The sequence below is a fragment of the Genypterus blacodes genome, unplaced genomic scaffold (genome assembly GCF_046128005.1).
Source record: "Genypterus blacodes isolate CSIRO-AG114 ecotype Tasmania unplaced genomic scaffold, CSIRO-AGI_Gbla_v1 ptg000053l_1, whole genome shotgun sequence".
NCBI lineage: Eukaryota > Metazoa > Chordata > Actinopteri > Ophidiiformes > Ophidiidae > Genypterus > Genypterus blacodes.
Genome location: NW_027466865.1, coordinates 1,922,765 through 2,056,589, shown reverse-complemented (window position 1 = coordinate 2,056,589; position 133,825 = coordinate 1,922,765). Strand labels below are relative to the sequence as shown.

The window sequence follows — 133,825 nt, the reverse complement described above, 5'->3', positions numbered from 1 at the left end:
TATTACCCACTTATTCCACCTTCGGATGAGTGACTGATGTTGACATTCAGACTGTATTATGTGTTTAAAAGCACATTGGTATTCTGGATGTTTTTCATTGAACACGCTGAAATCAGTACAATCCAGTATACAGGTGTGTTCTGGATCACATTATGTTCGGATCTCAGTCACACCTAGCCAGGTGTTAAGGCAATCTGTACTGATGAAAATGTCCCACTAGTTCTGTTTTAATTTGCTCTAAATGGGCTCCTGCTCCTTGAACATCGACAAGAGAAATCCTTTTATGCAAAGTGTGAAAATATGATAGTGGCACACGTGTGTACGCGATATGTCCGGTGTGTAATGACTCACACAGACATATACGTATGCACAGATTCTGTTTCCTTTTAATGAATTCACTGGAACATATTTCCACATTAGTATTTATGGTATGTTAAATTGGGAAGTAGCCTTAACCCATAAAAATTAAATATCCTATTTCAAATTCAAACATTCCCTTCAGGTAAGTTTTGGCCAAATTGGGGGGTATTCTGCAACAGCCCCACAGAGTTACATCTAAATAACAAAGTGATCCCATGAATACTGAGGGCTCATATCTGGAAAGCAGGTGGTGGAATTCTAAATATTGATTTGATTTCTTGATCTACTGATCAGGACTAGAAATTGTTATTAGAAAGACTGACGTAATCTTATTTACTGCTCTGCCTGGGACTCTGGATAGTGGACTTGCCTGTGGCTCACCATTTGAGATCTGCCATCAGAAAATCAGCCATGTCAATTTTTATGACAGCCATGCGGTGAAAATCATTAACATTTCTGTTTGACTTGTAAAAATCAATCAGGCTAATGCTGACGATTATTTATTGATTGATAGAAAATGTATGTTTCACAGTAAAGGTGCCTCAAACCAGGCTTGTAGATTTTTTTTTGTATTGCATGAATTGCAGGAATTCAAGCTTATTGTACTGTTGTGGTGGCTATAAGTCAACATGTAACATATACAGTAGATGAACAGTGCATAATTTTCTCCTATAGAGGGCAGGTTGAGTTCTCAGGCAACACAGGCAACAGCATGACTGCACAAACCCCTTTTCATGAGTGTGTGAAATGGACCAGAGATCGAATAATCACCATTTCACAATAGAGGGCGAAAAAGAAGATTAAGAAGAAGCCAACAGCAAAATACTGGGATGAAGCGATAAAGAGGAAGAGTGATAGAGGAGAAAGAAAGAGAGAGAGAGGGGAGGACAGAGCAGTGCAATGAGCTTTTGGACAGCATCTGGCAGTCTCTTACAGTGACAGTCACATCTTACAGTGCCCTTTACAAATTGCTGACCCTGTTCGTCTCTCACCAAACACACTCTACTACATGTCTTGTCCTTTAGGCATGAGGCATGAGGCCCTTTACAAAGATGGGACTTCAGCATATGAATTAGTGAGTTGGTTAGTTGGTCGATCAGATTGAGGAGATGTGACTGTACCTCCCTGCGTGGTCGCTCCCATCAAGATGTGTGTGCTAAACTTCTAGCACTTCTTTCTCATTGTCATGACAGAACAATATGTCGAATGTAGTGGATGGTGTTTGTGGTTGGAGCCCAGTGGTCTCCTCAGGTCTGCCTTTGATGCTGTCCACATGGGAATTGCATCCAGTGATTGGCTGAACAAGCTGGAACAGCATTTCTCTTATTCATGCTTGCGTTCCACAGGGGAAATTGTAACAACAGTACTTCAAATGAAAATAACACAGGCCCAAGTTGAATTAACATTTATGAATGTGCTAACAATGCTATTTCCTGTTGAAGTATACCTTATTTGTACAACAGTAAATCTAAGTGGTGATTGGGCCACTATCACTCAGAGTATCATTGGCCATGTTGTTTGTATATGTTGGCCTTTTGTGGCAAATTAGAATTTGTCCTTGCTTTTGAAATATGAAACACATTGACAGAGGGACAATTTATTACGCTGAAATGGGTTGGATCATGTTCACAAATGGGAAAAACACTTGAGTGTGATTGTTATTTTCTGGCCCACTCAACTAATCAAACAGGGGGGTAAATGTGCCAGAGCCTAATTCCACCTGACTGAATCATGTAGATGTTTGTAACATCCTAAGATATCTTTTTGTGCAATTGTATAAAGCATCATCTAGCCTCTCCAATTTATCAGAGATTCTGTCTGCGCTCATTATCCACTGCAGCCTATTGCCCATCAGTCTCACAGTGAACAGTGTGATCCCACATGCATGTGATGGCACTTGGTGCTCTTTTGCTCCCATTTTCTTTATGGCTATGTCTATAATACAATTACTCTGGTCCTATTTAATAGCATTTTTATATAATTTAATAGCAACGCAACAGGGGAGTAATGATCACATTTTTCCAAAGGCCATATTCAAACCAATTCTATAATTGGCAGATGATGTCTGCCATGTCTGCAGCCATGTTACTGTTAGAGCAGCGGGAATGTTTTTGTGACATCAGTTTCTCTGTTTAGGATACAAAATTAAATACACACTATTCTAGAATAAGCATGTTGTTTAGTGTAACATGAATAGACAACTGACCCACAGACATATTGTTCAATTCAATTCAATTCACTTCACTTCAATTCAATTCAATTCAATTCAATTCAATTCAATTCAATTCAATTCAATTCAATTCAATTCAATTCAATTCAATTCAATTCAATTCAATTCAATTCAATTCAATTCAATTCATCTTTATTTATAAATATAGCACCAAATCACAACAAACATTATCTCAAGGAACTTTACACACAGAGCATTTAAAGGAACCCAACATTCCCCCATGAACAAGCACTTGGCAACAGCGCTAAGGAAAAACTCCCCTTGAACGGGAAGAAACCTTAGGCAGAACTGGGCTCAAGGTGGGACACCATCTGCCTTAACCGGTTGGGTTTAGAGAGAGAGAGAGAGTGAGAGAAAGAGAGAGAGAAAGGAGAGAGAGACACACACAGAGAGGCACAGCAACAACAACGAAAGGGTACATGTAGTTATTCTCCCAGCTTTAATAGTTCTTCTTACTAACTAAAATGTGTAATTAATGTATTTCATGTCATCCATTAAACAAATATTATATTATTATGTATGAGCTCTGTGTTTAAATTGATGATATTTTGAAAGTACAGCCAGCATGAAGCTTGAAGGATTAATTGACACATTTGAGGGCTTGCACACTCGGTGACGACAAACATTATTCATCTCTTGTTCTCTCTCTGTTGGCGTCTTTCTCGCAATTTGTGCCAATCGTTGATCCTCTATTTATAACAAGGCTAAGTAGAAAATAAAGGCGGTTAGAAAGCTACGCCACTCATGAAATATTCTCTTTCTGCTCCCTCCACAGCTCCTCCATGCTGGCATGCTCCTGTTGTTTCAAATCATGGCTGAAGGCAGATTTTGTAGTGGTCTTTCATTCCAAAGCTTGGGGGTCTGGCCTGCCTCTTCCACGAGTCAGACTAATAATTTGGGAACAACGACTGGCGAAACGGAAACTGTTTGAAACAGCTGAGAATTGAGATGAGAACAATCATTACGTGTTTCTCAAATTGGCCTTTACACTGCCAGTGGAAACACCATTTTAAAAAATCATGGCGCAGAGATGGTGTTGATACAAAGTAAATATTGTTATTATTATTTTTCTCTTAACCCTTCTGTTCATTCGAGCACTTTCTGAGAGATGTCGACACTCCGTTCCATCCAACACCTCGGCAGTAAGTCCTTGAACCAGGAGACTCTTTAGAGCATAAATGCCAGATAATTGTTCACCACTTACTCAGCCCTAAAGTACTTAGAGAGGCGAAATATCATTAAAACTAAATAAGAGCAGTTGCCTTGGATGACTTTAACTAGATATATTTACCCTCAATGTCATCAGAATAATGTTAAAAACAACTGGAGACTAAGAGGCTTAACATTAACTAAACTACATCTTAATAACATCTAAATAAACCACTTGCCATTACTATTGAAAGATGACTCAATGATTTCAGCCGATGATGGTACCTAATCTGTTGATGTTTATCTTGTCCTTCCTCTATATGCTCTTCCTTGTTCTTCTGCATTTTCCCAGCTTCTCGCAGCCTTTATACACCATTTATCACCGCTTTGCAGATGCACACTGCATTCTGGTTATTAATCAGAGAATATTACAGCCCTCCCTTTTGACATTTAAGTAGGCTTCGTGAAAACAAAATCATCATTCATCAAGCACAGTTTTCCACCCTCATTGTCACCCAGCCTATCCTCTCCTCTTTGCGTGAGGAATTTATTTGATCGGTTTGTACGTTCTCTTGCTCGTAGTGTAAGACTCTTTCAGCCCCTGTCCTTGGCAGAGTTATGGACCAGACCTCAGCCTTCCACACTGAGATTAAATAAATAATAAATACTTCTTTGTTGCCTGTATGATGGAGCACCATGTGATTGCTGTGATGTAAGCCTATACCGTATAGACTCATATATCAGTTTGATGATACAAATCTCAATAAGTGACACAGTATGATGACTGCTGGTCCATTTTTACTCTTTTATACTGCAGCCCAAAACAAGTTGCATAGAATTAGAGGAGCGAGGCTTTTCTTATTAACTCAGCTCCTAAGTTGTGTTTGAAGGTTATCGTGTAGATTTTCCACACAATGTTCTCCACTAAGTAACATGCAGAGATACATAGTGCAACGTGTCAGCCCAGTGATTCACAAAGAATGGATCTGTCCCCACTCATATGGAGGTCAAGTGTTGTTAGGTTTTGTGCTGCTGTGTTTCTGTGGCTCTGACTGCCCATCACTCAGCTCATGTTAACCACTACACCCCCGGGTCAATTGCATCGACTTCTCCTGCTCTTTCGCCGCTTCAGTCTGGCTTGGGTCAATGCAGGTGTGATTAACTGGCCGCCTATTTCACACATGTGACCTTCTCATGATGAATATGCAGTAAAAAAATGCAGCCCTTGACAGATCCTCCATTTTTACAATGCAAGGTTTGGAAAACAACTCAAGGGTCAACAACATTGGTGGATGTAATCTAATGTTTCCTGAGCAGCATTTGGAGTTACTCCATAGGTGCTGAATATTAGAATAACTCCTAGGACACGGTGGCAGGAGCCACAGGGAATTTACTGGGTTATAAGAATATTTCAGACTCATCTTGCACAATGAATTGTAGGAATGATCTCCTGAAACGGTCTGACTCAGTCTGTTAGAGAACAAGCTCTGCCGAGTGTGTCAAGGAGGAGATGGCTTCCTCAGGAAATAGTGTGCACACCCTCACTGTTGGCCTTCCATTCCAGATTGTTGTCCAGGTGGACACCTAAGGAAAACCTCCATAACCCCCACCTCTCCACTCAGGATGTGTATGGGCTTAATCACTGTACCTTTCCTAGTAAAATCTACCACCATCTCCCTTGTCTTGTTGACAGGTGATTCATTCTGCACCACTGAACAAATGTTACCGCCAGTCTTGTATTCTGACTCCTGCACATCTCTGAAAAACCTGTGCATGAAAAAGGAAATGACAACATAGACACTAACACATGCCACAGCTGCTGCGTTTGTGTGTTTGACACATGAACTACGTGTCTGTGAAAAATGCTTGAATCCACACCTGACCACCCCCGTCAGTGCTTTAATTGGCCTCACCTCTGACCTGAAACTCCATGTTGCTGCATGGAGCCTCCTCTCATTAAGCTGGGGCCCCGCAGAGCAAGGGCAATGAACTACAGCATGCTGACTGATAATGACTTGCCCTGTTTAGGGACATCTTGAGTCACGGGTGGTATGTGAATATTGCTCACTAGTCAAACGGCCTGGATAATGTGCTACCCAGCTGCCCCTCACTGTGATAATCTCTGGTATGGCCAATGTCATGGAGAGCATTCCCACCCTGATAGTATTACTGGAGGTGGCTATGCACTCTGTCTGTGGGGTGTTGCACAGTGTATGTTTCATTCAGCACCACCTGCGTGATGAGAAATAAAAACTCTGCCCGCCAGTTTCATTTTAAGGCATTGGTTTGAGCAATTGTGATGTAATGACACACATACACACACAGTCCACCAGTTTAAAGTCCATTCATTTAGAAACAAGTAGGCTGCAACTGTGAAACAGAGAGGAAAGATCTGGGGGAAATGGGGCAAGAATCATCAATGTCGTATTGGATGTAATGAGCCTAATACCTTTATATTGTCAAGAATGGCGGAATGACGAAAATGATTGCCAAGGTGAATTAATCAAGACACTCTTGAGTCTCAGTGCACAAGAGGGTTGTGTGCGTGTGTGTGGGAAAGGAATCACAAATGATGTGTGAAGTCGCTGACTGAGCCCAATGCCAGGTTGACGGAAACTGGGAACACCAAACAAACATCGGTTCATCTTAAACTAACAATGTAAGTCTATGTATTTGGGATTTTTGTCTTTACATTTTGACTCTGTTGGTGACTGATTAGGTTTTCTTCCTGTTTTAAAAGCTTGTGATTAATCCGGATGTGTCTCCTGGCCTGGCTACTCCTGGAAACTGAGTATTTCAGCCTGTACTTTGTTAAATACGCAAGTTTAGTTAAATGGCTGTTAGCGATTATCAGTGGTTGCTTAATGGGTGTTTTTATCACTGTATTTGCACCTGCACCACAAAAAAATACATTCATGGGTCAAGTCAATAATTGCAGCCATTAAAATGAAGAATTCTATCATAATGGGCAAAAAAACGGTGTAAGAACTTAGAGAAAATGTATTATATTGTCAAACCTGTTGGAAAATGCTATTATAAACTTTGTGGAAGTTGTTCCTCAAGTCTGTTGAAAGTTAAGTTTGTGAAGCCTTTTTGTGCTGGATAATCAGAGGAAAGTAAATTATACATGGAAAAATTTGAATGATGCTGAGAGACACCAGCAGGTTCTAAAGGTGCTTTGTGAATTGAAAAGAAATAGCATTATTTCCCTGATCTCAGCCAAACACTGTAAATATGTTTTGGATATTTACTGCTCAAATATTGCCTCTTCATGAGTTTCATATAGAGAAGCTTTTCATCCACATAGACATATTTCTATGTGGAATTCACAAAGTCAGCTTGTTTGACTTTTCAGCCTGTTTGACAAACGATCTGTTGTGGCAATTTGATGATAAAGCCTTGACTAGACACCAACAAAGAGTCATAAACCAAAGCCTTTTATTATCCTTTACACACCATGTAATCCCTCAAATCGCAAAACAAGACAGAAAACAATTTACAGAGGTTTGAGGCGTGCATGTTTCATTTATCTGTATGTCAACTGCTTTTAGTTTCACCTGAGTGCTTCCTCTTAGGCAAAGTCTCCATTGTGATGGACTTTAATGCAGTAGCTACAGTTGTGGTCAGCAGACACAATTTATTTCCATAAATCTACTGAAAGCTTTTGATTATTGTAAGTGGCTTGGCTGTAATCATTAGACTTTTATGAATGGCAGCTGTTGTTTGCCCTTCTATAGCTTTTACCCATAAGTGCTAATAATACATACAGGATACAGTAAGGGGCAGTCAGTAAGATGCCATGAAAATGTAAGTGTGCTCCTCTCAGTGCTACCATCACTGGTTCAGCAGTGTGAGTGAGCATGTTGCAGTTTGTATTCCTGACATTTAGCATCGTCCTCTATCAGCCTCTGGGGAACTCCCTCAGTGATTTATCACTTTGTACCCTGAGCCCCAACCTGGTGCCAAGACCAGGAAAATCTTCTATGACAATAAAACAACAAGTCTGTAAACTGTACGATGAACAACACTCTGAAGAGGTATGTGAACAGTTGCTCAATTGCGGCGCATGCATGTTTATATGACACCAGTCTTTTGTTATGAGTGCAGATTAATGGCTTGTTGTAATCACTGGGGCAGGATATTACAATGGCTGCCCATCAGTTAGTGTAGAGTAAGAACCCTGTGCTGTTGAAGATGAAGGTCTGGACAGATGCAGCTTCCAGACACTGCAGCAATACACATATCTGCCAAGTAATGATGATGTACTGAAAAACAGCACCCAGATTCCCAAAGGATGAGAAAATTCATTCACTTACTGCAATGCAATGCAATTGGTGCTAAAAGATAGGAGGTGTGTGTGTGTGTGTGTGTGTGTGTGTGTGTGTGTGTGTGTGTGTGTGTGTGTGTGTGTGTGTGTGTGTGTGTGTGTTTGTGTGTATTTGTGGGTGGGTGTGGTGGGTTAGTGGTGCTAGGTGGTTGGCGATTACATTCCTGATGTGCGAGGCAGCAATGTGGCTGACAGTGAAATGAAATGATGATAGTCCTTCAATTTGTCTCACGAGAGACGCCTCTCTGGGTCCAAGCCTCAGCACCTGCGTCACACACAATCCAACCACACACTCGCACATACCCACAGACATTAACATATTTGAGACAGGAACTACAGACTTAGTACATAATCCCATACATACAAATGAACATACACATATAACAACATATTAACATTTTGTACATACGACACACAGTTGTTACTATAAATGTGAGGACCCAAGTGGACACTGTGGTGTTCACACCACTAAACACATTTAACACCTAAACCTAAATATACACTCAAGCCTAAGGCCAAGTCCTCAATCAAAACCAATCTTGCAACACAAATGTAATCACCTTGGATTTTTCAAACATTTCATTTGTAATTGTAGAAGTCTGACTATACACACACATCGGCGCGTGCACACAAACACCCATTGATCATGTGTTTGTTTGTTTGATGATCAGGCCCCAGGTTTGTCTCTAGTCTTGTTCCAGGAAATCCCTCCCATCTGCTCTCTCTCTCTCTCTCTCTCTCTCTCTCTCTCTCTCTCTCTCTCTCTCTCTCTCTCACACACACACACACACACACACAACTTGCACCTTCCCTCTGAGTTGCTTTTCTGTTTGCTGTCACTGTCATCAGATTTGGAGGATTGATCTGCCAGCGGTCTTGATTTGTCTGGTTTTAATAAAGAAAATGACATTTTTCTCCTTTGATTTCATAATATTTGTCAATTTGTTATTTTTACCCAATAAGATACCAATTTTAGGTGATTGTGGCTCATCTGACATTAGAAAATCAATGTTCCCTGGAGGTAACATGTGAAAGACGATTTGGAGGACGTATTTGGTTTTTATCTGACTGAGTAAAGAAAGTGCTTTATACAGAAAAACAATAAAAAGGATATGTCCTTTTCTAAGTTGTTTTCTGGCAGGAACCAGATGGAGTGAAGGTCTGATTTTCCCAAAAACACACAGGGATTAGAGCGTTAATTAAAAACTAGACTTGCATCATAAGTATGAAGGGGTCCAAGCACGATGATGCGATCCCCAAACCATGGCATGTTGGCATGAGGCCAGTATGAGTGTGGCTGAGTAGAAATAACCCTAACAATTGGATTAGGCAACATCCGCTGAGAAAAAACAAGTACATCAGTACATCTTTGCCTTACTGATATTTCTGACTTCTTAATTTATTCAGTAATGATTAAAATCCTTACTTAAATTGTGTACAAAATTAATTGCAGTTCATGACACTTCAACCTGCATCAATTGATAACTGATGATCAAATTCTCATGAAAGATTAATTTTGTGTAATTTTGTAAATATTATTACAAACTTAATACAAACTATTCTTCCAATTTCATTTCGTTCCAGCTCCTAAAAGGTAATTTTGAAATAAACTTTATTTAATTAAAAAAATCATAAATAAATATAAATATTACTATTATTAGCGATGGTTGCAGACACTTTCCTTAGTCCATTTTATACAAGTAAAGCTGAATCCGATGTACAAATGGAAGTGCAACACACAGCTCAGGCTGCCATCGATCTCATCCATACGCAGCTGAGAGCATCAGTCTTCTGACCAGGGGCCGTACGCACGCACGCACGCACGCACCCAGCCTCCTCTCCTCAGCACTTTGTCCTCTCCCCTCTCTCATCTCCCTTCACCTGCACTGAAGGTCAGATTTCACAGAGGGAGAGAGAACAGTCCAGACACATCGACAAAGTAAACAGTGCTTTTCACACAATGCTCTCTCTGCACACGGCTGAAACTCGAAGGCACTTTGTGTACCAGATGCTTCTTTCTATTTCTTTCTCACAATATTTGTTTGATCTTGGAGAATGACACTCACACGCTTGCGTCGGAATAAGCAAAAAGCACACAAAGCGATGCTACATTACTATTTTTCTTTAATATAAGACAACATTGAATTGTATCCCTTCAATTGGCAAAAGTACAGATAAAACACTTACACATGGCTCCACAAATGGCAATTGAAACGGCTGTAATACAGCAGGCACCAACACATAGAGAACATAGTCAGCTTAAAGTAGTACTTCCATTGAAAAAAGATGCACAACATTGACTGTTTTATGATAAAAACACGATTCAAAATTTATTTAATAGTAAGCTGTTGCAAACACGACAAATTGACAATCCCTTTATTAATCTAAATCCCTCATAGGAATATATACACAGAATACAACAAAGCAAAACATCAATACAGTACAGAACTAAAACACGCATGTATGTGTTTTTTTTTACATTACGGACTACATGAGTAAATCTGATTAGGAACTACATTGGAGGGATTTCTTGTTTGGCAGCTCATTCACATGAACTATAGGTGTTTATGAAAGAACACATCACAACATTACAAGAATAAAATCAATGATCTCCTCTGGCTCAGAAAATGAACAACAAGCAAACCCCTGCTTAGGTGATTGGTGCACTTCAGGTGGTGTGAGCTAATAATAAACACTGCGCAAACTAAGCGTAAACAGGCAATTTTCGAAAGTAATTAGGTGCCAGTATGAGTTTTCTAAAACAGCCAACATCTCATTCAACAGCCGGTGAATGAGATGTATATAACTTAATGTATTATGGACAGCCACACGACAAGCGTATTTCTCTGTTCTGTTGCAAGTGATTTCTCATTTCAACTCATAATCACAGGTAAATGTACAAAATAGATCACAGGCAACTTTGGTATCTATACAGGATGAAGAAAAGGTTCTAGACAGCGCTGGTCACATTTTCATAAAGCAACAAACACTGAGAATAAATACAACAGTGCTCATTTTTACTGTACACTGATGGAGATGTGATAGTCTAAGATAACTTACTTTGGATAACGATACCACACAAATGTTCAAACTGAAGTGAACCATGAATGATGTGTAAAATAAGTAATTTTGAATGAATTCACAGTGTATCATCAGAATGAAAAACTACTGAGCTCAACATACCAGATAAGAACATTACATCCACTAGATTCCTATTTGAAGCACACACAGACATGCTAACGCATTTGGAAACACACTAACTCTTCAGCATACAAAGGCATGACTGGATTCACAATCTTTTACCGTTTACCTCATCAACTGACCAGACTTGTGAGCATGTGTGTGTTTGAGCGCAATAATGTCCTGCATGTAGCGTGTTAAGCTGGTTGCCTGACCACTTTTCTTCTGGTGTAATTAGAATGATTGGAGAGCGAGGAAGGCGATTCTCCTCACGGCTTAGCCTGTTTTGGCACCATTCCTCACGAAAAAAAATGCAATTTTTTGCTTCCATCGCTACAGCCCTAATCAGTACTGGTGTGTGTGTGTGCGTGTGTGAGTATGTGTGTGTGTTACAGAGAGACAGAGAGAGAGAGCGTGCCATACTCTCATTTAAGGAGATCTCGTTGAGCACAGTTAATTACACATTCATTAAAGCCCCGCCTCTCGTTTACCCACTCCACTTGGTCCAACCGAGTGATGAGTAAATGCACCATACCGCCTCCAAGGTGTCGAATATTTCTGTCTTGTTGGTTTGGGGCCACCAAGATAAAAATACCAAAACAGCTATAATAATAAGAATATTAATAATGTTTAATCTGCCTTCACACTCCTCTAATTGACCAGTGGTGCTTTATATTATGATCCATAATTGTTGTAATGGATATTCTGAATGCATTGTATTAGCAGCGTCATTTGCCCCTCTAATTAAATTTGGTGGGCAGGCTTAGGACTTAAATTATATATATTTTCTTTATACATCCCATCAAGGTTCACAGACATTTGACATGGTTGGGAAACAGCTTCATAGATTTTACTAGATGTCCAAAAAAGGCAAAACACTGACTGATGACCAGTTTGAAATACTGCTGCGTCATGAGTTAACATGATTGTAAACACTTGCCCATTGATAGCAACCCACTGCAGTTGTGTTTCTCTGCACGTTCAACAAAGATGAGCATGAAATCCAATAGCTTCATAAATTAATTTTCACTAATTTGAGAAATATCTTGACTGGGGACTTTTCATTGAAGCACATTAGCAACATGTCGTGTCAGATATGGTACCTAATGTACTTCAGCTTTCAGGCTTATGAGCGAAGGGCCTGCAGCCTAAATGTAACCACTGGTGTATGACTTTATTAATTCGATTCTGTAGGGATTACAGTTTATCAGAGTTTAATTAAGCTCATGTTAATTTGAAGTAATTCTCTCTGAAGGTTTACTGATTCAGAGACAGCAGTCCCATCACCCACAAAATTCAAAAATTGGCCACAGCTCACAAATGCCATGGCATTTTACCAGCATATTAAACAAATTGCAGATGAGCACTCATGGTCAGATGCTGCAGGGAGTCACTTACGCTTCACTCGCACAGTGCACACATGAGACTCTGCACTTTGCTTTGTGCAGAGCTGAGCGAAGTTCCATCGACATTCGGCCTAAGCAGTGGATTTCACATCATCACAGCTGTATGCCAGTTTAGAACCCCTGTTAGCTCTACAGCTCACAATTCACCATGAAATCAGCTTTTGATGATTGTTCATAGTAAAATTTGAAACATTTATTGAACTATTCTGGCAATTGCTATGTACTGCTTATGAGCTACTCATTTATTATCGCATCGGTTGTATACTAGAAAGACCATTAACAAATGAGGTAAAATGCTAAATGGAGAACAAGCTGACCAGAATGGTGTTTAGCGCTGATCAATGATTACAGCAGAGTTATCTGCACTTCCCCAGCTATTAACCACAACATTGCCAAGTGCCAAAAGATGCCAATGGGGCAATTATACTTCTCAGCATTTGATGAGTAGAGAAATTTACTCTGATACAAATTGAAAGCCTATTTTTGTAAAAATCTAAGCCTGGTGCCAATTCAGAATTTGATCCTAAACATTACCCATACATAAACCCTAAAGGTAAGGATCAGCAGAAAGTCCTCACATCATTTAGTTGTTGCTCCTGAAGATAACATCCTTTAACACCCAAACATTTACTGGCTAATTATCTTGCAGCAGAGCATGCAGACAGGAACATTTGACACTGATTCCAGATCATTCTATCAGGGAATGAGGCTTCCAGGTGCAGACTGCATTTGTGGCGTAATGAGATAAGAACTTTCTAATAACATTAACCCCAATGGCCTGGCATCGTAAAATAAAGTCTGCTTCTTCCTACCTCTCTATACCAGATGGCCTCTTGATGCAGCATCATTCAGGCTGATTTGCATCTTTTAGACCTGTGCCCTAAAACAGGGACATTCCTATAATTTCAAGTGACATTCCTGTTGCTCTACTAGATCTAACTATGTCTAACTAAATTGGATCAAAATATTTTAGATACATTTGAGATTCATCTGATTTCTCATTTGTATGTAACTGTCCATGATACGATCTGCTTCAAATTTTGGATATTTAACTCTCGATATGTATACAACCTTTTGGGTCAAATGCTCCAATGATAGGATAATATCAAAACTAAATTACAATTTGTCTACAAAAAGTTACAATTTGGTGCACCAAATGGTACAAACAGGTGTGTTTTCCTCCAAATTCCTCTCAGAACTGTTGTCAGTCTACTGTTGCATTAAATGTGAGCTTGTGTATTTCAGTGTTAGTTGTTAGATATGTGTCTCTGCTATTGTCAATAAAACAAAACCTCATCTCCTTTCTGTTTTCAATTATTTCACACTGACTGGCATTCATATTCAAATTTTGTGCTGCTGAATCTCATCTGCTCCTTTTCACATCAGCTGAGATTGGAATGTATAACTACAGCTTTTGTGTGCCAAGAATAGACTGCAAATGAGGGGGAGATGACAGGGAAATGATGGGAGTCAACAAGTGACCAATCTCTGAATGTGTGTTTGTGTTATGCACATAGATTTTAAAGAATAGCTACCTAAAGAACTGATTTAATACAATACCAATACTCAAAGATATATTTCTGCAAACATGAAAAGGAAAGAGAAAACTAACATTCATTTCAGTTCAAAATCAACTGATAAATTGACCTACAGCAAGAAACAGTATGTGCATTTGTTCTTTGTAATTAAACAACATTGCCAAACCTTGAAAGACCTTATTTGAACGGCTTTAAACTGTCTTTGTTGCAGTGTCAGTAAGTTTCAGTTTTTGTTGAATGTGTATTTCTAGTTCTATTTCAATGTTCAGTTCAAATTATGTAAAGCTTGAGGATTTAGTTTACAATCTGACTTGTACAAGGACATTTTGAGTCCAATTTGTGACTTTAACTTTGTTACTCGATAAGAAATGCCAATATGATTTCTTTCAAGAAATCAGCATAAAAATACATACAATCTTACTTCCAGAGCCCTTTAGTAGGAATTTGATTAGCAATACTATGAATCAAACTTAATACGTTTGTACTCAAATGCCATGACAAGCTTGTTTCGTTGCATCGTTACCGTGTGTGTGTGCGTCTATACATTCCTGCATTAGGCCTGTTCACCACTCTAAATTAAGACTTTGTCCAAGCAGTCTTCAGTGCAGTCATCATCATTATTAAAGTCCTTTTCATGAACCCTGCTTTGCTTTGCCGTTTTATAGAGGTTATGCTCAACAGCAGGGAACACCACAGCACATTAGAGAGCTAACTAACAGCCTGCACAGATTCTAGACTGAAATGTCTATAAAACCTTTTGAACCCTTTCACCCATGCATCTTCCATGACTGGACAACATTTAGAGCAAATGTTGAAGTGCACAAAATCAATGTGACGATTTAGAGTGAATGCAAAGGCAGTGAAGATCTGCTTCATTGTGGAGGTGGTTGGGGATTCATTAGATATATGGTCTGATATTAGCCTGACAAAGACCTTTATTAGTCTTACTTAAGTCCTGCTAAAGGAGGTGCTGCATGCTCATATTGGCTGGACTATTCTGGAGCGTATTTATGTTCCCAGTATCTTAAATTCCCTATTCCTAAGTTCTCCTGTTCAATATTCTGTTAACACACATTATGTAAACGTTTTGGTGCGGCCCTCTGTCTTAGTCAGACCACAGACATAGCTACTCAGCCTTATTAACAACAAACAAACACATGCCGATAAAATGAGTCTAAACATCAAAATATTGGCATTTCGGCAAATGAACAAGAAATTGAATTGTGTAGTGGAGTGTAAATGTGATCCAGCCAAATCACATCAAGAAACAAAGAGGAGCTGCATGTTACGGACAGGTAGGAACCGTACCTGAATATGGGGCAGTATGTTCATCTCCACAGGCACATCTAACCCTACACAGCAGCCACTAAACCAGGGACTTAGACACTCTCATATGAGATCAGAGTTACACTGAAGTTATGCATTTGTATCATCTCTATAATACATAGCTGTATCAGTGTTTAGCCAGGACAAACCCGAGCCTGATGCTGCCCATGTTTCAGACTGTAGACTGTCTTCAGCCGCTCTCATACAGTCTGCCTGCACTATGGTTTGCTATAGCACATGCCCAAACTCACTCATGCTTGAGACCAGACTTTGTTTTTCGTCTTTTCATCTCCTTCTTTTGGAGAGACTTTGAACTGAAATGTCTGCTTGAATTTTCTAAAGGTATGTTATGGTTAGATATGGGAGTTATTGTGAAAACCAGGTTTTAAGCGTGGAGGTGTGAGAGAACTTTCTGACAAGTTGAGTTCTTCAAGCAGGGTTTCTTTTTAGAGGCTATCCCTCGGATCATGCTTGTCTCACGTTATAACTCTACTCCAAAATAGACTGTGTGAACTCTCACAGCTTGTGTAACTGCGGATGTGTGAACCTTCACTTTGCGCTGAGAGAAGGCTGGTGTGACAAGGATAAGCTGTGAAGTTTCAAGGCGCCAGCGTCTGTCTCAGTTTTCCTTGTGACTCTGCTCATATCTGATAAAGCAACATCAGTGTTCTGGATTTTGGGATTGAGACAACCTTACTGTTAGTCAATCTTTAACTATGCAGGAAAACAGTAGTGTAGCAGTGTGTACTGTTCATTGAGCACTGGCATGCCAGTGCTCAATGAACAGGAACCCAGTTACACTTGTCAGTTGCTCATCAAATACACAACCTAGTCACTGTCACAAACCTGCACATGCATACTGCACTTTTGATAACACAAGCAGGTATGTGTGTCGTAAACACACCATCTGTGCCTGCTCTCAGATACAATGTCACCTGGGTGTGGGGGTCTATTCCTGCAGGTTGTTGCTGGAGTAGAAGCTAGACGTCTCTGACACAGTTTTGGAAACACTCCGAGACGATGACCCGTTGGAGGTGAGGTCCGGGGAGGAGCGATGTGGTCTGGCCCCAAGTGAAATCATGTTGGCCCCTGGACCTGCTATAAACTTAGGTTTGTGACGCTCCACTTCATCTCCAACATGAAGAACGGTGGACACGGAGGTCTCCATCCGGCTGGTCTTGTAAACACTGATCTGGGTCTGAAGGTAGCGAGTAGACTTAAGTTCAAGACCCTCATAAGAGCCATGAGGAACACAGGGGCAGCAGCGGAAGGCTTGCTTGAAACCAGCACGAAACCTGTGCAAGAGCAACAGTACAGATTAATTTCATTTAGTTGCATATTTTGAGTGGAAGCATATGGCCATCGTGGTGTAGGCGTTTAAATACTGTAGCTGTCAAACAGTAGGGCTTTAAAAAATTTTTTTTAATAGATAAACATTAATCTGCGAGACGAAGACAGACACAATAATAAGAAGTGGGGTCATCGGTCACACATTACAATGTCAATCTGCTGGGCTAATAGAAACAAAGGCCAGCTGGAATATTAGACAGAATGATGCCTAAACCTCATCTCACAGCAGTCCAGATAACATATTTTCCTTTGAAACACATAATTAATTCTAGAAAACCACTCCGGCACATAATCCTGATATCTAATACAGCAGACAGGCAGAGATCATTGATTTAAGTTAGGAAAAATGAATGGACAATTTTATCGAATGCTGGCATTCTACACTACAGCATTCAGTTCAAAATTAAGTGTGTTGCAGAGACATTATTAAACTTTGATGTTTGTTCGATCTGAAGTCTCTGAGGTGTGTGAGTGTATCGGTCCAGGCAAGTGACCTCAAGGTGAGGAAAAGCAGATCCTCCACTGTGAATGACTTACAAATATTCTGATGACGATGTTGTGTGATAATGTGTACAAGGGTGTGTGACTGTGTGTCCTCATTTGCAATACTTTAAGGAGATAGGCTACTTAGGCTAATTGTCTTGGCCAAAATGAAATTGTCCCTGTATATAAACTTGCCAAGATCAATACATCTGATTACATAGAATGAGGGCAGTTCTCCTTTTCTAATATTGTTTAATTGAGTTGAAATTATTTTTGATTGGATTTAATTTAATTCATGACAACATTATCCATAACTACCGTAAACACATGCAGTGTAATATAGCTGGCAGTGTGAGTCTGTGTGTGTGTGTGTGTGTGTGTGTGTGTGTGTGTGTGTGTGTGTGTGTGTGTGTGTGTGTGTGACCTGTCATTGAGGCAGCAGTAGATAATGGGGTTGTACATGGTGGAGCTCATTGCCAGCCACATGATGGTCAGGTAGACCTGCTGGATGAACGTTTCCTCGAACATGTCAGGAAAGAACTGGTGCAGCAGGAAATAGACGTGGAACGGCAGCCAGCAGATGGCAAATGTACACACCACCACAATCATCATCTTCACCACCTGTCAGACACAGCAGCACCGCGCCAACACATTACTTCACAGTGTAATGGCATGACACAACTCAAAACACAAAATCACTCATGCATGCATACCTCCACCAAGGAAGAATGTTTTTAGTGATTTTGAAAGTGATTTTGAACTTTGTCCCCCTGGTAAGAATCCATTCAAGTTTAATATGCTGCATTTGTCATTTTCTTCAAATTAATGCAACCATTTTAGCAGAAGAAATAAGGCACATTTATCCCATTATAGATTACCAATAGATGCAACTTTGCCTGGTGGGTCTAAAAAATATGCTAGGATGAGATGCACATTCATAGTTTTTGAATAATAACAGAATCGTCCAAATATGTGAATTAGACAGGGCCTTTGTTTTTGACATGCCGTGACGAAAAATTCATATGTATCCCGCTTTCTTTTTTAGGCCACAATCTTCTCACAACAAGACCACATTTATCAAGTCTTATTCAGCCTTGGCATATGCACTCTAGTGTCCCTCTGTTACTCTTACATGCTCACTGGGATACGGATCTTACTATTGGGTTGAATTGTAGAGAAATTATATTAACCAGAGCGGAGAGGAGGGATGTGTAGAAAGAGGTATAGTGAGTTTGGGAGCTCATACACTTCACCTACAGAGTGTGTGTGCGCAATCAGCAACACTGCCAGCAGCACTGTTACATGGTGTGTAAGGTAATTAAATCATTCCACATTAAATAAAGCATCTGTGCAGACAGCAGCTGACTGAATTATGCCAGTAAAAAATTGTATGACTCCCAAATTTGTCTTCCCAGAAAGGCACTTTGATCGTGCATGCGTTCCAAAGGTGTCTATTTTATGTTCTCTCTTAATTTTATGTTCTTTTAAGTCCAGCTTACCTTGCGTTTTGCAGTCAGCTGCTCCTTGTAGCGATCAGAAGAGTCTCCAGGGATCTCACTGGCCCAGAGGGTCAGTCCAACCACCAGATAAGCACAGCCCATCACCAGCAGAGGAAGGAAGTAGATCAGGATCGCCACACACACATAATACCTACAACAACACAACCAAAAACCTGTCACCCCCCTCAACAAATTGATATATCAAAGTCATGCACCAGAAAATACAGTATAACCAGCATGAAAGCATTACACTTCTAAGTATCTTCCATTAACAATCCAAACAAATAAATAAATAAATAGCTTTTTGAGTAATCTCAGCCATCTTTTATCAGAATTGTCAATTTTTTATGCCTCAAACAACTATGCAACCATGTTTGTGGCCATTGGAACTGAAAAGATGCATGTGACGACTTAACAGACATTTCAAAGAGATAAAATGGATCCTCATTGGATGTTGGAAAAGCATAAACATAGACGTTGAACATAACACAACTTGACAGACTTTTAAAAGAAACAGCTCAGTTTGTGATTTTTGTGATTTCAGACATAGAGGTTGTACAGTATGTGATCCCTGCCTACATTATATTCAATATGCTTTAAGTGCTTGGTATGTCCCTGGTCCAAAAACATACAGGTTACATAAATTGGAAATGTTTTAATTTAAATTTGTGTACACATGGGCCTGAATGAATGTATCAGGCTATACCCTGCACCACATCAGCAGCAGGTAAGAATATGGATGGATGTTTTTCCACAAAAAATTGTGAAGAATCCAAACACTCAGTGTAGTAATTGCTTGCACCTGGCAGCCCAAGTACCTTGGAGCTCATTTCATAACTTGGAATACTAGGTACAAGCAATTTACTCAATGGGCGGATAGAAAACCTGCTGGCTAAAGGCCCTCATAGGACTGGCAGAGCTCTGGTTTAGACACACAACATCCCAGTATCCTGGTCTCCACCACATTGTGCCTTAGGTGACCACAGCGATGGGGTGATTCACTACTGGTGGTGGGTGCTTCCCAGTTAATTGAGGGGCCTCTGACTCAATATGCCAGGATGCCAGACCCCAAATTGGGAGGCAGGGATGTGGTAAAGTGATAAAGTCTAAAGTTATTCATACACATCCATGGCTGAATCAATCATCATAAAGTGTTAGCCAGAGGGTTAAGAAATTGCTTTGTTGAATGATTTAAGATGTAAGTTAGAGCAGTTGGATCTCTACTTTACTACCAAATGAATTAAAAACATTTATGAAATTACTCAACATGACAGTTTCAGTATTTAGCCAACGATTTCATCATCTATCACAGACACTGTGCTTAGTCCCATTCACTCTTACTAGCATATGCTTGTTTGAACTAATTTATATTGAGTGTGTTAATATTTCTGTGCATTTTTGTGTGCATATGGATTTGTTAAATGTGGGAAATATTTTTTTATCTTGTTATATCAATTTGAAGAGTGTAAAACATCACTCTAGTATGTTCAATCCCATGTTCAGAAGATCCCCAGACACCTGCTTCCACAGTGGGACAATGCATTTTTGCAACTGAGACCACTACAAGCGAGGTTCACAGGACATTTCCTTGGCAATTAAGCACATTTATGTTAATCCTACTGACTACACAGCAAAGTAGGAGCTCTTCAGTGGCTTATATCACACACTGACCCACCTAAACACAAACACATAGAGGTAATAAATAATAAACTTAATACAACTTCATATTAGACAGCTTCTTAAAACTTCTGCATGAGTACAAATTGAAAATGACAGACAATAGGATAAATACTGCCAAAGTTCAATGATAACTTTCTTCAACATTAAGGTCCAATTAGTGCCCTGCATTACAATGATAATGCTTAGTATAGCATTTGTTACATCTCAACTGACATCTAATGGTAGTGTTGAGATAGAACAATTATTGTAGAATAACTTTAGAATGGAATGAAGAAGCTGGGGTGAACATAGTCTGGTCCCGACAAGTCTGGTGATACCAACAAAACTCTCCCTGTAGGGAAATCTATTACCTGCAGTAAACTTAGGTTGCCCATTCTAAAAGCTAGAGGGCTAAGATTTTGTGATTACGCAGATGTGCAGGGGCCCGCACCGGGCAATAAAAGTCCAGGAGGTTCTGCAGCTGTAGATAACCTGAAAATGACCAGAGGATGACAATCTACAAACAGTCAGGACATGACATGCCTGTGCAACCCCGCCAGCATATAGCTTATACAACTAGGGGTTGTAGTAATGTCGCTATGGCAACCACTGGCCCACCAATCCGCATCTTGAGCTTAGGAACACCCCGAGTTCACAGCATTTAGGCAAATGTCCGGAAATAATTTGTGGCCTTTCTTCATCGCATGCTGAGAGATGACCAGCGCTGCTTCCGATTTATCACAATAAAACTCTCTGAAAGTTTCATTCCGTCTTTTCCTCATTCAACTCACCAATCCAACGAACACGCTGGAGGACTCTTTGCTCGGTCCTCCTACAAACCCAAACAAATCAACATTATAACGCTCAGAGTGTGCACATAGTTTTGAACAGTTTCATATAAATTTAATAAAATAAAAACAAAATATATATTGTTTTTTACTTCTCGCTTGAATGACTTGACACAAATGTTGACTTGTTTGAGTTATTGAGTATTATCACTTTTGCACGGTATCTGTATCCTGTTGTTTTCTGTTCTTGTTTTTTATTTCCTTCTGACTCAACTATTTTCAATAAGGAGTGTGCCCCAGAGCATGCTGGGAAACTCATTCTCTTGCCCAGCCTGGCACATTCTCGATCAATATCTGGTTCAGGGCTTAAAACTCTTGATAGTCCATTATAGGATACAGATTTCTTTTATGAACGTTGGTGGGAAATTGGTCAAAATTGTCAAGAGATGTCTCGCAAAATTAAAGTATATCCAGGTCATAATCAAGATCTGTTTCAAAATCTAATCAACTCTTTCTTGATTCTAGTCCCACCAGTCAGATTCAGTACATTTTGAGGTATCCTACTGACAAAAATGGGTGATGACATTACTGCCTTGGTGGAAGCGAATGATGTCGTATCTGATGAATCATTCGGTGACATCAAGCGAGAGCAGACTCACAGGTAGAGAAGACTTTAAGTGATTTGATATTAGGATGCACAGTTGTACATCAATATCGTAACATTTGTTAGATTTCCAAATGGATGATTTCTCTTTTTAACAGAATTACTTGGATGTGTGTGATTTGAACTGTTTATTAATGTACAGGGAAGTAAGTACAGGTTCATCGGTGGCTCAAAGTCTCTTGTGAAGAAAAAAGTACTTTTACACCCTGGTGTAATGAAGCAGTACTTAGGGTGAGACACACTGGACCCTTAGTCTACCATAAAGATGAGGAAAATCAATTCAGAGAAAACAGAAGCTGTTGAAATGGAGGCATTTCTATGTACTCAAGGACCCACAGGAATAATTCATGTTTAAAATGAAATTACCCTAAACTAAAGTAAACACGGAGATGTAGCATTATAGTCATACACTTATTGCATAAATGAATCTTGTCCACTCTGATCAACTCTGTTTCCAGCAGCTGTTCCCATTAAAAAGCTGATTGCATGTTGCCCATCCCATCACAGATTCAGGATTGCAGTTACTCTGTATAACCTCACAGCTATAAGAATGAATGAATAAATAAAGAATGATCTTCTCTTAAAAATAACCTTTAAATGTTTACTTTATCTGTTCCCATGACCTGAAAAAGACACTGCACCAGTCACGTTATACTTCAGTAGTTCTCAACATATAGCTTATTTTCCGACCCCAGCTCCCTAAAGGCGCCAAACAGATCCTCCCTCCCTCGGATGGATGACTTTTTAGGCAGAATGGAAGCTGCACTATGTCACCCTGCTGTCACACAGAAAAAGAAAAATCAATAAAATCTCAGTCAGCTGAAGCCACTAAACTGAGAGGAACAGCACATCAAGAAATCATACAGGGTAACATATTGTTTTAATGTCCTGCTGCTGTTGCTGGTTCTGTTCTCTAGCTGTGTTTATCCTCATTGTAGCTGTTGGTGTGTGAGTGAATGTGTATATACAAATGTGAATAATACATTTAAACACTTATTTGCCATCAGATATTGTGTGCGTGTGTGTGTGTGTGTGTGTGTGTGTGTGTGTGTGTGTGTGTGTGTGTGTGTGTGTGTGTGTGTTTGAGGATGTGTTGGGAGACGGTATTCTAAAAGCTCTGCAGCTATTCTTTTGACTTTTCCACCAGCAGAGAAAAAAGGACTAATATAGGGATTAGGCTGCCTTGTTCTGTGCTGTCTTACACTCACTAATCACATGCTGTTGTGGTACAAAACGCAATTTAGCAGAGTGAGAACACAGAGGACAAGGTGTGTCCTTCCTGTTTATTCAGTATTGTATCATTCTTCATCATGACCTCCATGTACCTGTCATCTCAGAAGATGTTTTTCTTCAGGAGTCCACCGGCAGCTACACCAGCCGACTCCCACACGTGTTCCACATTTCCTTTTACCGGGCCCAAAGGATATGTAAGCGCTGACATGACACCAGACTATTTAGGTAGACCTTCAGTGTCCTAGTCGCTGTTTCCGGTTTATTCCACGAGAATCAGCGTTGTGAATATATGATAATATATAATTATCACACTTACAGCAACTTGCAAAAGAAACAAAGAATTTTACACATAATGCTTTTAGATAAATATTACTTAACCTCCTGTTATCCTCAAATTTACCAACATCTTTTATCCTTGGGTCCAATTTGAACCCAGCACTTTAAACCTCCAGAAACTGATTGACACCCAAGTTTGTGTCTCAGGTACTGGCTGCCCTGCGCTGACCCCTCTGTAATGCATGTGTGTGTGTGAGGGGCACGCAAGACACATTTCAGATTGGCGTGTTCGCCTGTGATTTGACCCAATAAACTTTCTTCTTCTTATTTGTTCACTATCTAAATAGCCCCTAAAATGACACATCTACTTTTCAGGTAAGAACAAGAAGGCAGCGTTAGTTTGTAGTTTGGGGCAGTGATACACAGTAGCTAAGCTAGTTGTATGTGAAACACAATTAGCCAATCTCATAGCGCGAATGACTAGTCCATTATCAAGGTCAGCAGTGATTACTAAGAAAGCAATGCTGAGATTATCCTTTCAGACTTGCTGAATACGTTAGAGCCACATTATTAATACTAAAATGAATAACACTCAAGATAATAAATTAGTTTCATTCTTGTTTTATTCATTACTTCTGCCTGGTTGTTTCTGAAGTGCTATATATTCAAGCGCTCCAACACTTTGATCACTCTGCCTGTCAGCTGCTTCTGAACCATTTCTACCCCTTTGAATCGGACCTGGCCTCCCCTTTGTCACAACTGTTTGATTGACAGCCTGTTGTAGATCTTCCATCGACTCTCTTTTGTTGGCCTCTGTAATGAGCCTGCTCCCTACTTCAACCCACACTTGCCTTGTACTTAATTGTGCTTGTCAAATAAATCTTTGTTCTATTTTCAGAGTCCAGCTATTTGGTCCTAATTCTGAGTCTCACATTAAGTTGAGGTTGAAGAATGAGGTCCATTAGCTGAGCTCATGTCCCCATTCGCGATCAAAACTTCTGTCAAAAGTCTTGGCGCCAATGAGCTTCAACACAATAATGCATGGCTTACTAATTTCCAATGACTGACAGGGCACCAGACAGGGTGTGGGATAGTCACGGGGTAATGCGCACAAAGGAAAGCATGTGGGACGTGACCTGGGGTCAGTGTTAATCAAATCTGTCATTTACAGCAGCAGCAGCTGGGCTCAAACACTACTACACTCTCACTCAACTCCTATGTGTCACTGATTATAGTTTCATTAAAAAAGTAAAAGATACAACAGCAATCCTGTCATGATCAATTAAATTGCCATCATGCTTTTCATAACAAACCATATTTCCAGAGAGAAATGAGAAAGAGGCATTCCAGCAGCATAGCAAGCGCAATCTGGCAGCTCATAAGGCTAAACGCTGATGTTGATGAGCCAGGGGGCTGCCATCAGAGCAGCAATGCTGGCTCTGAATTTCAGCAAATGTGCGTCACTGTGTTTAGACAGTGTGTGGAGCGCAGGTCTGACAGCCTGTATATTACAAAAAAAAGGACTAAGTAGAAATTGCAGTTTACTGGTGTGGCACAAATTGTGGAGAAATCACTTGTCCTCTTGCAGCATTCGTTGTTTTTCTCAAGCGGCTTAGGGTGTTGGTCCGGCTCGGCAAGTTGTCAGTGTGTGGTCAGTCAGTGTCTGCAGCACACTGCTTTTCTTTGATAACACAGTCGATCAGGGAGAGAGTGGTGTGAAACTGAACTTTGCCACTGCCACAACTAAAGCAGTGCATAAATACTGTGTTTGATTCAAATAAATGTTTAGTGGCTGATGTGATTCGAATACGCTTTGGTTTTGGCAGGTTAAGGAAAGAGGAGATCAAGAGGAAAGATGATGTTTCAGCACTGGCAGAGGTACCAGGGAGGGAACAGGTAGTGCCTACAAATCAACCCTAGTGCTTGTTTGACCTTTTTTTTAACCAAGTGCATTGTGATAATTCAAGACAAATGTATTCAAGTGTCAGGACAAGATGCTTGCCAAACCACTATGGACCTCACTGATTTTGAAATGATAAGAAATGTCCCCTAAGTTATTGATATTGAGCATTGGCTTCAGAGATAGACTACATATTATCCTGTATTACAGAATCACAAAACCACATCTTAGGAGAAAATCCTTTTAAGACGTTCTGTTTAGCACTAACAATATAAAATCACTTGTGAATTCGCTTACTTAGGGGTGATTGAATGGTCTCTTTCATTTAAAGAATCAGGCCAAAATTGGGAAGTTGGATGGCAGGCTTTTAGAGAGGCTGAAATCAATAGCAGAGGTAAACAAGGGCCATTCCTCTTTACATTCAGCATCTTTTCTGTCTCTTGGGTTTGATAACACATCCGAAATGGGCCCAGGTGGGATATAGGTGTCTGTTCTCTTCAGGCTCTCCCGCGATAATTTGTATGATAGCGTTTATCACAGTGATGCTGTGTTTTTAGTCAGAAGTGGGACCAAAAGGTTTGACTGACACATTTCTGACATGAGTGTGAGGAGATGAGCAAAGTGGGAATCTTTTTTCTCAGGTGTTAACTATCCAGCATTTCCAGTGTGTTTACCGAGCGGAAATGTTTATTTGGCTGTGCTAGAAGAATCACAAACAGGAAATTGATCAAAATCCGGAATGGCTCCATGGCACTCTCCTTGGACATAAAAAGCATTTGTTAAATCCTGGTTTAAAGGCTCAATTAAACTGAACCATCTCTCTTCTCTTTCTCTTCTATGCTTTTGCCTGTCAAGAGAGAAAAAACACTTATCCCCTGTGATGTGTATAACATTTATGAACTGTAAAGCATAACACACTTCCCTCCTTTTTTCACCATTGCTTCAACAGCATCCTCCCACATTTGCTGTCAGTTCAAAAGTAATTAGAAGCACTTGTTGACTAACTGAAAAGCCCTTCAACAGAGAGTGACTCACATCTTTTTGAAGTCGCACACCGTGTATTCAGGCCAGTCGATGTAACACACCACCCGGCCTGGGAGCTGGTCCGTGTTAGAGTAATAGTACTGAGGAAAGGCCAGGAGCAGAGCGAGCACCCAGATCACTGCCACCACCACCCTGGTCTCTGTGGATGACATGCGCTGCTGCAGTGGGTGGATGATAGCCATGTACCTACAGGGATTAAAGAAGGAAAAGAGATGCTTGAGATTAATATGAACCACTTTTCAGTGTTAACATGAATAAGTGAGTATAATGAGAATAAACTGGGTAGCCTAAATGTATTTTAATGATGGTAGACTTGTGAAATTATGCTCCTCTGGACAGCAATCAACCTATCTAGCATGCCTTTGTGAGCCTTATCAATTTGTCCCCTCAACATTAAAAAAATCATTGTGCATTGTTATATTCATGCCCCTAATCAGAGGGACAATGTAGTGCATGACTCAAAGTGATCCTGTCCATAATTACAGTTTTTCTCAGATAAGATTGAAATCATCCATTTTATCCTTGTGGACATTATAAAAGCAATGTCTCATTCTTTTTTGCAACAAATTGCAAATGCTTTTTCACATTCATGCAAATCATAATGTACATTATATTATCAATTGCTATTTTATGTTGATCAAAATGTATTAGACTGGTTATGGTTCTGTTCAATAGTCTCACCCCCAAAACTTTAAGGCATTACTTTGTTGCATAAATCTTTACATGAAAAATGGGTTGTCATAATCTGTCAGGCATATTTTTTTATACTTCTCTGTTAGATATTTTGTAAATGTGTCCTGAATTGATGAATTGCTCTCAGGTGAAGCTTGACTTTCACTAATAAAGGGAAATGTTAGATGAAAGTGAAAGTCAAGCTTCACCTGAGAGCAATTCATCAATTCAGGACACATTTACAAAATATCTAACAGAAAAGTATGACAAATATGCTTGACAAATTATGGTAACCTGTTATGACAACAGAGGGAAACGGTTTTCAATGTAATGAACCCAAGTTCATCATTTTATTACTTAAAAGCTCAACATACATTCTGGAAATATTTCTTAATTTCTACAAAGACTGAACATCAGGTTTTCTTCATTACTAGATCCCTTTTAAGCAAACCTTTAATGATATTCAGTCCTGCCAAAGTGGTCTCATTAAAGGCTTAATCAGACTAATAAACCAAATGAATCTCTTTTAATTACATCAGAGATAATAGGAGGCTTGGAAATGAAACAGTTCAAAATGGGAGATCACAACCTCAGGCTTACTTTGGCTTTGGTGCAATTTAATTTGTAAGTGCGTCATACTTCAGCTTTTAATAGCAGAATCAAATGCACAGCTGCAGACAGGAGTGGTCCACTTGCCCCACAGCAATTGGAGAACCAAGTGACTGGATGGATCATACCGAAATGGCAGTGTGGGACCCTTTACTATCCCTGCACTTACATCTGGCCCACCCACTCTGAGGAACCACAGATCTGTTTGCCACTCCTATCAACAAATTGGGTCTATTCTGGCATTCTTCACTTTTATGTCACAGTTTTCTTGCAGCATTGCGTGGGTGCATTCTACAAATCAACTTAAAACGTATACATTTATTAATTTGACTTGTATAAAAGACTGACAAAAGTTTGGAATTGGAACTTTTGAAAGCCAAATATCGAGCAAACAAAGCCAATTTAGTTTAATTTACTTGAATTACCTGTTAACAACACTTGAAATAAAATGATTTGCAAGGACCCATATAGGCTGAACATATGCATGTTCAAGCTATTTTCCTCTTTTCACTTTGGGCACATCAATCATTATCGATTAACTCTCATGCCTGCAAAATCTGCTCTCCAACTCCCCCAGCTTAACCTAATATGAACTCCAGCTATTCACCATAAAAGCTGCACTCTGTATTCTAATGTCCCAGCCACCTCTACTAAAGCTAAGAGGATTGCCTTTTCTATGGGTTTGTCTGAGTCTTGTCTTGACTTCAAATATCTGTCTGCAGGCAATATGTTGATCCTTTAACTAGGATACCGCCTCACGAGGTGGCAAGCAGTAGCCACTGCTAGATTGCATGGTTGACACACACCTCCAATTATCCACAAATAGTGCTTAGATGGCATGGCGATGCTACAGTTGGATATAAACACCATGAAGCCTCTGCAGAGGGAGTTTTCGTGAATAGACGGAAGTGATAAAGAAGGGGAGCTGACAGATGCAATTCCCTAACTCAAGCCGCCAGTGATTCTTTTGCAAATTGCATTTGAAAATATGCTCTAGTAATTTGATCATAATTTTGTTTCTTCTAGGTTTATTAGTTTCTCAGGGGGCTGCTGTTGTTTTGATTAAGGCTACGTAAAATCCCTGGCAGCAGTTGGACTATTACAACACGGGTGACGGTGGCAGAGCCTGGGGACTGTGTGTGTGTGTGTGTGTGTGTGTGTGTGTGTGTGTGTGTGTGTGTGTGTGTGTGTCATTGAGGGCAATTTGAAAAAATATAGCTGATGTGATTTCCATTATTATCCGCAAGCATATGATTCCTTCATTCGATGTCATCAGTATCCAGAGGGTGTGTTGTGCAAAACAAAGATATGCTCACCCAATCATCACGTCTTTCTTCTGTATTTGTGTGTGTGTGTGTGTCTGAAAACCTTTGAAAGATCACAGTGATCTATTTGTAGTCATCTAATTGCCCTTAAGCAAGACACTCACAGCCTCCATCCTGCATTGGTTTTTTAGCAACAAGTTGACAAGTGTTGATTTGAATCTTGTTTTTCCGCTGTGAGATGACTGTGATGCCCCTTCAAACCAATCTTAAAGGGTGACATTGACTTCATGTATGTATGTATGATTTTTACACTCACATTGGAGATTTAGCTTTTGTGAAGATGAAGTGATTATGTGTACATATAGTCTAAGAAGAAGGTGAAACACAGAGTGAAGTTGTAGTGTTGTTATTTAGAACAAATGCACCAAACCTGAGTCAATAATTTAAAATTAAACATTAATGTGGGAAGAACAGTTCAACAACTTGCATAGTTTTTGCGGTATGATTGGTACCATGACTAAATCAGTGTGCCAATCTACAATAGCAGGTTTTATTCTTTGTCATTTCTGTGTCAGTCATTTTCTTAAACACAATGAGCTTGGGGTTTGGAAATGCACAAACCATCACAGAGGTATCACAGAGAAGCAGAAGGAAGAAGAGTGGGAGAAGAGAAAATCATTACTCACAATGAACCCTCCAGGGATAGGAACGGGAGGAAGGAGGAGAAGAAGAAATAGGGGGGATTTGGAGGATGTAGGTAAGAGACTTGAAGAGGATGTGACTGTCATTATTATGCCGAGTGCTGCAGTAAAGTCATCTGCAGCCTAGAATGGGTCATCCTTGGACGGTGTATACAGGAGGAGGCAATTCTGACTGTTCTGGGCTTATCAGTCTGCTCCTATATTAGCTCATTAGTCTGTGACATGTCACGCAAGAGAAGCAAGAGTGTTTTCACACACTCCGATCTTATAGCTTATTGGAACCATTCACTCTTGAATATTATATGTCATCCAGCATCTCTACAGTACAGTCAGTATATGATAGCAGCAACAAATTGTAATTTATTACAAAATGTTTTGATGCTTTAAGACCAAGAGGAAAATTGGATTTCTTTACATGTCGCAAAGGACAAACAGAGCACAAGGCCTATTAGCAATTGTGTTGCTTTTTGCAATTGGTTGGATTGTAAACCACAGGCCATGGTGGAGTGAAAAGCATTTAGTTTGGCAAACAGCATACAGCATATCCTCAATCAGAGAAGATGAACTCATCAATAATTTCTGCTGGCAAAACGTTAAACTGGACTGAAAACCTGTTGGCTCTCAGCCTTGGATCTTGAGTATCATAGCACTGATTTTTGTTCCATGCCTCTCTGCTACTCTACTCAGCTGATGAGATGAATCTGAAGTGTTCCCTTGATCAAGAGTCAGTCTCCTAGATCTTGATTGGTTGCACAGATATGAAATACCAAATCATGTGTCGGATAGAGCAGGGAGGGATTGAAAATATTCAGTGCTTTAGCACACAATGACATGGACAGAAGCACTGTTATACAGCATTTAGCAAAACAGTAAGAAACACTGCACTGTTCATATTATAGCTCTACCAAAGCACCATCAAAAAGAAGTAGGTGGTGCCATCAATCATTCCGATATATGCAAGCATCACAGAAATGCCTCCAAAGGGGAAATTTGCCTGAATCATCTGGGTGAATTCCACCCAATGAACTCATACAGCCAGGTTATCCAAGAGCTGAAGGGCAGAGGGACTCAGGAGGGCAGAGTGGTTGTCCAGGGATTGGAAGGTTCCTGGTTCAATTCCTCCTAGGGAGAATGTTGAAGTGTTTCTGAGTAAGAGTAAGCACTGAACCCCCTAACTGCTCCTGGTGTGCAGCTTGGTGTCTTGCATGGCACACCCACGTCTGGGCCATGAGCTGTTTTACACAAATTGGTGCTTGAAAATGTTTATTAATACCTTCCTGTTCCTGTGTAATTTCAAATGGTCACCTCAGAGGAGACGGAGGCTAGAGAGCAAACAGGAGGAAAAGAGATGATCAGTGATTAGCTTTCACAAGACAGACTGAGACTGGAAGAAAGTCCATTTCAGTCACACCCGAAGCGGTGATTCTATCCAATGACATATTCTCTCTGCACCCCCACATTCCTATGCATGGTCACAGAGAGCTGGAGTCCATCCCAGTGTGCTTTAGTCAAACAACATGGGGAATACCATAAACAGGCCACCATCTGTTACAGTGCTAATACATACTGCAGACAGACAAATTCACAAATTTAGAGCTTGTCTTTGGATCACAGTAGGAATGTTTAGGTCTGGATTCTATGCAAAGGTGTCTAAATGAAGCCCGTGGGAACTTCAGCTTCATCAACAGAAGATCCAAGTGCAAAGACACAACAATTATACATAGGAAAACTCAAACTCAAGTCCCAGAAGCATACAACAACTTTTATGTGAGACCCAATCATCATGTGTTAGTCATTAATGCAAACACACACACACACACACACACACACACTATATATATATATATATATATATATATATATATATATATATATAAATATATTAAAGTCAATGAGAATAAAGACAGCACAATTAGAAATGCGCTCAAGATGATGACAGTAATGCATGTGGTGAAACTGGCACAGGTTAAGTTTCCTTGCGGAAGTTAAAATGGCATTTAAGAAGCTTAATTAAAAATCACAGTGTTTTGGTCTAAACCCACTTAAAACCACATAATTTGGACACAATTTGGAAACAACATTTGGACACAGCTGATTCAACCACAATCTAGCCTCTCAAAATCAGTTATTAATTATGCAACTTAAACATGGATGAGGTCACAGAACATGCCCTGTATAAATGAAGTACAAATTGTTGCCATAGACTTCATACATTTCTATTTCAACTCAGCTTGGCTCTACATCTGCTCTTCTTTTCCCACTCCCACTCTTTCCCAAATCAGACTGGTTGCAGATATACAAAATATTTGAAATGTACAATTGTAAACCCAACAGGCGTCTGAGCAGATCTGAGGATGAGAAATACACTCTTAAGAGCAGAAACAAAAAAAGTCCAAGTTACAAACAATTTGAGTGAGCAGGCTAAACCACTGCTGCTGAGTTTGTTTGATACCCCTCTTTCATTTTTAAAATTGGCACAAAGCCATATGGTACATTGGAAGAAAATAGCTATTGACAGCTCTGGATCAGAGCCAGCACAGAACAGTATGAATGAAATAATACAGCCCCACGTGATTTCCGTGAAGAGAAGAGCAAGAACACCACAACAGTAATCTCAACAATAATGAAGATTAATAAATGTTGTATCAGCTGTAACAAAACCCTGCATCCTCCCTTAATGATGTAGACGTACTGGATATGCTCAAACTAATTTCAGGTATGGTCACTCATTGGGAATCTTTAAATCACAGAGGAAGATTTAAATCAAAGACTGACTGATTAACAGCAGAAACACGATGGCTGTCTGTCATGGGCCGATGCATGAATTGCATACTTACCACCGTAAACAAAGCAGAAAGCATTTAGACTTAACAATAGACTCTATACAATACATGATATCCTGATCAAAATCTCTTGAGAACAAAGTCATTTGAGCAACAGATGTTTTTTGTTCTCTTTAATCCCTTCAATTGTAGTTCTATGAAGTTTTCTGTCGCACGGCTGAGGGGCAGGGGAGATCACCACATTAACACACCTCTAAATTATTAATACATTTCCACGAAGATGCAGATAGTGTGTATGTCATCCCTCGCCTGTTGATATGTCTTTATGCCTGTTGCTGCTCACTTCCTCTCGAGAGGTTTAATTTAATTTAGAAAAAGGTCAAGTTCACAGTTTGATCTTCAAGAGCCACATATACTGAAGAAGCATATGCCAATATCTGCTGAGTTACAGAGGTGCTGACAGATTACAAAGACAAAGCTGCAATCACAGTGAGCTTCAGCCTGGAAACAGGTTTATGGGAATTTATTTGCCTTTCACATGCTGTTAAGAGGATGTATTGGAATGTATGTGTTTAACACACACATGTGTGAACACAGATAAAGATGCTTGATTCGACACCATGGCAGACACAAATTCAATAAAACACATAGAATATTCAAAAGCACAGGAGCAGCCTCGACAACACACACACACACACACACACACACACACACACACACACACACACACACACACACACACACACACACACACACACAGCAGTGCAGAGCCTGATTGCCACAAGAAGCCATTCTGTGGATTAGTTGGTTTGTAGCCATGAGGTCACAGAGGTAATTGTTTCAGACATAATAAATAAACTAATATCTGCTATGGAACTGTCTAAATAGTCAGCAGTTGAAAAGGTCTCCTTAGAGTGTCTGCCTGATAGTTGTTGTTGTTGTTGTGTGTGTGTGTGTGTGTGTGTGTGTGTGTGTGTGTGTGTGTGTGTGTGTGTGTGTGTGTGTGTGTGTGTGTGTGTGTGTGTGTTTGTGTGTGTCCCGATGGAGCTCACTAGCGCGGCCCCTCCCCCCAGTACTCCCCTCCATAAAACATAAATCTGACAGATCTCAAGCAGCTCACATCATCCAAGCCAGGTGGCAGATGATGTACTGTGTGTGGTAGAGCAAAAGGTAACCTAACATTACGTATCATTACATTATTGCTAAGAAACCTCCATATGAACAGTATCCAGAGCAACATCAATGTAGCTAAAACACTATAGGGTCAGTTATTGTCGGTCGGATATGACCTGTGTGATCTTGCCATTAAAGCCATAATGTTGGCTCACATTAGGTTGCTTTTCCTTGCCCGTGCATGAACGTTCTTTCCTAAAATAGAGCAAAGATTGCCTTGCTCCCTTACCCTGGCTGAGAGGCAGCATGGGGCTAATGCACCTTAACTGGAAAATGACCTGGACATGGAGAGAGTGAACAGGTGGTATGCATCTGGCCACAGCAGGGTGCAGCATGGAGACCTCATGTATGTTGTGAAGATTATAAACTAATATTTCCATGCTTTGTACTAACTGGTGATCATAGCTTGTGTGTCTATATATATGTCTTATTTTGTCATTTCAGTGGAGGGGAAATGTTCAACACACACACAAACACACACACAAACACACACACACACACACACACACACACACACACACACACACACACACACACACACACACAATAAGTGGTTATAACATATAATAATGGGTGTATGTGAAGTGTACAGAAAATGGGTTTGGGAGTTTCATTTTGCACATTTTTTCATAAAAAGCAAATAGATTATGTTTATAGATGTAATTTTGGTATAATTTCTGCTCGTTTTCGTCGTTCTTCAAATAACTTTACAGTCTTTACATCGTTCAGAAATGCAGTAAATATCCTTGGTTACCTGTCCAGCGCTATGGCCATCATTGAGTAGATGCTGGCAAAGACCGCAGCGATGGGGAAGAAGTTGTGGAAGCGGCAGTAGACCAAACCGAAGTACCACTCGTTGTGCACGGCGTAGGCGAAGTTGATGACGGTGTTGAAGGCGGACATGGAGGCTTCGGCGAAGGCCAGGTTCAATAGAAAGTAATTGGTGACGGTCCTCATGCGTTTGTGCGCGACAATAATCCAGATCACTGTCACATTACCCACCACGGACACGATCACTATGCAGCTGTATGCGATTGCCCAGAGGACGATTCTCCAGACCGGCTGCACAAACTGGTTCCAGTAAACGGTGTCGTTGTTGTTGTTACTGTCGTTGTAGCCGCTGATCCAACCTGGCACGTCCGAGGTGTTAAATAAAGGATCCATGTTGCTGTTTCCAAATGTCAAAGTCAAGACGCAAAGAGAACAAAGCGAAGTTTCTCTGGCAGGAATTCCAGCACAGTCACTTGAAAATGTCCATAACTGTAATTGAAGAAATGTCCAATTGAAACCTCGCTTTCTCTAAATGAAGGAATTCGGGGATTAAGTGTAAAGCGTTCGATTCGATGATATAATATGATCTGCCTGTATAACTTTTCCGCCGTGCGTAAAAATGGAAACGCGCCTTTTACGCACAGAGCGGCAGCATCCTCAGCAGCAGCAGCATCATCAGCAGCAGCGGAGTGTGTCCCTCTGTTCCTCTGATCTCTCCGTTCATTTACCGGAGCTCTGTCCTCCCCGGGCGCCTCTCTGCTCTCCTCCAAGCGCCTCTGCTCTCACTGAGCGACAGCAACTCCTGCTTATGGAACGTAACGCGGCGCGCCGTCCAACCGGCAGGCGTAGAATTCATGCTAATTGGTGAGTGAGACCAGGTATCATTCTGACTGCACGGGCAAAGCCACAGCGTTACACATCTAATAGCTCATTGCATTTCAGTGGCTTATCTTTATCTTATCTTATCAAACGTTAACAACAATATCACTAGTTATTTGAGTATTGATTTGAATGTGTTATTTGTGTGTTATTTCATATCTCAAATAAATTCTGATCAATTAAATGTCCCCTGATGATGGTGTGTGTACTGATGTGACCACACACTGGTGTCCCTGTCATCCCACTCACTGCCCCCTCTTGTGGCATCTTCTGCACAAGGCCTGCACTCTATGTGATTTATTTTCGTACATCAGTGGCTTTATTTATCCACCAGTTAAAACTCTGAACCTGTTGAAATCATGCAGCCAGAAAGCAAGGTGACCTTCACAGTAAACAACCTTAATAATATTCTAATACTTCAGTGAAGAACCCAAAAATGGAAATGCTTCTTGTCTTGACAGCGCCCAGGATTATTCACTGCATCTCAGTTTTATTGAGATTCCAGGTTCATTCTGTATACAGGAGAGTTTGTGTTTTGTCATCTGGTCCTGATACATAATGCACTGTTCTTAACTTAAGCTGTATTGTCTGACAGATGATTGGCCTAGTCATTCATACCGACAACAAAGCCCAGAAATAGCAGCTGAATCAGTAAGCGCCTAAATGTTTACTTTAAAGAGGCACCACAGCACTGTCAAGGTGTTAACCACTGCTTACATGGGCATCTAGGTCAGCAGGTGTTTGAGGTCCAGAGTCCCTAATATCTCTTCTGCTGCTTTCATTTCAACATTTTCACTGTAAAGCCTAAATGTACAATTTAATTGTTGCGCAGTTGGATTTAACTAGGTGGCTTTTAGAAGTTATCTGTGCCCAGGGTCCCATAGCCTTGTGTGCCTGTTAACATCAAAGGAATGGATGTGAAAGCTATCTGGGCATTATTTAAAAAGTGGGACAGTCAAGAATATTTTTCCCCAGAATGATTTCAGAAATGGATTGTGCAGATTCCGTTTTATCTGAGTTTTATTCCACAGCCATCTTTCATGCCGGCGATGTGTTTGCAGGGGATTGTCCACAAGAGGGATGTGAGAGAATAAACATATTCATTAGGAAAGCCATGACTGTGCTTGCCACTGGAATCTCCGGAGGGCATTATGAATTATAAACGGAGTAGAAAGTTGAATGTGAAATGTTGCAAAGTTGAATGAATGATGGCGCACGTCTCGCTATGCAGTTATGGGGGAGAGGAGATCATTCAGTAATGACATTTATTGCCAAACTATATTTGCAGAAGATCTCTTTAAAAAGCTTCTTTATCACATACTAAATGATGATAGTATTGAATAACTAAGACAAGTGCTGGCTACGATCCAATGCATTGAAATACTGAAGCCAAGTATTAAGTCAATCAATATTCTTTCACTGGAATTTAGTGCATCTTTATACAAGCACTTTTTTAAATTCTATAGAAAAGTCCTTGGTTTACATTTCCATACATGAAATCCCTTTCAGATATTGTTTCCTTTCCTCTCTAATATGAAAGAACACATTCTTGTGTGCCGGCTACAGTAACAGGTCCCTGCAGGCTTCAATCCATCACCCAGCTGTTGGCACCAGGAGGACATTTTACCAAGTGAATCAAATAAAGTAAAAGGCCAGTAGGATCCTGATGGAACCAATGTGCATCCAGATGTGCATCAGGATCCACTCAGCATTAGGTATGTGCAGTGGACTGATCCCCTCAAATGTTTTTATTTCACGAGAGGAGAGTATGCATGTATTATAATCATTACATTGAATCACATACACATTTTATGGCCATGTTGGTATATAAATGACAAAAAGATTGATGGAGATGTATCCATTATTTCCTACTCCTAGCTCCAGAGTGCAGAAAATCGTGCAGCTCACATCTTGACACCCCTGGCTTTTCTACCTCTGTCTTTGCTGCTCTCATATTCATTGTCCTGCAGGTTATTTATTCCATGCAGACCTTTCTCACGTGAGACCCCCCTTTATGTGCCGCCTTACTTACAAGGGCTCACATGGTGAAGAAATGGTCTGTATATTACTGGGGTTTGCACTGGTTAATTCTAATTTTCATTAGATAAACACTGGTTTATCTCCTTTGGCCTTCCCACAGACAATGTTGGACACCACTGAACATCTGACTCTTCTTTCTAATCTTCATACCCAATCAGTGGGCCGTGTATTGTAATCCATCCAACATGTCACTGTTAGAAATAGATCTGTGCAGCAGGTCAAGAAAAGGTGGTTCACCCTCTTTAGATCTAAAATACTGACTGATGGATGCTTTCCATTTTGCTTTTAGTGTGCTACCACTGTCTGTTTGGGTTTTCACTTTGTTATCTGCTCTAAAGATAATTATAGGTGTCATAAATTCACCCAGGTCATCTCTGCTTCTCATACACATGGCCAACACTTCCCTCTTGGGAGAAGCTTCATCTGTTCAGCTGTCACAGTGACATGATGGAGAATGTACTGCCTGTACTAGCAGTGAAAAAGAGGGGGCTTGATAGGTCATGAATGACAACATCCCGTACTGCATCTACAAGTAATGTATTCCTTCTAATATCAGGCTATTTCCAGCTGTAGCCCATTACAGCCATGAAATGAACTATGGTCAATGTTCATTTCACTGGCGCTTTGCACCAAGATTCATTGAATCAGGCAAATATAAATAAATATAATTACACAGCACATGAACATAGTTGATGTCTGGTTGTAATATTAGAGTGATGATCGTTCCTCTGCTTTTTTCTAACATATTCTGTACCTGCAAGGCTGAATCATTTCCAATATCAAGTTTTAAGACGGAGAATGTAAAATAATCTTGTGACATTTTCCTTTGGAGACCTCCACAGTCATGCATGTTTTTTACTTAAATATACAGCTACATCCATTCCATGCATATCCAACTACAAATGAGAGCAATATTTAATGTTAGACTACATGAGGAATTTGGTAAAAATGTCATATGAGTCACACATCGATTGTCAGCCAGTCTCTTTTTTTGCCAGACATCTTGTCTTTGCTTCAAGTTCATTATGAGACATTGTTACAAATAAATGTAAATACCATTGTGCAGGGTGGATATGATTGTGCCATGGGCAGGTGATTGGAGCTTATTTAGATTACCTTTACAGTGATTACAGGGGCTATCCAGCAGTACACTCGCTCCCTCCTTAATCTTCACAACCTGTGCAGCTTTAACTGCATAAATTGGCCTACTACTTGACCCTGTAAGCAGTACATGCCCAGTGTTTTCCAAATTCCAGCCAAATCACCATGCCAGGTTTCTTAAATAGCAAGCCAGTTTGATTACTTGCACTGTAATTGAGTCAACTATTCTCACACAGACTAGCAAATGCACAAATCAAGCACACATACTTTTCAAAGTTAAAATGAATTGAGATGGCTTTAGAGAAGCAGTCATTACTATTTTGATTCCCACCCCCTCATGTTTCACCAATATCTGTAACGTAATGAGTTTACAGATTGATGCATTATTACTTTGTCTTTCTGAAAAGCTGAAACACATTACTGGGGGTTTCTATTAATATGAAAATAAATGGGTAGCTGCCACACAGCCATTTACAACAGCAAGAGACCTACTTTTGACAGTACAAACTAAGTGCTATGAATCCTCATCGACAAATTGAGAAAACGTGAGATGTTCAGCTTTTACTCATTATGTCTCACACAACATCAGTGAGCAGTAGAAGATCATTGATATTCTGGAATCGAATGATATTCATATGCAATTCAAGCTGTCCCTTATGATTTGAAAAGCAAATTAACATGTTACATGTCTTTGAATGCTCAATGAATGCTTTGAATGCTTTACTAGCAGTGCAAGTGAATCCGTTTTGCCAATCACAGTGGCACATGGTAAAAGTGAAGTCAGGAAAATGGCTCACTAAATGGGTAGTGAGCCAAAAACATAGATTCAGGGGTGCTAACTAAATGGAAAGTAGATTGTAAAAGTTGCTCCACATAAAATATGATTGTCATCTGAGCGGTGCAAAGTGTCAAGTAACAAAGTACAGCGAGAGTTACAGCAACAATTTCAGCTGTGTAATGATTTCTTTAAAAAATTATCCCCATCTGTTCAATGCAGTTATTGACCGTGTAGCCAGCACAAACTTGTTTGGAATACACAGTAAATATTCCACTAATAACACACTTCATCATATTACGCTTCACTTTAAACTATACTATCAATGCTTTCACTCAGATGAGGTCTTAAGACTGCATGGTCATTTAAGTTCCTGGTAACAAGCCAATTCTGAACAACAGAATCCTTGTTTTCTCTGCAGTCACTGATTTCTTGCTTCATCTCTGAATATGAAGCACTCCTCAGCTCACTTAGCTGTAAACTAACTTTCTTACTTCTTACAGAATTCTGACTTTCCAGTTCCCTGCTCTCTCTGTTCACTCTTGAGACGGAAACTCCTTTGCACTGCACTGCTTTCCCATCTGATTCGCAAAAATTGTTAATCAGAGCGTTACATAGCCTGCCCCTGTGGGGAATAATTGTAAGCAGGCAGAGAAATGAACAAGCTACTGAGCTCTTAAAGTAACCAAACAAAAAGGTTCCAACAAGGCACATAACAAAGACTAGTCTGGAGCAATAGGCTTCATGGTGGCCAAAATAAAAAACAATCTGATATTGTAATACCAAGTTTTATTTGCACAGAAAGTGCCAGATTGTTTTGCAAAATTATGGCTGCACATGTTTTATAAAGATGTCTGAAAAGATCAGGGGAGTGAAAAAGGGGAAAATATCAGTCAAGACATCAAGTATTAAAAGTTAAACCCATGCATTTAAGTCTCACCACAGCATCTCAGGCCATGAAATGTTTCCTTGTTAGCTCCCAAAAATGTCACCCTGCTTCATCCTCCTCGCTCTGCTTGCTCTCATTCACAGTTATTTTGAATGGGAGTTACAATTTTCCATTAATGCGTATATTCTTTACCCCTTTATTCAAAAAGGAAGTGATTTCAGTTTAAACATGGATGACGATCGTCCACAGAGCAGGGACGGAGGAGGGGCTTCAACACTTTAACAACCTGCCATGTGACAATCAATCAAAATGCAGGAAGTATTCAGAAAAGGATGAGGAGGATGCATGTTGATGGAAGGTGTAAATGCATAGTCTCTTTGTCATCTCATTATATAGATATCTTTGCAGATAATTGAGATTTAATCCATGTACAAGAAGCATTGGGTCACCTAATCACAATTCTCAAATATTGGAACAATCAGTATAAAATACAGCACATGACCAAAGGGGAAACTTTAAGCAATTCTTGATATAATTGTGAGTTATAAGAGAATATTTTGGCTGTGGGGATTGTTTTTGCTGACTGAATAAATGTAGAATATGACATACTGATTTTTTTTTTATCGTCAATTCATCTTATCACATCAGCATTCCTGTACCTGTACTCAATTAAATATATTACTTTCTCTATTCTACTTAGAAGCTGCTGCTGTCCTATTTGACTGCTTTTGTCAGTTCTCCCATCTTCAGCCAGCTACCCTCATCTACATCCCAGGCAAGGCAAAAATTAATCTTCAATAGATCAAATGTCACAAGGTAAGGGGTCATCACAGGGGTCACGTCGTGCAGAAGTGGGTTTTATGCTGATCAGGGTTTGTGTGCGACTGTGTGTGTGGTTGGGAGTGTGGAGAGCAGGATGAGCAGAGTAAGTGCTGGATTCAGATGACTTCACACAAGAAATGAGGTGCATTTCTGAATGTAGATTCAACTGAGTTTATGCAAACTGTCTTGCATCCTGACCAATGATCCAGTGGGATTGAGTACATGTGTGCTGGAATGGTGCAGTTTGGCAAACTTACTTGTGTGGATTTTAATAAGCTATGTGCCATTATTCATTCACCATTTCTTTTCCCACTTGTTCCTGTCATTCGCCACCGAACAGGCGGCACAGAAACATCTCGGAGGCGGCACAGAAACATCTTGGAGACATCGATGCTCTATCCCAAGGCAATAGATGACAATATTACAAGATATTGATCAAACTAATCCCTACAGATAAATTCTGTAGGGACAACCAAAATGAACCAGTGTCTAAATAAACTCTTGAACTTGAACTTGAACTTGAAGTAAATAAGGGTTGAAGGACACAAATAATTGAGTAACTCTTCCCTCTGGTGCACACAAATTCAAACACAAGTGCAAACCATTTATGATTATATAATTATATATCATATGCTTAGAATTATGCATTTATCTATTCTTAACAAATGCATAATTCTCCTCTCTATGCTTCTCTCTGCACAGCAACTAAGTAAAATGATTATGATGTAGCCTGCTGGGGCTGATAACAAAAACTAAAACAGGGCCATTATGGTTTGGACCTTTGTTGTGAGGGTGCAGCATACAGTGCAATGCATAGGATCACAGTTTAAATGGCGTGGTTTATGCCATATATTGTGTATTAATCCATAGCCACAAAAGCATTTTATACAGTGAATGAAATCCTCTCATCAGAAAAGGGTGTGGGCTACCTAGTCACAATGAATATCACATTTAGGGAATGTACAGTTACACATGATAGTTTACATCTCTATCACTTCCCACTGAAAATAATTGATTCACCATAAAATGTTGGTGAAAATCTAGAGCTGACCACTGACCATCTGCATAGGAGCACCACAAGGATGCATGTGCTCCCTGTTAACTTCTAGATAATGGATGCAGTTCCATTGGCCCTGCTGTTAACCTCTCCAGTTTGTAGATGGACCAATACTGATCTGTCTGATCCAGGATGGTGATGAATCCGCCCACAGGCAGGAAGTGACAAAGCTGAATGAATAAAAGTATGATGGGATTTAAAATGGTTGTGGTGTGGATTTGAATAGAGTGAAAACTATGATGTATTTGGAGGAAGGCTTTGGGAATTACAGCAGTCCTTGACATGATGGGATCATAATATGGCAATAACATAAAAACAACAAACAGTAGTAACAATAGTGCTGTAAAACAGGAAAGACTGTCAGGCTAAGTGTAAAGTCCTTGTCTAATATGTTTGGTTTACTGCACCTGTCTCTATTCTCTAATTAGGTTGTTTGAAACAGAAGATGCACCCTGACAGATTACTTGCTTTATTCAAGTACATAATCAATACAAAGTAATAATCCTGATTTACGTTTGTGAAAATACCAGAATGTAATACACTGACTCATCTCACATTCCATCGCTAGATCCTTCATTACGCAATGCAAAGCGGAATACATCGATTAAGATATTAGAAAAGTAAATCTCCAATAGTGCTCTGGCCCTTTAAGGATGTAGTCAAAACAAAGCATGCACTGACCGGCCGCACGGAAGTTGGTTCGGTTTCGGGTTCTGTAGTATGTGAGAAATGAAAGCTGCTATATATTTGAAATTCAGTTAGCCCTCGCAAACGCTTTCTCCATTTCATTTCCTTCATTTTATTATACATCTGTGTTGTTTTTGACAGCGCCTAGGCTAGCTAGCTTCCTAGCTTAGCCCCGTTTAGCAGTCATGCCGTCTTACTCTGAACTGAGGAAAACCAACCACTTCTACTATTTCATCAAATTTACCTTAAATGTCTACTCAATGCTCTTCTCGGTAAGTCATTGCCACTTTTAATCACAACGTCATTTGCTGTGTGTTATGCAGGTCGCTTTAGCTTCAATTCTAATTGCGTTTGACGGTAGCCACCCCATAGTCCCATTGATAGACCGACCCAAACTTCATTCAAAATACCTGTAATTTATAATTATTTAAAAGGACGGACTACTAGCGTTAACACTTTAGGTGTAACATGTTTTTCTGTGATCCAATGTATAATTCGGCATAGACACAACCCACCGGCCGGGACCCCATTTATTAAAAATTCAAACAGAAGTGATTTTATTTGAACCCATGTGAGAGTCCATCAGGCTAGGATGGTCGAGTGAAGAAGCACAAATATGCGTTTTAGATAATGGGAGTCCGGTTCTGCTTTATGAACGGGGGAACGTTCTAGAAAACAACTGCAGCTCAGGCAGTATATTTTAATGTATGTGCATTTACAATCGTGTTTTCTATCATTGTTGACCAATTCGAAATGTCATTTAGTGTAGGATCTGTCGGTAGTTGTGAATGGCAGTAGAACACCCGAGCTACCAGTGTTCGCTGATGGAGACATCACTCAGCATTTAGATAATGAAGCGTTTATTAAATGAAAACATCGTGCATTTTTCTTATGTTTTATTTATTGAGCATTTTGCTGCCTCTGCCATTGTGACAATAGATAGCGCTCCATGATTCTCAGCGGCACTGTGGTGCAGGGCGTGGGATCCAGTTAAAGGGAGATGCCGTGGATAAATTGTTTCGCCGACAGAAACACTTGCGGGCCTAAAGGCGCTGTTCAGTTGGGCACTCAACCAATGAGAGAAATGCAACAGTGAACATGTTTGAATACGTCGTACAGACAATAAATCCTTTTGTTTTTTAATGTTTCACAACGTTCAGGTTATGCTGATTGAACTCGTTTAATAATATTTCATATAATGTAGTTATTCTAACGAGTAAACATATATACATATAATTGAATCTAGTGTGTTTTTGCACAGAGACAACATGATGCCAAACTAGATTTAGTGGATAAATATTGAATAAATCTGAATCTGATTTTTACATCAGCAAATACACACCTGATAGAACATTTTGGGCCTAAAAGTGAGCCAACAGCACACTTTTTAAGTTGAATTTTCTTACCACTAACTACAGTTCCCTCAATTCAATACAAGTTAACATGTAGCTAAATAAGCAGTTTGAAGAAAGAAAGATCACTTGAGTCACTTGGTATCTTCTCTGTTTCCCTCACTCACACTCTATTCGTCATTATGACCCATTTACATCCAAGTTGACAGATTGAATTAACTTTGTTTTTAGCTGGAGATTTTGCCGTTATTAAGTAGATTGGTACCTACATGTCTCCCTCTACACTGAGGAGGTAGCAGTGCACCTGATCAGAGGCCTGTACTACGAAAGATTTGGGGGTTCAGGTTAGTTCAGGTTCAAGTCAGATTTTTCGATGTCACCAAGCTGACTCACTTCTGATGGCACTCTGTCACCACAGTAACTTATGCTCCACAGCAATTCTGGTCCAGAGCAGCATTTGTTGGAGCTCAGTTGGGCTAAAACATAGAGCACCGTCTCTTTACCAATCACCTTGTTTGGAGAATAGTGTCACTGTTTGTGCAGGATCCCCTTGATGCACCATTAGATCTCCCTCTATAGGCGATATTCTTTACCAGTGCTACAGATTATTGGCAGAAAGCAGACAGTATTAATGTACTGTATGTCTCTCTCTCTCTCTCTGCATGTTATGTACTTTTGTAATGCAGTTTAACTGGTATTCTGAGGACAGCTTGGAGTAAAGCTACAGGTGTCTCCTGAACTGAGTCTGATACCTGTCCTTAATGGAGGTTTCACATAGCAGTACAGACATTTAGCAGCTGTTAAGGAAATCCTGTAAACACCCCCCTAGACACAAAGGTAGCCATTGTGTTGTGTTAATAAGTATCTTAGCAATTCCAGGCTTTGGTGTTTTTTCAGAATGATATCTGATCAATTTCCACCAAGGTCTGCCTACTGATTTTAGGCTTCACTACTGCAGCAGAGAAGTTAAATAGGGTGGATTTTGAGCATTGGAACCAAGCCAAATGCATCTTCTATTGCTTTATGGGGGTTGTTAACAGTAAATGGACCTGAAGTAGATGGACCCCACTCACTCTTAAGTAGATTGCCTCTGATTCCAATTGAAAATCGATAGCAAAGAAGCTAAATCTGTTTAATTTCTTTTCTCTTTTTGCAGCAGTTGCTTCATTTGAATTTAAAGAGTTGTGGGACACTGTCTATTTTGACACATCCGTCAATGTGTACTCAGTCAGTGTCTGGATACCAAAGCGTAGGGTAACTGTTCTCATTCACCCTTGACGTGTAATATACGCAATGCCATACACTGTGAGCCATAGTGATCCTGCAAAATGCCACACATGCGTCATTGGGGCTGTCAGCAGGGCTTAGTTTGGTTCTGCTCATACTTGTAAAGGTGTTGCGTTCTGGACTATTCTTTAAAATTGTAGTTATGAAAGGATACAGATTATATTTGGTGGAGTGTCACCGTTTGCTTGTTATGCACGGATCAGTGAGTATCTATCATATTTCTATGTCTTTTCTGCTTGGCGCCCATGTGCTAAAATGTGGTCACTGAAAGTACATGAACCCAATTTGTGGTCATTTGTTTGCAGTAAAAGCTGATGATTATATGGTCTTGTTAGCCAGACCCGTGCAGAGAGTGTTTCCATAATGTGTTGTTTGGTTCAAAGCTCAGATGAATCAGCTCACTCTCGTTGTGATGTGACTTGATTCAATTAGCAAAACAACAAAATCTCATTATTTTAGGCATGCGTTTATTTATTTCTTGGCCATTACGTAATAACAAGCAGTACTGTGCTATAATGTGTGGACTTAATAGAATGTTCTTTGGAGAGCTATCTGATTTTTATCCAGGTATAACAAAAGGTGGTTTATTTTACAAATAACAGGTCCATGCTATATGTGTAACCAAAAATATGTCCAAATCAAATAAACAGTTAGTGGTCTTAACTCAACAAAACTCAACTCACAGTGGCAAAACTTAAATTAACTTAACATCACGTGCACACTGCTACATATTGATGTCCTAAAATAGTTACAAAACAAACTAAACATTGACTGTCCAGTTGTGTACTTTGATGGCTCACACTGGTAGTTTTGTCAAACATCCAATCAGGCATTGCAGAGTTAACCAACATTATACACTGAATCATTTCTGAATATAAATCATAATCATAATAACTACTTGTCAATACTCTTGCAGCTCAGACTGTTGTTGTTTAGAAGCCATGATGAACCGACAAGCTTACAGCTACTCAACACATAAATCTATAAATGCTGTAGTGTTAACAAGTATTGACTTACAAAGTCCCTTAGTGGGAACCCTCCTTCCTCTGTGTCTCATTGAAAAGCCCAGGACATCTCTAGAATGCTCAACTGTATCTTCTGCCGTTCCATAATCACCCCCTTCCTGATGTTACTGTAGTTTCCTGGTGGTTAAACTTACTTATAGACAACAGTGGCATCATCAAACTAAGCAAAGATACAACAACGATGCAATGATGTCATAACATCTCCAGAGTGCCCAGCAATGAGTTATGGTGTCCCAGAGTCCCCCACCGTTTCCAGCCTTTCCGCTGTTCCTTTGATTTGGTTGGTGGTTAGTTGGGTCCCTCTACAAACGTCTCTGTACCCGTGGTTTCCTCCTCAATGACAGGAGTTCTGATGCTCTGCAAGCTAACTTGGCTTTGAAAGAAGTACTGATCAGTGCACGGCCCCCTTTCTCTGCTGCATCAATCACCTTTTCCTTCCTTGGTGTCCTTCAAACAGTAGTAGTAGTAGAAGTATGCATACAGTGAATAAAGTAAATGCATTATGATAATACTGTGGAAAAACTTGACACTATTGTCAAGGCTTCCATTCCAGTGAATTCTCTTTCTCTCCCCAGCTGATGGGCCTGTGTGTGCTGTGCGTGGGTGTATATGCTGAAGTGGAAAGGCAGAAGAATCGAACCCTGGAGGGACTCTTCCTTGCTCCTGCTGTAGTGCTCATCCTGCTGGGCTTGGTGATGTTCACTGTGTCCATGGTGGGCATGGTTGGATCCCTCAGGGACAACAAGACCCTGCTGCACATGGTAAGACACATGGTTGACAGGAAGAGATAATGTGTAGCGTGTCTTCTTCTTTTTTACCATGCAGCACTGCTGTCTCTTCCTCTCTCTCTCTCTCTCCCTCTCTCTCGCTCTCTTGTGTGTGCTTGCGTCCGGGTGGATGTGTGTGCGTGTCAGAGAGATAAGAGTAGTAGTAATTCTAGAATCCATATTTTAGAACTGAGACAATGTTTTCATAATGAAGAAGAAGCACATACAACATTTAAAGATAATCACAAGATACATTTTTCTCAAATGCCAGAGAACAAATGTTAACTCTGCTAGTAACACAGGGAGAGAACCTCAGAGAGCAAACAGGATGTCATGAACGAATTGTTGTTGGCAGCATCGTCTTATTAGTTTTAACTAAATAGCCTGAATTACACAGGAGGCCAGAGTTGTGATTAAAAAGGAAGGAGAGGCAGTTAGTAATAGGCTTGCTTGGTCTTGATGAAGTGGATGAGGAGCTCAGGAGGAAACAAACACATTTATTCAATCTAAAATGCAAGATCAATCAGTCAGAAGAGTACAATCCAGTGAAATAGGAGGAGAAGGAGAGGCTTTCCTGTTCAACGTTACAGGGGGAATGGGATAGGGCCTATGGACCGGCATCTTGGAAGTTGGTTAGGAATTCAGTAGTAGTAGTAGCAGGGTCAGTAGTTTGGCTGCATTGGTGTATTACTGCTAAATATCATCCAGTGGATTGCTAAAATGTTTGTCTGCTATGTTTCTCCTTCCACAGTTCCTCTGTGTTCTCTGTGTGTTGCTGCTTCTCCAAGCAATCGCCCTTATTACTGCGCTCATCTTTGAAAAAAAGGTAAATGCCATCACTGCGGTCTAGATCGATACCTGCATCTCCATATACTTCTTTACTGCTGTCTTTCCGTTTGTCGTCATCTTTGTCACGACTCAATAACTTCTCTCCTCTGACCTGTGTCGTCTCTTCCTTTCATCTAGACGTCCTCATTGTTTCAGAGCAGTATACGAGAGGGAATCAAACACTACTATGATGACCTGGACTTCAAAAACATCCTAGACTACGTGCAACGAAAGGTACTTTGAATGTTTGGGGGTATATCAGGGATTTGTTGTTATGTGAGTCTAACAATTGTCCTAAACGATAACATATTGATGTCACTGTACAAATGATGGTAAGACCTGATGTCGTCACGAGAAGATGCAGGGATCACAACAACAACATCACTCCTAGTCAGTCAGTTGGACATACAGCTTACAATTTGTTTTGATTTCAAAAACTAGTGATTTTGTTTTAAAAATAGAAAACTACCACTATTAGATTATATAGAAAATAACTGTACTGGAGTGTCTCTGTGGCTCCATGTTTTTGGGGCTTTTACTGCCCTCATCACTGCATTTTAAATGCTTGCAAGCGTGAGCCGGCCTTCTTTAACAATTCATGGATATATGCTCTGATGCCCCTTTATTCCTTTTACCCTTTATTCAACAGTATTCTCAAGAAGCTCCCATCATATTTTTCCCTCTCATTTACACGCCACTAAGTATTAAACTGCACCGTTGCTTTTGAACTCGTTCCTCTCGTTGGTACCCAGAGTGCATACAGACCTCGAATTGCAGTAGCGAAGCCCCTAAAAATGTACAACCGGGTGCCACCTTAAATAGTTTGACACAAAAAGCCACGGGTGCATTTGGTGCAATTGCTTCTGTGTGTGTTTTGATGCTTGACACATCTATTTTTTGTCTGAACGCTTCTGTTTGGAGCCTTGGAGCTTGGGCTTGTCCTTGCTACTGATTTCGCTCTTTTGAAAAATAGATTTTGATCTCATGTGGCCATCCTGGTGAAATGAATATCTAAAATATATATACGGTCGAGTTAAACATGCTATGGTTATGTGATGACCCGACCATCGCTCATTAAGGGAAATGACACCAGAGCTGAAACGCGTTGGACTCACAGTTTAAACTCTTTCTCTGTCGAGCTCCGTGATGATTTGTTCGACATTAAATCCTGATTCCTGCGCTCCCAGAAAATGTATTTGAAATATTCCACATTTGTGAGTGCTTGATCTTGCAGGTCACCTTATATCTCAGCTTGTGTCCGTTTTGAAGTTTCCTTGCTTTTTTTCTCCACCATTTCAACTATCCTGCTTAATCTGCCGTCCACTTTCCTCTCGCACACCGCTCTAGGGTGGTTGGCTACGGTCCCGTGGACCTTTAACTTCCTGATTAGCAGTCGTACCATGACCTTGCTTGGCAATTATTTTCTTCCTTATCCACTCAAACAACTCTCTTCTTTTCTCCCTCCTGTCCATGTTCAGTGTGGTGCACGCAGTGATACCAAACACAGGGTGAAAGTTTCTCCAAATGATTATAAGATTATTAATAAGAGAGTATTACTTATTTTCTTATATGGTCTCTAATTGTGAAATATTTAATTTGCATTGCCAGTGTCTCTTATTGATGCAATAACAGGATAGGGTCCATGTTGCCTTAGAAATAGTGCCAGCTTGGACTTTTAAATTATAGTCTTTATTTTCTGCTGTTATAAGCACCTGTTTTCTGCATCGGCACATGTTTGCTGTACAAGATGGATATAGGAGAAGCTGCACGTCTCCAGGTATAGCCTTATCTGGGTCTGGAGGGTAAATGAGGTGAGTGAGAGACTTAAAGGGCTTATCTTCTAACTGTCTGATCCATCTTTATTCCCCAGTTTTCCTGTTGCGGGGGGGATGAGTATAAGGACTGGTCAGTCAACCAGTACCACTTCTGCAACGGCACCGGTCCACTGGCCTGTGGGGTTCCATACACCTGTTGTCTTCCCCAAAAGGTAAGAGCAGCTAGCAAGACAGTCAACCACAATACAAACAGGCATTTAGATGGAGTCCCGGAAAACAGCAGTAACTAAGACCGGTACTTCACATTCCTGCATGGAAATATCAGCCATGAAATAAAGTTCAGGGAAAATGGAAGTAAAACACTAACATTCCATGCAGTAAGCTCTTTCCACATCTTATCAAGTCCTCATGGGGCTTGAACTTGTTTTGATCCATATTTGGATGCATCTGCTGGATCATATGGACTTTGCGTGGTAGACCTGTGTGTCCATTGGAGTGTGCACTAAGCAGATTAAATAGATTGATTAACCTTCTGTATGGGGCTTTATTGTGAGTATCTGGTTCGTCTTCCAAACCAGACTTAGCTCCATAGGTGTGTGAAAACACCTCTAGTGATCTCCTACTTTATATAACCAATGAAACTTATATCTGCTTAAAAGGTAATAATTGATTGACTTCGGCAGTCGATTCTCTTTTTAACTGTTGTCCCTGGTGGACCACCTCCACCCTATAAATGCTTCAAATGAATCCTGCTCATCAGAACACACAGCCACACACACATGCAGATAACAAAGGCCGAGCCCTGGCTGGGTTTTTAGGTGTTATCAGTTCCAACCTGTCAGTGCTGCAGCCATTTATTTGATAACACTCGGGTTCACACCTCCTTGCTCTCACATACGGTATGTCCCTGTGGAACTTTGTGTGGTCATGTTGGCACAGTTAAAATTGTCTCTTTGCCACAGACAGGAGAGGTCATCAACACTTTCTGTGGTTACAACACTCTGGGCCAACAGGTAAGACAAATGATTGTAAAGGACTACTTCATATAGATTTGCTTCATGCCACAGCTTCATTCATTATGTATCGTTGATTAGACCTGTGTCATGTGTCTGCAATGGTGTATGAATGAGTAGCATGTGATAAATAGCTCAAAAATGAATATTTAATATTACTGACAGCATGTGTTATGTGGTAGTCGTATGAATACAATAACAAATTAATTCAGCCATTCCATCGTCTCACAGAATAAAATATTTTGTTGCTTTGCACAAATGGAAAAGCAGGATGAATGAAGCCGGAAATATCTTAGTTTCATGCTCTTTGAGAGCAAAGTTCATCACCCTGAAGTTAAACTATATCAACATTAGTGAAGGTGATGAGACACTAGTTACATTTACATTTAGTCATTTAGCTTTTATCCAAAGCGATGTGCAACATGAGAGAGAACAACAACCTTATATTATAAGTGGTGTACCAAATGAAAACAGGTTTTTGGTGTAGTTTTCCAGCAGATTGTATGATTCCATTTCAGCCATCTAATCACTGTTTTTATAGTAGCGTCAAAGTAAATCAGCTCCATTTGCAAATGCCTCAATTTTTGAGCTCTCGCTGTTTAACAGGGACTTTCATAGCTTCACCTCCACAACTTGCTAGTTTTTAGGAATGGAGAATATTTGAATATAAAATAGTAACCTTCCTCCTCTTGTCTTCCTTCGGCCTGTGTATCAGCGTGAAACCCTGCATGAGCTGATCCATGTGCGAGGCTGCATCCATGCAGTCAACCTCTGGATGAGTGACAACATTGGATTAACCATTGCACTCTGCTGTGCCATTGGGCTGCCACAGGTAATTGGAAATGCGAGCCACAAACCTGCAGAAACAGTATAAACACCTTTCAGACGTACACTCATCTTCTCAAAGATTTTGAAAAGTAATTTGCATTTTTATTTGCACCCTACACCACTGTCTGAAGAATGATTTAGTGTTTTATAACCTGCATAAAGACACATTCAGTCTGTGATTATTAGTGTTGTCACATTTTTCTTTTCCAACCCGGCCCCACTGTAACACATAAAGTAATGAGTCCAAAGCAGATGAACAGCTTATTTTACAATCAAGCAGTGCTGCTCCAGATTCGGCTTTATTTTAAATAATGCACATTCATTTCAATATTTGTAATCAGTATTGTCATTATGTGCACATGTATAATGATGGTTTGAGTTTAACCTTGTAAAGATGATAGTCCAATGAGAGCAGCAGCTGTATAAAAAGTTTAATTGAAGTACTATTCTTGTCTCTCGTAATCAACTACTGTGTGTGCACATTCACATGGGATAAACTGTTGCAGTGTACTCGTCACCCATCTCTTGATCTTTGGAGATTTTGTTCTGCATTACACTTCTTTAAATGGGCTTTAATACTGGAATGATTAGAGTTTTCACTAAAATCTCATTGGTATTAGTTCCTGGCCAGCTGACCCATATGACTCCAACCTTTAGACTTCTAGTAAAGAGTATATAACGAGTAGAGAGTATTTTTCTGAGTATGGCTCCATGTGTTCCTGCAGCTGCTGGGCATCATCCTGAGCTGTGTCTTTTGGAACCTGCTGGTGGACATGAGTGAGTCTGCTGACATGGTGGACTTCAAGCTGAAGAAGTTTGGGTTTGAGTACAACGAGTTGGACCTGGCCGGCGCCGGCTGGTGTATGTGCCTGCCGAGGGATGGCGGCTACCTGCCCGTTCCCGCCGCAGAGCCCGAACTTGACCCCATTGACGTTCACCTGCAGAAGCTCAAGAAGCAGCAGCCTCGCACGCACGCTCAGCTCAGAGAAATGCAGCAGTCCAGATCAGCCACTGGGCTGGACGAGGTTGACGTTGGGCGGAAGCAGAAAAGGGAACACTAATATGTATTTTTTACTTTACTTTCCTTGCCTTTCTTTTTGCCTTTTGTTGTTGTAATCATCGCATTCGTTTTGTTGCACTTGTCAGTCATTGGATCAAAAGACTTTGGTGAGCTAAAGGTGTCAAAGGTGCTTTGTCACTTTGTCAAAGAATTTGGGGTAATCATGTACCTTGTTTACAGCAAAATTCTAGTAACAACATGCAACTTTGGCTTTTTAAAATAAAGTTTTGTTTCAGATTTTTTAAGATTTATTGGCGTATCATATTTTATTTAATTTATTAAGCTTTTGAAATTGAGCTGTATTTCACGTGCTGAAGCTTACCTCAGGCTGTTTTGAGAGCAGCCCAGTAGTCAGAGGACAGTGTGTGTACTATTTGGTGTATAAATTTCTGGTAGCTTGAAATGAAGTTTTTTCGTGTCTGAGAAATTAGGAATAGCCAAGTATGTCTTGCGTGTGGCGTCTGTGACGGATGTAAAAGTGTATGATTTCTTTTTATTATGACCTCAGTCTCTTTGATTTTGTGCAATCAGTGTAAATTCAATCATGGGATGCATGTTTTGTACTGTATATGACAAATAATTGATTTACATGTTGGTTCTCTCATCGGGGTGGGAAGGGGGGGGGGCAGTCTATTCTGTTTTTAAACAACACTTTTTTATTCTTTCCAGCTTTTAAAGAAACAACTAAAAGGATTCCTCCATGACTACTAATCCAGCTACGATTTGAGAGTTTTTGTACCTGAGTTGTGCACTGTTTAGAGCTTCCCCCTAGCTCCTGCCTTGTATCAGCACTACTGTTCTTGTCAATAAAGCTCAATTTGTCTACTGATTTCTATGCTGAGCTTTCTATTTGTATATAAACATCCTGTAAATACGGTGAGTCATGGAGGAGGCTCAGTAATCTTTTGGGTTTGTTTTGTAGTGAAGCATACAGCGGTGTTAGAAAGCAGAGGTTCAGTCACAGTTCATGGCTCCACCAGCAGGATAATGACCCTCAACCATACCTCAAAAAGCACCAAGAGTGGATGTGAAGAACACACTGGCCCGTTCTAAAGTGACCTGCAATGATACGTTATCCTGGTCTGATCCGGCAAAACATCTGTGGAATAAGCTGAAAGTTGCCAATGGAAGAAGGAACCAGCAAATCTGAAGGGAAGTGGAGGAGTTTGCTCACTCAGAGTGGCTCAGACTTCCAGCAGGGAAGAGCTGAAAGCTCACCAGAGACCCAGACAGTGTTTGACAATATGTTTGCAACAGCTGTGCTATGAAATATAATGTTTAGGGCCCCAATATTTTTGTTCATTGCATTTTATTTGTTTTGACGGCTGGGTATTTAAGTGAAGTGGCCACTTTCCGCACTACTTTCTTGTCTGTCGCATACAATAACCCCTGAAAGCAGCCTCCTCGTGTGAATACTGCATGCTATCACTCTTCATTCACTTTTTACCTCTCTTTCCTCCTCTTGAAGATGATCTCGAGACAGTGAGGGGGAATAATTATGGAAAGGAGATGGATTGCAGCGCCAAAAGACCACTCGACTGCACAAGTGCAGGAAGTGCGCACATACAAACAGACTGTGATTATAGTAATAACGACACAAATGCTGCTATCAGGATGGGGAGAGGTATCAGCCGGCTTCAAGGAGACACACAACACACTCATAACCCTCATCTGACAGACAACAGGCTTTTGCTCACAATCATCATCAGTTGCCGTGTACAACAGGCTTACATCACAATATACTGTTCCAAAGATTCTTGGAAAATAGCAGAACTGACATTCAGACATGTCACGCATCACCACACATAGATGCTCTCTTCATATAAGCCAGTATATAAATCATGGTAACATTAAGGCCCTGTGAGAAACACAAAATCCAAACATCTGCTGTCTTATCAATCACTACTTAAACATTCTGTTATTGACACTTTCTATCAAAAGCATATACTCGTACAGGTTTGTAGTCTATTCTTGTGTTTCTGTACAGTTCTTTAATGGTATTTTTGATTGTTCACTACATAATTACTGTGCTTATTTCTGCTTATGGCCTTTTCTCCCCAACAGTGTCAACACACACAGGGTCATTGAGGCGACTCATCCCACAGTTTCTCCTGCAGACTACAAGGCCGCAAAGTGTAGGTAGGTGAGTGAATTAATTTATGAATCAATCACTTCTTTATATTCCCAGACAGTAACAGCTACTTGTGTCTCTTTATATTAGTTTGAGTATTGTGAGTGTGTGTGTTGTGTGTTTATCATGAGTGATAACAAAGGCTTCTATGTCAACTTCTACTACCATTATTTTATTAGCACTGACACAACAGATGTGGTATCTCTCTCAGGTGAATCCAGTCCCTATACTTATCATTACTAAGGTAGACAACTGACCGTGTGTGTGCATCATCAATTCAATTACTTGTAAGCTTTGTATTAAGTAACAGAGCAAATTTCCCCCGACAGGCTGCAATCATTTTCACACTTAATGCTCCACAGACATTGCAGTAGAAGACAGATTTGGTACTTTAACCTAAAACGCCTCGCTCTAAGTACTGCAACTACAGATTCCCTGCACAGCTGAATGGTTAAGCAGGACCTTAGGAGTTTCCAACAAATCCTCTCCTCTGTCCTCCTTACAGATTCAAAGCTTTTCATATAGCTTGGCCTTGTCTTTATTGTTCGTAGCTGCAGTCCCGCTCAATTAGATCTCAATAGTCTTTTTAATAGCCCGCCTCTGCCCCTCTCTGCTGTATGAGTTTCCATGACGAGAGGCATGGGTGTTATTGTCGACACAATCAAATGAGCAAGCTTCATTTGAGTCATTGTTCGTAGCCTGGAGTTCTTAGGATCCATCAAACAGTAATTCACCCCCGATTTGCCAAATCATCGCATTCCCATACGGTCAATGCTTAAGCTCTAAAGTGGATAAACCCAAACTTGCCCACAGTCACACTATATGTAGACTCACTGCTTCTTCATAATCAAGTCTCTGTCATGCATGCTGATGCTTACTTCATTGCCACTTCATCGTTATGGCTGGATACTGTCCATTCAGCCGTCATCCAATGTGGATGAGTTAGGAGTGACAGTTTAATCATCCCTGGAGAAATCATTGTAGATAGGAAGTGAAAGCTCATTTCTGCAGTGCCATCCATCTTTGAAACGTCTTAACCTAAAGCTCTAAAACACAGAGGCTCCAATCTGTCGAGGTGTTGCTATGTTATCAGCCCCATCTGTCCCTATGAAGACGTGGACGTTTGTTGTCGCTTTGTGCCATATGCTGTTTGGCAGGTGCGGTAAAACTTTGTAGTGGTGGTTTATCCAACTTTGTAACACAATTAATCAGTTCTGCTTGGAAACTCATTGCCTATTAACCCAGGATGAACTTGTGAGGCTGTAGGGGGGGGGGAAACCAAGTATGATGACACACTAGCATTGACATGTAGAAGTCTTTAAAAGTACAAACAAAGAAATAGAAGCCCAATAAACTTCAATAATGTCCTTTTTTTCTCACTACAAAATACCAAACTACAATTACTCCATCACATTCAATTAAAAACCTCAATAAAGGACATCAGGACATCAGAACTATCTTGGCTCAAGGCAATCACAAATATAGACTGGAACCGTTCATCTCCATTTTTGACCCGCAGTGCTTTGTCATGTGCAGCATCCTAGTACTTCCTATCCTTTATCACTTTTTCCACAATGCCACATATTGATCTGTTGGTGTATTGTGAGATATTCTATTGGTGGTTGTCAAGCATACTTTAAAATAACTTCCTGCCCGGAGCTCTCTGTGCAGTCCTAGTTGGGACCATTATTGACCCAGCCACGCGTGACAGAGAGACGGGCAGGAAAAGAGAGACAGGCAGAGAGAGGACAGGCAAAGGACCGTTCCGTTTGTTGGATTGTGTCATTTGATAGTTTGTTGTTGCTGAACACTGGCATGTTTTCTTTGATGCTGCCAGGCAAACAGCGAAGGCCTTCTCTCTTTTCTCTCATTCCAGCTGACAACTAATCCAGGTAGGTTTGACTTTAGATTGACTTTTCCTGTATTTTGCTTTCTTCTGTCCGCCCCATTGATTTCTCTTCTGTCTACCCAAGCCACCCGTCTGAAGTCTTTAAGGTCAGGTCTTAAATCAGCCTCTTGGTGTCTGAAATGACGTCTAGTTTCAATTCTCTGGTTTCTGATCTTGCCTTTTGCCAATGGTAGCACTATAATCAGTGATGTGTGGCAATCCGAAACATGATGGGTTCACCAGCCAAATGATCAAAGTGATGCTATGCAGGACTCTGATAGACATTTTGCATCTTGTTTTACTTGGTTTTTCGCAGTGTCAAAGCAAAAGTGATGGGCTACACATTTATGCATTCAGTCACTACATTAAAGTTTCATAATTGGATTATATGCCAGTTTGGGGATTCATGTCTCTTTGGTGCTGTTCAGACAAACAAATGTCCTTATTGCACTGTAAAGCCAATCACATCCTATGAAAGATGATATTTTAATGTAATATCTAAAGTCATTTCTTTAACTTAACGACACCCAATTATCTTAATTTCCCTCTCTCTCTCTCTCTCTCTCTCACTCTCGCTCTCTCTCTCTCTCTCACACACGCGCACACACACACACACACACACACGCACACACACACACACACACACACAAACACACACACACAAACACACACACACGCACGCACACACACACACACTCACACACACACACACTAGTCCCTCAGGGTTTACAGCCATTTGCAATAAGTTATAAGTCTAAAAGTGCACTTATTTTATATGCAATGCAGATGCAGATAGCGTATTAAATATATGGTATGCATCAGCAGGATCATCATGGAGCACAGAGTGTGACCTTGATGAGGGAATATATGTTGATGAAAATGTATTTTTGCAGTAATGCATTCAGAAAATGTCTTAAACTCTCCTTCATTGTTCTGCCATATTCACATTTCTTGCCTTCTCCCTTAGCCTGCATCTGTCGTGTGATTATTTAGTTTTTGTATGTTGGCAGGATTACTCTGGTTAACCAGTTCTTACAAAACAAAAACTAAATGCTGTCGGGGTGTGTTGGTGCCTGGCCCAGCAAAGAACCCATTAGGTTTTGGTCCACATCCAGATTCAAGGGTGGATCAGATACTTGACTAAAAGATTTCCTAACATCGCACTATACGAAGGGCATGTTGCCATATTTCTGTCAATGTTATTAAAGTAATCAATTGGTTATGTTGATCGATAGACAGAGAGTGTACTTTGTTCCAGATCCAGATACATTTTAAATAGTAAATGTTCTCATGACAGATAAAGCAAATAACATGTTGTTATTATTAGTATTATTCTAAATAAAGTCACATTTTCTCAGTGGTTTGCACCGTTGACGGCCCTGGTCCTTTGTGTGTTTCCCTGTTCACCCTGCCCCCCTTTATGTATGCCTATCTTTGCATACTCCAGTTTCCCCTAACATGGGAAAACATGTTTAAGTGGACCTGACACACTCTGCCCTCTGTCCCTAGCAGTTGGGAAGGGTTAAATGCAAAGGGAACATTTCCTCACAGAACTATGTGTCAGTGTGTGCTAGAGTGTGCGTGCATCTGCCAACCAGTGTATGGTTTTAGAGGCAGGCCGAGCCTATCGATCAGCCCGTGGGGAGTGGGTGATAGAGGGGGGTGGGAGCGGGTGGGCTTGCCCCCAGCTCTCGGTCCAGCTGCCCACTGGGTGTGAAGGACACTGATGTGACAGCATTAATTACTGAGGCAGGAAGCCAGCGCTACAAAACATTCACAGCGGCAACACCACTCATTCACTTTGCACCTCTCATCAGCTCCTCGGGTGGACTGAGTTTAGAGAGTCATGCCAAACTCAAATATTATCTACACAGAGAGTATCTCTGAAGTAGAGTCAAATCAAACCCTCAAGCTGACAGAATGTGAACAGACACATTTATTTAGTATTTCAATTGTCTCTCTGTCTAGATCAGTCTGTCCAGGGTCTATGGCATTTTCCTCAGTGGCCCAGTGGATGCTCGGATAGATTTTAGCTCACCTACACGATAAGCAGATGTAGAGAATGGATGGAGTTGATAGATGGAGAAATGCAACCAACTCCTCTCTAAAGCCTCTCGCCAGCGGAAACAGGACTTAAACAGTTTTGGTTGTGTTTGATGTGTGTATTTGGTGTCACGTGAAAGAGGTTACATCATGTGTGTTTTGATTACATACATTTCCATCGACATAACCTCCCTTTTAATTATTTCCTCATTGATCTGCACTAGAACCCAACATGCAGATCAGGGAACAGGAGGCATCACTGCTATAGGCTCATGAACAGGAAAGAGCAATTACACACACACACACTCACACACACACACACACACACACAAACTTTTTCATTGACACTGAACTTTCCCTCTCTTCCCCTTCTCTAGGATGGACCATGGAGACAGAGGGACGGGTGTCTCTCATCTTCGCTATGAGGAGGAGGGGGGTGAGTGTGTGTGTATTGAGTTTTGATCTATTTTCAATTGCAAAAAAAATCTAAATGCTAATAAAAAGCATTTACACCTACTTTGTCTTTTTATGATATGGCTCAAAGTAAACTCATCAACCTAACTTATGCTCTAACTTGCTGCTAATGACATGAATGGGCGGCTTGATGTGATAGTATTTGTGTCTGTTGTAGAGGTTGGAGGAACACTTGTGTGTATGCAGCAGAGATGTGTGATAGGAAGGCGTATGTATTAGAAATTGTGTGTGTGTGCGTTTGTGAGAGAGCAAATTATTGTGAGTCTATCTGAAACATTACGTGAGTTTGTATGTGCGTGTGTTTTTTAATTATTCCACATGGTATCGTGTATGCAATTAGTTTTACCCTGAAGCTTTCTTTAGCAGCAGATGCTCAAATTCACACCATCCAGTCTTTTTGTTGCAAAACAGGAATTAATTAATTAAATAGCAGCAAAAATACACACTGATTTAGAATGGATTTGATTTCCTTTCATCCGAGCCAACAGTGACTTCTGCTGCCATTAATGAGATTAAAGTTGTGCCAAAATAATTTATTCATAACGGGTTAACATTCATGAATATTCCGCTGAGTCTGCAGGAATAATGAAACGTCTCATTAGACAATCTGCCAAGGCAACTAGCTGTCAAACGTTTTGTTGCCTTTCACAAAACATTTGTTGCTTGGTGTTTTGCTGAAAAGTTTACCTCCACAGAGACACAATTTGGCACTTTTGTTTTGTGTTTTTAAATAAATGTACATTTGTACAGTGTGATTGTTTGATGTTGCTACTGAATTAAGTTACACTACATCATCTATTTCATTGTTTACCTGAAGTGGATCACTCAAAGTCTAAAACATGGAACTCCGATATAGTTGTGGTTCTAAATCATCTATAGGCACCACCTAACCAACAAGCCAACTCCAACTCTGTAGAATGAATGATCTTAAAAATAAACAATTTCTTCATGAAAGTTGTTTGTTTGTAGACAATTTTCTATGGATTCAATTATAGTCAATTGTTTTGTTTCAGCAATAATTCCAGGTCATCTAGCATGCCAGCAGGGGGCGCTGCATACACTACAGGTGGTGCTCATACCACAGGTGGAGGACCAACTTATTGTGTTGATGCTAATGAGATGATAGCAGATGTTAATTAAAGTCATGGTAATGAGCTGTTTAAGTAGTCTCATCTTCATATCTGTCCACAGACCATCAGTCCATCTACATTGGTGTCCCAGTGCCGCGGGGATATCGGAGGAATCGTAGACAGAGGCGCTCTAGTCACGAGGCTGCTGACGTGGACGTGGAAATGGACAGGGACAGACGTTATAGACACCACAGACACCAAGAGCAGGACCGCTACAGAGACATGCAGGAAGAACCAATGGATCACCAGAACCACAACACCCAAGACATCAACCGCACCAGTGAGTCTCTGGCCAGATTTCCATAAGATAAGAAAAGATAAAAAAGGACACAGGCTAAAGGTCATCCATCATCGCACAATCAGTAAAACAAGACATAATAATCCAGCGTGACATCACAAAATAAGGCACAACAACATGACTGAAATTGGGAGGTTAAATGTCATCTCTGGGTCAATTTGTAGGACTTGACTTGACTTTTCTTACATTTCCCATGTCCAAATGATGGACATGGCTGCCCCCTGGGGTTAAGCTGCTGGTACAATGTCCCCACATCAATTTGAACCGATGATGACACGTCCGCTGACCTTTTTTTTTTGTAAGTTGTAGCATCCTTGAGATATGTGATGTTCACTTACCAGGTCTGTAGGCTTTTGAACGCACCGTCATGGATCCCTTTGTTTTTCCCATTTTACTTTCTACCTGTTGCATCTTCATGAGAATTCTAAGTGTGAACTGCAGGATCCTGGTATGTGTAGCATTTGCCTTGGACAGTTGTCAAATTTGGTCAGTATTAAACAATCATTGGCAAAATAACAGAGTAGACTGAAGAGCCATCAAGTCTCCATACATGAATATCATTATTGCACATGGTGCCATTACCAAGTAGGGAGTACAGCAGCGGGCATGCAGAGACGAGACATCAGGGGCAGATTGTGTCCAAAAATGAGATGGTGGATAATAATGAAAATGAACTCTGATGATTGCTATTGGCCCAGAGAATGAGCATGAACCAGAGTGGTGTTCTGTCTGTTTATCAGCCAAAGTAGGCAGAGTTCACTAGGTTCTAATGTGTTATACAGATGTACATGTGGTTATTTTCTTTAGGGGTCTATTTTAAAGCCTTTGCAATGCTTCAGTGTAAACACAGCCACCGGAGCAGTTCTCTTAACCATGTACAGGTTCTGTGAGTTCATCTGATCGCACAGTGCTCAGACAGATACTGTGTATACATATAAGTGCAATTCACAGCCAGTTGCTGACAGCGCAGTGCTTCAATATCATTGATCCCTGTTGGCATTTAATGGCACAGCCTGTGTACAGTAATTACCACACATAGGTTGGGAACACTGTTGCCAGCTGATAGGTCATTACCCTGCAGCGGCAATCGTGACCTTTTAGCACATATGGGGACTGGGATCATCTCCATTCAAAAAAGAAAATGAAATAGATTGTAAATGTAGTCGTTGCATGATTGAATGCTGATAATCAGGCAGCAATGTGTGATGTGACGATCAATTGAAGATCGATGCACCGAGTCATATGGAATTACAGCAGCCACTAACTGATTCTGATTTAAACAAGATAACAATGGTGAGAGATTGGGATTCTGGTGACTAATTTTTAACCATAAGAGCAAAATATATCTGGTTGCGGTCTCTGTCATTGGAAGCTATTTAAAATTCACGTTATTTTAAAATTCCACCCAGTGTCTCCAGCAGCTGAGCGGCTCCGTTACATCCTGGCCGAAGACGATGTCGTCCCCACGCCGACACTCTTCACTGAGATGGACACTCTGCAGCGAGAAGGAGATGAGCTGGAGTGGAAAGAGTCTGCTAGGTTACTGACCACACACACACACGCACACTTGTTCATGTGCTTGAAAACTGACAATACCTCTTTCATTCAACACAAATGTGACCTGTTTTCTACCTGTGCTGCATCTCTATGTTGTGGTTCAACACGCTGGGGGAGATGGACAGACAGAGACAAGATCCTCTGTAATCCTGTTTCCATAGCAAGAATCTGACTGAATAAAGAATTGATCAGCAGGGGCAAGGATCCACACTCACTGCTCTTAATCAAATTTAATGGAGTACTGCCTCTGCAAATTGACCGTGACTCTTTGATAAAATGTTTAAGCCAAGGCCTGTATTTTATACTGAAGGTGTGAGCAACTGTGACTCCTGATTAGAGTGAGTTAGAGGATCGTATATCAGCTCTCGACCCTCCAGAGCTGAATTCATAGGCACTATGCAGGTGTAAACTATCTTAAGTCGGTCAGGAGAGTAAATGTTCTTTTCCGTTTTCTTACTTGCTGTGTACTATCCTCTTGTTTGTGGTGCACTATCTTTTTATGCTCTGCTGCTGTAACACTGCACCCCCGGGGGACCAGAAACATGCAATAACCTCTAATGTGTAGCTGAGATAGTGCTGACTCAGTAGTATGCAAATGGGGAGAGATCCTAAAAAATGTGTCCATCTTATTTTTCTTTAGATGAGTACAACAAAAAGAAAAAAGACTCAGTACCCATTCAGTCTTGGTAGAGATATGAGGTCTAATGAGTGTCATAATGAGTTAATTTGTTAGTTCACCAAGATCCGCTTATAGGAGCACAGATATCCCAGTCGCATAGTATTCCTGTGACTACAAAGCTATCCCAGTGCTGGAATGGAAGAATAAATGGAGCTGGGGAGATAGAAAAGTATTGAATGGTTTTGGAAAAGTGAGCAATTCAAGCTCCTCATTTTTCCACAGAGCACCAGCAGAGCATTGAGTTCAATACGTTTAATATCTGGTTGTGTCCTGTTGCCTTCAGGTGGGTGAAGTTTGAGGAGAAAGTGGAAGAGGGAGGAGAGAGGTGGAGTAAGCCCCACGTGGCCACGCTGTCCCTGCACAGTCTTTTCGAGCTCAGGACGTGTCTTCAGACTGGGACGGTGCTGCTGGACCTGGAGGGCTACTCTCTGCCACAGATAGTTGGTGAGGTACTCAGCGAAGGATTTACGAGGTCCAGTAAAAGTCGGTCATAACAATTAGCACATGTGGGTAAAGTTTGTAAGGACTCTTAATGAATCTCAAAAACTTGCCAACATTTCATTCCAAATTTGAGATTCCAAATTAGAATTTTGTGTGGTTTGGGTCCGCTTGTCTCATTACAGGGAAGACTGGACTGGATTGGTCTATTCCAAGATGACAATGCCCTAAATAAGCCCTCACTGAATTGTTTGACTAGCATGAAAATTATGTGAATAACTTGTCAAGGCCATCTTTTAGAAGAATGGCTTTCCATCCCACCAGAATTCCAGTTCTCTGCATTTTATCTGACCATTGGCATGTATTTAAAATAAGATAAGATAAGATAAGATCAAAGTTTATTATACCGAGGGAAATTATTGATTTCATAGATCACTTTGTTGGGTATAAGCAGCAAACTATGACTGTGTTGGTGCCTCGCCACAGAATAACTCTACTCATTTACTCAGGAATAAGTGATTTACTAATATTCACTTAGTGAATATCTTTGGTAAAGCATAGGAACGCTTTATATGAAGATTTTCCTTGTGAATTCTTTTTCCAGATGACATCATTGACCGCCAAATAGAGGAAGGGATGATCTCTCCTGAGCTCAGAGAGCAGATCAGCTTTGTCCTGCTCAGGAAGCACCGGCACCAGACCAAGAAGCCAATCCACCGCTCGCTGGCCGACATCGGCAAGTCCAGTTCTTCTACCAGTGAGTATAACAGAACAGTCACCAACACGCCAATTTCCTTTCTGCAGCAGTAATATCATTTTGCCGCCTCTAAGATAGTCAATTATGCATGTTGGTCTCACTTGGTACATGAATAAGTGCACTTTGAGTCAACAAAGCTCATATCCTCCAGAGGGATGTATTAATGTTTGATGAGTTAATCACAGTTGTATCATTTCCTCATCTGATCTGGGCTCGGCACATTACATAGAGCATCACCTCATCTCACTCTGACGCTGTTTATGTTTGTTTCCTTTCCCGTCAGGTCGTACTCCAGGCGTGCGTAGTGGACAGGGTCCAAGCACGGGGGCTGCTGCCAACTTCAACCGATCCACGGAAGACCTCCGGCAGAAACAGCAGTCAGCCAGCTATGGCCGCCTGCGTGAGTGTCTGACAACGTGTTTGTGTCAGCATTACACACATGACATCTACTGTATTTTGCTGTTTTCATAGTGCACCACAACATTTTTTTGCCTTCCAGGTTTATGCAGATTATCTCTTCATTAACCTCTTTGCTACAAAGGTTGTATAAGTGGACTAAAAGTTTTGAACATGTTCATGATTGAAAATCTGACAACTGGTACAAGATCTCACTCTTTTTTAAAAAAGTACTTAAACTACAATTATAACGTCAACTCCAATGTATTATACAGATGTACATGGTTATTTTCATTTAGGTGTCTATTTTAAAGCCTTTGCAATGCTCCAGTGTAAACACACTGATCCACATCTAGTCACTTTTGCTGCTGCTCTCCAGTGCACACTGAGTGAAAAGGTTTGAGTTTCTTTATGTCCTCCTGGTTGCTGTTCTCTCTCACCACGGGTGGGTCTGACCAGGTTTCATGTGGATGTCAGAAAGGAGAAGTTAACTTCAAATCGAGGTTACGGAGCAGTTCTCTTAACCATGTACAGGTTCTGTGAGTTCATCTTATCGCACAGTGCTCAGACAGATACTGTGTATACATATAAGTGCAATTCACAGCCAGTTGCTGTCAGCGCAGCGCTTCAATATCATTGATCCCTGTTGGCATTTAATGGCACAGCCTGTGTACAGTAATTACCACACATAGGTTGGGAACATAAAAAGTTTGACGAAATAGGTTGACAAAAGTTCTTAAACTACAATTATAACGTCAACTCCATTGATAGCCAGACTATCTTCACAGACATTTTTACAGACCTACACACCACACAATGATCTCTCAGGTGAACTGTGTGATGTAAAAGTGATAACATACTGGCCCGTCTCTTTTTTATTTGACACTGAAGGCATTTACTGTGCACTGAAAGAACTCTCTGGGGAATCTCTATCTCTACCACTGAAGGCTGGACTGAATTTGGGATTAAATTGGCCAACAGGGTTTGGAAAATAGAAAGTATTAGACAGATTGCAATGGCTTCCTTTGCTTCAAATTGCTTTTTCCTTTTCCCTATCAATGAAATCATGCAATCATGCATCTGACAAAGCAAGTAGTGAAGATTACAAGAACAACTGCTTACTTTATTCTTTCCTATCTTACATTGTCAGGTGTTATTTGTGTTGTGTTACCTTCCAGGTCATGCCCAGAGTCGGAGTATGAATGATATTGCAGACACTCCAAGCACAGACCAGGTGATTCTTTATTGCGACTATATTACTCATATTCTATAAATATACACCAGTATTTTGTAAATGTTGTATTACATGTAAATGCAGCTCTGTTTTAAGTTGCCATCAATCTTTACTTGCAGCTGCTACAGAATGTTGCAGACACATAAATCACTCATTTGTAGGGCTGATTCAATGTGTGGCAATAACCCAGTGACACATGCATGGACCAATGTAAGGACTCATCATTGTTGCTGGGATAAGGCTGCTGGGTTTGTCGTAGATGGGTCAAGTATCACTTTTTCAAATCGGCTGAAAGTATATGAACAAATAATTACGACCAAAAGTGAGGATTTGTTTTGGTTCATGTTATATCAGCTGTGAATATAAAGGTGTAAGGGTACATTGCCACAGTTAGGCCACGTGTGACAATGGACAGGTGATAGCTGTTTCTGTGAATGTGTGTGTGTCACATAGTCTGGGTCAATATTGAGCTGGCACTGGGGAAAACATGGATCTCATTGTCTGGCCCACGTGTTTGGCTCTCACATGTTGTGACAACCTCTCGGTACTGGCAAGGCTCTTTGTTATTGAGCGTTTTTATGCTGCTGTTTCCTGCCACACCTTTGCATGGACTCAGATTGGTGTGGCTCTCTATGGCTCATTGTTTATCGCCGTGTTTTTGAAGGTGAATGTGTATGGAGTGGCACCGGGTTGTTATCTAGCAAACATGTATGAAAGAGTAGTAATGGTGGCAATGTCCTTCCACAGTAATCCACCTGCTTTACAGGGTCTGGTAGTATGATGTACATGATAAGAGGATGAAACTGAAATGATGCCTACAGGGAGATCAGGTCATTGCAGAGGCAAACAGCAAAAGGATAAAGATACTGTGCATTTAAATGAGATGATAAAGTAGGAATTGCAAGGGAAGGAAAACAACATTTCATGACATTTAAAGGGGATGTATTGTGCTCATTGTTATTTTCCCTCAAGGCCTTAATTTTACTGTGTGATATATTGCAAAACCTGGAGTTCACACCTGTACCTTAATTGCTCTGTTCTCTCTTTCATCTACTTCCTGTAGCTTAAAAATAAGTTCATGAAGAAGATCCCCAGAGATGCTGAGGCATCTAACGTGTTGGTGGGTGAGGTGGATTTCCTCAACAAACCCTTTGTAGCTTTTGTCCGTTTGGCCCAAGCTACCACACTAGGAGGCCTGACTGAGGTCCCCGTGCCCACCAGGTAGTGACTCACAACTGCTGTCGTTACATCACTGTTTCCTAATGATGCCCTTCTCCCTCTGCCACCCCTGTACTTTACATGCCTCACATGTTTCTTGTCATTGCACAGATTCCTGTTCATTCTCTTGGGACCCCAGGGAAAGGCGAAATCATATAATGAGATCGGCCGAGCCATAGCAACTCTAATGGTGGATGATGTGAGTGTCTGAATGTGCGCACTCATGCTGTTTCAGTAGCGTCGTGGGAAGCACAGGCGTGATTCGCTATATAAAACTGTGAGCTTAATCAACTCCATAATGTATGTGGCAGGATGTAGTTGCTGCTTTATTCTGTTGATCCATAGAGAAGCCCTGCTGTTGCGGCATAATTACATGTGGAAGTGATGCTGATTTGTTAGCAGGTAGCTGCAGGGCTTCTTTTGGAAAATAAGACACCCATGGCTTTAGAATGCAATTTTATTTTTTAAAGCATGTCACAAAAGGGTGGGCGGCTTTTACACCAGTACAAGGCGCTCAAAAAGACTAAGCTGTGTTTTTCAATTGAGGTTGTTGTCATTCATGCAACAACTAAAGTGAAATTGCCACCTGGTGTTCCAGATGTTGTCTCAACATCTAGTTGAGGTTTCTGCCAGTATGGTTCAGCATATGGCCCTAAGTGAGGACTACAAGAACATAAGCCAATTCATTCCATGTTATATAAGGACCATAGAGTTATATGAGGATCATAGAGTAAGGACTTCCTGTTTGGATAACCTCACTACTCCCACGACCCTGAACAGACATTTTGATTGGCTTGAATTTTGTCTGTCTGAAACCAAACTCAACCAGTAGCAAATACAACAAATCAGCCATTGATTAGGACCAAAGTGAAAACTGTCCAATAGCATCAAGCAGTTCAAGTTCAAGAGAAGATTTTTTGCAAAATGTGTAAAATAACCTAATTGAGACAATTGAATTTGAGAGAATCTTTAAAGAAAGTTTCATACTGGCAGAGATTTTAGGTCTCTGTACAATGATGCAGGTGCTGCTTGCTGGGTTTCTACCACCTGAGTCTGTGAAGTCCAACTTTAAGTACTTTATTTCATTAAATGGTTTGATTTAGTGTTAAGTTAAGCTATAACAGTTATAGTTATAATGATAAGTTAATTAGAGTTAGTGAGTGTGAGTTTGATTATATATATTGTATGTAATTACAGGCGGCCTTACCTGCTTTGAGTTAGCTGACTTGAATCAATCTGAAACTTGGCAGCATAGAAAAAAAGCACAATGACAGTCATTGATTATACTATTGCGCAGAATCACATTAAGCTAAGTGTTTGTGTGAGAGGAAGAAGATCAATGAAAGCGCCACAAACTCTTAGGAAAGACTATGTCTATCACCTCCAGGCAGTAGGTACTCAGTTATTTTTAATTAAAACAAGTTTGTAAGACTTGTAGCCTGTGCTGGTTCTGGTCTTTGTCTTTCAGGCCTGCAGGCTGTGCAGTCACCATTTAAAATACTGGATTTTGACACAAGCCCAACTCATTGCCGATTAGAATCAGCCGTATTGATTTTTCCTCCCTTGTTTTTTAATTGAATGTTTCTAGGACATAACTATTCAGGATTTATGTTCCTATCAGGGTATTTTGACACAGGACAGACAGCAGACACATGATCTCTGTTAATCTGGTCTCTATTTCTCTCAGCTCTTCAGTGATGTAGCCTACAAGGCCAGAGATCGAGAGGATCTCATTGCAGGCATAGATGAGTTTTTGGATGAGGTGATTGTTCTTCCTCCTGGAGAATGGGATCCCAAAATCCGCATTGAGCCACCAAAGAAAGTTCCCTCAGCTGACAAAAGGTGGGAAATTGTACCACGCATGATTCAGATCATCATGGGACACTGATACTCTCTCAAAAGCTGTACTAACAATTGTGACATTACTTGTTTCACCTCAATTAAGACCCAGTTCCATTTTGACTGGAATAATCCATTATTATAAATCCATAAATGAATGAACTGATATTTGCTCATATTTGGTTCCATCTGTGCCGTATGTATCCCGTCTGCAGGAAGTCTGTGTTTAACATAAATGAATTGGGCCAGATGAACGGTTCAGCAGGAGGAGGAGGAGGAGCAGGAGCAGGAGGCCTGTCAGAGGACGAGGAGATGCCAGTGCAACATGAGCTGGGAGAAGAGCTGGCATTCACCGGACGGTAGGCAGGCCAAGACATTAAGCAAAATACTCACAAGTTTGGATGGAAATGAACCTGGCTGGCTGAGACAAACCCAGAGGGAATCTAATCGTGGATGAACTCCCCAAAAATGCCAAGAAGTTTAGTTGAGGCTGTTGGACGTGAATCTTACTCAAATTGGAAATCAAGCTGTTGTAGAGCCAAAGGGAGCTTTGATTGGAGGATAATTTTATTAGTTACTTGCATACTGCTGCTGACCAAAGTAAACCCACAATGACCGTTCAGCATCCACATAATGATATCAGCATTATCTTATGAATATGACAAGGAAACTATGCCAAGTCTGTCATTAAACAAAGCTTTATAGTTACACTAAATTGTAAGTCACATTTATTGTCATTGTACAATGAAATGTAGCAGTGAGAACCAAAAACTGTGAAAGACTTAAAAACAGTAGCCAGTAAAAACTCTCTCCAGACATGTTTCACCATTAAGCATCGCAAGGATTGTTACATAGCTTTTGGTGATTTGTTTCTACCTTTCAAACCAAAGAAAGGGAAAATGGAACAAAACAACTTTTACACTGATTCAGATGAACAAAAAATAACCTTAAAGTTGTACAACTGTGTGTGTGTGTGTGTGTGTGTGTGTGTGTGTGTGTGTGTGTGTGTGTGTGTGTGTGTGTGTGTGTGTGTGTGTGTGTGCAGCTTCTGTGGTGGTCTGTACCTGGACATAAAGCGGAAGCTGCCATGGATACCAAGTGATATCTATGAAGGTTTCCATATTCAGTCCATCTCAGCTGTGCTCTTCATCTACCTGGGCTGCATCACTAATGCCATCACCTTCGGTGGCCTGCTGGGAGATGCTACAGACAATTACCAGGTAAGCTGGAGGATTTTTTCCCAGCATAGCATTTATTCTTTGTCTGTCTGGAAATTCCATTTGATTGCAGGGTAGATTGCAAACTGGGACTCTCTGGGCTTTTTATTCTGAATCAGCTGTTATGCAGTTTAAGCCACATTTCTACTTTGTGTAGAAATAGATGTTTTATGTAAAACACAAAATAAGGCCTCATCCTCTTCAATCACAAACATACACACAGGAATCATTATAGATAAGTGCTCATTTAGTTTCTGTGCCAAGTTGAAATATAGGGAGCACGCACGCGCACGCGCACACACACGCACACGCACACACGCGCGCACACACACACACACACACACACACACACACTCACTACATACTTTTTTTTCTCCTTATCTCTCTCTCTGCCTCCCCTCTCATCTTATTCTTGATTCACTGTACTTGATTTACTGCATCGATTTACTACATTATTTTCTGTTGGATTTTCAGGAGCTGGATTTATACCATTTTCTTCTCACCTTTCTCTGCCTTTTACAACCTCCTCCACTAACCCGTGCCTGTCTGTCTCCTTTCTTCCAAAAGGGTGTAATGGAGAGTTTCTTGGGTACAGCCCTAGCTGGATCGGTGTTCTGTCTCTTTGGCGGCCAACCCCTCATCATCCTCAGCTCCACTGGACCCATTCTCATCTTTGAAAAGCTCCTCTTTGAATTCAGCAAGTGAGCTTCTCAGAGCCAAATGATCCTGACGTTGTGATGAAATATTCAGACTGGGGACTTTGATCACCCTCTTCAATGTCAATTTGAGAATTATTTGACAATCTCATCATGGAGAAAAACACTTTTAAATCCTTCCTCTACAATGTGTGACCCCTCTTCGTGATCCAATTTTTGCTTTGTCTCGGTCTCAAAATTAAAACCTTTATAGATTTAAATATACATTGGCTATCAAAAGTCTCTGCTCAGATGTTTTTCAAGCTTACTTAATGTCTCAAAACTCCTTTATTCTGTATCTGATGTCTATATTGCTAGAAGAAATTTTTTTTAACATGGATTTGTTGGCCTGTCCATTGCGCTGACACTGCCTCTCCTTGTCTTCTTCGCCCCTCAAAGGAGCAATAGCATTGATTACATGGAGCTGCGTCTGTGGATCGGCATGCATTCCTGCCTGCAGTGTTTCATCTTGGTGGCTACTGATGCCAGTTACATCATCAAGTACATGACACGCTTCACAGAGGAGGGCTTCTCCAGCCTCATCTCCTTCATCTTCATCTCTGACGCCATCAAGAAGATGGTGGGCTCCTTTAAATACTACCCCATCAACACCGACTTCAAGCCCGACTACATCACATCATACAAGTGCGAGTGCTTGGCCCCAGACGCGAGTGAGTTCACCCCTTGGCTGAGCCCTTAACCACATGAAGGCAGTGCTATAATAATACACTCAATGGGTTGACATAGCCAGCAGGAATGTAGAGAATACAAGGATTGATTGATAACTCATTGTAGCACCATACCAGCTACTTATCATGTGTACTTTACAGCAATGACGTCAGAAGTGCCAATGACCAAATTCACATTGTTATTTTCAATGTGAATTATGTATGAGGGGGGGGCGCGAAAAACTGCTGATCTAAATAAGGGGGAAGTGAAAGAAAAAGTTTGGGAACCACTGCTTTAAGTCATTAAACATATATTGTTGAAGTTATCAGGTCAGGTGTATTCGCAGAATGATGGAATTCTTAATTTTTTGCCTTAAATCACAGTACAGACAAATGCACGATGGTTATTTGCAGGGATTTCTTCAGTCATTGAGTACTGTAACTGATTTGTATCTTGTTTGCTTTCACCACGCACAAACACTGGCTGCTGTGTCTTAAAGTGAGTACCTGTACCTAGAGTGGCACAATCCTTATATGTCCTCATATTTAATCCTCAAAATGTTCAGCATTTTTGCACTCGCCCTCTCTTTTGTGTCTCATTTCCTGTCTCTCTCTCTCTCTCTCGTTCATAAACAGTGGCTGCTATGATCTTCAAAGGTTTAGTTCCAATTCCAGATAACAGCTCTATTGTCTCTGGGGTGAGTGTTTGTTTACATTGGTTATTACAAGTCCAAATGACAGCATTGTTTGAAAGGAGGAAAATAGTTTGTTTAGAGCAAACCCTGATATCAACCTGGAGTCAAGAGACAAAACAAAGCTGTCTTTGCTCTCCTCTTTCTTACCTTTGCTTTGTCTTTATCCATCTAATACCAATCATCTTCTGTCTTCCTGTCTGTTTACTTTCCTTATTACTACAGTTGAATGTGACAGCTCTGGACTGGAACCAGCTGAGCAAGAAGGAATGTCTGAAGTATGGAGGCTCTCTGGTGGGGAACTCCTGCAAGTATGTCCCTGATCTGGCCCTCATATCTTTCATCCTCTTCTTTGGCACCTACTCCATGACCGTCTCCCTCAAGAAGTTTAAGTTCAGCCGCTACTTCCCCACAAAGGTAACCATATTTATCAATTAACAATAATGACAATTAACACAATCAATACAAATATTGAACTACAACTGCCACAATTAACTCTTCTCTCTCATTGGGTCTGTCTGTGGCATCAGTTGAGGAAACTCATCAGTGACTTCTCTATCTTCATGTCCATTATGACATTTGTGGGGCTCGACATGTTGCTGGGCCTCAAAACCCCAAAGCTGATTGTCCCAACAGAATTTAAGGTACAGCAATAAATTCCGAAAGTCAATTCCTCCCCCTTTTGGTTTTGTTTGACCATATTAACGTTCCCAGACTCATCTGTGTTTTATTGATAGTAAATAATGAACTAGTGAATCTCCAGATACATCTCTGTAAACAAATCCTCAGTGGTTGCAGGATTCATGTGCATCTTCTCTCACCAGCCAACTCGTCCGGGTCGCGGCTGGCTGGTGATGCCTTTTGGTAAGAACCCGTGGTGGGTGTACGTGGCGAGCTTCGTCCCTGCACTCCTCGTCACCATCCTCATCTTCATGGATCAACAGATCAGTGCTGTCATTGTCAACCGCAAAGAGAACAAACTCAAGGTAGCTTATCCACTGTTCCCACTGGAAAAAATATATATTTCAAGTTTATACTGATATTTTATGATCAGAAAGTGGTTGTTGATATCAGAAAGATTCTTCACAAACACATATGTGAGCGCAGATTTTCCAGTATGTGTATAACATAGATTATTATCCCACACATCTGTCTGGAGCAGAAAGGTTGCGGCTACCACCTTGACCTGTTCTGGGTGGGCGTCCTGATGGCCGTGTGCTCCTTCATGGGTCTTCCCTGGTACGTCGCCGCCACTGTCATCTCCATCGCCCACATCGACTCCCTGAAGATGGAGAGTGAGTCCAGCGCTCCTGGAGAGCAGCCCCAGTTCCTTGGGGTCAGGTAAGTAAAATAAAAATAAAATGCTGTAATTTGAAATGGACCCCTCAGACTGTGGTACCACTTCAACTCAAAAAGGGCAAATGCTGTTATATACCATTCTTCTCTTTTGTATTCTTCTCTGTCATCCAATATGCAGAGAACAAAGAGTGACAGGCATTTTGGTGTTTGTTCTTACCGGAGTCTCCATCTTCTTAGCTCCAGTACTCAAGGTATGGATCATATTGAGTTTGTTGTGTTAGTTCTGAGTAATAATATTAATTGTCTGGTTGCTTTAAGTCATGCTTGTTTATAATTAGGGGTTAAGAGGTTGAGTATATTCATAATCTAGCTATTCATCCATCACACAAAAATAAAGACCTGTTTCAGTCTGGTAATATTGAACAGATGATTTTTTAGAATGAAGTACCTCCTTCATTTCCAAAGCAGTGACCATCCTTTACATTATATCATTCCTTACCTGATCTAATGCATTCCTCAAATCACAGTGCTGCTCAGTTTAGCATCTGATGGTACTGATGGTTATGATGACTTGCCACTGCATTGCTTATAGTGTTGAAGCCAACTGCTGGACCGCTAAACACATAAACTGTGAATCTTAATATGGTTCATGATTTACTCACGTGGTTCCCTGCCGTTTCCTCCTGCTTGTAGTTCATCCCCATGCCTGTGCTGTATGGTGTCTTCCTCTACATGGGTGTGGCTTCTCTCAGTGGGATCCAGGTATGATGTACTTCATACAACAGTGATGTCATCTAAACTAACAGAGGGTTTGGCAGACCCTGTGCCAAGTGATTCATTAATAATAACCTAAATCTATGTTTGGATGCATTTAGATGAGACACACATGCATGATTGTGTGTGTGTGTGTGTGTGTGTGTGTGTGTGTGTGTGTGTGTGTGTGTGTGTGTGTGTGTGTGTGTGTGTTCACTGCACAGCCCAATCCAGAGCTGCCATGCATACCAATCTACCAAGAATAATCATTATTTCATCTTATCTGTCTGCATTTTATTAACCTCTGCCACCTAAACCATTTTCATTTCTCCTTCACCTGTCCACTTATCTTATCCTCCTCTAGTTCTGGGACAGGATTAAACTGTACATGATGCCATCCAAGCACCAGCCTGACTTCTCCTACCTCCGTCATGTTCCTCTGAGGAGAGTCCATCTGTTCACATTGATCCAAATCATATGTCTGGCTGTTCTCTGGACCCTTAAATCCACCTTCTTGGCCATTGTCTTCCCTGTTATGGTATGGGATTGATCAGGCTTCTTTGTATCAAACTGGGCAACGCAGATAAAATGCAGGATTATTAAAAATGAGAGTTACTGCCTTGTGAGGTCTTCCTAAACTTCTTAGACTGCTCAGGATCTGAAGCATATATCCATCTATGATTTATCCATGTTTCTTGGATAGTGTAATTGAGGCAAGGCTGTTTTTGAGGTTTTATCATAGATCCTGGATAACTGAATAGTAATATTATTATTATTATTATTATTGTTGTTGGTTTTATTGTTATTATTATTATTATTATTATTATTATCTCAAACTGCATATAATTCATTACATTACATTACGATCATTTGGCAGACGCTTTTATCCAAAGCGACTTACATTACATTTACCACCCTTCGCAGAGGGGGGAGCAATTGAGGGTTCGGTGCCTTGCTCAGGGGCACTTTGGCATGGACCCGAACCGGCAACCCTCCGGTTCCCAAGCGGAAGCTCTAACCACTGAGCTACTGCCTCCTCTTGACTACAGAGGAAATGCATGTAAATTAGAAGTGTTTTCTATCAAAATTCAAAGACTGTATGCCTCCAGTCCACTTCAAGGAGTTATTGAAGTGGGAATAAGCTTTCATGTAGAGGCTTTTCAAATCACATATCCTTGCTCTTGAGTTTTTCAGAATTCAAGTGATAGAGATAAATGCCTTATGCGTGTGAATGTTCACAGGAAGTTATCTGGGAAGGCAAAGTCGGATCTGACTGTTAATGTCTCTAAATGCAACCCAGATGATAGATAAGATGGTTATTCAAATAGAGGCCTGTTGCTCAGTGCGTCTTTGTCTCACCCCTCTCAGATCCTGGGTCTGATGGTCGTCCGTAAGATGTTGGACATGGTCTTCTCCCAGCATGACCTGGCCTGGCTGGATGACCTCCTGCCTGAGAAAGAGAAGAAAAAGAAGGATGATGACAAGAAGAAGGGGACAGACAAGAAAAAGGCCAAATCAGAGGACAGTGAGGATGAGGTGAGACACTTGAGCCTCTGCTGCCCCCTGCAGGAACAATGAATGATGGAACGATTTCCTGATCACCTTCTTGTGTTCTGTATCAGCACACACAGGACAAGTATCGCTCCTGCTCCAACCAGTCCCCCAGCTCGGAGTCAGACGTGGATCGCAGGTACTGTGTCCTCAAGCTGCACATCCCTTACAAAGATCTTGTCTCCCCCGATGTTACCCATTCTCAGTGGGGGGCGCACTGTCAGCCCACTGCCAGACACGTCCCCTGAGATTCTACATGAATTAATTTGATATTGATTTTACACTATTCTGGAGGACCGGATAGATAGATAGATAGATAGATAGATAGATAGATAGATAGATAGATAGATAGATAGATAGATAGATAGATAGATAGATAGATAGGTTGGTTGGTTGGTTGGTTGATTGATTGATTGATTGATTGATTGATTTTCTTGATTGATTGATTGATTGATTGAGTGTGCAGTAATTCTTACACATGGCCACTTGCATCAGTGCATACACACTCAGAGCCAAATATAATATACTGTAATATACAGTATCTATTACATAACAATATTTATTATAAATGTAAGATCGTTCAGTCTCCTCTCCATGCGCTTTCAGGCAATGCAGATATTTGTCATTTTATTTACTTTTCATTACGTTGCTACTGCTCTTTTTGTGCAATGTGTTCTGTGCTTCTTCTTTGTACACGTGTGTGGAATCTGAAGCAATGTGTGTGTTAAATCTCTTGTGTATCTGGCAGATGTGTGAGCGGTATACAATATGTAAGGAACCTACTGCAGACTCTTTTATTTATTGCCGTGTATTCATAAACATGCAGCAAGCCTCACTGTTTTGGTTGTTTCTTTTTCCTGTGTGCTTAATCTATTCTGTAGTCACTCTGTCATGTCCACACCTAACCTGCATGGGAACTGTAGCCCAGTCTCAGCCTCTCTCCATGAAGGATCCTCCTCTGGAGCCAAAGTCATATAAATGGAAAAATTGTATTTGCACTAAAAAATGTGTTCATTATGCTATTTTCATGAACTTGGCTCCTCATTTACAAAGTACATTTTGTGTAGTGCTCATCCACAAACATATGACCTGTCTTGTGTTATTTTAACCTTCATTTTGAGGGAACTTGTCTGAGTTAACCAGCTTGTCTGCATTGCTTTGAAAGAGGCGTGGTGTTGAATAACATTTTGCCATCAAAAGAAGTCATATTTTTTCTCACTAAATGCTTTATGCATTTTGTGCATAAAGCATTAAATCACACACAGCATTAAAGCCCTCCCCCCCAAGCCTCATTCTCCGGCCCCTCATGTATTTAGCTGTGGGTGTGTGCGGTAACTGGAGCTTGCCCTTTCTCAGCATCACACTGCACCTGAAGATCTCCTGCCCTTCGTCTCCAGCCGGGCCTGTGGGCTTAGGGATGGCTTGCCCCGTGCCAAAGGTCAAGATTGAGATGGAGTCAGACTACGATTCGGACAACGACCACCACCGGCACCGGGACTTGAGTAGTGAGACTACATTATGAAGCTGAGGCAAACAGAAGACAAATATTGGATATTGGACATACCCATTGCTGATCTGTGGAAAACACACAGTGGCACATACTAACAGCTGAGATTAGATTGATCCAAAAGTCATGTCAAGTCAAGATTTCAGATTGTATCCATTTTCAAATAGTAAATTGAATATTAACCATATTTATTTGTATGTATATGTAAATTTAAATAATGAGGAGCAAAATAAATGATGTACGTGCTGTATGTGAGAATATATTTTAAGTGAAAATATTTTGTATGTAATAGCTATACAGCATGTTGGTAGTCATTTATTTTTTTGTTATTATTATTTTATAATTAAGTGATTTGCCTCCCTGATCCCAGAAAACTGTCCCATGTCGCACATCTCATACACACTGGAACAAAAAGAAACAACCAAAAGCTTTGATGTTATGAAATTATTTATTATGCAGGTTGTAGTGCAGTAGCAAGTGTGGAAACAGAATCGGCTGTCAGCACAACAGAATCACACTGAAATGTTGACAATGAATATGTTGCTCACACAGATGATCTCAGGTCTTAAAGTGATATTCATTTATGTAAGAAAACTATTCCACATGATGTTTATTTTGTGTTGATAGTGATGCTCCACAAGCATGTTATACAATAACAAATCATGTCAGAGGCATGTTGTTTTTCAGCTTCAGTTTTACGTTAAAACTATTATCGGAAGGTAGTCTGTGAATGTGAAGTGTTGCGTTGACTTACTATTGTACAAGTCCACCTCTATTATTACTAATGTATGATATATATTTCTGTATATTAACTATTGCTCCTGGAACCTCTCTCCTGATGATGGCTTTGACGTAAGAGTGAAAAAGCAGCCTTGGCTCGGTCATTTTTGGAGTAACTTCATTCTGCTACCTGAAAACCTGTTGTTGGAATAACTAAACTATCAATAAATAACTTAAAACTCAACTCCATTCTTCTTAATTTCAAGATGATGATCAACATCAAAACACAGAGATCACGGGTGCTCAAAAGTAAACTCCACAAATTATTCCCATCAACATAACAGAGACATTACAGTGGCAGACAAACAGTTTAGCAGCAGTATTATTGGCTCCTGGCTTTGTAAAATAAGAAAGATGCTGATTGGCATCCAAATATATTCAAACAATTTCTCTGTCAGTTACCTGTGGCATTAAGTAGAAACAAGTATCCACACTGAGGTTTGCCTCTTGGGCTTTGAATGAATAAGGCTGCTCATAGCTCCACAACCATTCAATGTTTCCCCATAGAGCACGTAAATAAGAGCGCCTGAAACCCAGAAAAACAATACTATTATAAAGTTTATAAGAAAAATTAAAGTATTCCAATGTGGAATACAAGAAAATCCCTCATTAGAATTCATGCCTGTTTCTATAGTTGATCCAACTATCAGAGGTGGCTGGCTGGTGAATTGGTGGTGAACTATTTATAAAATCCTGACACCAGACTTTATGTTAAGACACAAGCAGTATGCAGTGGGGCAGAGGGGTTGGTAAAACCGTCAGCAAAGCCCTCTCCTTCTACCAGCGTCGGCCTCTGGTTGCACATGGGACAGAGATTGTTGCGAACCTGTGAGGCCCTCATCCAGATGATGAGGTTCCAGCGCTGGCCAGAGGAAATGGGCAGGGCCCCGTGCATCTGCTGGCCCCGGTGGAGGATCCCTTCTGTCAGCCTGTGTTCAGCATCGGAGCATTCAGACTCACGCAAAGGCACCTGTAGGGGGCCAGAGAACCACTGCCTTCACTTACTGTAGGGTTAGCATTTGTATGGAAGATATGTTGTTCTGCCAAAGATCAGAATACTAAATATAGCTACACCTATCAGCAATGTGTCTCAATAGACCCATGTCACATTGTGAACACTATGAATACATTTACACTTTTTAAATCAGTTAAAAATAAACAGCATCAGTGGTATTGATTGTAGATACTGTATGTCTAATGTCAGCAGGGGTTAAAGTGGTTTAATGGAGGTAGTATTTTGGAACGGTACTGTAATCCAGTCTCACCTGTCTCATATCACCAAAATAAAGGTTTCCGTCAGTGAAGTCCTTGCCGATGGAAATGTTTATTGTGACTTCAGCGTTGTCGTAGTGATAGCTGAGGTCCAGATCTTCATCCATGTCGTATTTCACCACAAAGGCTTTGTGGCTGTCCAGACAGCATCCACCACAGTCTCGGTAGAGCAACGAGGTGATGGGGCGGAGGTACTGCTCACGCAGAGGTGAGATGAAACCCTCATCAAGACCTAGTTCATTCAGGAGGATCTGGGCAGAGAGAAATGAGTAAGATTACACCGCACCACTCATGTTTCATCCCTTGACCTTTCCAAAGTTTCCCATATTCCTTCCTAAAGTATTCATCATTCTTTCTGCTTAAAAGCTTCACCTGAGCTGGAAACCCTCTCCTGCAATGAATATGTGAAAACCATGACCTGTGTGATGCAAGGGATTGAAATTCATGGTACAATAAACAAACGTACTTTATTAAAACTGAATTATGAGTGGTGGGTAATGTGTTTCATGTTGTAGGGAGTTTCCGCTATCATAAAGGCTTCTATTACACTTTGCATTAAGATGCGTCCTGGGTGTGCGGGGTACATTATCTGTGTAATGACAGCTGATGGCTGAGACGTTTACAACTCTGGGGTGGATTTTATCTGAAGTATGTGTCCCTGCGGTGCGCATTTTTTACAGAAATCCAATCTCAATGTGAGCCTGACCACATTTATTTTTTAATTAGCACAAATATCTGTTGTTTCAGATATAACTTAAAACTTGGCAGCCTGTCCATAGCTCATAGGTCTCAGCCCATCGAACAGCTGTCCCTTCTTTTGAAATGATTAATGGAAAATGTCACCGATGACACAGCGGATCAGCGCAGAGCCAGAGGCAGAACTCAAACTTTACCCTTTTCCTGTAATTAAAAAACTTCTAGTCCTAGACAACAGGGCTTTCATATTTGACTGAATTCCAATGAGAATTTTACCTTCCAAAGAACTACACGATTTCTCTGCCCAATGAATTCATGTCCTCATAAATAAAATAAGCATTTACGCCTTGCATCAACATGTGACCTTGTTATCTCAATAATGTATTTCAATAATGAGAATGCACATTAATACAAGGTGTAAATGGAGCCAAAAAGATTCATTACCCCATAGTGGTTCATAGTGTTGGGTCTTCCTTTAGGGGCTGCAGACTGCTCAAAGTGTTCCAGCTCCTCTACCAGCTGCATACAGAAGCTTTTCTCAAATACTGGGAAGCGATACACCCTTGGAGCTGCAACAGAAGAGTGAAACAAATGAGAGAATAAGTCGCCTCTGTCCCACATCAATGTATTTTTATTCTATCTATGTTTCTGAATTGTACTGCCCATAACCATTGTTGCTTCATGTCACTCCACATGCTGCTTTTGGAGTCAGTAAAGCTGCTACACAAGTTATTTTCCCTTCAGCCTTCCAATCTTACACTTTTCTCCAGAAACTCTGAAAGCTTACATGTGCTTGCACACTTATAATACTGTCCTCTCTGTGTTCTCCATCTCAATGCAATGTAACAGATTTCTCAATTTAAAAAAGAAGTGAAAATAGTGTTTAATCTTAATATGACCTTAATCAAAGTAAATGTTATTCTGTACTTGTATCTATAGAAACAGAGAAACCCCAACCATTTCCAAACCCACCAGCCTCCTTCTCAAGCAAACAGATGACACCTTCTTCACAGGCATCGGCACTTCGACAGTACTCAACAAGGTGCTTGAACTGGGGAGCGAGGTAGGACTCCTGAGGAAAGGTGGCATGAAGATGCGTCTCAGTGAGGAGTGTGACACATTATTACATTATTACACCAATGCACCAAATACCTGCAGATGGTAAACATGTGGATGCAGTGGCCGATAAATGTCCTTTATAGCTGCAGCTCTCTCGGCTGACTTCACGCCAAGACACCTGCGTCTGTCAACCTCCTGGGTAATCTACAAAGAACAGTCATATCCACTTACTTGTTATAACCGTTCTCTATTTTTCCTACTTAGTCACACTGTGATGCTTACTGTCAATCTACGACAGGTCACAGAGCAGCAGGCCTAGACAATCTTTGCATTGTGTCAGTCAAATGTGTAAAACAGTCATGTAATTAAGACTCTAAATTAATCATGGCTCATTCCAGTTAGATAGATAAACACGTCATTATTCCATGTAGGTATGTAAACAAACGTGCCAGAAACAAACACAGTCGCACACTTTCTTGCCTGGTTTAAAACATCTTCAAACTGTTGTCCCGTTACACAGCCAAGTCGTTTAAGCACCTGAAGGAAAGAAGGAAAGAGGAAAGAATATTGTGATTTTGTAGTATCATAAAGAAAAACATGAATCTGCAAAGAAATGCCTATGTGATGTCAAAGTTATGACAAATTGTTGTGGAGTGAGAACTACGCTAGAGGTACAAATTAAAGATAATAACGTCGTACACCTCGAGACAGTAAAGATTGAGCACGATAGCAATTACTCAAGAGATTAAACACTTTGTTGTTTATTGTTGTTAAAGCAAATGCTGCTCACTGCGCCATAGTCCTGACTGAACTGCTGCTCCGATTCGAAATGAACGTGCAGCTTGTAGTCCTCCAGGAAAATGTTGTCAGTATAGAAACAGTTACAAATACAGAATAATCTATGCTCATCGTCCTCGTTATTCATAATCGCCCTTATTAAAGTAGACACACAGAAAATAAGATAACAATTTCAACAAACGGCTAAGTTGAAAGACTCTCCTCCCCCTGTAGCAGCTACCGGAAATACAAAGGAACTTCCGGTCATGAGCTTTCACAATGAAAGCGTCAGAAATACAACTAAAACACCTCTGAAACTTAACTTGCTGGAATTTACTTTCGTTCACATAGATATCTTCTCAATATGTTCTTTTTAATGAATAGATGATTAAACCTATAAACATGCAGTATTATTTTTCTGCTGACGCAAACTGACGCAAACAGAGCTCCCCAATGATATCAAAGCATTGGATTCTTGGTACTTTGTTGTAGTCATAACTATCCCTTAAAGAATTCTCCTTTTTTCACTGAAAAGTAAACAATATTTGCTCTCCACCTGCCTTGAGGGGTTTGACATAAATCACTCGCATTACGTTTTATTTACGGTGGGGGGCAGCAGTGCGCATCGAAGGCTGTAACCTGCCGAAAACTGTATAGTAGAAGGAAAGCACAGCAGGCACCCCACTCCACTGGTTATCACCTGGCTCAGCCGGTTTTTACGTTTATTTACACGTATTTTACCCTCCGAAGCAGCTTTTCCCCCCCCGATTTAGATGAGGTATCTTATCTCAGGCGTCCGTTTTACTAATTCGTGAAGAGTGTGCGGACATGTTAAGTGTAGATTCGTTGCAAGTGGCTGAGGAGGAGGTGGTTGAATCGAGCTCCAATAAGCTGGGGGACATTTATACTTTCGTGGCTAAAGGCTGCTTCCCTCACACGGTGAACCCTGTGAGGAAGAAGAACCTCAAGAGATACGCACAGAAGTTTATCATTGACGGTAAGAGACATTTTGTAAGGATTGGGAAGGGAGGGAACAGCGGGTTTAAGCGCGCATTGCTAGCATCACATCGGGCGTCGCATTGTTTGTCGGTTAGTGTCTTGACTTCAGATATTTTGTGAATATTATGAATTACAGTTTAATATCTCGACTTTTGCGGCTGTGTATCAACGGTAGCGGCCATATGTTCCATAGGAGATTAATGGAAGAATTACATAGTTTTAGAATATGTAATAGGTGTAATTGTTGAATTTGATAATGGTTCCATTCCATTTATTCTCTATTGTACTTGTTGGTTCATTGGGAAGTCAAAGTAGAACGCAGCCATCACAGTCAGAGTGCAACAAGCTCTGTTGTTCGCCATGTAAGGGTAGTTAGATTTAAAGAGAGAGTAGAGAAAACGAATAACTCTCAATGTCCCACAACTTGTCCCATTCTGTCCCCATTCTGCATGGAAGAGGACAAGCTGTATTATGTGGGACCCAAGAAGGATGAGAAGAGGGAGGTGGTGATTGATGCGGAGAGAAAAAGGCAGATCTTCCTGGATTGCCACTTCAATGACATCGGCCATCACCTCGGTCAGAAGAAGACCGTCCACCGTATCCAGAGCAAGTACTACTGGCTGGGAATCATCAAGGACGTAGTGGACTGGGTGAGGACATCTGTCTGAGCACATCACAGGGAATAGGAATGTGTTATTTTGTTGAGGTGTAATCAGCTGACCAGCCAAAGACGTTCTCTTTTATCACAGAAGCACTTTAGTGGACTTTGCTCTCACCTTCGACTCTTAACATTGATGATTGACATTGAGTTGTGTTTACTGTCTGTTTCAGATCAAAGTGTGTGAGACCTGTCAGCACACAGAGCGAGCCAAAAACATGGCACGGACCGTCCGGCCTATCAAAGTGGATGCACCGTGGGACATAGTTGGGATCGACATCATAGGTGTTTACCTCATACAGTTTCAAAGATTCATTTTCTTTTATAAGTTTGTTTTATCCTGCTCTTAAAACACTTTCTTGCCATTTTGTTTACAGGGCCTTTCCCCGAAACTCAGCAAGGCAACACTCATACCACAGTCCTCATTGATTACTTCAGCAAATGGGTTGAGGCTTTTCCGGTGCAAAAGAATGACGGACTCTCTGTTGCACGATGCGTCTCCAAATGCATATACAGGTAGACTACAGCTTGGTTGATCATATTTGGGGTGATACATAATTTACTGTTTCTCTGGAAAATACAAATATTAGTCAATATATTTTGTTTTGATTATTTTCTAACTCTCAAATATCAATATCTGCCCAATCAAATCAGTATTGTTCAGGCCCTGGAGTTGATAGAGAAGAAATTCCAATTATAAAAGGTCCCAATTGGAATCCTGATTTATTGGGTTAACCTTTCTTGATAACCCACCAGCTGTCCTAACCCAAAACGGAATTTCATCTCTTGTTCTTTCAGGTTTGGTTCACCCAAAACAATAGTGTGCACACAGAATGTTGACTTCTGCGATGAGGTGAGATGTGAGTCTGGAGCTTAATTCAATATAAGTACAACTCAATGAATGGAACAGAGGGTTTTTGTTGTGTGCCAATTTGTGAATGTGGCTGTGGTGTTCTCTTTCAGGTGACGAAGCTGCTGTGTGACAGGTGGAGCATCATGCAGACGGTCTCTCCTCTGGATCAGCCCCAACTCAACCCTCTTCATGACTGCACAAGTCCTTTATTGAAGGAGGCCATAGTCCAGATGGTCACAGAGAAGCAGTCGGAATGGGACGACTTCCTGGACCCGGTGGTGTTTCTCTTCCGAACGTCCACCAACCCAACGACCAAATTCACTCCATATTCCCTCGTGTTCAACAGGAAACCGAATTTACCTACCGTGGTAAGAATCTACTGTCAACGAATGATATTTCCAGTATGATTTGTTTTCTTATTTACTCAATTTTATTTCCTTACATTTACATTTAGGCGCCACCCAACATGCTGAGCTGTGATAACCAAGAGCAGGATGTGTATTCTTCAAAGGAGGAAGCCTCCACATATATGAGCATAATGCAGGAGCAGCAGAACTCTGTGAAGCAGTTGGTAATACTGATTCTTTTGGTCTCCACTGTGAAAATGGGAGATGGACTGGATTTTGACAAAACATGTAGCGTGTTCCGTTTATCAAGGATGTTGTGATCACAGGTCAAAATTTAAAACGGAGTCAGCATATCTAGCTCGTTGTGGAGAGGAATGAGGTTGCTCACCTCTCTTATTTTGTTATATTTTTAACTTAAGGTCCCTTCTTTTTCCTGTCTGAATGTTTGTGATCTGTTTGCCTTGCAGGTGATAGCCAATATGAACGCAGCTTACAAACAGGAAAAGAAGAAGGCCAAACGCAAGCAAAATAACATGACCTCCACTTTCAAACTCTCAGATCCCATATTTGGCGTAGAAGAGTCGCCCTCCCCCCAAAAAAAGAAGCAGAGCTTGTATTTGTCCTTCCCTGTTGGAGCGGTGCTGAGCGCCGAGCAGAGCGGCTCCGAGCATGTAAAGACTGAGTTGGCCTTCCACTTGGCTGAGTCTGATGTCCACTGAGGAGTTTAAGGGTTTTGGGAAAGAGCTGGTTGAAGTCTTGAATCCGAGTCCTGATTAAACACACGGGGGGGGGGGCTTTCTGTCCACGTGGCAGGTGTGTGGTTTTAAGAGAATGTCCGCAACGGAGCTGTGGCCAAAGAAAAGTCAGTAAACCAGGACCCACATCTACTGTTGTGCTTTATGCATTTACTTGCTAAAGTCAAATGTTGTTTCCTATGAAAATATTATTTGCTTCCACTTTGTCATACAGAGTGTAATAGATTTTTGTAATCAATAATACTTTTAAATAAAAGTATTTCATTTGCTTACTGGTCTTGAGCTACTCTTTGTATGAGGGTAAAGAGGTTATTACAAGCTGTTGTTTTACATCAGTTCATACATCAGCTCTTTTTCTTTTAATATTTGTGAAGACTGTTATACTGCACTCACACGTCACATAAAAGAAACTTAACATCATGTGGACTTAATTTAACTAGTTGAACTATTAAAAGGAGAATCAATCACCCAATTCTGCTTCTGGGTTCGGTTGGAACGTTAATCCTCCTGCACGGTCTGCAAAATGGGGAAACAGTGCCACCTCCTGGTGTAGTTACTCTCAAAATATGGAAGTATAGTTATCGCGTATCAGAAAATGGAGATTGGCTGCCGGGTGAGTTGAGTTTGAATCCTGTTAATACAAATAGTCGTCACAACCGCTTGTAACCCACGTAGAACGCACTATAGTGAATTGTTATGAGTTCTGTGGCTGGTTTGGCGTCATATTATCCGCATTTTTCATGCGTGTTCTGCTAGCAGCTAACTCATCTAAAACAACATCCCGGTTTGGCTTTGAAGATCCCGGATACAAACGAGCCGCACTCGTCTTCACTGCATGTCCCTCCCTTTATGCAGGCAGATATTTATGCTGTTTGGTGACTTGGCATTTTAGTCTTGTATTGAGTTTGTTATATTTAACAAGTGCATGTTGCACTTCAAAGAGCCAGTTAGTGTGGCGAGTTGGTGTAATACCAGGTTTTACCACGAGAGTGCGGTGTTGTGGCACAACTTTATCCTATTTGTATTACTAATATAAAATGGATGATGGTAGTTCCTTCTTTTGTAATTCTATGCCAATGGAATGGCAGTAAACTAGTATAGTTTTATTTATGTTCTTAAAACTATGCTATGTAATGACTTATATTGTACTGTCAGGCTTTTACATTACTGAAGACAAATAATCGCACTATCACATCCACCAAGTAGTCTGGTTGACTCGGGCCACGGGTACAAGATTCACACTGACACATTAAAACAACAATAAGGCCACCAAAACATCTAAAACTCAACTCGGTGATCATGTGAAGAGCTGCTGATGTGTGTTTGTAGTTGAAGGTGTTGTAAGTGGTGTCTGTTTTGGAGAAGTAACCGAGAGTAAAAGGGATATTCTCATACGTAAGATAAGTATCCAATATGCGGGTTTATACCATCTTGTTTTTGAATTCTTCTTTCATTTGTCAACTAAAAATCTACACTGCAAAAAAAAATCACAACTATGAAGAACTCATTTAATAATGGATCAGGAAGTGTGATTCATCTAGGACCACTTTGACTTTCATTAATAATTGATGTGTTGAAATTGAATTGATCCATGCCTAAACAGACCCTGTTGCTCTGCAGACTGTGTCATGGCTGCTGCTATTATCTGTCTGTGTTTGGGAGCTTTGCTGCCTGGAAGCAACAAAACACACTTTGAGCGCTGAGGATTCATCTTACTGTCGGTGAGTAGCAACAGAAACATGACCAGGAAACCTTTCAACAATGCAAACAAACCTCCAAACCTTTTGCTTACTTGGTTGTGATACAAATGAAAACACTAGAATGGTGTTGCAGTCTGAATAGAGGCTCATCTTTTACCCTTCTCATGGTTTCAGTGATGGACTTGAAGTTCATTATCCAGAATTGGACATCAAGAACTGCCTGGAAATTCCAAAGGGGAGGAAACTCAGAGAGAAGATCAGCACAGTGTGGGGGGCACCAAGGGTTTTGTACCCAAAAGCTGATGAGGTAAGGTGTGTGTGTGTGTGTGTGTGTGTGTGTGTGTGTGTGTGTGTGTGTGTGTGTGTGTGTGTACGCACTTATCCTTTCATGTTAGGACACATTGGTGCACTTGTTTATTTGTAACACTAGAGGGCAGTAATGGATAATAAATCTTGCATAAAACAGCACAGGAGGTCTTTACAGTTTTTGATTCTGAAACAGAATTTTACCAATGTCCATAAGCCTGAAATAACAATCAAACTATATTTAAAACACAGTCCCTCCCCTAGTTTTGTACATTGATGTTGCTCTGTTATCTTGTTTGACGCACTGAAACGTTTCTGTTGGCTTTGTTGCCAGCGGGTGGTGCTAGCACCTCAAATATTCAAACTCTAAATGGATAACAGGGTTAAACTAAAGTGATGTTGGATCTATACTCGCAGTTAAATGTATTCAGAAAGTCAGGTAACATACAGTACATTGTATATTTGATAATGCTGTCGTCCGGTTCGGTATTCAGTTCCAATGAATGCTTGGTTTAGACTCTGTTTGCTCAGTATGAGTGACGCTACAGAACAATGATTCTCCAGCCTCATATGCCATTATTAGACTGAACTTTGGCAAAGAGCACACACTGTGCTTTAGGGATCATCCATGACCTCATGTCCTTTGATGGGAGCTACAATTGGCAGAATGAAAGAAGTTAAAGTATCACGCTTCACCGTATCTCTAGAACAAAACAAACAAGACAAATAAAAGAAGAACGTGGTCTGCATGAAAATACTGAGTCTGCTTTAAAATATAAATATTTATAATTTTTAATCCGACAGAATCCAATTGTAATTTGCTGGTGAGAAACACGTCAAGAAGAGAAAAATATTAATGCTGCACTCAATCACTATGCACACACAATCCATCCTTTCATGCAGAGACATTCCATGCCAGCCACAATCGGGTCCCAGAGATGCAAATCAAATGATCAGTGTATTTTGTATTTATGTGTATTTTTCGGTGCACTTTTCAGCGCCTGCCTCACACAGAATTCTGTTGTCGAGCAGCAGATTGAGAGAGCTCGTTCCCAATCCACAGAACCCCTGCTGAAGTTGACAAAATCACATCAACCGCTCACCAAACCCTCTCTCTGCAAATTGAAAACTTAAATTGAAAGCCACCTCGATTTAGGAGGTAGTTTATGAATTCCACAGCTAAGCAGTCTGGCTTGAACATGATCAATGGCCCTTCTCTTGCCCAAACTCCATTTGATCTATGGTCGTATTATCTATAATGCTGTCTTACATGATTCTCTTTTATTGCTAGAATCAGTGTCAGACAGCAAAACAGATTACATGTTGGATTAAATCAATACAAACTTTATTTACTGGGCTTTGAAATGTAATTCTCCATTTCTCCTGACACTTAAGCAAACACACGCGCTACTGAGGGCTCAGGCGGGTTTGTTGCCTGTGGTTCCGTGGTTGGTCTGCTACTCCACCACGCTTCCTGTCACCGTGCCATTCTGTCAACGCTGCTGCTATTCTCTGCCACTCAGTCCTTGTGCCCAGTAGCAGCGATACAGAATATTGGTCGCTCAGTCTCAAATCCACCCACTGTAACACCCACTTCATTACTGGGACGGGATGCATGCCTGCTGAGTAATTGTAATGGAGCGCAATGGGCAGAAATCCCATAAATCCGCCTCTAAATAGGCACTCATGACCGAAAACAAAAGCAAAGGGCCACAGAAACTGCAGATTTCTCCATCCAAACTTCAGATCAACAATTCAGCACGTGACTTGACCCTGAGTTACCCGAACTGGCATGTATCGAGCTTCTACACGTTTGGCAATCGGAGCCTCAAAAGCATCAACAATTAGACACAAATGGGAGACGTCGGGGCTGAGGATGCTGCTGGCCTCCAGTATGAAACCGGGACCAAGTGTCGGGGAAGGTTGAAATTCAAGCTCTCATTACAAAACAGAAGTGGAGATTGCAGAAAGAGGAGTTTTGTATGTTGTATGGGTAAATTAACCTCTGAACTGTGGATATTATAACAACAGATTTGGGTTGTTACGGTGATAAAATTGCGATACGATACCAGGAGAAGTGTTGAGGGTTGATACCAAGAGGTGGGTGGTGGTGCTGGAAAAAATGGAGGATAGTAAAGTAGTGCATTCTTTTATAAACAGTAAAAATACATAGATTCTGTGAGCAGCAAAAAGCAGGAACTGGAAAGTGAATTTCATGTACAAGCTGTAGAATCAATTGTGGGAAATGATTATTATAATAATAAGTTTGACGTCAATACTTTTCAGTTCTTCCACAGTTTTGACAACCTTACAACAAATACATTGACACTTCCCGTTAGCATTAGTAATTAATATCTGATATAAAATGCAGTCTGATCTTCATCCAAGTCTGCAGACAAAAGGTTTGCTGACCCAATGACATTGCTCGAAATTGTACTTGTTAATTCACTAATTGATTTACTTCAACTCAAGACAAGGACATTATGGTTGACCCATTAGATGACCTGCGAGTCATTAAGGACACAAGAACATAGCACAGACACCATCAATGCAGATGATGTAAACCTGCTGGAGCTGTCAGAGCTGCTGTCTGAGATATATACATAAATACACATTCTGACATTTACGTTGACGACTAATACTTGGAAGAAATGCATTTTCACAGTTCCACAGCTCAGCAATCATGGCCAAGTGACAATACATATTTTAGATGGAGCAATGCTACAACACTGTCTACTGTTATGTTAGAGAGACATTTTCCTACCAACATTTTAAATAGATTTAATGTTGTTATTTGATTATTCCTCTCTGTTTACAACCACAAACTTTGTATTCACTTTGCTCGTGAGACAGCCCCTTGTGTTATAGTAAGTCTGCTTTATTACTGTAGGCCTCACTTTTACCTGGATGGTTAAATCAGCGAACATGATGGCAGAATTAAGCCACAAAGGTCACAAGAATGAAAAGTGATGTAATTTGTTGTATATTTTCAGCCCTAGAGTTGCGGATGATGTCAAATCAGTTCTACGTATCATTATGTCAGCTCCTGATCAGGTATTGACAAAACAGGTTTACTTTTTTTATCATTTCTTAACTTTGGGAGATAAGGAGATCATTTTTTCAAATATCTTTCAAGAATCAATGTCAATATATGCAATTTATGTCTCTGATCCGGTGAACTAAAATGTATAAACACTTTTAAACAGCTTCTTATGACAAATACACGTGTTGTGTTATATTATAGCAGCCATTTCTTTCTCTTTAGGCCAGTTGGTGGTTCTGTTCTAGTTGAGAATAAATGTGGAATGATTTTAAAGGGAAGCATCAGACACAATTTTAGTGTTTGTTTGTTTGTTTCTTCTTTTAATTTTTTTCTTTTCTTTGAGGAAGACTATAGAGCCAAAGGGCAAAGCCTTATACAGTACAAGCAGGATTTTGTAGACTTGTTTTTTGGGGTAGAAATTCTTGCATCTGCCGCATGGAACCAGGATTTAACCCATTACTCCGATTAGAGCTGCCTCACTATGATCTCTTGAGCTTGCCTACTGCTGCTAATAGCTGTTTCCTCTCCATTTCCCTCCGTCTTTTTCTTTTGCGCTTTCTCTCTCTCTCTGTGAGCGATTTTTATGCTTTGCTGAAACATGTGGGGGCGTCGAGAGGATTTAAATGCCACGATCCCCCTCCTCTTTTTTTGGTGAATCTCTGCGTTCTTTTCTGCGAGCCTCTGATGACGACAGGGCAGCTTTAAGCCTGGCAGTGCCCACGGCAGGCTGCCGTCTCAGCGCTGCCCACTCTCCTCTGTGTTGGCATGCCGGAGAAAGCGAGGGTGGGGTTCCTCTCTAGCAGACCCTGTCATTCCTAGGAAAGCCTACATGTCCACCCATGCAGGATTCCTGATAAGTCGTCGTGTTGGGGATGTGAGAGTGCAAAGATAGGGATTTCATTTTCTGTAGGCGATGGTCTTCGTTCACTAAGGAGTCCAGGATGTATATTTAGATGGAACAGACTTTTCTGAGCCCTCATATGACAGTGAGAGTCAACTGGTGTAATGTAATGTCTTTGTAATTGCATATTCAGAGACATCAGGTGGGTGTTGCTGGCTCTGCTGGATTAAATCAGTGTGTTTGTTCAATATTATTTCCTTAGCTAATGTTCCCCTTTGTCATCGTAACCCAACGTTAAGCTGACCTATGGCCCCGCTCCATTCACTCACTGCCCGTATGATTCATGCAAGGCTCAGACCGGCAAAGAATAACTGCCACTGTTACCAGGAGCGCTGGATTGATTATGCATATTCAGTGAACGAAGAGGGGAATAAGCCACAAAAGCCATCTTTCCATACAGAGAGGAATGATTTGTGTATGATGTCTGTGTCACACGGGACAATAGAGCCACAAGCACAACTATTCATACAAGCTGATGCACCACAAGGTCTTGAGTTCTGCCCTCTGTGGGCAGGAGTTTGTCCATGTGCATAAAGGAGAGACGGAACATGAGGCATTTAAATCTCTTTTTAAAAAATAAATAAATACTTTCACCTCAGCTCATGTTCTGTTTCCTCTTCATCCCTCCAGTCACCTTTGTTTCTTCACCTTGCATTGAGCTGTGCACTAACAGTGTCAGGGTGTTTTTTCTTTTTCTTTTTTTTTTTTTTTTTTTTTTTTTTTTACAGCTCTGCTTTTGTACCCTGTGGTTGCAGATGCATGGTATTCTTTCACTTAACACTTGGTCTAAGAGCGTAGGCAGCAATTTTTACTCTGTGGCTGTGAGTTTTCAATTACCATGAAAATGTATTGTATTATCAATGGGAGGATAAGAGTAGATTAAGGAAGCTATAGGCCGCTTTTATAGACGACAATGGTCCGATTCCTGTGCAAACCGAGCTGTTGGAGAAAATGTTTCTCAGTCGACAGGCGCTGATCTGATTGCTTTGATAAACGTTCACTTTTCTATTGCATTAATCTCACAATTATTAATGATAATTGCACTTAATAGGTTGTTCAAAGCTTATTGTTAATTGCTAATTGTTGGAATTCTGTGCAAATCTCCTGCAGAGACCACATGTGAGAAACACGAGATTTATTAATTAGATTCTCTTTTGCGAACAAATAGAATTCAGAGGGAATAGTGAAGAGATGAGAAGCAGCAGGTCTGTAATAAAAAGTACCAACTAAACCTGCACCTTCTGATTATTATTCACAGAAATGGTACTTCATCAGTTCATATACATTGACTGCAAGATCTGTTCAAACAGAGATTCATAATCTGCATGGGAAGTGCATCTGCTGCTGTGGGTACTTAGACACACATACAAGATTAAATTTCTATTTATATGAGCTACGGAAACCTAACATTTGCCAGAGAATCACTGTAAGACGACGAGGCTTGATCTCACCCCGGCACAGTGAGAAACTTGAATGTGACTTGTCCAGCGGGGAGACGTCTGTGGACTCACGACGTCCAAGTACTGTGCATCACCTCTGACCTCCTGCTGCTCTGGGCCATTTTCATTTTGTCTCTTTACCTTGTACGCTGTGCGAGTGTGTGTGCTTTGACTGCAGAAATTGGACTGTTATTGAATATGCCGAAAGTCAACGCAGATGCTGTTCAGTGGTTTTGCCGACATGATTACCAGATACTTTGTGTGTGTGCTTTAATTTCAAGTTATAGACTTTTCCTACTTTAGCGGCTCCTTTTGTCAGCGTTAAGCCGTCGTATAGTGATGGTGTGAAACTTTACTTAAGACCCAGATGCCTTGCTCAGTGGCGTTTTGCCCGAAATGTTTAGCACTTCTTATTTAGGGTCCGGCACACACTTTAGTTCCAGTTTAGTTCTGTCCCAATCCTCTGATTCACCTCCTTTAAGAACAGCTTCGGGGCTGCTCACAACGCTTAACTCCCCATAATGCCATCCCCTTCATCTCCTCAGTGCTCTTATTGTCTTAACTCTGGATGGAAAGATGGAGGGAAAGAAAAACAGGTTAATGCGCATTTGGCTCAGTGAAAGTAAGTTGTGAAAGTAAATAAGTAGATTTTCTACATCCAAGTTTTTCTTCAGCGGACATTTTCCAATAGAAGATTCCTGCTCCTCCGGACTTCTGTTGTGACTTTATAGTTGCTCTTCTATCTGAGTCCAGGGTTGCACTTTACCTGTCGCCATAATAAGACTAATAAGAGCAACACTAATACATTCAAGGATCTGTGAACGGGATGGTAAAAAACAAACAAAAGCAGAAAAAGCAGCAATCACTTCCTTGTCATTCCCCTGATCCTGTAGTTTGGAAGCAGGGGAAATGGTATGCAAATGATTTGTTAATCCCTTTACATTATTTGTTCCATTTCTCCTTCTTCGTTTTCACACTCAATTTCTAGCACAGCAAGCTGACAGGCGGACACCCTCAGATTATTAATTCTTAACATTTAAAAGTCAGCCATCCCTCTTGCGTTTACACTTTTCCATTGAAGTAATTTGATTTAAAGTGTTTACCTGATTCTCCTTTATCGCACACTTTCACCTCGAGATTATCACTCTCACAAGAAAAGGAAAAAATCACCTGCGCTATTCTGGCGATAATACCACCACAAGAAGGCTGTGATAACCGAGGCTAAGCCTGTGGCACATTAAATTGTGACCGATGTCTCTCCATAGTTTTGTTGTCCCAGAGGTTGGTGTTAAGAATAATAAGAATGAGGTGGGATGGTCTTAGATTCAAGAAGCTTAAAATGCAAAATCTCGACTAAGCCCAATTTTGCCTAACCAATGGCGTTGTATTTTGGTGGGCTTGTGTTGATCGCCTCAACTGACTCACACGCCGCCCCTCCCCAAATAAAAACACTAGAGATTTACGTGGCTTTTCAAAAAATGTATCTAGACACTTATCCAGCTTAATCTTCTTAACATATTAAAGTGATTTGCTTTACCCTCAAGTGGCTGAAGCTGTGAGCTCACCGCCCCTCATGGCACTAAGACCTGAGAGGCATTGTGGACATGTTGCACTCTTGAATAAGAGAGAAGGAGAGGTGGGCAGAAGTCAACCTGCTTCTCAGCTGTGGAGCTATGGCTGTCCCCACTGTGCATCCCTTTTTTTTTTGTTCTGTTATTAGTCCAACTGTTGCACTCAGTCGGTGTTCTTAGGCACGCGGCCGTGCCAGAGCTGCCCACACTGTGGTGTGGAGGTTTGGAGCTCTTAGCTTTTGAGCTGAACTGAAAGAGCTCTCTCACAGAGTAGGTGTTGGCAGGATGCTTTGTTTCTTTGTGTGAAGAGATATGGATAATGAGAAAAGCGAATCACAGTGATTGCATGATTTATTGAGGCGCCAACTTTATGCTTGATCGCAGATTTGGGCTTTTTTTTTTTTGATAGGCAATGTGCTTAACCTTTTGTTCTGGCCGGACATAAATCAGTATGAGAATCAGTAGTGACAGTTCCCATGTGTTCTCCTTAAAACACCACTTCATAGTCCAGGCATTTAGAAAAGGTCTTGGTCAAACTGAAATACTTCTTCACTCTTTATCGTTTCTTCATTTCTGACTTTATTTGGCATAAAGGTCTATGGTTGAGCTATAGGGCATAGATATTGTCCGATCACATCAGTAGACTTGTAGTTATAAACTCGGAGACGTTCATTGTAGTTGAAGCCTCAGCCCAGTCACTGTCATCATGGTATTTAGCTTAATGTCAGTCGGAGTTAAATAGGGTTACAGTAAATGTGACCGTACATCCATATGGTTTTTAATTGAATGTAAAAGAGTGTGCTATCAGAAATATACAGGAATGAAGAGTTTAATTATTCTTTTCTGGGCATTAATGATTTGCAGGATATCAATATAAATGTATCAATATCAAGCAGGATATTTTTTTGCGATGCAATCTGGGCAAAAGTAGCATTTAAAAAATCGTGTTGACTGGATTCCAAGCCTTTCGAATGATTCGCACAAAGCAGTACACGATCAAAACATTAAGCAGCAACAAAATCTATTTTCATGGAGTATTACATTGAATATGTTGCACACAGTCCTTTCACTTTGACTCAACAATGATATTTATGTTATTAGCTATTATTCGCCGTTGCGTGCATTGCTACTAGAATCCTACATATACAATAAGAGTAATAACAGGAAAGAAACTAATCTTACTATGAAATAATAATTAATAATTGAATGTAGTAAGTTATTGGGTTTTTTTTACACTCTCACAGTGTGTGTGTTAATAAATGGTGACGTGTGTGTGACCTTAACGAGGAGATCACCAACCTCAGGGAAAAAGTTTATTTAGTTACCAGGAAACAGACCTATTAATTAATGCCATACCTGTCAACCACATTAGCCTTTTGATTTAGCTTCATGCTATTTATCTTTATCTTATTTTACGCAGATGACAGTCTGCTAATGATCTAATGATATTTGCTATGAAAACATTAATTTCCTTTCTCAGAACCTTAACACTAAACATCGGACCTGCTAAACTTAAGTCATTTTTCTGTGATTTATTTCCCTGAATGCGTTGATTTCTTTAGTCTGGAATTTAATTAAGTGTTTTGTCTTTATCTTGTCTCAGATTTGGCGAGCCAGCCACTTGACCTGTCTTCCATGGACTGAATGTCTGACAGGTGTTCTAATCAGACTGTGGCTGTTCATAGAAACATTCTGCACAGACAAGCACTTCAAACAAACTGAGCCTTTCTGAAAGATTCCTTCTTTTCATATCACAGAGAATAGCAGAAATTGATTGGAACTGGGAGGCTTAGAACTGGATTTTCCTGCACCATGAATTTTTTTTTCCTTTTAACAACTAAAGCTTAAATTTAGATCTTTTTTTTTTCCTCTTCCTTTTTCTGGCTTTGTTTTTAAAATTTCTTTGTCCAAATCCGATCGAGTGGTGCTTCAGGTTCTTCTTTGAGTAAAAAGTTGATATTGTTGTGTGGAGGGAGAAAGGACTTTCTTCATGTGTGCAGGAATGTAGATTTCTTCCCCCCGTGAAATCCTAATTGTGCCTTGGAGGGCTGGTAGGGTATCTCCGCTCGGCTCAGCTCAACAGGATTTGTGTCTGTGTATGTTAGAATATGTCTCTTAGCTTGAATGCAGATATAACCCTTTCATCGCACAAGCTGACGATTTTTCATATTCGATAGACTGATCCTTTGCATCCAAAGTTTTTCAGGGGGGGGAGAAGTCCATCTTTGATTTCATTTATTTCTTTAAACATACCATGTTAATGCAGATAACAAGCCGACATCTTTCCGTGGATGGATCCATATTTGAAAGTGAAAATTAAGCTCTTGAGAAGAGGTCTCGTCAATAGTTCATAGTCAGATTGGAGAATATATCTCAGGTCAACGACACTTCTCTTCCGCGAGCCTCTAGAATTATTGCTGTGCATTTATCTATGCAAATCCAGGATAAGATCCTATCTGCCTGCAGCTACATATCCCCCTGGATTTGGTCTATGTGAGTTAGGCAGGTTATGGTTGACAGTCAAAAATGAATGGAAACGGCATATCTGTGAAGATTATTGTTGTTGTCATTAATTGTTGCTTGAAAGGGGATTAGGATTAACAACCCTATAGGAAACTGTTACATCTGTCCTTCCTCATATCTGACAATGTTACTTTAGTTTCCCTCGTTTCAGTATCACTTCAAGTTGGCAAAATTAAAAAAGGCTGCTTTATTCAAATGAATCATCAGTGCTGGAAATGATTCAATAGTGCCACATTCAGATGGGTGGTATATTATTCCCTTGGGGAGAGGCAAAGATGGAGCTGTGGAGCTGTTTTATTTGTGCCGTCTTTATCAGTGTGTCAGGCAGAGAGGCTGAGCTTGTTCTCTATGAATGGACGAGCCCTTGAACCATAAACCTGTACCTCCTCTGATAACAGTTCCTGCATTGTGATATCTGTGCCATTCTCTGTGATGTCCTGTCTGACAGAGCTAAATATATAAACACACCAAAAATGGTCTGTCAGGCAAATTATTTAATTTCAACCGGTTCTCCTGCGTGCACAGCGCCTGTTTTTTAAGAGACATTGTGAGGATTCAAAGCAATTTGCAGCACTTTGATTGTGTTAAATGAATATTTCTGAAGACAAATATTTGAGATCTCATACATTTTTGCTCAACATAATCATTAGCTGGAACCCTAGAGCGCAGTGACGTGTGAGATTTGTTACATCTTCCAAGGTGGTAAGAGTGCTCCCTGGATTACTCAGAGCCCGTGTGATGACACGGCCCCGATTGTCAGACGGGTGGGCTGGTGACACTGGAACACAGACGGTGCCTGTCTGTTTGAAATATTCAGTTTCAAGCTTCCAAGCCCTGGGCAGTCCTCTCTCCCAGTCTCCCAACACCCAGCTTCGCCCACTGAAACAAGAGTTTTCCATACTGGAAAATCCGGCCCTGTCAACTGGCAGCCTGGACTGGGTTCAGCCCACACGCCAAGTACGCCCCCCCCCCACCACCACCACCACCACCACCACCACCGCTCCCACCCCTGTAGATGCCTTTTGGTCGCCATCCATGGATGGCGTCAATAGCATCTTCCTACACAAGTGACTGCACGGAGGGCACAAGAAAATGTGGGAATAATTTACACTTTCTCACTGTACTACCATCAGAAACCATAATTAATCATGATAGAAAAAATGTGGAAGCCATCTTGGCTGGTGAAACACACAGTGCCTGTGAACAGCACTGACACCTTTAACAGCTCTGATGGCCAAATAGGAAGGGGTGTCAGAGTGCTTACAACTAAGCTCCCTTTGTGGCAGGATGTAGCCCATCATGCTGAGAATTGTGTCTGTTGCATGATGTTTCTCCGAGAAGGCAAAACTGTTAATTATTATAAGAGTTTAAAGAGATATTTAATCAAATAAACTGACATTATACGCACGATACAATTTTGAAGTATGAATGTGATGCACACTGCTAGATTGTTAAGATAAGTATGTTTCCTACAGTTTTTGACCTCTTATAGAAAAACTGTTAGAAAACTGGCAAAACATCCTAGCTTCCAAAATACAATCTCACAACCCTGAATATTGTCAATTTTTAGAATCCTTTATTACATTCAAAACAATTACCATCATTAGGTTTTGGTTGCTTAGAAATCTCATCAGTCTCTCGTCAGTCTCACACATACTGCTCGACACACTCTGACCTTGTTTACTTATTCAAAATCATGTCATTGTTGTTGCTGTCGTTGTTCTCAAAAATACTTCACTTTGATGTCGATACCCATTTGAAGTAATTACAATGTACTAAACCATTTGTTTGTATCGGCTGCACCTGGAGACAACATGCCAGATCTATGACTAGTCTATGACATGCCTGACAGACTAATTATGGATATGAGTCCAGTACTGTAATTTGCCCTGTTTGACTGTGTCAGGCCCTTTCAGCCACTAAAACTACACGACAGACACCCCCCCCCCAACACACACACACACACACACACACACACACACACACACACACACACACACACACACACACACACACACACACACACACACACACACACACACACACACACACACATACACACACACACACACACATACACACACACACACACAGCCTCTTTTAGCATGTGCCAGATCAGAGCTGCTATGGCCGCACATGCTACTTCAGAGTACCTGTTAATGCCGGTTACTTTACATGAGCATGTGCATTTGCCAGAGATGCTTTCATGGCACTGAGTAGGTGTATGTGTGTAAAGCCACCGCTAGAAAGTGTTGAAAGCCTCAGCTAGCAAGATCGCATCCAGGGTGACTAATAAGCTTAACATGAGCACGGCTGTGGCGCGGTGAAAGAAGTCTTCAACGTTGAGAGAGAGAGAGAGAAATGCAGAAATGCCTCTCTAGGCTGCGTCTAATTCTGTCACCCCCACCTCCCCCCCACCCCCCTCCCCCGAAGCTTCAATCAGACTGTGAACCGTCGTACTGTTAGCTATGGCTTCGTACCGGTGCCAGTCAGCGGCGCCGAAGTACAAGGAGTTCAGGACAGACTGCGTTTAGACTTTGCAGAGTTTATCAGAGAGCTGCTCGCTTGAGGTTTGATGGGCAAAAGGACACCAATGACGAATGAGTATGAGTCAGAGACAGCAAACGGGTATAGATCCAATGGGCAGAATTTGGAGTCTAGATGATATTATTCCGATACATTCAAACAGAAATGCGTAAATGTGATTATGTAATTATGTAAAATGTGTTTCATTTCCGCCGTAGATCCTCTTGAAGCGGCGCCTCCTCGCCTCGCTGCACTCACTGCTCTGTTTGGCTGCATGGCACGATGTAGTAAACTATGTTGTCTTGAGGCCTAGAAATATGCATTTGTATCCACGTGTGACTTTCCTTTGACCATGTGGCTCCTCCAAGTGTGGATTTCTGAGCCACTTCACACTCCAGTCCTGTGTGGGAGGGAGGCTGGGTTAAAAATAGGCAGGTTTGGAGGTAGTGGGCAGCCATCACTGTGTGAAGCGCTCAGGAAGAGACCGGGGAGGGTAGTTGTTCTCTTTGCTTAGCATCTACACGTGTCAATAACCAATGTGATGGTTAAATAACTCAGTAAATGATGCTGGCTCTAAAGAAATCTCAAAGATCGTGCAACAAAAGGTGGAAAGTTTATGTGTGAAATTCGTTGTTAGTGTTCTCAGCTGGAAACGGCACCAATTGACTGTGAATGCTTTGGTGTTAGCGATTGTACAGCGTGTGTCCGCAGAACACACAAATCTGTAATATAACACTTATATGTATTATAACACACACATTGTCTTCCCACTGCACAGCTTCTGCTTCCAGGTTATTTTAACTATCTGGTATGAGTCAGCGTTTCATTTTCAGGTAGCCTACATATTCCTAGAAAACACATGCTCAGAGCTGTGCAGGGAATATGTGGGGCTGTGCAGAGAGTCCAGTGTCTGCAGGAGCATATGTATGCAGCTACATATGTATGTGTTAGGAGCCTGCAGGTAATGTATGGATGGTTCTCCCGTGGTCTCTGGATGACTACAGGTGCTTGAGGGTCTCAACACCGCTTTCTGGTCAGCGGATCCTGAAACATTTATTGGTCCACCTCTCAAACAGCAGCAGCCTGGTATGTGGATGGCAGATGTGTACATGGCCCCGCTGGCCTGTTCAGGGTTGCGGGAAGCCGGAGCCAATAGTTGACGGGACTGTGGGAGGACACCGGATCACTGGGAGGAAACAAAATGTTTCTTGTGTTAAATGAAGCTAGAGAACAGCCAAGTGTGGAAGCAGCCGGCATTGCTGCTTTTTTGCTTTTCCTTATTAATACGTCTGTTGTCTTGGTCAAGGTGTGGATGGCTAGTATGATTGAGTATAATTTTGTCTACAATTCTGCATTGTCCATTGAACATAATTGCCTCTGTTTGCAAGCGAGGAGCCACTAGCGTCTCCTACTGGTTGTTTAGGACACCGGGGTGGGACTGAGAGGGGAATGCACGAGGTGGCAGGTGACACCATGTGTTTATATCAACAAGCAACACATAGGTCGACAAGATGTTCCTGAAATATTTTAAGTAGATTCTAATATAATCATCTGGTTGTTGTTCCCTCACCTGATACTCTGAGGCAGATCCCTGTTTCCCTTTGAGCTTTGTACCTTGCAGGTTTCAGAGCTTTGGCGTGTAAAGTGCAGGGCGGGGGGGGGGGGCTGTTATTAATGACAATATGGACCCCTTCACCTTTAAGGTTGACCACCTCTAGGCGAGCGCACAAGCGTGTCCCTACGATGAGCCCGCTGCCCTGCTTCTATCTCCATCTCATCTGTGGGTCTACTGCCCCCACTGTCTGCACAGGATTCAATTACCGCTGCCTGGCCGACCCTTGACCTCCACTACGCATCCTCTAACCCTTACAGAACCACGCTACCATCCCTCTGTTTTGGTTGTTTACCTGCTGTCCTGTCTTCACAATGAGATCCTTTAAGTTTATACTAAATATAAACACATCTGTGCACTATGAATTCAGATCAAACTAGACTAGACTGAACCTAATACATTGTCTTTTAAGTGAAAATGTTTAATGATGGTGGTGAAATAACAGCCTTGGTTGCTTTCTTTATTAGCTTTTCAAGGTTTATGTTTTTCTGTATTTACAGATCAATCTTTCAACCTTGCTGTAAGCTGCAGTCGATGGTTGTTAAGCCATCGCCGTCTCTTAATCACAACACAGATACCTGTTAATTACCCAACGAGTTCAAGTGTTTTTGCTACTTAAAGAGGGATTTGAGATCGATGCTTTGCATTGCCCTGGGTCGAGTGTTGAAAGCAGTCGACCATTTAATGAAACGTTGCGGCTTCTGTACACAGAAGCTGAAGGAGACGGAGAACAGAGAGGATAAAGCAGTGGTATATTAATAGGCAGCTGCACGGACGACACTGTTTGGTATTGGGTCAGGGATAAACCGTGAACTTGTAAACTCACAGAGGGGCCGCCCTCCTCTCCCTCCCTCTCTCCATCTCACTCTCGCCCTTCGTGGTGTCATCAGTTAGCAGAACTGGGCTCAATAGCCCAGGCAGCTCTACGAGAGCCGCGATTAGACATCTCTCTGATTCTCATCCCCAGCAGAGTTCACTCAAAGGTAAGCCAGTAGTTTACATCCTTGGAGACGTCAGTCTTCCTCTGCCTTTGTTCTTTACCATCTTAAGTTTTGCAAATATTGTATCTATTCAGTGCTATTGGCATGGAGTGGGAGTTCCATGTCATCTCTTGAAAATTCAAGGATAAAAAATGTATTTCACAAAACCACAACAATACGTTATATGAGTAAAGAGGTGTTGAGTTTCTTCAGTCACAGCCCCCCCAGCTCTTTAATGTAGGTGGCACTCAAAAAGAGCACTTCCCCTTTCCGCCGCCTCCCGATCACTGACCAGTCACCGTGACAGAGCCGCCCAGTCGGCTGCAAGGCTTATTTCAGCATCCCAGCGTCTGAGGTGTGGTCCCAGTGGGCCGTTTTGCTGTGATCACAGCGGGCAGTGGGAGGTTAATCCCAGGAGAACGCAGGCTCAATCTTCCCCCGCCTCCAGCCTGCACCCAGGGCCTTCACATCCCGTCCTTTATAATGGCCCGTTAGAGCTCTGCGGTCTGAAGCCAACACCTACCAAGATTTCACTCCTGCTCTCATAGATTTCTTGTCTTGTAGATATCATTAGAGGACATGGCAAAGTGTCAGATGGCCTTTCCACCATGATCTGAATATACTAACACTAAACACAGAAATATTAAATAAATTAATACTAAACTCTGCAATGTGTTCGCTCATAGATACCAACAATTGTAATGTGCTCCGTTAAAACGTGCTGAGATGTACATCTAGTTTGTTGGAGCCCTGATAAATGATTTCAGATGGCAGAATATGCATCTGTTTTTCCCTGGAGTCTTCCGCGCATATCAGTGTGTAATTAATGTGGATTTTGACAGATGGAGAAAAAAAAGTCCCTGTAAGAGAGAAGGGTACATGCCACAATGTGTGAAGTGCAAGCATGGAGGGAGCCTCTTGTATTTTTGCTGCCCGTGCCAGCTGGACGAGCCAGATTCTTACAGGTAGAAATTCATCCGCTAAATATATGCAGGAATCATGGAGACGTGTCGGCCAGCATAAGTGAAGCATCTTTTTATTCTTGCTCTCGGAAATGAGAGCAAGATATTCTCATTTTGAGCTTTTTCTGGGTGTAGTAAACCACCCTATATATATATATATATATGTAAAATACCCTATAATAAGCACCTGCTTTCACTGTGAAACGTGACTTGAGGTCATTTGTTAATTTGAATGCTTCAATTTTCTTTCAATGCATCAGGTTCTGACTTAGATATTAGTGTAACTACATTATCACAGTGCCTTTGCCTGGAAGCACAAGAGCACAAATGAGGATTACAACTCCTGAGAAGGCAACAGGTCATGGTTGGTAAGCTGCCCGGGGGGGGTCACTGATATAGAGTCACTTTTGACAGGCTGTGGAGGAGGCTCTATTGTTGTCGGTGTGTCTGGATGTTACCTGAAGGCACTATCACTGCGACTACAGTATTATCCTATTATTAGGCTTAGTTGTTTACGCTTATTACTGCTTGTCAGGTAGGCAGAGAATCCTTCTGAAAATGAGCATCTGCAGAAAAATACATGACTACTTCTTTTATCTGGTTCAAATACATCAGCTTAGGATCATTTTCCAGAGCCCTTTTAAGAATGCCTTGATAGCACACAACAAACGCTGATGTATATGTTTGCGTTTGATTCTGTTAAATGTATTCCTACGCCGCAAACAATTCTGTTTGGCAGCCCGTGCGAGAACGTAAGCAACGGCGCATCTGTTTTATGTGTATTAAGCCTTGCTTCATTATATATACAGTAAGGAGACATCGTGTATTGAAGGAGCCTCGATTAATGACTCTGTTTGTAGAGGAAGTGAACAAAATCTTTAAAAAAAACAGCCATCATATGGTCTGGCAGATTTTGGGCACAGGACCAGAGATGACAAATGTGCTCTCGCAATAATTCAATCTGCTCTCATAATTCTCTAACTTTTAGGGACAGACAGAATGAAGATTTTCCTGCAATTAAGGCGCCAAGTCAGTGTCCAATAGCTGTGATCAAGTGTTGGTTAAGATGCTTTTTCTCTCACATTATCTTTTGACAGATTGAGGGGTATAAAGATAGTGGTAAGTGGCAGAAAGTTACTGTGAATATGTTATCGAGTGGATATCGGCTCCAAAACGTTGTCATTTTGTTGATGTCACCGGAGAGATGATAGGCTTGAGTAACATACAGGAGGAATAGATAGATAGATATGAGAGAAGAAGAAGAGGGATAGACTGTAGTTGCAGCATGGCTGTACCAGTCAGAGCATAATTATTAGCTTTATAATACTGCTTTATTTCATACTCATAATAAAGCCGTTAAAGCCTCGCATTTTCTGCCATTTACTGCTAAAACAATAAGACTTTGTGTTGTGATAATGTGTCAGGCAAGCAGGAAACTCGTTCCTGATATCAACTGGCTTTGTACAATTTTGGCAGGAAGAGCAAAAAACTGCTAAATTCATGATTAGATAAATTACGCACTTGCTTCCAATATGTTAGGCGTATTAAAAGGATGTTATTGTTAGGAGTGAAGCATCTGTTTTGAAGTGTTTAAACAAGTGCTGTTAGCTCAGGCAAGCCGAGCTGAGCTGGCTGTAAAAGCCTTGGGAAATGTGCTGCAGAAACGGCAAATCGACAGCATTTACAAAGCAAATGTGCACCTGTTTATATACCGCTGTTACTGGCGCCGGCGGAATGCCTGTGGGCCAATCACAATGTGTGGCACTGTGCATTAATTGCAATGATATATGAGCCCCCCTGCATTTTTTCTGTTCTGTTGTGCAGAAAAAGAGCTACGTTCTGATGATGGTCGATCCTGATGCTCCGAGGCGCAGCAGTCCAACATCCGCTCACTGGAGACACTGGCTGGTCGTGGACGTGAAGGTACAGTAAGAGAAATCCGCTCCCAGAACAATTGGCTGCAGCTTCAGTGTGTTTTGGTGATGGGGACACGGGCAGCATTTGTGATTGGATTAGTCATCTAGCTCTAATTTCTGGAGTAGTGTTCAGATTTTTGTGCATTTTTATTATCTCCCGGCCTCACTTGGCATATTTGGTGTTTACATCTGCACCGGGGCCCGTTCGCTAGGCTGAAGAATTATGAATGGTTTTTAAGCCCTAACTTGGTGAAAAAAACGAAGATGCCGAGTTCAAAAATGTTAATTTTTCATATCATGTATCTTGTGCAATAAATGCCTGTGACAAAAGTGTGGGAGTAAGTCTTTCTAAATGGCTGTGAAAGTTTGCAATGGCCTGTCAGCAGCAATTTCCCTCTGCTGCAGAGAGGCTGGGACGTGTCAATGCAGGCGTGTGAGACTGAGATTGAGGAGAGCAGCATGCAAGGCGCACACACACTTTCTCCCATAGAGCTCCAGTCCCTCAGCTCCCCCTCCAGTGGAGAGATCTTGGCAGAGTGTCCTCCCTTCATCTGTTCCCCCAGGCAGAGCAGCTCCCCCAATGATCCACACTTCTCCATATTTTACACCCCCGAAATGGGCACAGCTCCGATCCCCTTATTTCTCTTCATATTTCACTCCTTTTTATCCATCCGTTTTTTGTGTTTTCATATTCTTGCATTCTAACGCCAAATGCGTGTTAAGTTGTTGATTGCCTCAAATATTTGGAGGTTTGCAGACATTTTTTTAATCCCACGGGAACCCGGAGATCAACTCGGTAGATTAAGACTTGTGATCTGAAAAACAACCACACAAAGCTGCTTGCGTCTCGTTTTAGTGGCAAAAATGCAAAAAACAGCAATTCAAAGATCTAAACCTTATGTATCTGGGATATTATTTATATAGGTATGAATTCAGAATTTTTTGTTCCTAAGCGGCAATTTATGCAACCATACTCCTGCCTGGTTGCTTGCTTTCAAAATCTGTAAATAATTATGCCGCATACACACATCACAAGTCATATTACAGAAATCGCAGCAGGCTTCACGTTTTCATCACATTTTTTTTTTTTTTGAAGCCTGTAAAGTCCGTCTGGCTGCTTGACCAGTTGTGAATAAACAAATGTCTCTCCAGTGCTCAGACCGACCACGTTCTCTCCAGCAATTCAATTTCCTGTCAATTGTGTGGGTGTTGACCTGCGTTGCCCATGTAGAGGATTGGCCAACGTGTAGCCATGTTTTTTTTTCCCTGATTGAGGCTGATGGTTGGTCAAAAGGGTTAATGAGCCTTTTGAGTGATGCCAACCTATTGTGGGAGGTGTTTAATTGACCAGGGTGTCTGGGTGACATCACACAACCTCAGTTTAGGATGGTCCTTTTATTTTTTCCAACTGTCCATATGAATGTATTGGATTTTTGTCTCGGTGCAGTCGGTTATTTTCACAGGTTAGAAATGAGCAGTGCGAGTACATGTAATTAAATAAAGATTTAGTTGCTGTTTTTTTTGTGATGTCACAATAGTAAAGTATGTCAACATATTCAGCGGAGTAATCATATTTCTGTGTTTGAAGGTGATTTTAGGGGGGAAAAAACACGTGTTTACGATTCAAAGTCATCGGTCATGTTTCCAAATATGGAGAGGATCAGCGCTTTGATCAGCTACTGGAGCCATGTTGGTTTCACATATATTCATTAATCCAAGGTCACGCAGCGCTGCCCCAGTTTGCACGTGTCGATATAATTAGCGTGTGTGTTTTTCATCCCTAGTTACGGTTATTAAGGTAAAGGGGTTTGGTCAGGTCGGTCTGGTCTGAGCAGCTCGGGCACTGCAGATTTACACAGAATTTCTTCAGACGTCTCATTAGAGAGAGAACGGGAACAGAACAAGGACAAACGGGCCAACACAGGCGCTCACGCAGCATCGTTTATCTTTCTATCACTTTAAAAGGTTCTCAAACATACAGTAGGTGTATCTCTGTACGGTACATGGAGCGCCCCCTAGGGGTTCAGCAGATAACATTGGACATTTTTGTCGACAATCCACCAATTATCTACGGCAAATTGATTTCATTGTGGCGCGTTAAAATTGGTTTAATCTAAGCTGACTTAAGTTGAGTTAGTAGTTATCTATGTTGTCTGAAGTAGCCCGACTCGTCCTGTGTTCACACTGTGGCTCTCACATTCACGCTCTAAATGTCTCTTTTTCCGTCCGCTACACGCGCACGCATGAGCTACTTCCACTGATCTTTGTCCGTGACTTGGTAGCGCTGTTGAGGTGATTTATAACATTGATTTAGATCTCATATTTTAATGTTTTTCTGGCAAGTATATTTTATGCAACTTTCTGAATTAGTTATGGCCTCATTACAGTTGTCTGCTAAGAACCATTGACTGTACTGTAGCAGCTTCTTGTAATCTGTGTGGCTGCGTATCGTCTCCCTCTGCCAGCTGTTCAGCTCCTATTAGGACTTACATTATTTCATATATGCATTTTCATAAAAATATTTTCAGTGACCCTTACAGCAACGGTAATTTTGGATCTCTGCAGCACACTCTGTGTTTTGCATCAATTATGGACAATTACCAAAATAACCATTAACAGATTGTTGTCTCTCTCTCTCGAAGTCGAATTCCAGATTGTGAGCCTCTCCCTCCCTCTCTTGTCTCTGAGAGTCTAAATCGATGCAGATGTTCCAGTTCGGTCTCACAGCGATAATTACTCTAACAAGCAAATCATTAGTATCTGAATAGAGGCAGCTTACATAAATACAGCACCGGGTTTTACTTTTACTTGTTAATACTTATTCCCTAATTATAGTTTTGGCTGTTTGTGAGGCAATATGATGCAATGTGAACTTAGCAAACACTGGCGGAGTTAACGCTCACTTTCTTACACTTTCTTACACTGAGTAAACCTTAGGTGTTCATTATCGCTGTAAAATCCAATTAAGATGCAGAAGTAGCAGCCTTAGGTTTTCATGGCATTTTTAGTAAAAAAAAACATTTTCGAATTTTAGAATTCACTAAGTTCCTGAGTGCTGAGTGACTGTTCCCATAACTCATAAGAAAGATGAGTTATGATTGACATTTGTGTTTATTTGTAAATTAGAATATACAGTATCTATGCTTGTGAGAATCAAACCAAACTAGACGTCCACCATCTGAGATCCAATCCCAACGTAGGCAGAATCCAGAGAACAAGGACTCTATTTATAACGCTGGAGATCTGGGTACAAAGATTGCATATTAATGTCATATGTAAATGCAAAAGACCCAAAAATATCTATCAGGCTGAGGACATTTGTTGACCCATACGGTCGGCCGTGATCGTCCTTCAGATCCTCACAGATTTGCTTCAAGATGGCCTGTGGATGGAAAGCCGTCATGTGATTGTTGACTTCCTCTCCCTGGGTAATTACAGACCTGGTGGAGAGTTCAACGCGCAGTTAGATATGCTCGTTATTATGGCGCATGAGGGATGAAAATATTTAACATCCATCTCTTTTGTAGCAGCTCTCTCGGGGGGTGCAGAGCTCGTGTTCTGCCGCCACTCAGGCAAATACAAACAGTGAAGTATTGTGACTGTATCAGACCAGCTGGCTTTGTGTTTGTGAACACTGCAGCCTGCAGAGATCGTCTGCTCCACACCTCTACATGTCCTTTGACTGCACACTGTTAAGTCTTTAATGCATTTCATTCAGTGTTTTGCTCTTTAAAAAATGAACTGACGCTCAGTTGAGCATTAAAGGCTTCTTATTGTTAGAACACAAAGATTTCCTCCTCTTCACTGAGTTGCTATCACATTAAATCTCAGCTTATAAACATAGAAATGTGAGTAGTGAGAGGTAGCTCTGCCTTTTCAAAGTTATTCACCTCTGCCATATCCATAGAGTTTGTTTTAGCAGAATGCCTTCCCTATATGGCAAATAAACATACATAATTGCATTGTTCTTTATCCTGTAATTATCTCTGCTGTGGCATGTTGTGATTTAAGCATTTATTTTTGACAGACAGCTGCCCCCATATGGAAGCCAAAAACAATTTCCCAGAGGCCAGACAAACCATAGCTAGCTTCATTGAGAGAACAAAGAACCATTGGTATTATTCATAATTAAACTCTTATTGTGTGCCGTGCTGAATATTTCCATTCTTCTGCTCACTCTCGTCCCCCCCATCTCGGTACTTTGCACCTCGTGCTGGGAACATCTGTCTGGCGTCAGAGTGGAGCCTGGCTGTGCAGATTGGAGCAGGTAGAGGAGCACATTGTAGCCCAGCTAATGATGAGAGTGTCTGCCCTCTCTCTTGGAGGAGACGCAAGCTGCTGCTTCACGCTCGCTCACTCCACTCATACGCCCAGGGAAACAGATTTCCAAACATATGCAGTATGTTTTTAATCCAGTTGAGCACTTCATTTCCCAGCAAACACAAATAACCTTACGGGACATCCATATCTTATGACAAGGGGGTGGGCGCAAAGGAATTGAACAATTTTCCTTTTTAATGTGATTTTTTTTTTTTCCTCCCTTCCAAAGTTGCTAAGTACGCTCGTAACCCAGGTTAACGGTTTGCTTGTTTATGGTTTCACAAACTTTTACACAGAAGTGCCTCCTGCTCCGAGTCATCGGAAAGCAACTTCATCCAATCTAAACTCATCGCCGCACCTGTTGTCATCCTTTGTTTCCACTTATATTGACAGCTGAAACACATTTTCTTTGTGTGAAAAGCCTTAGACACAGTGGCAGTTGTGTCTATATACAGTATATACGTGAAGTTAACTAAGCGCACGTATACACCTTTTACAGTTCTGACAGAATCTATAGAAATGTTTCAGTTTCCGAGGATGAAAACTTTAACACAGTGAATTTCCAAGATGTCCAAGTGAAATAAGCCTTGAATTAATTTGAGCCTGTTTTGCTTGCAATCCATTCATCCTTTTTTTTTTTAATAGAACTATTTACCAGCTCCCTTGGTATAAGTCAACAATAGCCCTTAACATGGAGGCCCAGCTGGAGGTGCTTAACATTTAAAGCGGTGCTCATCCTGCTGTCAGCTCCTGCCAGACAAATGTCAGAGGTGAAACTACATGGAGTTCAGCTTTTGGAAGTTGTTCCCTCTCCAAACCTCATCAAAACCTCCCACCCATCCTTGGCTGGATTGGAAAGCCGGTGTTAGTTCATGTGAGCCTCTTCTGAGGTTATAAACTTTTATGTGTGTTCCGAGGTTTTTGCATAAAAGCGACGCAGAAAACGCCCCAGCAGAAGCTATCAGTGATTGTATTTAGTTTGTTTGTTGCCAACTTCAATCCCAAACCCTGAGCCGTTGTGGCCGTTCTGTATCTCCGTCACGTCGCTCTGTCTCCATCTCATCTTGTGCAGAAATCCTGTAATAACACCATCGCCTTTATCTTCTCTGCAGCTTATTAACAAGCAGGTTCTTCTTCAGTGTGGGCTGCTGCTCGCACTCTTCTCCACCACCTAAAGGGAAAATTACATAAGAATCCTCCGCTCAGTTGTCAGCTCCATCCCCCGTCCACATACAACACACATACACGTAAATATGCAAACACAATACTCTCGCTGATAACCTCCAAAGCCTCTCGCCATCTCTGTAACGACTGACCTCCCATCAGCGCCTGCTGCAGTTGCTGCGGTGAGATGATTGGAGACGTTTCGCGGCATGTAGAACGTGAGCTGCTATGGTTTCCTATCAGAATCTGTGAACGCTGTTATGGCGACAAGGGAATAATTGTCCATAAATTATACTTTTACATGTTGCTCATCTGTTCCCTCTTGCCAAGCCAAATTCTTATTGATTTTTTTAATGTGAATTGTGTCTCTACAATATGAAAGAGACTCTGGGTTCTCATTTCTGATGTTGCAGGACTCTGATGTTGCAGGACGTCGGCCCTCTGTGTGTGTGTGTGTCAGTGTGTTATCTTAATCTTTATCCTACACGCTGACCTGGATACATCACAGTTACTCTCCGAGAAAACAAGGACAACCTGGAAAGCCCCTTTGATTCAGTCTATAGGCTGTTTGAGGGAAAAAAAGAACAGATTGGACTCTCTCCAGCTAAATGCAGTTTAAAAAACCAATAGCTTTGCACGCATGAAGGAGCTTCTTTTAATATGTGCCCCCTTTCTTCACACCCACGACCATTGTGTATAAAATCCTGTTTTTCCTGAAAAGATTTCTAGTCGCAGCCGCAGACAATGTTCCCCCACACAAGCTGTCGTCTTTGTCATACCCCCCCCCCTTACTTCAGTCACTAAAGCAGGATCTCTGGCAGTCCACGCCGGGTGCGAAATCTTTCAGGGTAAAGGTGGGGAGCGGCGTGGGGGGGAGGGGAGGCAACCCACACTACCTGTTCCCCTCAAAAACCGGTCAAAGTTTGACAGACTCAAGGGGGGGAAAAGCAGAATTGAAAACCAGGATGGAGGGGCGGGGAAATGAACAAATGTCAGGGTCGGTGGGGGGCTGGTGGGGCTGCGGCTGCGGAGAACGCCTCCTCGTAGGGGTGTCTCTTGTTAGGGTATAGAGAAGGGGAGTGAGGCATGCTGATAAAAACAACTCACTAACAATTATACTCACCTAAAATAGCCCGCGCATAAGTATATAGCATGCTTGCCAGTTAATTGTACACAAAAACAAAGACATCACAGTGGACTTCCTGCCGCCAATGTATTTTCTTGTATTTTGGCACCATAATTAAGTGTGACAGCTATGAATGCAAAGTTGGCAGATATTATGTCGGCCTGTCTAATATGTATTGATTATGATTGTATTGCGAAAGTATTACCAAATTAGAATGTTTTCCTAATCAACTTTGATGACAGCTCTGTGTGTGTGTGTGTGTGTGTGTGTGTGTGTGTGTGTGTGTGTGTGTGTGTGTGTGTGTGTGTGTGTGTGGCTTTAAAAGAAACGTAACGACATGCCACAAACAGCTGAAATCTGCCATCGGCACTGTTATGTAAATATAGCGCCGAGAAGTCTGTCCATCATTGCAAACAAAGATTAGCTGTGGATGTTTGACAGTTATCTGTTGGTAAAATAATAGACAAAATTGGAGTAGTTGGACTCTGTTTTATGGATATGAAATTGTGCTCAAGCCTATTTTTGAGATCAGTAAATGTCAAGAGAGAGTGAGTGCAAACAGCTACTTGACAGTTATGAACACTGTGCCAGAGATGGCAAATCAGGAGTCCGTTGTGTGAACGTTGCCTTTATGTCCCCTATCCAAGCAAGCAAATGCATGGGTTTTCATATTTTGCTATATAATCCTTTTATTAGATAAAGCCGTCATCAGTGTGAAATATTTCTTAAAGGATAATACGTGTATAATCTGTGTAACAGTGCTTTCCCTCTGACATGTTCTTTGGATTTGTTCAACTTGTTCTTATTGACATGCAGTAGGACTAACAACCATAAAATCTACCAAGACCTCTGATCTGTACTATTGACCATTATCATAGCCAAGAGGTTTGTTACAATGTGGTATTTTTATGCTACAGTTGGTGAGAAACCTGTTTACATTCCAGGGTGCTATATAGTTCACTTCTCTCCGCAGCTCAGTCAGATTCCAAAGCATTGTATAGATTTCTTTCAGCTGATGAAATTAAAAAGACAGCAGTGTGTGTGTGGTGTGCCTTCAAGCAACACAATTTGCCTGCGAGTTCATGATACGGGTTGAGAGGGGAGTTCCTTTGGGGGGGATTAAATAGCTCCCTCTCTTCCTTCCCTCCTCCCCTGCCCTCCATCCTTGCAGAACACAAACAGCTTGCAGGGCTGTACAGTACTTGTACAACATATTTGCCACAACGCTGCTCACAGGTAACAATAATCCAAGGCCAAAGGTTAAGAGGGATTGTGGAGCTCAGATTCTTGTGTGTTCCTCTGGCAAAGCACAGCAATGTGTGCACAGGCATAGGAATCAGCCCATAGTGTAGCTGGGAGAAAGAGTGAAAGAGATGGGGAGACAGACAGTTGGCACGGTAGTTGGAGGGGTATCAAACAGAACAAGGCCAGATCTCTGCCTCCGTCAGGCTGAATGGGAAGGAGATTATCCGTTTAATCTCTTAATCATGCACAGTGAACACATATCTGGTCCCGTGCCTGACACCTCTGTCCTGATCCGATGCATCGCAACCACCGTTTACTGTCAAAGTCTCGCCGCGCCACCACACCAGGGCGTAAGAAGCTGTCGCTGCGGCGCCCACAGACCAGTTCGACCACCGTTGGTTCATCTGAAGCTTCTACTATTGTATGTTTGTAGCTCTTTTTGTTACGCGCTCTTTGTTTTGCTGTGCTTCAATGGGTGTTTCTGTTGTGTCTGTCTGTCTGTCTGTCTGTCTGTCTGTCTGTCTGTGCTACACGATGGCAACTCAGTACTATGGCCACTCCAATGTTAAAACTTACATTATATGAAGTCACGTGCGGAGCTGTGCTGTGCTGTGGAAGCTTGCCGAGACGTTAATGCGGTTCCACCTGCTCCACTCGAGCAGTCGGTATATTAAACCCTCTGTGCCCTGTTAAAATGAAAGCCAGGCCAACGGAACATAAAAGGGAATGTGGAAATATGTAGATTTTAAAATACAGCTTTTTAAAACCCCTCATCCCCACAAATGTATTCCGAACAGAGGTGGCTGTTTCGTAACGTGAATTAGGTTACTGTATATTTTCGGCCGTATATGTTCCCTAAAAGTAGGAATTAATAATGAAGATGCTTTTTGGCCTGAAATTGCTGTTCAAACAATTATGTACTTAGTTTCTTCCAACAAATGCATTCCACATTATTGTTTTGCCTCATAGCAAAGCACCCAAAAGACTAAAACCTTTCATTCCAGCAAAGGCCGCTATTGGTCACCGTCAATAAAAGCATAAAAGCATTTATTTCCCACGTTTGTCAAATTAACAGCATACTCCATCTCCCATAGGACTTGTAAGGTTCATTAACCTTTCTGTGAAGTGGGACAGGTTTCTAGCAGTTACCATAACCTCTGTCCTGCTCCCACCTCAATTATAATAGAAGAATTAAACATCCAGCGATTCAAAACAGTAATGCTGCCTCTTAAATCCCTTTGTACCGGCTCTCAGCTGTTAATGACTAAAGACACTGAATGAACTAGAGTTATCAACAGATATAAGCACAGACAGGCGCAAATCAAATGGCTCCTCTTAACAGGGAGGATTACTGTCCTGTGCATGTGCAGTATTTGTTCGATGGCCAATTTTTCGCAGTATTTCTAAAATTAATGTTCTATGGTTTTATTTCTGACTTTGCCAACATTTTTTTAGATGGTCTGTTGCCAATGTTTGCTGTGAATAACACATGTCTGTTGGATTTGAGGTACATTAAACAGTTATTCATTGGGCGAGGGAACTAGGCCACATCTGCGCGGAAAAGCCGATGGCGTTATTTTATTCGTCGTTTAAAACTATATATCTGCAACAAAACAAATGTTCTCGCGGTCCGATTGCACCCCGGCCTCACTGTCATCCCAAAGTCAAAGGAATGCTCTGACCTTGAGCTAATTAAGTGGTCAATTACACGCCTGTTGCTCGCTTTTAATGTCATAATAATTAGATTAATTGTGTGGGCACAGAAATCGTTCTCTTGTCCACCTACTCTTACTCCTCCTTTGTCCTCCTCCTCGTCTCTCTTTCTTACTTCTCTCCTCTCCCTCGTCCTACCCGAGCAGCTTTCCTTTCTCATTTATTTTGTGTCACCATTCACACTTCAAAAACTATTTTAATTCCTCCCCCTCTCCTCTCCTGCGAGTCCCCGTTTCTTGTTAATGAACACCCAGTCCATGCCCGACTGCATTTGGTAAGCACAAACCACCATCTCAACACCACCCATGCCCCCGTGTATGTACGTGTGAGTGTGTGTGTGAGTGTGTAGTCACTCTGATAGCACCGGTAGGCAAGCTCAGGCTGGGATTTTCCAGTGCCACCCCCGTTAGTGGGAAGCCCTACATGGGGACATGTCAGTGCCTTGTTTGCTTGTTGTGCTGATGAAGCTGGGGGTGGGGCGAGTGGGCAGCCTTGTTCAGGTTCCAGGATTCCCTCCAAATGAGTCAGCCAGCCCCCACTCGAACCGACTGTTACCTTGGGAACTCAGGCTTGGGCTTCCCTCAACAGCACTAAAGTAGAGACTCATCAGCGCTCACACACACATTCTCACACACACACACTCGCACAATGACTGCAAGTAATAGCTGGAAGGAGCACCCATGATAGATGAAATTAGCTTATTAAAACACACTCGCCTTGGCCTCTGCTCTGCCCTGTTAGGCCCAATCTGCTCTTCGGGAAAATGACCAACACGGTAAGGCTCGCTTTGAAATGAAATTGTGCAGCTAATGTATGCAAATTAAACTGAATAGATGATAATGGCTCTGGCTGGGTAGTTTCTTAAGTCAGTGAATTGAGTAATAGTGTACTTCCCCACTAATGAGAATAACTAAGGAAGTGTAGGTTACAGTGTGTCGGGTGATGTCAGTGATGGCTGGGAGTTCACTTAATAACTGGACTGTTTATGTTTCCAACTCAGTTCATTACAAGAGCAAATGAGTTTTACTAAAGCCATTACTCCACGAGGCTACTTGTTAAGTGGGTTAATTTGTTGATGCGTTCAAGCAGATCAAGGGTGGCACCCCCCAACGGGCTCTCACCCACTCAGCTGATCAGCACCCAGTCGCTCCCCCAGACTCCAGTCCCTTCAGCTTGTTCACATTACAGGCCTTCATGCTCAAATCCCATCGGAACTTTTTATCTTCACGGTTCAAGTGACTAATAACAACACCAATGCTGCACTTAGTAACTTATCACTGCTATTAACAACTGTTTCACAATCTGAAATGATTCTATGTTGTTCATTCTATACTCTCCTACTCATCAACACAACCTGATTTGCATATTATTTATCTATATTAGTCTTCTTTTCTGTTATTTTGACTCTATTTACATCAATTCTATATACATGGCATTATTACATATTCATATATGATAACATTCATATATTCCATGTTCAGTGCTGAGCGAGTGCTATGCTGTTCAGAAGGAGAAGCCATCTGTTAGGTGAGCACTTGTGTCAGTGTTTGGCTCTGGCTGGTACAAAGATATATATATAAACTATATGTGTTTGATGCCCCTTTCCTCTGACACACACTTGCTGATGGAGCTGTAGCTTTAGGAGGCCTGTGACCGCGTGGATTGTGACAATCCACGGAGACTTGGAGGTCACAGGCGACTGCAAGAAAGCGCTAAACCTAAAAACTCCCTGCAGAGGTTCTTCTTGCTCTGAGGCTCTGACCTGCCTGGAAGAGGAAGGTATGCTCATAGGCAAAACAGCTTCTTTCTATCCTGATAGATTAATGTCAGAGTCTCTTCAGAAGATTGTCAGCCACACAGAAAAGTTGGATCTGAGCAGAAATGTAACTAACAGAGCTGGACATGGACATGTTCCTCGCCTGTCAGTGTTGCATTGAATGATTGTAGTTTCTTCGAACGCTTCCGGAAACCTATCATCAAACAAATATGCAAAATACCAAAAATATGCATGCAACATTTTGTACCTTTTAGTAATACAGCCATTGCTATTCAATTGGAAGTGAAAAGGTCAAATGTCAGTGATGTCAGCGGTGCTTCGTCTCTTGGGACACATGGGGAAATTCACCGTTTTGACGAAGACATGATTTGAGAGAAGTTGAAGATAACCTAGAATCTGTAATGAGTCACTTAGTATTTCTATTGAGTCTGTCAATTACTAAATATTGTGTCTGTAAATTGCCGTAGGCTACGTTACTAAACTCCTAAATGATGTCACAGGTTTCTTTTCATTCATGATGCAAGAACATCTGGTCATGCAGTCACTTTCAATTATGTGGGCTGACAAATAAAGAGGTTTAGAGGATTATTTCTGCAGAGGTTTCAGTAGTACAGTGTAATGCATAGTAATACAAAAGTGGTAGATAACACCTAACACCAGTGTAAGACTGAAATCTCCCACTCCCAGCAAGATATTTGCTACAAACACACATTGTGTATTTCGTCTCCGTCGTTGCTGGTTAAGTCCTTTCCCCGTGCGGCGACGCGCTTCTGTCTTCCAACTGTGTTTAACCTGTAAATGGTCTAGGTTCCTTGTGAGACATAGACTTTTAATTCACAATAACCCTGCAAATGAATGGGCTGATTACTGAGGCGAAGATGAGGAGGCAGTCATAAGCACTTGGCTTGAGTGGAATAGGCGAGGGGGGGAGGGGAGGGGTGGCTGTGGCGATACAAGTCCAGCCTCAGAAATAGAGCTGTGAACACCATCTGTCATGCTCTCTCTCCCCGTCTGTTAGCCTGACTGCAAGTAAAAAGGAGAATGATGCTCTCAGAACTGCATTAGAAGGAACGTGGGTGCTGATTGTCGTAGGTGTGGGTTTGCAGGGTGTGCAGGGGAGGGAAGGGAGGGAGGAGGGGTGAGGAGGAGGAGGAGGGAGGTGGTGCATGTACGAGGAGGTGCATGAGTAACGCTCGCTGACAAAGGGAAGCACTCACCCACACAGCGAAGGAGAAGGGTTGTTGGGCAAGTGGGTATTCCTAGTCTACCCCGCACTCCAGCACCCACCCACCACCTTCAACTACACTCCCACCTGATGACTCTTTTTAGAGGATTCCGAACTGAAGTTGTGTCGAGGCATTACACAGATGCACGGCCCCCTCTGCACCCCCCCACCCTCCGACGGCACCAAACACCGGTTAACAACGCTGCGTGGAGAACGAGGAACCATCAAGATCACTGTCGAGTGTTTCACGATGGCCATTTCGCTGCTGTTGAACTTGGAAAGGTTTCACTTGCAAGTAATAACAAACCCAAATCAGAGTGCAGATGGTTTAAAGTGGTTCATCAGAGTCACCCTGGATGTGCTTCATTATGACAACAAGAACTGGAGTTTCTATTACATTTGGTGAGCTGAGTCGTGCGATTACGTGACCCACAGAACACTTTTTTTTTCTTCCTCACAGATTTGCAGAATTATTCGTTGCTCATAATGTGTAGGTTGTTCGAAACTCAGCATCCCTTTTCTTTGTCTGAGTCAGAGTTTAAAATACAGTCAGCTGAATATGAAGGCATGATGAGCCAGAATGAGCAACGCAGGGGAGGCAGAGTGAGATGGAGTCGGTGACACCACAACTGGACTGTGATGGGTTAGGTGTGAAATTCAAGGAAGTAATGGGCTCATCTGTTTATTTAGAGGAGAGAGGCTTCCTGTCAGAGTAACTTTTTAAACTATTAAGGATAGAATACCTCAAATGCCCTGTGTGAAATGAGCTCAGTATGCACAGTGGTGTCGCAGCAAGTGAAGCGAGCGTTTTGCTAAAACTTAACCTAACCTTAGGGGTGAAGAACAAGTATACAGTAACTCCTCTTCTTGAAGTTCAGCAGTCCAAGATTGGCTACACGACGACCTGAGAGAACTAGAAGGATTCGCTGCCTGGCTCAAAGGCGCTTTCAGCACTACTCGCTTCCTGTTGTGGTGGCCTGAGTTACTGTCACAAATGTATTCACACATTCCACGCTGTCATTTCTCTCCCGCTGCTGTATGCGTCATAAATCACCACACATTGGGTTGCCATAGACACCTGTCTTTACCTTCACCCTTCTGATGAACTTAAGAATCTTTGACCACCATTGCTCGCTTGAGTTCTTCATGTTTCTGCAGAGAGAAACATCATTCATAACTAAAGGTTACAGTTGTACATTTGAGTATGGTGACGAGTGATTCTTAATGATCTTGTGCATTAAGCTTTGACGGAAATTGTCGTTCATCCGCTGGCAAAGGGAGGTGATACGTTTTTAGAAGTTCAGACGTGAAGTGTGTCACTGCATTGAGACTATATTCTGTTGTATCATTTTAGCTTTTGGTTCTCATATTGCTTCAAGATTATTTAGAAATGCTCCAGTAGATGAACAAGGTCAGTGATATGGCACGTTTAGTTGAATACCTGTGTTACTTTTGAGGGTTTTGTGCCTGTGTGACAGTATTTACAGAGACGGTTTGTTTCTCAGTGACTGCAGAGTTAATGAAGCATTTCTTAATTCTTTTCTAACTTTGAAATGAAAGGACATTAGCTTTACAAATTGATAACATTTGGAACACAAACGAAGCAGCTCTGACTGCTCTACTGGGCTTTAATGGTGAAAAATAAAAACATGTTGATTTTAATATTCTGCTTTTTAGTTTGTTGCTTCGTGTGAAACAGATGATTCATAGCAACTAGTGACTGATGGAGCTTTGCATTACTTGTTTAGAATGAACAACAGATGCTTTTGGATCGTGGGTGAATAATATACAGTAATAGTACGGCTACTGTTTCCTCTGCCCTCTGCCTTATGTAATCTAACCTTCTTAACTTCACTCTAATGCCAACAAAGAAAATCCATAAATATCTTTTTCTTGCTTATTCATTAACCTCACATATTGTTCCGTGGATTATTATCATTTCTTATATAATCAAATGCAATTAGGTGATAAACTTGCATCCTACTCAGAGATTCTCGTCCAAAGCATGTAAACCAAAGCTGAAGTGTTTATTTTGCAGTTGCATTCATGATCGAGAGTGAAACCTAATGATTTTTTGCTAACAAGCGAGGAGAGAGAAAAGCATTTAGACCTTGGATGTATTCCTACATTGTCCAAACTGTCCATATGTTCCCTTTACACGTTTTTATTTAGAATACTTGGTGTGATTTATGCCTGTATCGACTTCTAACCTTGAGTATCTTCTTGTCTGAGGATGTCATTGATCCAAGATTGACCTCATCAATGCTCCATGTGGCTTTTGAATCTCCTCACAAAGCTGGAATAGATTTACTGTATCAAAAAAAATGTTTCTGTTTTTCATCAGCCATAACGTCCATCACTTATGCTGAAGTCTCAAACCATTCTGACTGTAATTGAATCAACTTAAATGAGTCAACCTTTGCGAGCACTTTAATTGCTGTGTAAATTACCCATCATGTTTGCACTGCATCTCTAAGTTATGAAAACATAATGCTGAGATTTTGTTTTGCTGGTATTAACAAGAAAATCATTTAGCTGGTTCGGTTTAACTTAATTAGGTCCAATTGTTACAAATTACAACCAGTCAATGGCACTGGTATCATTTCACTTTATCGTACTTCATCAGACTTTGGAGAACGGTTAAATAATTTGTTGATTGTTTTTGTATGAAGTATTTTATATAATAAAATAATGCTGTAGGGATAAAATATGATGCATCTGTTCCATCCACTCCACAGGCGTTACTGCTTTTAATAAACACAATTAACTCAGCAAGTGGCCATCTTTCATTCAGTGGTCAAACCTTTTCACATTTCTTGCCTCGCCCCCTCAGCAGGGGCCCCCGAGAGAGGCCGCCCACCATGTGAGAACATCCTGTAGATTAGTGCGACCGAATCATCGCTCCCCGGTGAACATCAGGGGTCAGCGACCTCACCGTTGTCCCACTTTGTCCCAAATATTCACTCAGTCAACCGCTGCCACCTGAGGTTCTGCTCTGAAACTGGATGAGCCATTTTCCATCTAAGGGGCTTTTTTATGGGCTTATTTTTTTGATATCTGTGTTTATCATTATTATGTATGAGACTATGTGATTGACTTGTTATTATTTGGCTGAATTTCAATATTGCATTCATTTGCTGTTGTTTTTACTCTCTCTATATTGGAATGAAATTACAGTGAGCGAGAGCTGAGCATTAAGATGTGGGAAATTGTTGCACGCTCAAATGTTGACTACCTGTTGCTATGGCAATGAGTTTGGATCCTGCAGGCTGCAGGACTCTGGTTCTTTCTAAATAAAGCTTTTTTTCTCACTGTTTGGTGGATGAAGATACTCATGGTTGAAACTAATATTCTGCATTTTGTCTGTGAGAAAAACCGTTGTGCACTCTAGTAATTATATTGTATCACCCTGTAAATGTACCGAAACAACTGAAATGAAATGTACAAAGGCATCAAATGCACCTCAAGGCCAATACAAGTGAGCTTGTAAAGTTCCCACATGGGTACTGTGAAACGTCCTCTGCTTCAGCCAGCATTTCATCAGCTGCTAACCTGTGATCAGAGGGATGCATTATTATAATAAAGCCGTGCAGTGCTCTATTCCAGAAACAGCAATAAATGAAAATGAATAATCTTTGTTCAAATAAGAGGCCTAGGGGGTTCAAGCTCTCTTTGGAGGCAGAAATGTTTATATTTCTTTCCACAAATGTCAATGTGCCAAATGTTTTCCAATCATTTCATGTTTGAGGAATCAGTCTGCTACTTACCGCAGCAGCTGTTTTCAGCATGGTAGTGCCAGTTAATGTTCTATTCTACCATGTATGTTATCCTATTCTATAGTCTATGAAAAGTGCAAAAGGATCACATCAGAGGAGAAAAAAAGATCCTGTCTTGCAGGTCTATTGTCCTTCTTTGCTATACCCTTCTCCCCCTCTAGGGGGAGCCTGTGTGCAGAGTAAAGAGGACATAAATAGGTGCTGAGAGCAGATTTTTGACGCTTGTAATGGGGACTTCCATGCTTACCTCAAGTGGGTTTGGGGCCTTTTCACAGACAACATATTTAGTCCTTTTCCTCCCACTCAAGGATGCAGCCGTCATAGCCGAGTCTATTAAACAAACATTCCTGTGTGCAATCTGCACTATGAAGTGCCTGACTGTGTGCTTCCTGGGAATGAAAGAGTTTAACTTGACAAATTTATTGTACAAAATGCTTGTGAAAAATACCTTTCCTTCTCGTCAGGTTACATGTCTGTTTCTAGGCAACAAGAAATTAATATACAATTAATAATATGGGAGGCTGCAACCTGGAAATTCACTCCCTAGATTAATTTACTTGGGAATTGTCTCTTTGAATCTCCAGATATTAATACTGCGGCACCTTTACATATTGAAATTTGACATATTAAAACCCAGCTCATTATTAGGTCTTTCTATAAATTAGTTGGGGTTTTTAGGAACAGCTAAGAGCAATTACTCCTTTACTCCTCAGCCTGCTCCGTCTCAAGAGTCTCTTAGTTTGACAAAATACTGTGTAATGTAGTCAAAACTGTTTTGTTCTGACTCACTCTGTTTGTGTCCCAATTTATAGGGCGGCGATCTGAAGAAAGGACACATACACGGCACAACACTGACGGGTACGTATTGTTTTCAAAATATTCAAACTGTGATACGTTTCTGCAGAGAATAAATGAGTGGAAATCAAAGGTTATTGTAGCAAATGTTTGACAAATAAAACATTACATTAAGAATGATTTTTAAGATGATCTGTTACTCTCTATTAAACATGAGAAATTAAACCTAACCTCCATCCCATGTACATGATGTACTCCCATTGTACCTGGATATTAGTAATTAAGTAATTATGATGGGAAAGCTGCTAAAATGATTTTCATCTTTAATTTTTATAGACATTAATAAACCTTCTGCTATCAAACCTGGGAATATTTGTGCATTCATCCCCAAAACAGTGTCCCCATGCGTCATCGTGATAATCATACACACCAATGTGTTTTTTTTCTAGTCAAACATTAGAAATTGTTTTCTTTTTCTCCTGCAGAATATTTCCCACCAACTCCTCCATCAAACACTGGTTTCCATCGGTACCAGTTCATGTTGTTCAAGCAGCCACCAGGCACGACGCCGTCACTCACCGATAAGGAGAATTCATCCAGTGGTAAAGAGTCCACTCACCAGCCACTCATGTTCACTACAACACTGCTCACTACAGTATCACAGAACATATAACAACACAACCGGCTGCAGCTTGTGGTTGAATCAGCAATAAACAGATTACCTGAAGTACGCCAGAGCCCTGAAACTTCCTCTCAAATTATCCACAAGCTTTACGTAACATATTTATATTGTTGATTTTGTAATTACAACGTGTGTAGGAGTATCAAAGGCTTTTATTTTGGTAACCACCTCGGGTTGGTATATTTTATGATGTGTTGATTTGATTGCCCTCAACGTAAAGTTCTTTTGCGGATATCTCACAGAGCATTTCACAGACAAAGAGACAAAACCAAACGGCTTCTACTCTCCCTTGCTGATATACTACTGTGCATACTGAGTGAGAACAAGGTACTGTCGCTGTAAGCCCCCCCATACTCCCAGTATTACACTATTCAAATGAGAGAATACCACAAAATATATGTCTTCTTTAGGTTTACTTGTTTCCTGACATAGTAATTTCCAATATTAGCTTTATTTGGGCTTTTTTGCATACATGAATGTAATGTAACAGAGAGATGCTAATGAGGTCAGCGAGTGGGCGTGTTGCAGTGTTGATGGCCGTAGGGTTCATAGGAAGTTGCGTCGTCTCCCATGCACACACCTGCGCGAGTCTGTCTGACCAGCTCTCGTTAACCTTCACCAAACTGAAGATCCCTTAAAAACCACAGGTGAACAGCCGGTTTGATATGTTTGTATGTCTACTGCAAAGAGCTACAGTTCTGTTTCTACTTTAGGTTTCTCCCCCACCCCCTCTCAGAAGGTGGGCAGCAGCTCTCCGTGCTCAGCAACCTCGCAGGAGGCGTGTCTGTCTGTCTCTTCTACTCGGGTCACAGGCGGTGATGTGAGCGCAGATCAGGGAGTTTTGAGAGTTTGGCCTCAAACAAGTTGAGCTGGCAGTCTTTGCTGTTTGAAGTTTTGACAGATCTGTCAGCAAACAGTCCAGGCGCATTAGACTGAGGTCTGATTGATGTTGAAACTTTGGGGGAAATTAACGTCAATGTTTTTGTGTGTGTGTGTGTGTGTGTGTGTGTGTATTTGCACAATTGGGAAGATTGAGATGAATCTTCCCCCTCATTGTCAGGATGTTTACTGTGTCAGGACTAGTTAAGTGAGAGATAATAAAAGAAACCCTCCCTGCTGTCTATTTGTGCACCGTGAAAGGCTGCGCCAAATTTCATTGCACTCATTTTCTGTAGTGGTCTCCACCTCATAAAGGGATTGATCAGAGTGGACCCACCCATCCTTAATCTACTAGACCAGTTTAACTCCTGCTGTTGCATTTCCCCTCTAATTCAAACTGTTCTCTCCAATCAAGGGAAATGAAATTAAGATATTCACTCGTGGATAATGTCCCTCCAATGTTTAGACTGAAATTCTATGTTTTTTGAAAAGGCTAAAACGTGTCGGTAATATTTTGCCTGGCTGAATTCACTGATGTACCTGCTGTATTAGCGAGGCCTCCACTTGGCCATGAAGGCGGTATTCCCGCACACACAAGAGGAGCGGAGGGAATCCCATGTCTCCCCACCTCCTCCGTTAAGTATGTTCACTTATTAGCGTCTGTCCTCCCTCCATGTGGTATGACACAGAGAGCATTTTTCATAGCCCATGACATTAATTGATGTGATTTGCGAAGGGAAAGCATTTAGTCGTGGGTGGGAGACTCCTAATGATCGTTTTCCACTTCCAGTAGCGCAGTCGTTGACTCAATTGTATTGTAAATTTGTCGTCTTTTTTCTTTTCATCTTTGACCATCACTTAAGTAATAAAGGGGTGAGCAATGAGAGGTGGAGCAGGGCTGTTGTGAGGAACCGTGGGAGTCTGTTTTGCCTCCTGTGTTAAGGTTATGAATGTGGGTCAGTGAACTGATGGAGACAGCTGGTTGTTACACAAGGAACTACAGGGGGGCCGCGCCGTTTGGCACTGGGCACAGGGGCGTGATCGTAGGGAATTCCCATCCCATCTCTGGCTCAGGATGGCTGTCCCTGACTGAACGTGCCCCTGTGCCAGGGTGGGGGTGGGCTGGGTGGCCGGCCCGGGCACACAGGCCGTGGTGATACTTGTCAGCCACTTGGCAATCGCTCAGTATGTCCTGCTACTGTTCAGTGCCACCGAGTCAGTTTGTCAAGGGAAACAGTGTTAGAGTGATGAGGAGGGAGAGGCTGAGGAGTGTCTCCTTTCATCTCCAGCATTCCGTCCCCTGATTGTGATCTAAACACTTAATTTCATCAATTACAGTCAAGTGATGAGCAAAATCCAACATTTGCATTGGTGTTATTGGCTAAAAGTTGAAAATGTATAACTGATCAGCTCAGACTTCCCCAATTTCCTCCGTTTCGTAGCTTGGCAGGAGGACGAACGTGACGATGAGTGGATGGCGGCGGTGTTTGCTGCTGGATGTTGCGCGCTCCTCATCTTGGCTCGCTACTGCCAGCTCAGCAGACTCCACAGTAATTGAAGCCATTTGCAGTGTTGCAGTGTGGTAATGGGCAGATCCATGTCTACCACCCACCCACAGCCTCTACCATTAATCAGAGCTGAGCAGAGTCAAGAGAGCCGGGATTTAGTTTGCTACAGCGGGCCTCGGCTCCAGCCAGGAGTCGACTGCCTTAAAGGAACACTTTGACTGTTTTTGGCTGGATGTTTGATTTGATGTTATTAACAAGTCGCAAGCTGGTTGTGTGTAAAAGTTTCTCCATTTTCTCTTCGCTCTCTCCCACCCCACACAAAGCTTTGCAGCATCGTTACGATTCAAACCAACGGTCATTTATGCTGTGTTGTTGCCGACGAGCCACTTAAAGGGAACTGAGCAATAAACACAACTGAACCAAAATGTGACTGTGCGTGTGAATAGAATGTCCCTTTAAGTCCCTGTTAATACCAGAGCATTTGGTAACAATGTAGGCTGCTATATTGACAGCAGGCTGTGAGCTGAGATGTGCAGCCAAACAGTGTGACACCATCCTTCAGCTCAACAAGCAAGCGCCCAACCTTCTCAAGTGTCCTTGAGCAAGGAACTGATTAACCGCCCCGATCGTTGTTCTGCGGCTGAAGTCGAACTCCACATTGAGAGAAGCACATGTTGAGTGAATTTCTCTTCCCATGCCACCGCCATGGCATTTTTCATCTTGGCGAATATTGTGTGAAAAAGCTCAGGGAAGCTCTCGGTCTCGCCATTGCGCCTCTCTCACTCCACAACGATGAACAGGATTGCTGGGGTTTTTGAGTATTTTTGAGACACTCACTAAGAGGTTTAACAGGGACGCCGCCCACACCACTAAATGTAGCCGTTCTGTGTCACCTCACAGCAGCCGTGATCTTCCAGACGGAGCAGCAAGGTGGAAACAAAAGGGGAGGCAGGAAGACTTTAACATCGCCCTCAGGTCTCACACTATCTGTCCTTTCCATGAGCAGGCAGATGGGAGAGGCGGAAACACGTCTCCGCACTACAAACAGACACCAGCCTATTTTAAGGTCACTTGTAAGTCGAGGCTTTTTACAGGGTTCCAGGCCTGCCAGTGTGATACCAACACGCTATTGTCGGTTTGTCTCATTTGTGCCCAATGATCGCGCCGCCTTAGACAGGATTATGTGTATAAACAAGCAGTGCCTCGTTCTTGCCTCTCCCTCATCATCGTCACTTCACAATAAGGGAAGCTTCGGTGTAAGGTGTTGCAATAGGGGGAAATGTTGCTGCTAACGCTGTGGTTTTGGTGAAAATATCCGATTTAACATACAAATCAAAATATGGATGCTATTGAGAAACTGACCTAGATTATGTGTTTGAAAGTTGTTATTATTATTTATGCATGTAAACGTTATGGGCGTCGCTGACATTATTGAATTTCTTGCATTTAAACGCAGTAAGGACAAATATTGACTGCATCCTTCCGGCCATGATGGTTTGTTTTTATATATGCTTATGTGATCGATGATGAATATATTAAGGAATAATGTGAGCAAACGTGTCAGAGGGGGGAACGGTACACCGCCCCGGACAGACACCCAGTGTGGACGCGGTAAAGACCAATTAGTGGGCGGGGGAACTGAGATTAGTATGCGGGTGGTCGGGTAATTTCTATGCTGGGGGAAATCCTGGATAGCAGAGCTGATGTTTGTGTCTGAGCACCAGTGAAGGAAAAACATTTTTTACATGACCATCATGAGAACTGAATCTGCCACATGTCCACACATGGGGGGACAGGGATCTCCCCCTGAGCATGCAGAGGTTTGTAAGATCTGCAGAGGCGGTGCATTATCTCCCGCTGAAGCACAGGCCAGAGAGGGGCCACGGTGTCACGGCCCATCATACACGAAGGTCACTTAACTCTATTGCCCCCACTTGATTATTGGAGCCCTTTCAATAGGCTACCGTCATCCACAGAGAGGAGCTGGCAAGAAGTCGGGTACTCATCTGCTCATCTCCCAGTTGTTATTAATCATTTTCCCCAGCTGAGCTCAGAGCCTGACCCGACCCTGTGGCAGCTCAGACACGCTGAGATGTCCGTCTCATAGGCTGAATATGTGGGGAGGATCAGGGAGGAGAGGGAAGGAGGTCGTACGTTGAGAGAGCTGGTGACATTTTCATGATTTCAGACAGTGAAAAATATGTGAACATGAGCCGTTGAAGGCCTTTGCACAACCAGTTGTTCATAATTTCATTTCGGTGTTTAAAATCATCTCATTCCTGAAACAATGTGTGAATGTGAACATGCATGAAGCAAGAAAAAGGCTCAGATTCAAAAAAAGGTCATAGGATGTTTCGTCTGAAATGAAAATGAATCCTTCAGATTTGTTGTTTCGACTGGAGGTGAATGTATATATAGTATGGTTTCTTCTCTCTTCCGGCTTTATGCTGCCGTAGGATAGAAACTGTGGCTCCCTGATGGTGAAAACAGCCACAGAGAAGCTTGTAAAGCTGCTGCAGCCCAGAGGTCAAAAGCAGTAACGTTTCTATCCAGGCTCACTCAGACTCGACCCCTTACTGTGAAACAATTCTCTCTGCAGATTTGGACTATTTCAAATAGTTGGCTTTCTTTTTAAAAGATTAATTTGTCCACGCTGTCCTAGAACAGCTGTTAATGTAGTTAACCCACAGAAGGAAATACCAGAATTTCCAGAAATTCCCTGGATTACGGATCGTTGTTATTCTGTGTTTGTACACCGAAACACGTGAAAAAGCAGACAGACACAAGCGTTTTCTAGAAGCTGTTGAAGGTTGCAGCTTAAAGCCCTCAGGGTTTTGTTACCTTGGAATGATAATTGTGAATTTGTCTTTTTTTTGTGAAGTGAGGGGAAGCTGCGGGGAATCAGCAGTTGTCAAAATCTATGAAGTGATATTGTCATACCAGCCGGATGGCCGTCTGGTGTTTGTTTAAAAGGGGAGGGAAAAAAACAGTCCAGGCGATTGAATCATATCTTCTTGCCAATACGTCCTTGCGTTCCCACCTCCATCATTACAGCAACATGTTTTATTTTCAGCAGTGCTGTTCTCAGTGACTCACATCCCAGAGCCATGTGCTGCTCAGTTAGGCCTCATCTCCCTTAAACATGGATCAAGCGGTCATGAGAAATGCTCTGATGAGTGTGGTGAACACCGATAAATAGAAGTTTCTTCTGAAGATAAAAGCGTGTGGTCTTATACACTCGCATGGTTTAATTGCTTAATGATGAAATAGATTTGTTACTGTTGCAGGATCACTAATTTTAGGGGGTAAATGTGTTATTTTTTTCCAATGCTTTTCTTCTTTTCTGTCTCATCCTGCTCTCACAGGTAAATGGAATTTGCAGGGTTTCGTGGAGAGGTGTCATCTGGGATCGCCTGTGGCCACGCTGCAGTTCCTGACACAGAATTACCAGTAGCCTGATGATGACCTGGAGGAAGAATCTGCCACCATCATATAAACTAAATGTTCCCGCTTGAATTAAAGTGCATGCAACGTATCAGCTCTTTTGGTTTCTGTTTTGCTGAGTTAGAAAGCGTTTGCATGTCTGTGTTACAATAGATAGCAGGCTTTGATGATGCCCCGTATCTCCGTCACGTGATCTGGGTTTAGGGATTCGGGAACTAGATTTTGAAACCGCGGGGGATTTCTTTTTATTTTCCGAACACCGCCGACAAGAGGTGGAAGACAGTCTGATATCACAACTCGACGTGGAAAGAGTTGATTCTAATTCAGGGGAGGAAACACGTCAGGGCCAAAAAAAGGAAGTGGGAGGTGAAACCGAGACCGCAGCACAGCCGGATGCCACAGTGGAACTTGAACCAAAATACTCTTCAGAGTGACAGGGCAGGGGGAGGGGCTGAGGGGCCTGTGGTGTTTGGGGTAAAAGGAACTTGCTGTTTGTGTAATTGTTTATCATATTTCCATTGACCACTCTCTCTTAACTGACTGGAAAGATTCTCAGCTACTTTCTGGTATCTGATTGATTTCCTTGAAGTGAACGTGTTGAGGCGTCCTTGAGTTTAACTTTGGGACCATGAACCTGTCGTGAACTTTGGACGGTTGCATAAGGGGTCCACCTAGCTGGTCTGCAGAGGATGCTCAAGATAAACTTTTCAACCCTTTTCACGAGAACACACTTTCCAGACTTCCACGGGTCTTTGTAGAGGGTGGGTCAGAGTAGCCCCCCCATGAGTTTCTAACCAGCAACTCTCCTCTGGGAGGGGTTTGTATCAATACCCCAGATGTTTGAAAAAGGCTGGATTTACATGAGCGACTTTGATGTTCTGATGATCAATCTTTTGTTGGTGGTTTGATTGACCCTAATTTGGTGTCTCATCAGTGGGCTCGGGCAGGAGTAGGTAATGGAGGTTTTTGTTCCTTTGGTGGTTAAGCCAGCCTTGGTAAACCTCTATGTGCCCCCGTGATGAACTCTGGGAGATCATTGATCAAATTGTCCTGCATCTGCTTTGTTTGCCTCCCCGTCTCAACAGACAAAGCAGCAAACAAAACAACCAAAACAATGCAAAAGCACACAGTTATTCAGAGAGTCCATTCTTTTTGAACAAATGTTAAGCATCCGTCAGTTGGAATATTGCTCTTGACCTTGATTTATCCATCTTATCTGACTTATGAAATGAAATTTTAACAATTGGCAGGAGCAGTGTAATTCCACATCATAACACTCATTGTGCAGCATGCCAAGTGGGAGAGCATTCTTCCAAATCCACCTACTTGAATCCATCACTAAACCAATGAAATGCCAAAATCTCCAATTCCAGAGATGCAATTCATTTTTTTTTCCCTTCATATCTTGGAGAAATCCTGCCAAAACAGCTGGGTTTGCCGCTCAGCTTCCTTGAAATAGTTTTATTTTTATTCCAAATGTCAGGAGAGTTGAAATATTATTAACAAAACTGACAGCTTTAGTTCAGCGCTGCACAGTATATTGCATTCTCTGGGAAAAAAATAAAAATACCATCTCACATCCCTGGATGATATACAAAATGCATGCAATATCTTCTTAATTTATTCAAAGTAACATTAATTAAAAAGAATTTGTATAATCAATTCTATCGCCTAACCGCATTGAGATCTAATATGCATGAAGTCTCGCGCGTTCATCTCTCTTGTCTCTCTGTCATTGGAGAAGTGCAGAAGATTTATTTCACCAGAGGATTTCATCACACTCTAATGGATTTGAGCGTGACATCTGTTCAATGCATGTCGGCAGTATGGTCCGCTGACCACTTTGCACATTTATTTACTGTATGTTTGACCATAACAGACTGGTATTGTTCCACAAATCCAACTCCAGATTCATCGCAGTATCCTCCACCTGATCTGAATCCCCAGTTCACATGAATATCCATGTGTGTTTATGTGAAGCTGTGCTGATTGCTGGTTCGTGATCCTCCACAGAGAAACATGAATTTCAAATTGCACCTTCTTTTTCCCAACACTTTGACCTCTAAAGAGTTTTGCCAAGGTACCCGCAGTGACCCTTCTGTAATAAATGCATTCTCTCAGCCTGACTATTAACTGTGGAAATAAAACTACGCATAATAGTGAAATTGCACAAAATGTGTATGAGCAGCACCTAAAAATATGCTCCTAATAGTAAGAATCATACACTTGTGATTGATGCTATGATGAAAATACATGCGTCATGTAAATACGTCTGTTTATGATTGCAACATGGAGCCATTATTCTATTTTAAGTCTGTTGTCATGTGAGAAGCCGATTACTCATGAAAGTCATCAAACAATAAATGTCTTTTTAAACATTTTCACAACTCGCTGATTAATCTAAAAGTATGTTAGTGCCTTTGACTCATCCACATTTTTTGGCCTTAACAGGGAATATTATAATGTGTCGATGTCCCTATTAACATATCTAAATAATAAGACTAAATTTAAAGAATAATCAGCTTTGAATATACTGCTGTTGTACTATGGTGAACATTTTGTCTTTTTCAGCTCTCACAGTAATGATTAATAGTTTAATCCATCCTCATGAAGCTTGGAAAAGAACTAATTTGACTATGTATCCATTGTGCCTTCTCATTTTTCCACTGTGCTTTAAAATGAGCCTGTGCTTCCATGGAATCCCCTTATGCAAAAGACACTGCGGTCAGAGAAGCGTAACGCCACCAGCAGTTGACAAACAGTCCACAGGCCTGAACCATGTCACCCAGCTCACACTGTCACAGCCACACCAAAGTGTCCCCGGAGGACACAGACCATAGGAACGTCCCCGAGGAACTCTGTCATTGCTTTGTATTCCCAAACATGACACTCAAGGTAGCTATTTCCATGGAGTTCCCATTGAAGTGCTCAACCTATATGTACCTTCAGGGGATGTGCAAAATTACAGGAAACCCCAGCATCATAATGTAAGCATGTGTAATACAATCACCAGGCCTTTCTGAACCTATCGTATAGCCCTTTGACCTGCTTTTCATCATTACTATTGAGCTGCAACGACTACCCAAGATGAAACTGAGACAGATGACTAGACAGGGAGCCTCTACCTTAATTTGAATGTCTTGCCCTATCATTTATAGTCGCATTCAGGCACAATATTGGACAATACCACTCATTATACCATTCATTTTGCTACAAAGAGTACAGTGGTTTTTGAGACAACCTCTCTGGTATTGATTCTATAGTTAAGTCTGAAGCTACAGGCCGTCATGTTTGTATTTGTTTGTATTAAGTTCTCCCGCAATCCATTATTTGTGCATCCCTGTATATTTAACACATGCCAAGGTTATCTCAATTACACATAGAATAATCAGTTCTTCACATGTTAAGCATATTATTTGACAAAGAAATTACGTTTATGCCAGATTCAATTTCAAACTTATTTCACCGCCTAACCTCGTCAAATCTTCATTGTTTGTGATGTGATTTGCTTCATAGACTTCCCAGATATGTGTCGCATCAAAGTAGGTTCATCAGCAGCATGGTTCTACTAGGCTGCCAGACAATATGCAAGCTTTAGTTCCTACAGGCTGAAGACCTTCATCCTGAATCCACAACACATGGTTGAGTCAGACAATGACAATTTTTGGTCAAACATGACCTCAGCCCCATGCAACAGGATCAGACTAGGGGTAAGATAATGTGCCTGCTGCCCTCGCCAAAACACACACACACACACACACACGCGCGCGCGCACACACACACACACACACACACACACACACACACACACACACACACACACACACACACACACACACACACACACACACACACACACACACACACACACACACACACACACATACACACACACACAGAGGACTTGCCTTTGGTGATGAGACACAAGATCACTGGCTGCTCTGTTTGTATAAGCCCCCGAAACACCGAGCATGATTCAGACTAATTCTCCCACACACTCTGTTTACACTTCTGGTTCATTGAGGTACTATTAATTTCTCAGGTCTGAATATTTCCAGACACTGACATTTCATTCAATGTTTTGTGTGAATTTAGCAAAAGCCCATGTGTTCCATCTCGCAGTGCTACACTAGAAATGAGAAACTGCAAAAAGGCTTGAAGTGCTGGTGACATTGGTGAGGTTTCAACCAGCTTCAGAGTCATGCATCACCTTTTCGGTGTGTGAAAACAAACCGTAGGTGTTTATTTTTAGTTATTTATCACACACACACACACACGGTGAAGGGATTTTCTCACAAGTTGCCAAACTGGTGAAAATCGAGCCATGACGCTCTGTCCAGTGTCACATCTGTGGCTTCCGATCACTTTTCCACTACCACTTCACCCGGAACTCTCGTGTCCATATAGGGACTTGGGGGGGCGGGGCCGGACACTGCCTAATATGGAGCTTCCACTCGCGCGCGGTCACTTGGCGCTCCAAGTCAAAGCAGGTCTGTGGATTTACAACGCAGTCTGCAATGTTTACCAGCGCTTAACTCGCTCAATTACGGACTTTGTAAGCACAGTGTTGCAGCATGTGAAGGGATACAGACCTGTTTGTCTACTAGAGTTGTTTGATTCACAAGTACAAACGATAAAACGAAAACATTCACATATACAAAGCCCGAATTGATCTGAAAGTAGAAATATAGAAGTTTCTCCCGGTGTAATAGGCGGACAGGAGCTTGTTTGAGTAGTTCAAGGACGTCATGTGCACAAGTCTATACCTCGGTGACTGATTCTAATGATAAAGGTGCAGTTGTGATGAATGGCTCCACTGTTTCCACGCAGCTGGTCGCGCTGATAGTCTCCACAGCTGGACGCGGCATCCAAACTTTTGTCTCTCGGAGCGCTTTTTTTTTTTTTTTTGCCTCTCCACTGTAGTTTCCACGGCCTGACACGCGGAGAGCCTGGCGCTGTACACACTGTCCATATATGGTCATCTACGTCACGCAAATGTTCCATCCCCCTATTTAACACAGGCAGAGTGGAGTCCCCTATCCAGCTCCAATAGAGCAAGTAGAGCCGCTCTTGTGCAACCAACACCGCCACCTCCTCCTCATTGATTCACAAGACTTCAGATTCCCTCACAAGCAGAAGCCATCAGAAGCTTCCACAGTGATCAGATTAATAACGTGATCGCACCGGAGGAGATACCGGCTCGCTCGCTCTCTCTCACCGCGGGATACTTTGGAGCTACACAAGGCAACAGGATCCATCCCCGCTCCGCTCAAGCTCCGCACCGCACCGCGCGTCTTTTACGCTCCATCCACACCTGTGCGCGTGTTTTGCTTTTTTTTTTTTTAACCCAATTTGAGAAACACTCGCTTTTTTTTCCGTGTGTGCGTGTGTGTGTAAGAGTGTGTGTGTGGCTGCTTGGATACTCCGTCATTTATGTCGGACTGAATATAACTGCTATGAC

At 41.4% G+C, this 133,825-nt stretch overlaps 7 protein-coding genes across 9 annotated transcripts in view; 5 read left to right on the top strand and 2 right to left on the bottom strand.

Moving 5' to 3' along the window:
* Nucleotides 1-16,465: 16,465 nt before the first annotated feature.
* On the bottom strand, nt 16,466-34,779 carry tacr1a (tachykinin receptor 1a). The gene is made up of 5 exons (XM_076150985.1): nt 34,370-34,779; nt 26,404-26,598; nt 18,849-18,999; nt 17,774-17,970; nt 16,466-16,811 (listed from the first exon to the last, which is right to left on the bottom strand). The coding sequence occupies exons 1-5, from the start codon at nt 34,777-34,779 to the stop codon at nt 16,466-16,468; spliced, it is 1,299 nt and encodes a 432-aa protein (XP_076007100.1).
* A 7,821-nt stretch (nt 34,780-42,600) lies between these two features.
* Nucleotides 42,601-53,400, top strand: LOC143001450 (tetraspanin-15). Of its 2 annotated transcripts, XM_076151071.1 has the most exons (8): nt 42,601-42,908; nt 46,876-47,061; nt 47,819-47,893; nt 48,034-48,129; nt 49,766-49,882; nt 50,633-50,683; nt 51,399-51,515; nt 52,237-53,400. In XM_076151071.1, the coding sequence occupies exons 1-8, from the start codon at nt 42,822-42,824 to the stop codon at nt 52,570-52,572; spliced, it is 1,065 nt and encodes a 354-aa protein (XP_076007186.1). In that variant the 5' UTR covers nt 42,601-42,821; the 3' UTR covers nt 52,573-53,400. The 2 variants fall into 2 exon arrangements, with proteins under 2 accessions (XP_076007186.1, XP_076007187.1); XM_076151072.1 differs by lacking the exon at nt 47,819-47,893.
* Nucleotides 53,401-62,006: 8,606 nt separating this feature from the next.
* Nucleotides 62,007-77,309, top strand: slc4a5a (solute carrier family 4 member 5a). The gene is made up of 23 exons (XM_076150815.1): nt 62,007-62,074; nt 63,055-63,215; nt 63,814-63,966; nt 64,250-64,366; nt 65,541-65,596; nt 66,660-66,817; nt 66,926-67,013; nt 68,502-68,656; nt 68,869-69,012; nt 69,699-69,873; nt 70,438-70,571; nt 70,965-71,236; nt 71,870-71,931; nt 72,151-72,342; nt 72,456-72,569; nt 72,750-72,911; nt 73,088-73,266; nt 73,403-73,475; nt 73,918-73,986; nt 74,342-74,515; nt 75,346-75,513; nt 75,609-75,667; nt 76,885-77,309. Exons 1-23 carry the CDS (start codon nt 62,022-62,024, stop codon nt 77,048-77,050), a joined length of 3,084 nt encoding a protein of 1,027 aa, XP_076006930.1. The 5' UTR covers nt 62,007-62,021; the 3' UTR covers nt 77,051-77,309.
* A 125-nt stretch (nt 77,310-77,434) lies between these two features.
* On the bottom strand, nt 77,435-81,860 carry ogfod2 (2-oxoglutarate and iron-dependent oxygenase domain containing 2). Of its 2 annotated transcripts, none has more exons than XM_076151151.1 (7): nt 81,633-81,860; nt 81,323-81,379; nt 80,936-81,046; nt 80,741-80,855; nt 80,228-80,352; nt 79,081-79,338; nt 77,435-78,785 (listed from the first exon to the last, which is right to left on the bottom strand). In XM_076151151.1, exons 1-7 carry the CDS (start codon nt 81,765-81,767, stop codon nt 78,522-78,524), a joined length of 1,065 nt encoding a protein of 354 aa, XP_076007266.1. In that variant the 5' UTR covers nt 81,768-81,860; the 3' UTR covers nt 77,435-78,521. The 2 variants fall into 2 exon arrangements, with proteins under 2 accessions (XP_076007266.1, XP_076007267.1); XM_076151152.1 differs by having other exon boundaries at nt 77,438-78,785; nt 80,756-80,855.
* Nucleotides 81,861-82,285: 425 nt separating this feature from the next.
* LOC143001171 (gypsy retrotransposon integrase-like protein 1) lies at nt 82,286-85,503 on the top strand. The gene is made up of 8 exons (XM_076150628.1): nt 82,286-82,616; nt 83,075-83,268; nt 83,450-83,561; nt 83,654-83,792; nt 84,075-84,129; nt 84,240-84,497; nt 84,584-84,700; nt 84,944-85,503. The coding sequence occupies exons 1-8, from the start codon at nt 82,448-82,450 to the stop codon at nt 85,193-85,195; spliced, it is 1,296 nt and encodes a 431-aa protein (XP_076006743.1). The 5' UTR covers nt 82,286-82,447; the 3' UTR covers nt 85,196-85,503.
* A 282-nt stretch (nt 85,504-85,785) lies between these two features.
* On the top strand, nt 85,786-130,744 carry pebp4 (phosphatidylethanolamine binding protein 4). The gene is made up of 7 exons (XM_076151120.1): nt 85,786-85,844; nt 86,852-86,952; nt 87,106-87,238; nt 104,619-104,717; nt 121,869-121,914; nt 122,337-122,453; nt 128,286-130,744. Exons 1-7 carry the CDS (start codon nt 85,827-85,829, stop codon nt 128,372-128,374), a joined length of 603 nt encoding a protein of 200 aa, XP_076007235.1. The 5' UTR covers nt 85,786-85,826; the 3' UTR covers nt 128,375-130,744.
* A 2,676-nt stretch (nt 130,745-133,420) lies between these two features.
* egr3 (early growth response 3) overlaps nt 133,421-133,825 on the top strand; it is a 6,163-nt gene continuing 5,758 nt past the window's right edge. The window contains exon 1 of the mRNA XM_076150779.1: nt 133,421-133,825. This exon is cut by the window's right edge and continues 149 nt beyond it. Within this exon, the coding sequence (XP_076006894.1) occupies nt 133,821-133,825 (5 nt within the window). The 5' untranslated portion in view covers nt 133,421-133,820.

Excerpts from the sequence above, each read along its gene's own strand:
- ogfod2 (XM_076151151.1), bottom strand. The coding sequence starts at position 81,767 with ATGAATAACGAGGACGATGAGCATAGATTATTCTGTATTTGTAACTGT. Across the intron at positions 81,047-81,322 it reads TTGAAGATGTTTTAAACCAG|ATTACCCAGGAGGTTGACAG; the intron begins GCAAGAAAGTGT and ends TGTTCTTTGTAG. Across the intron at positions 78,786-79,080 it reads ATTTTGGTGATATGAGACAG|GTGCCTTTGCGTGAGTCTGA; the intron begins GTGAGACTGGAT and ends GGCCCCCTACAG.
- LOC143001171 (XM_076150628.1), top strand. The coding sequence starts at position 82,448 with ATGTTAAGTGTAGATTCGTTGCAAGTGGCTGAGGAGGAGGTGGTTGAA. Across the intron at positions 83,562-83,653 it reads AGTTGGGATCGACATCATAG|GGCCTTTCCCCGAAACTCAG; the intron begins GTGTTTACCTCA and ends TTTTGTTTACAG. Across the intron at positions 84,701-84,943 it reads AGAACTCTGTGAAGCAGTTG|GTGATAGCCAATATGAACGC; the intron begins GTAATACTGATT and ends TTTGCCTTGCAG.
- tacr1a (XM_076150985.1), bottom strand. The coding sequence starts at position 34,779 with ATGGATCCTTTATTTAACACCTCGGACGTGCCAGGTTGGATCAGCGGC. Across the intron at positions 26,599-34,369 it reads ATGGCCATAGCGCTGGACAG|GTACATGGCTATCATCCACC; the intron begins GTAACCAAGGAT and ends TAATCCCTGTAG. Across the intron at positions 19,000-26,403 it reads GTGTGCGACTTCAAAAAGAT|GTATTATGTGTGTGTGGCGA; the intron begins GTGAGTCACTCT and ends GTGTTGTTGTAG.
- pebp4 (XM_076151120.1), top strand. Across the intron at positions 86,953-87,105 it reads GAGGATTCATCTTACTGTCG|TGATGGACTTGAAGTTCATT; the intron begins GTGAGTAGCAAC and ends TCATGGTTTCAG. Across the intron at positions 87,239-104,618 it reads TGTACCCAAAAGCTGATGAG|AAAAAGAGCTACGTTCTGAT; the intron begins GTAAGGTGTGTG and ends TCTGTTGTGCAG.
- slc4a5a (XM_076150815.1), top strand. The coding sequence starts at position 62,022 with ATGGACACTCTGCAGCGAGAAGGAGATGAGCTGGAGTGGAAAGAGTCT. Across the intron at positions 66,818-66,925 it reads GAGGTCCCCGTGCCCACCAG|ATTCCTGTTCATTCTCTTGG; the intron begins GTAGTGACTCAC and ends GTCATTGCACAG. Across the intron at positions 73,476-73,917 it reads TCTTAGCTCCAGTACTCAAG|TTCATCCCCATGCCTGTGCT; the intron begins GTATGGATCATA and ends TCCTGCTTGTAG.
- LOC143001450 (XM_076151071.1), top strand. The coding sequence starts at position 42,822 with ATGCCGTCTTACTCTGAACTGAGGAAAACCAACCACTTCTACTATTTC. Across the intron at positions 49,883-50,632 it reads CCTGTTGTCTTCCCCAAAAG|ACAGGAGAGGTCATCAACAC; the intron begins GTAAGAGCAGCT and ends TCTTTGCCACAG. Across the intron at positions 50,684-51,398 it reads ACAACACTCTGGGCCAACAG|CGTGAAACCCTGCATGAGCT; the intron begins GTAAGACAAATG and ends CCTGTGTATCAG.